Source organism: Crinia signifera, chromosome 4 (assembly GCF_055691185.1).
Source record: "Crinia signifera chromosome 4, ASM5569118v1, whole genome shotgun sequence".
NCBI classification, from domain to species: Eukaryota; Metazoa; Chordata; class Amphibia; order Anura; family Myobatrachidae; genus Crinia; species Crinia signifera.
The window spans coordinates 130,541,123-130,685,301 of NC_139220.1; the positions used below are offsets into that span (position 1 = coordinate 130,541,123).

At 43.4% G+C, this 144,179-nt stretch overlaps 3 protein-coding genes across 6 annotated transcripts in view; 1 reads left to right on the plus strand and 2 right to left on the minus strand.

Moving 5' to 3' along the window:
• Positions 1–33,777: 33,777 nt before the first annotated feature.
• On the plus strand, positions 33,778–71,605 carry GNS (glucosamine (N-acetyl)-6-sulfatase). The gene is made up of 14 exons (XM_083182464.1): positions 33,778–34,111; positions 39,749–39,808; positions 41,712–41,915; positions 42,404–42,469; positions 49,975–50,073; positions 51,035–51,202; positions 54,547–54,629; positions 55,125–55,243; positions 56,898–57,001; positions 64,465–64,566; positions 64,811–64,915; positions 65,904–66,014; positions 66,872–67,032; positions 67,638–71,605. Exons 1-14 carry the CDS (start codon positions 33,962–33,964, stop codon positions 67,729–67,731), a joined length of 1,626 nt encoding a protein of 541 aa, XP_083038590.1. The 5' UTR covers positions 33,778–33,961; the 3' UTR covers positions 67,732–71,605.
• Positions 71,606–73,701: 2,096 nt separating this feature from the next.
• LOC146074431 (adipocyte plasma membrane-associated protein-like) lies at positions 73,702–105,274 on the minus strand. The gene is made up of 9 exons (XM_083182465.1): positions 105,081–105,274; positions 103,294–103,383; positions 102,228–102,346; positions 99,675–99,773; positions 97,122–97,271; positions 94,717–94,829; positions 80,965–81,125; positions 80,100–80,295; positions 73,702–74,068 (listed from the first exon to the last, which is right to left on the minus strand). Coding segments are annotated over exons 1-9 (1,140 nt in total). The 5' UTR covers positions 105,083–105,274; the 3' UTR covers positions 73,702–73,858.
• Positions 105,275–117,379: 12,105 nt separating this feature from the next.
• Positions 117,380–144,179, minus strand: part of RASSF3 (Ras association domain family member 3) — a 181,305-nt gene continuing 154,505 nt past the window's right edge. For all 4 annotated transcript variants that reach the window (XM_083182469.1, XM_083182466.1, XM_083182467.1 and 1 more), the window contains 4 exons: positions 127,145–127,252; positions 123,714–123,984; positions 121,906–122,021; positions 117,380–119,699 (listed from right to left, as the gene is read on the minus strand). In XM_083182469.1, coding sequence (XP_083038595.1) covers positions 119,550–119,699; positions 121,906–122,021; positions 123,714–123,984; positions 127,145–127,252 — 645 coding nt within the window. In that variant the 3' untranslated portion in view covers positions 117,380–119,549. The remainder of the gene's footprint in view (positions 119,700–121,905; positions 122,022–123,713; positions 123,985–127,144; positions 127,253–144,179) is intronic.

The window sequence follows — 144,179 nt, forward strand, 5'->3', positions numbered from 1 at the left end:
TCCAGGACAGGGGTGTTTGGAGTGGCATTAGATGTGGCACCCCTATGTGAATATTGGACTGTGCTGCAGCCCCACCTCTGCAACTGGCACTGGCAAGGAAGTCCAGAAACAGTGCATTTTGTACCTAATGGAATGGGCCATGTTGGAAGGTATGATACAGATGCTGCTGAGGTTGCTAGGAGACAGGTGCAGCACACACCTCTCAAACACCCGCTTAGGGGTGTTAACATGGTGTTAGCAGAGAGGGGTCAAGTCTGTTTGCAGGGAGTGTATCTGACTTCAGCTACGAGCGCTAGTGTTCAAAAACCTGGCACCTACATGGCTATTGCCGCATCCAGTCACTGTAGCCATATACCTACTTGATCAGTCAATGTTTCACATTCTAGTGTACTGGCTGTATCAATTGGTGATCAGCATGTGCTTGCCTACTTTAGTGTATTCCTCTACAGGAGTGATTTGCAGTTTAATGGAGATGGTGCGGGCCTAAAATGTCACAAAACTATACAATTCGAAACATTTTAGCCCCACCCCCTCCCTGAACTGCCAGGAATATATGGCCATGCGGGGTAGTAGGCAGGAGGTCCAGGGATCAGAGGAACATGTGGGTTGTTAGCCAACCTTTCCAGGGGGACAGGAGGCGGAGCCTCACGGCCATTCTGGGAGGGTAGGCAAGCATGCATCAGCAGTTGCGTTGCAGGGAAAACTGCAGTTATTGCTGCATTAGCTTTATCTCTGAATCAAACCCTAAGGGGGTTATTCTGGTTCACTCCTGGCAAATTCCTTCTTAGATGGACAAAACCATGTGCACTGCCGGTGGGGTAGATTTTACTTGTGCAGAGAGAGTTAGATTTGGGTGGGGTTTTACTTCAAAGTGAGATCTATATTGCAGTGAAAAAATAAAGCAGTCCGTATTTTTCCTGCACAGAAACAAAATAAATCACCCAAATCTAATTCTCTCTGCACATTTTACATCTGCCCCCCTGCAGTGCACATGGTTTTGTCCATCTAAGAAGGAATTTGCCAGAAGGAGTGAACCAGAATATCCCCCTAAGGCCCAATGTCAGTTTCTACAAATGTAAAAAAAAAACAAAAAAAACATATACAGTATATTGATGCCTTTACCAACAATATGTAAATATTTGGTGGTGTTTCATGTGGATGAGGGCAAGATAGTAAAACAGGTTTTTAAAGTTAACGCATATAATACTTTCTTGATTCTTTAGTGGTTGAACTGTTGAAAATAATACTGATGAGTAATCTTGATCTTATTCAGTGATTTACACAGTTTTTACAAACCTTCAATGGTTAAGTTCATGAAACGGTATAACTTGCCTTCCACAGCTGTGTGACTGAACACACAATGAAGCAACATAGAGCAGATGCCACTGCTGTTTCTGCTTGTATTAGTCGTTTCCTCTCTGCAGACTGAATGGAATTGCACAGGTCACGTCAGCATAGTACACGTTTACTTTCATACATGTTTACTCTGTTATCTTCCCTCTTTAACGTTCCAGTGTTCCACCTCTGCATTATCTCCTGAATGATGACTTCATCATGTAGTGGGAAGACATTTGCGTTTTTGATGTTTCATTCATTAAATGCTTTCTGTAGCCTTAGCAACAGTAGTGAACAAGAACTTTATTACAATATGAATACCTAAATACTCTCAGTAATTATGACATTTAAAAAATTGAATTTCTTTAAGAAAGGGTGGATTACATAAAAAAGGAAATGGCCAAAAAAACGAGAAAAGTTGAAATTGGTATAAGACAAATTGGGGGGTTTCACTCATTTAATAGTGAGTCCTTTTTCTAAAAAGGGGACACAGCACCATTTATAAAGTAAGACAGTCTTGTGAGTTATATGTGGATTAGGGTTCTAATGTCTGATTGTATTTGTGCAAGTTGCCAATATGCAGAGCCGACCCTAGGCATAGGCATACTAGGCAATTGCCTATGGCAGGAATGTCCAAACTGTGGCCCTCCAGCTGTTGTGAAACTACACATCCCAGCATGCCTTGCCATAGTTTCAGCATTCCCTAATAGCAAAACTGTGCCAAGGCATGATGGGACTTGTAGTTTACCAACAGCTGGAGAGCTGTAGTTTGGACATGCCTGGCTTAGGGCATCGGCCTATGCCTAGGGGCGGCAGCCTCCTCTTACCATTGGTGATCAGTGGGGGCCAAGGCAGCCGATTGCCAGCGCCCAGAGCTGAAGAAATACTGCCTGCCTGGATGGGTTCCCGACAGTCGGGATCCCGACAGTCATTTACCCGACGTCGGCATCCCGACTGTCAAAATGCCGGCAGCCGGGTGACCGACGGCCACCCGCTATTTTCCCTCGTGGGGGTCCACGACCCCCATAGAGGTAGAATAGAATAGGTGGCTCGCGTAGCGAGCCACCGTGCCCGCAGCGTGGCGAGCCCGCAAGGGGCTTTTTTGCACTCGCCATGCTGTCTGACTCCGGGCAGTCGGGATCCCAACGTCGGGATAATGACTGTCGGGATCCCGACTGTCTGAGTCCCATACCACACCCGACCGCCCCGCCTGCACGTGATAGCACCGGAGCAGGTGCTCGGTGCTGCTGCTGCTGGAGAGGCTGTGGCGCTGTATGTTGAAATGAATGCCCCTAAGAAAAATGGCCGATTGTGAGAAGGGCTGCTGCGCATGACCAGCAGCAGCACCTCCGCCCATGGTCCTTTGCGGAGTCAGTCAGACTCCAGGTGCCCAACTGCATGATAACAATAGTGCAGAGTGCAGAGTGCAGAGGCGGCCGAATCCCAGCCTAATGAAACTAGCACTTTTTAAGTAAGTGAATGCATATAACATATTTTCAAGGGGTGCCGCCATGTGTCATGTATAATTCCATGGGTGCCGCAATGTATAATTGCAAGGGTTCCGCTATAGGTTTTGTATAATTCCAGGGGTGCTCCATGTGTTCCATATAATTCCAGTGGTGTCACCATGTATGCTGTATTAGGTCAGGGGTGTTGCCATGTTTGCTGTATCAGTCCAAGGGTGCCGCCATCTGTGCCGTATAATTCTCGTGGTGCCCCATATGTGCTGTATAACTCCAGGGGTGCTGCAATGTGCGCTGTAAAATTACAGGGGTGCCCCATGTGTGCTGTATCAGTCCAGGGGTGCTTTCCCTATTTGTTTTCTCTTTTAATGGAAGGGTACTGTGTAGTGTGTTATATCAGTCCAGGGGTGATGCTAAGTGTGCCGTATTAGTCCAGGGGTGCTGCTAAGTGTACCGTAGTATATATATTGCTATAAACCAGCTTGCCAGCTTGTTATATTTGGTGTCTAAACACTAAGCTTGGTGGGATTATTTGCTAGGGGGCACCAACAAAAATCTTGTCTAGGGCATCAAAATGGCTAGGGCCGGCTCTGCCAATATGTCCAAATGTTATCTGTAACTATTTTTTTCAACTGCTATGTGACATATACAATAAACTATAGACTTGTTATATACTGTATATATATATATATATATATATATATATATATATATAAAGCACAATTGTGGTATGGCGCCTTTAGAAATGATAAATAAAGTCCATATATATGGTGGTCACAAATCAGTGAAGCAGACCAGAAGAATTCATCCAATTTCTTTGTTTATTAACTTCAATTTTTTCATCGGCAAAACCGTGAGAAGTATCCCAATGCGTTTCGTCTAGAACGACTTCATCAGGGGTAACATCATAAAATTCTAAAATACAATTATTCACATTTTAATACCAAATTTACACTCATTTTTACATGAATTACATACATGGTTTCACTGATAGACCCAATTACTACAGAAGAAAAGAACAAAAGAAGACAGGTGGTGGTGCAAGATAACAATGACTTGAACCCTGTGATTGAGTTGGAAGGTAATACATATACCTCTTCATTCCTATGACAGGAGAGAAAGTACTTATAATTCCTCCAAACAGTGTTTATAACTCCTCCAGTGAACAACGGGGGAGAAGTGGCTGTTATTCCAAACCTAGAAATTAACATTTTTCTCAGTGACTCAAATACTAAAGATTTAAGTGCCTTTTAATTTATAAAGTGAAAAATATACCTACCAGTTTTTTCTTAGAGTAGAATATAAGCTGGTGATATGCTTACTTATATACAAGTGTGTGAACACCTACAACATATATAGAAAGCGTTTAATATCACTCATCATCTACATTATAAGTGCTAATTTTCAAAATACTGTGTTGTACATACCAATAAAATTCTTGCAAAAATACTTTTCTTCCCTGTGTGGTAAACCTATAACAAGGCAATAATTTTAGGGTTTTTTTTTTTTCCTCTATACAAGGATCTATCAGTAACAATTAACCTCACATTTCATTTCTCATTTACAACCATACATATAGGTACCAGTCAAGTATATAATTACCTTTTTCTCAAGGATCTCTCTCCTACAGGGAAGAACTGCAGACTGAGTGTCCTAAAAGTTGTGGGTATATATAGGGGAATATATCCCTATGTCATATCCTCCTACTTCCTATTGGTTCAATTTTAATTTATCTAATTAGTGTCTCTCAGTCTTATTTTTAATAGTCCGATTACCGTGGTATATGCTAAATAGAGTTCTAATAATATATACTATTCCTAAATGCTTAAATAAGCCATCCTATGTAACGAATAGTATAAAAAAGGGGGATCTACCCATAATTCCCCACTCTACCCATGATGCTGTTCTCCGTTTCACTTTATCATAAACGTCTATTTGGCCTTTAGGCTATAAAGTACGTGGGGTTTATTTAACCAAGAGGCATCCTCATGTCACTGGGACCATGATCAGGCTAGTCGTGTACATCGATCTCTCCTGAGATCGCGTGATTAGGGCAAAGAGTTTACAGCGTGTGGCCGCCCGCTACTTCCGGCTTGCGTTTCACACAAGCACCGGAAGTGCGGCTTGCGTTCCACCTCCATCAGAGCCGCTGTTGTTGTTCACACGCCGGCTGTACTATACGGTGTGAACGCCCGCTACTTCCGGCTTGCATTCCACCCAACCCGGAAGTGCGGCTAGCGTTCCAACACCGCTACACGGGGATACAATTACTTATGCCTCCCTGTAACCTGGTGTAGTTTCATTTTTATTTCTATTGGGGTATTAGTTAATGAAGGTGTTATCTAACCAAGTATTAACTTAGTATAGTCAATCCTCGTTTATTATAAATATTCATGCGTTCCATTTAGCCGCCATCTTAGACATTTGCGTTTCACTAACTTTCTCTTTTATAGGTGTTTTCTTAAATAGTCATAGTTAATTAGTTGTTTTTATAGCTGTTTTATATTACAACTCATAAATAAGGGGGGATCTTTTTATATTTAGTGTTGTATAATATAAAAAGATCCCCCCTTATTTATGAGTTGTAATATAAAACAGCTATAAAAACAACTAATTAACTATGACTATTTAAGAAAACACCTATAAAAGAGAAAGTTAGTGAAACGCAAATGTCTAAGATGGCGGCTAAATGGAACGCATGAATATTTATAATAAACGAGGATTGACTATACTAAGTTAATACCTGGTTAGATAACACCTTCATTAACTAATACCCCAATAGAAATAAAAATGAAACTACACCAGGTTACAGGGAGGCATAAGTAATTGTATCCCCGTGTAGCGGTGTTGGAACGCTAGCCGCACTTCCGGGTTGGGTGGAACGCAAGCCGGAAGTAGCGGGCGTTCACACCGTATAGTACAGCCGGCGTGTGAACAACAACAGCGGCTCTGATGGAGGTGGAACGCAAGCCGCACTTCCGGTGCTTGTGTGAAACGCAAGCCGGAAGTAGCGGGCGGCCACACGCTGTAAACTCTTTGCCCTAATCACGCGATCTCAGGAGAGATCGATGTACACGACTAGCCTGATCATGGTCCCAGTGACATGAGGATGCCTCTTGGTTAAATAAACCCCACGTACTTTATAGCCTAAAGGCCAAATAGACGTTTATGATAAAGTGAAACGGAGAACAGCATCATGGGTAGAGTGGGGAATTATGGGTAGATCCCCCTTTTTTATACTATTCGTTACATAGGATGGCTTATTTAAGCATTTAGGAATAGTATATATTATTAGAACTCTATTTAGCATATACCACGGTAATCGGACTATTAAAAATAAGACTGAGAGACACTAATTAGATAAATTAAAATTGAACCAATAGGAAGTAGGAGGATATGACATAGGGATATATTCCCCTATATATACCCACAACTTTTAGGACACTCAGTCTGCAGTTCTTCCCTGTAGGAGAGAGATCCTTGAGAAAAAGGTAATTATATACTTGACTGGTACCTATATGTATGGTTGTAAATGAGAAATGAAATGTGAGGTTAATTGTTACTGATAGATCCTTGTATAGAGGAAAAAAAAAAAAAAAAACCCTAAAATTATTGCCTTGTTATAGGTTTACCACACAGGGAAGAAAAGTATTTTTGCCAGAATTTTATTGGTATGTACAACACAGTATTTTGAAAATTAGCACTTATAATGTAGATGATGAGTGATATTAAACGCTTTCTATATATGTTGTAGGTGTTCACACACTTGTATATAAGTAAGCATATCACCAGCTTATATTCTACTCTAAGAAATAACTGGTAGGTATATTTTTCACTTTATAAATTAAAAGGCACTTAAATCTTTAGTATTTGAGTCACTGAGAAAATTTTTAATTTCTAGGTTTGGAATAACAGCCACTTCTCCCCCGTTGTTCACTGGAGGAGTTATAAACACTGTTTGGAGGAATTATAAGTACTTTCTCTCCTGTCATAGGAATGAAGAGGTATATGTATTACCTTCCAACTCAATCACAGGGTTCAAGTCATTGTTTTCTTGCACCACCACCTGTCTTCTTTTGTTCTTTTCTTCTGTAGTAATTGGGTCTATCAGTGAAACCATGTATGTAATTCATGTAAAAATGAGTGTAAATTTGGTATTAAAATGTGAATAATTGTATTTTAGAATTTTATGATGTTACCCCTGATGAAGTAGTTCTAGACGAAACGCGTTGGGATACTTCTCACGGTTTTGCCGATGAAAAAATTGAAGTTAATAAACAAAGAAATTGGATGAATTCTTCTGGTCTGCTTCACTGATTTGTGACCACCATATATATGGACTTTATTTATCATTTCTAAAGGCGCCATACCACAATTGTGCTTTCTATTGTCTTTGTTGTCCCTGAACCCTCCAGGGATTTATGTGGTTAGGCGGCCATTCACTACAGTATTTGAATTATTTTTGCATATACAGCGCGGAGAGGATTATTGGTACTATATATATATATATATATATATATATATATATATATATATATTCACAAAGTCCTGATTTATAAACCAGAGAGGGCACTCACCAATTTGCAGATAAAATAGATGCTTTTATTAGGAACGTAAAGTCATGGTCGACGTTTCGTCCCCCGAAGGGTCTTTGTCAAGACAGAATATGCTTTTCAAAGTATCACCCAGGTAAGCCAAGCATACACTGAGTCTGCCTAAGTGCCCCATATATACCATAGCCAATCAGGGAAAGGAACTCCCACTAATTATTTATCCATCAGGTGCGTGTAGCAATTCTAATAGGCCACAGTCATTAGACTGCGCCTGTGACGTGAATCAGCAACCAACCACCTTCTAGCCATATGATAATAACAGCAGCCAGTCATCTCACGTACAACAAAACACAGAAGAAGTTAAATATAAGTGTATACTACCATAACCGCCGAGATCGTGTAGATACGCACTCTGCCGCAGTACCATCGGCGTCCAGGGCCGCACGCAATCACACGGCACCCGGACCCGGAAGTGTGCGTATCAGCTGCGTTCCACCTATCCCGGACGGCGGATTGGGTAGTGGAGTCAGCTGGGTTCAATCACATGACGTCAGTCCACCCAGTGTTAGGGCTTGCGGTCCATTTGCGTGTCAGCGGCATCAGCCTCAATGAACACCCGCAAGTCTGTTATTATTTCAGAAAATAGACATACTTATAAAAAGAACATGTGCCTATGTTGTATGACTCCAATATGTCTGGATTCAGACCACAGACGGTTGATATATCAAATCACCGTGTCATTACTACCAAGTCAGTATAGGCATAATAGAGGCCAATCGTCATCCAGGGATATTAAGGGCAAGACATACTTATAAAGTAAAAACAGACAACATATAACATATATATGGCCACAAGTAGGTGCATCTCTCACTTGAACAGAACAGAGCATCACTAGATATAATCGAACATAGACAGCACGCATGATAAAAGAATTGGCACAGGGGGGGTTGCATAGATTCACCCACGGAGTTTGGAATGGGGCATATAGTATAGGGGCAGCTATAATAATTCAACTACGCCAGGTAAAGATGGGTGCACTATGGCAGTATATACAAATATCACACCAATAGTAGGAGTGTTATACAAAATAATGCATCACATGTATATATTAAAAATCACACATGACACCCCACATGCCACTAAGGGAACCGTGGCAAATGATGGGAGGCCATGTGTGGTGTGTCTACAGACCAGTTGCCTACCAACTAAACCAACTATTGCAAAAACACATTAAGGGGGTTATTCTCATTCAACCCATTAGGGTCGATAGTGTTGAGTGTAAAGATCCATCGTGCTTCCTTCTTTTTGAGAATTAGTTCACTATTGCCACCTCTGGGCGGTTTGGGCACATGATCTATTAACATGCACCGAAGAGATGATGTCTGGTGTTTGAGTTTGAGGAAATGGCGGGCGACAGGTTTATCAGAGTTACCAGTTTCGATGGCAGATCTTATAGACAATCTGTGGTTCGCCATCCGATCACGAAAATTGCGGGTCGTAAGTCCAATATAGTACAGTTCACAGGGACATGTGAGCATATAGATCACATGGTCCATCGTGCATGTGAGTTTATGTTTGATTTTAATTTTTTTGCCCGAATGCGGGTGGGCAAAGAATGATCCAGTCAGCATCGCTCTGCATGTGGTACATGATGTACATTTGAAACACCCAAGCTTGTTGCTTCGGAGCCAAGTGTCGGCGGTAGGAGATGGTTGTACAAGAGGGCGCATCAATAGTTGTCGCAAGTTGGGTCCCCTCCTATATGCACTCATCGGTGGTGGTGTCCGCTCCAATTTAAGTGCTGGATCTGTGGTCAACAAAGGCCAATATTTCTTGATGACTTTATTTGCAGTATTAGAAGTATGGTCATACGTGCTCACATAGGTCATCCTTTCCTTCTTTCGCTGGTGTTGTTCAGGTCGGTGACTCTCTGCATGTCGAGTGTATGCCTTGTTTATACATCTGTCGACAGTTGTGGTGGTGTACCCTCTCTGGAGGAATCGATCCCTCATTTCACTTATTTGTACTGTAGCTTGTTCTGGAGAGGAGTTAATCCTAAGGACCCTTAGGAATTGGGACACTGGGAGGCTCTCCTTAAGCGACGTGGGATGCTGGCTAGTTGCTCTGAGAAGGGTGTTGCGATCAGTCTCTTTTTTATATAGAGTTGTCCCCAATCTGTCGCCATCACGGTATAGGGTCACATCGAGAAAGTTGATCCTTGTTCTGTCAATATTAAACGTGAATTTGACTGGTTCATTTAAGGAATTAAGACATCCTATCATAGACTCAAACTCTGCCTTGGTGCCTGACCACACAATAAATATGTCATCTATATACCTGAAAAATTTCTGTATTTTGTCACCATAGGTGGTATAGATAAATTTGTTCTCAAAGGCCGCCATATAGATGTTGGCGTATGCCGGCGCGATATTGCTACCCATAGCGGTCCCGTTGCATTGACCATAATAATGGTTACTGTAAACAAAATAATTTTTTGTCAGGATAATGTTAATCAGGGATAATAGAAAATCTATGGGTGGCTGAGTATGCGAGGACGCCACCAGACTTCTACAAACTTCGTCCATCCCAGCTGTGTGGGGAATGATAGTATATAGGGACTGTACGTCCATGGTTGCCAACCAGGTATCAGAATGGATAGCTTGTATATCTTTAATTTTTGACAAAAAGTCCCCAGTGTCCTGTATGTAACTAGGGATCTTACACACCAACGGTTGCAAAAATTGGTCAACATATACCGCAAGCGGCTGGAGAACCGACCCACGTGCCGATATAATCGGTCGACCTGGTGGGCTCTCCAGTCGCTTGTGTACTTTGGGTAAAGTGTATATGATGGGTGTGGAGGGGTGATCAACTGTCAAAAAATCTGCGGTTTTTTCATCAATCATGTTACATGTCTTAGCAGTCTGGACTATCAGATCTATGGTCTTCTTGATGGTCACTGTGGGGTTACATGTCAACTTAACATATGTATTGGTGTCAGAAAGTTGTTTAATGATTTCGGCATTGTAATCCGACCAGTCTTGGACTACTACGGCTCCGCCCTTATCGGCAGGGCGTATAACAATCTGCCGATTGTTTCTAAGTTCAGTAAGGGCCTCCCTTTGTGGGTTGGTCAGATTGTGGAATTGTGGTCTGGACTCAGTCAGTCGGTTCATGTCGGCATTAAGCATCCGAGAGAATGTTTTTATGCTCTCATTTCGAGAGCCTGGGTCAAAGGTGCTCTTTTTGACACATTTACTCTGTACATTAACCTCAGCTGAGGTATCGGGAGGAAAATGCTCACGTAGTCTGAGTTTTCTACAGAATTTATAGTTATCAACCGTCCAGTCAAATGTATCATGTCGACATGTAGGGACAAATGACAACCCAAGTGACAGGACAGATGACTCAGCTTCCGAAAGGGTGTGTGATGATAGGTTAAATATCATATTTGATATTTCCGCGGTCTGCTTACCTTTCTTCCCCCTCCCCCGTCGCGTATGTTTCCTCTGCCTCTTCCTCTGTGGGCAGGAGGAAGGCCAGGATCTAAAAAATCACTCCTATTGCTTCGGTGATCAGAGTGTTCACTTTCTGAGGATGATGCAACGGTAGAGTAATCGGTATACTTGTGATCTCTCTGCTGTCTATATCTAGGGGGCCGTCGACCACCACGTCGATCAAACGAATCACCCAGAAGCCAACGATATACTTGATGATTTTTGTAATCGTTGTTAACTGTTTCAAGTTTTTTACGCTTGAATAGAACCAGTTCTTGGTGATATGATTCTACTTGGTTTTTAAGTTTATCTAGCCAGCCTTCACTTTTGTCTGCTGCTAGTTTTTTTAGAGACTGTGTCTTAAAGGTGTCAATTTCTGATCTTACTTTTTTAAGCTCAACGCCGACTTCCTCGATGACAAGGAGTATCAAGTCGGCGGAGCACTTATTTAGTACACCACACCACTTTGCGCAAAATGTTGGGTTAGTGCGACCTATTGTGGGGACATTTGCTACGCGGAATCCCCTTGGGATTCGTTTGTTTCAGTGGTAGTCGCTCAGGAACTGACCATGTAATAAAAGGTCAGTCTCACGCTTTTTTAGTTTAAGGTATTTATAGAATAGATCAGCTGATGTTTCTGTGGGTAGGTCTTTAAATTCTATTTGGTCGAAATAGATTTTATCAGCATCATCATCAGTAAGCGAAATCAGATGGTTTTGGGCTGCCGCCAGCAATTCATCATCGATAACATTGATACCAGTCTGTGACATAATCTAAGCTAGTCAGGCACCAGGTGACAATTTAGAGAAATGGCACAAACAAAAAACACACCTCGGCTATGTGGCAATAGCACTAGTATACAGCAACTGTCTGTAGACACGGAGATAAAAACAATCACTCAGTAACAAAACTCAGTATAAGCAAGACTGAATTAGGTGAAAACACATAAGAAAGTTTTGAGAACTCCAATGTTGTGGTAATTCCAATGGGTGCAGGATATAAGCACACCACGTTAGTATGGTATACTTAAATATATAGTCCAGGAATCCGCACACACATCCAGGTCCAAATAAACGGTAGCGGGGTGCTCCCCAAGGAAGCAAAGTTCCATAAATATTCACAAAGTCCTGATTTATAAACCAGAGAGGGCACTCACCAATTTGCAGATAAAATAGATGCTTTTATTAGGAACGTAAAGTCATGGTCAACGTTTTGACCCCCGAAGGGTCTTTGTCAAGACAGGATATGCTTTTCAAAGTATCACCCAGGTAAGCCAAGCATACACTGAGTCTGCCTAAGTGCCCCATATATACCATAGCCAATCAGGGAAAGGAACTCCCACTAATTATTTATCCATCAGGTGCGTGTAGCAATTCTAATAGGCCACAGTCATTAGGCTGCGCCTGTGACGTGAATCAGCAACCAACCACCTTCTAGCCATATGATAATAACAGCAGCCAGTCATCTCACGTACAACAAAACACAGAAGAAGTTAAATATAAGTGTATACTACCATAACCGCCGAGATCGTGTAGATACGCACTCTGCCGCAGTACCATCGGCGTCCAGGGCCGCACGCAATCACACACGGCACCCGGACCCGGAAGTGTGCGTATCAGCTGCATTCCACCTATCTCGGACGGCGGATTGGGTAGTGGAGTCAGCTGGGTTCAATCACATGACGTCAGTCCACCCAGTGTTAGGGCTTGCGGTCCATTTGCGTGTCAGCGGCATCAGCCTCAATGAACACCCGCAAGTCTGTTATTATTTCAGAAAATAGACATACTTATAAAAAGAACATGTGCATATGTTGTATGACTCCAATATGTCTGGATTCAGACCACAGACGGTTGATATATCAAATCACCGTGTCATTACTACCAAGTCAGTATAGGCATAATAGAGGCCAATCGTCATCCAGGGATATTAAGGGCAAGACATACTTATAAAGTAAAAACAGACAACATATAACATATATATGGCCACAAGTAGGTGCATCTCTCACTTGAACAGAACAGAGCATCACTAGATATAATCGAACATAGACAGCACGCATGATAAAAGAATTGGCACAGGGGGGGTTGCATAGATTCACCCACGGAGTTTGGAATGGGGCATATAGTATAGGGGCAGCTATAATAATTCAACTACGCCAGGTAAAGATGGGTGCACTATGGCAGTATATACAAATATCACACCAATAGTAGGAGTGTTATACAAAATAATGCATCACATGTATATATTAAAAATCACACATGACACCCCACATGCCACTAAGGGAACCGTGGCAAATGATGGGAGGCCATGTGTGGTGTGTCTACAGACCAGTTGCCTACCAACTAAACCAACTATTGCAAAAACACATTAAGGGGGTTATTCTCATTCAACCCATTAGGGTCGATAGTGTTGAGTGTAAAGATCCATCGTGCTTCCTTCTTTTTGAGAATTAGTTCTCTATTGCCACCTCTGGGCGGTTTGGGCACATGATCTATTAACATGCACCGAAGAGATGATGTCTGGTGTTTGAGTTTGAGGAAATGGCGGGCGACAGGTTTATCAGAGTTACCAGTTTCGATGGCAGATCTTATAGACAATCTGTGGTTCGCCATCCGATCACGAAAATTGCGGGTCGTAAGTCCAATATAGTACAGTCCACAGGGACATGTGAGCATATAGATCACATGGTCCATCGTGCATGTGAGTTTATGTTTGATTTTAATTTTTTTGCCCGAATGCTACATTTGACTGGAAGGTTGATAACTATAAATTCTGTAGAAAACTCAGACTACGTGAGCATTTTCCTCCCTATACCTCAGCTGAGGTTAATGTACAGAGTAAATGTGTCAAAAAGAGCACCTTTGACCCAGGCTCTCGAAATGAGAGCATAAAAACATTCTCTCGGATGCTTAATGCCGACATGAACCGACTGACTGAGTCCAGACCACAATTCCACAATCTGACCAACCCACAATGGTCAATGCAACGGGACCGCTATGGGTAGCAATATCGCGCCGGCATACGCCAACATCTATATGGCGGCCTTTGAGAACAAATTTATCTATACCACCTATGGTGACAAAATACAGAAATTTTTCAGGTATATAGATGACATATTTATTGTGTGGTCAGGCACCAAGGCAGAGTTTGAGTCTATGATAGGATGTCTTTATTCCTTAAATGAACCAGTCACATTCACGTTTAATATTGACAGAACAAGGATCAACTTTCTCGATGTGACCCTATACCGTGATGGCGACAGATTGGGGACAACTCTATATAAAAAAGAGACTGATCGCAACACCCTTCTCAGAGCAACTAGCCAGCATCCCACGTCGCTTAAGGAGAGCCTCCCAGTGTCCCAATTCCTAAGGGTCCTTAGGATTAACTCCTCTCCAGAACAAGCTACAGTACAAATAAGTGAAATGAGGGATCGATTCCTCCAGAGAGGGTACACCACCACAACTGTCGACAGATGTATAAACAAGGCATACACTCGACATGCAGAGAGTCACCGACCTGAACAACACCAGCGAAAGAAGGAAAGGATGACCTATGTGAGCACGTATGACCATACTTCTAATACTGCAAATAAAGTCATCAAGAAATATTGGCCTTTGTTGACCACAGATCCAGCACTTAAATTGGAGCGGACACCACCACCGATGAGTGCATATAGGAGGGGACCCAACTTGCGACAACTATTGATGCGCCCTCTTGTACAACCATCTCCTACCGCCGACACTTGGCTCCGAAGCAACAAGCTTGGGTGTTTCAAATGTACATCATGTACCACATGCAGAGCGATGCTGACTGGATCATTCTTTGCCCACCCGCATTCGGGCAAAAAAATTAAAATCAAACATAAACTCACATGCACGATGGACCATGTGATCTATATGCTCACATGTCCCTGTGGACTGTACTATATTGGACTTACGACCCGCAATTTTCGTGATCGGATGGCGAACCACAGATTGTCTATAAGATCTGCCATCGAAACTGGTAACTCTGATAAACCTGTCGCCCGCCATTTCCTCAAACTCAAACACCAGACATCATCTCTTCGGTGCATGTTAATAGATCATGTGCCCAAACCGCCCAGAGGTGGCAATAGAGAACTAATTCTCAAAAAGAAGGAAGCACGATGGATCTTTACACTCAACACTATCGACCCTAATGGGTTGAATGAGAATAACCCCCTTAATGTGTTTTTGCAATAGTTGGTTTAGTTGGTAGGCAACTGGTCTGTAGACACACCACACATGGCCTCCCATCATTTGCCACGGTTCCCTTAGTGGCATGTGGGGTGTCATGTGTGATTTTTAATATATACATGTGATGCATTATTTTGTATAACACTCCTACTATTGGTGTGATATTTGTATATACTGCCATAGTGCACCCATCTTTACCTGGCGTAGTTGAATTATTATAGCTGCCCCTATACTATATGCCCCATTCCAAACTCCGTGGGTGAATCTATGCAACCCCCCCTGTGCCAATTCTTTTATCATGCGTGCTGTCTATGTTCGATTATATCTAGTGATGCTCTGTTCTGTTCAAGTGAGAGATGCACCTACTTGTGGCCATATATATGTTATATGTTGTCTGTTTTTACTTTATAAGTATGTCTTGCCCTTAATATCCCTGGATGACGATTGGCCTCTATTATGCCTATACTGACTTGGTAGTAATGACACGGTGATTTGATATATCAACCGTCTGTGGTCTGAATCCAGACATATTGGAGTCATACAACATATGCACATGTTCTTTTTATAAGTATGTCTATTTTCTGAAATAATAACAGACTTGCGGGTGTTCATTGAGGCTGATGCCGCTGACACGCAAATGGACCGCAAGCCCTAACACTGGGTGGACTGACGTCATGTGATTGAACCCAGCTGACTCCACTACCCAATCCGCCGTCCGGGATAGGTGGAACGCAGCTGATACGCACACTTCCGGGTCCGGGTGCCGTGTGTGATTGCGTGCGGCCCTGGACGCCGATGGTACTGCGGCAGAGTGCGTATCTACACGATCTCGGCGGTTATGGTAGTATACACTTATATTTAACTTCTTCTGTGTTTTGTTGTACGTGAGATGACTGGCTGCTGTTATTATCATATGGCTAGAAGGTGGTTGGTTGCTGATTCACGTCACAGGCGCAGTCTAATGACTGTGGCCTATTAGAATTGCTACACGCACCTGATGGATAAATAATTAGTGGGAGTTCCTTTCCCTGATTGGCTATGGTATATATGGGGCACTTAGGCAGACTCAGTGTATGCTTGGCTTACCTGGGTGATACTTTGAAAAGCATATCCTGTCTTGACAAAGACCCTTCGGGGGTCGAAACGTCGACCATGACTTTACGTTCCTAATAAAAGCATCTATTTTATCTGCAAATTGGTGAGTGCCCTCTCTGGTTTATAAATCAGGACTTTGTGAATATTTATGGAACTTTGCTTCCTTGGGGAGCACCCCGCTACCGTTTATTTGGACCTGGATGTGTGTGCGGATTCCTGGACTATATATATATATATATATATATATATATATGCACCTAAGCAGCCTTTTGACAAGGCTGCATAGGTGCAGCCTTCTCAAAAGTATGAAAGAACATGGTGATTTGATCATATGGCACACTTTCCATTAGGTTGCTAATGCTTCACCTTCAGGACCATAGAATCTGGGTACTGTTGAACTAACTGAGCTACATATTTATCTGGATATTGCTTTTCATAAAATCGCAAACTAGAGAGGACTTAACATCAGATCCAGTAAAAACCAATCCTTGATCCTTTCCCTCCAGTGGCCTAATATCCATCTGTTGCCAACTCTAGAGAGGACGCTTTACATCAGGATCAACCGGATTACAGCTTTTCCTCCAGCGGCTAATATAGAAGTGCCATCATCACTAGTGAGGATACCAACTTCCGGACCAATGGGACACTGCTTTTCCCTTTACTTCCAGCGGTGAACAAACCTATGGTAATTTGCACTTATTTTTACAAAGTTATCCAATCTCATGCCTGCCACAGACAGAGTTCATCCTGCCTGCGTACCCATGAGTTCGCATGTGGACATTCAGCATTTTCCTGGGTACAGCTAGCGTTTTCATAGGTACACCTCCTAAGTACAGGCTGTGCGCTGCCGAGATGATGCAGCAACTGGTCGACTCTACTAAAGAAGTGGGCGGACTTGGTGATGGGGCCTGGGGCAGGCAGAGAAAATCTTGATGGTTAGACAGATAGCACTGTAATGACTAAATAGCAATATCCCAGTTTGGACACTGGACTGAGTCAGGCTGCAGCAAGGTGGTAAGCCGCAGATGCTGGTACTCAGAGTTAACAGGAACGTTGTAACTCTAAGGACATAATTGCACTGACTGACTTCCTGGAACAACCTCAGCATATTTATAGGCGGAGCGCATAGAGGATTGGCTGTAGTGTGATGTCAGAAATGCTCTGACCAGGATTGGCTGAGAATCATGTCGATGCAATATGGCGGCGCCCATGCCGGTGACTGCCGGGAAGCCTAGCGTCCGCGTGGACAGGCCTGAGGCTTGTACTGAAGTAGAAGACCAGCGCTGCGTGTCTCTCTGACTAGGCCGCAGATGCGACCCAACAACCCCCACTGGGATTACATTGCGGGAGCCACTGGCAGCGCGCACTCAGCACCGATCAGACACTGGAGTGCTGTGATATGCCTGAAGGCAACAGTCTCTGAGCGAGCCTGGAGAAACATCTAGATGGTAAATAAGTGTTTCTCAAAACTTGAGTCGTGAAACTTCTTAGCTACTCCCATTGGATTCCTTCTCACTATCTTTCCATCGATGCTCCATCAGTTCTATACGATCTCCTGTGACTTCTACTAGGTTTTCAGATATTCCTCATGGGTTTCATTTCACCATCGATTCACTTTTTCAGCCGACCTTTGATTTCCAGTAAGTTTCCTAATTTTGTCAGCGGTTTATATCAAGTCTCTCAGTCATCTCCGATCACCATTGGTCAATCTTCGAAGCATAATCGTATCATCTTCTGCTTCAAACCATCTCTGCTCATTACCTGCTACTGCTCATACCCAAGCACCATCAGCTTTTAACAGTCATCTGTCAGAGTGACATATATTATATTAGTCACCATCAGTATTCTAAATATCAAGACACTATGGGGGTTATTCTAGTTCACTCGCAAAGGCAAATTCCTTCTCAAATGGACAAAACCATGTGAACTGCAGGGGGGGCAGATGTAACATGTGCAGAGATATTTAGTTTTGGGTGTGTTATTTTGTTTCTGTGCAGAGTAAATACTGGCTGCTTTATTTTTACACTGCAATATAGATCTCACTTTGAAGTAAAACCCCACCTAAATCTAACTCTCTCTGCACAAGTTACATCTGCCCCACCTGCAATGCAAATGGTTTTGTCCATTTGAGAAGGAATTTGCCTTTGCGAATGAACCAGAATAAGGGCCTATGATCATCGGTGGACTTCCTCTGTGTCTGTGTTACTGGTTCTTCCCTGAGCTCATATACTTACCTGCATTGTTCTCTCCATATCCAATAAGCGCCTTGAGTCCTATTGGAGAAAGAGCGCTAGATAAATAAAATTATTATTATTATTATTAATATTCCATCAATGTTCCAAACCAGAGACTCTTAGTACCGCATCCCAGTATTTTTATTTTCTGCTACCTTCGATTCCAGCCGATTCCATGATATCTCTCCGGATCCACTTTGGTCACGGTCATCTCTCAGTTATACCGATTTATAGACTTTGTCTTATTCTTCAATAAAATCCTTAAACTTACCTTAGCTGTGCATCCTATTCTCAGCCATGCCTTCAGATCATGGTGTCTACCTAGCTCCCAGAAGTCCACCAATTTATGTGGGTAAAGTTAATCAATAAGCCAAGCTTCCACTTCGTTCCAGCCCCAGACTGAATTCAAGCCTTAGACGTGACACTAGGGACCATTTCAGCAGCATGAGGAGAAGTCTGACGGCATGTGCGAAGGTCTCGGGGGCATGTAAAGGTCATCTGGAGGGATCTAAATGTATATGAGGCATGTGTGAGGTCCTGGGCAAGAGAAACCTAGATTTCCATGTTCAATCCCACTAATGTTAAAAGCTGGCTAAGCCACTGGATGATAGATACAAGACAATTAGGCACTATGAGTAAATGTATTAATGGGACCATGACTGAGGGGCAATAAAGGAAAGAATGTTTATGCATTAAACGTGCATAGAATAGTCTGCCAATAGTTATAATGGAAACCCATTCAGTTAGAGGATGAAACAATGCATAGGACAGCCATATGCTAAGCAAGAGTTGTGCCTCAGGCAACAGGATACTAGGAATACAGACAGACAGGGCAGATACTAGAATATAGAAGTCTTTAGAACTGGGGTAGCCAACTCCAGTCCTCGAGAGCTACCAACAGATAATGTTTTCCAGATCACCTCACAGAATCACAAGTGAAATAATTAGCTCCACCTGTGGATCTTTGAAAATGTGCCAGTCAGTAATGAGTGCACCTTTGCAGCAGCTAGGTTTTCTGGAATATGTGAACTGTTGGTAGTTCTTGAGTACTGGAGTTGGCTACCACTGCTCTAGAACATAATCATATGCAACTATTCTGTGAGCTAGGATTTGTCTATAGTGTACATTCCCATTGCCCATCAGTACATGCTCAGTTATATACACTGCAGAAGGTACAGTATGTACTATGTTTCTGGGTAATAATTTTTTGTGTGTTCCTCAAGCATGGGAATACACTTTAGGGGTCATTTCCATGATTTCATAACATTTTTTGGTACTTGTTTCCTATCTGGGCGCCCAGGTTTTCTACGTACGGCACCGTACTGAAATCGGATCGCATCGCATCGTATACATACACGATATTGAACGATGCGATGCGATGCGATGCGATGCGATCCGATTTCCCATAGGAAACAATGTTAAATGGCTCAATTTAGCCAAATTATCATAGGAACAATAGTAAATGGGCCAAAAACACCCCTGAACATTGAAATGTCCCCCCAAAAGTAGTTGACGCCACCCCGCCATCAACGTGAACCCGAAGCGTGGCGAGCGCAGCGAGCCCGCGAGGGGCGGCGGTACGCGTCCTCCGACCTTTTCATGCCCTACTATCCACTAGGGCGTGGAGTGAGAATAGAATAGTGTGGCGAGCGCAGCGAGCCACTGAGCCCGAAGCGTGGCGAGCGCAGCGAGCCCCGCGAGGGGACGCGGATACCTTCACAGTTATACGCGTCCCCTCGCGGGCTTCCCAGGTGTCCATGGCGACGCGGACACCTGGGAAGCCCGCAAAGGGACGCGTTTACCTGTGAAGGTATCCGCGTCCCCTCGCGGGGCTCGCTGCGCTCGCCACGCTTCGGGCTCGGTGGCTCGCTGCGCTCGCCACACTATTCTATTCTCACTCCACGGGAAATCGAATCGGATCGCATCGCATCGCATCGCATCGTTCAATATCGTGTATGTGTACGATGCGATGCGCCACACTATTCTATTCTCACTCCACGGGAAATCGAATCGGATCGCATCGCATCGCATCGCATCGTTCAATATCGTGTATGTGTACGATGCGATGCGATCAGATTTCACTACGGAGAATAGCATGGTGCTCAATTAACTTAGTGGGCGCCCAGATAGGAAACAAGTACCCATTTTTTTAATGAGAAAGAGGAGCCTTGACAGATGGCTTGGGGCCTTACCCATGTATTTGCAAATATATGTAACCAAGACCTCAGAATTCTACTACTGTACATGTGGTTTTAAATCTGGTTACTGTATCATTCTCTGTTCTGGGGGAAACACTGATTTTTTTTTTCTAGAGATGACTTAACAGCTGCGTTAGGGGTCCAGAAACATACGTGTCTGCAAAGATCAAGTGCTTCAGGCAATTACTGTACATCAATAGACTTTATCAGAAGCTCTTTTAAGACGAGGTCCAGGTTGCTCTGATGAAATGTTATTATGTACTATGCTTGTAGCTTATCCCTTACTTGGTGCGTCCACCTTGATGTGATATGTGGGGTCCAATATGAGCAAGAGCAATAACATCCATTTCACCGGTAACAACACTCATTTGACAGTAATTGATAAATTCCTTGAGTGAAGTTATATTTTCATGAGTTGCAACTAAGAACCAATTAGAGTGTAAGTCTTATTACGTGACTGGTTTTATTGAACGTAAACTACTTTTGATCCAATTTATCTTACTGTAACGCACTGGGACCAGAGGAGCTTGGTCGGTGTCGGTGTCATTGGTTGCTTTTGGGTAATGTAAATTTCCTACATTTAAAAAAAAAATATATATATATATATTTGCTGCCTTATTAAAATGTGTAGACTGTAGTGCCTATGTGGGCAGATTGGCTTGGTATAGGTGCTTGTGTGGCACCAAAATGATCACCATGACAAAAAGGTTCGGTACTTGTGTATTTTCATTTTTGATCTGTTCATAACCCCACTATCATCTACGCATGGAGCTGATTTTACATAGTGTAGCGAGCGCAGCGAGCCCAAAGAGTGGCGAGGGGACACGGATTACTGCACTTGCCACACTATATAAAATCATTATGAACAGGTCAAAAATCGGTTCGGATCGCTTCGATATATCGGCCAATATTGCATCCGATATATCGGCCAATATTGCATCCAATATATCGGCCGATATCGCATCCGATATATCCGTGAAAATACACAAGTACCAAAGGTTCCAATCAACAATTGAGCTGGCTACTTGGATCTTCCCACATGGATGAACTAAAGAATGTTGGGCTCTGCCCAACTTTGTCACTCTTGTACTGTATGTAACCAGGTTGAAAATGAACATAAAAATTAGCATTTGGCAGAGAGGAGAAAGACAATAACTTTGTCAGACAATTTTTCATAAACACCATAGTAAAAGGATCAGGGATGGACAAAACATTGTAGCGTTAATTTTTAAAATGTAGAAGCCAGGAGGAGTATTCCATGGAGCCAGGGTAGATACATATGCACAGAGCCGGCCCTAGGCATAGATGAACTAGGCACATGGAATGGGCATTTCATTTGCCTAGGGCATTTGGAATGGCTAGGGGCATGCCAAACTTACATAAATATGATGATGTGTCCTCACCCCTTCCCAGGAATAACATGCCCCATTTTGGCCCTTACACCTTCAAAATGCACTGTATCTATTAATATATGCTAGCAAGGTGTCAGGAATCGTGGTGTACGTCTGTGTCTGCATCTTTTACCTGCGGGCTGGTGCATCTTGTGGCACAGACCCGCTGTCAACTCCATCCTTGGTCGCAGTCTAAGGCAGGATGTTCTATGTTGTCATCTGAGGGCCTAGTCGGCATCCCACACTGCATGGGCACCACCATGACACCTGAGGTCAGCTGCCATGTTACTCCAATAGTCTACCCACTAGCATTGATCCTCTGACCTTTGCATTTGATCACATGTTCAAGGTATGCACAGATACTTCCTGGGTTAAATGATGCAGTGGCTTGCAGCCAATCACATGCTAGCAAGGGGATATAAGTCAGGCTCTCAGTAGTCCAAATTTCCTTGAACAACTAGTCTGTTCCTTGTGTTGTCTCCAGAGTCAGCGTTCTAAGGCTCCAGACTAATCCCTGCTCCAGCATCTGCTGCTGCTAGCCAGCTCCATGGTGCACTCTCCATCTGCCATATTCTCTTCAAGCTAATATCATCTCCAGCTTTCCACCTGAAGAAGTCTGTGCTTGGTCCAGAATATCTCCAGCAGAGATCATAATTGGCTCCCAGGCCAAAAGCCTACCTTCGGCTCCTAGGTCGAGAGTAAAATCACTCCCGGCTCCCAGGCCAAAGAATACAACAATGCTTCCCATTGGCTTCCAGTCCAACATACCTACCTGGCTCTCAGGCCAGACTGCTCCCTCGGTTCGCCGATAAACTTCTGCTGATCCCAGTATTCCAGCTATGCATCTCCATTGGTTCCCAGCCCCGCAACTTTACCATGGATTGTAATATCTCAAGTTATCCATTACACACTTCCCCGTGTCTCCAGTATCTCAGTCCCTAGTCAGCTGCGTTCAGATTGTCGATTGCAGCGGCAAAGACCACCAGCGGGTTAGACTCCGTGCCCCTGTTCCTGGTTACTGTCAACACTCTACTCCAGCTGCTCCCCTGTGCATTATCATTCTTTATATGACTAAAGACGGGAAAGAAAAGGTTTGTCTCTTTGTTGGCGCACTAATGAAGAGAAGAGTTTGTTTAAAATAATCCTTTTATTATTATTCACTAAAAAGGAAAGTTATTTGCGTGAAATATTTTCCAAAAAAGTTTTCAATAAAATAAGTCTTAAATTGTTATTCTTGCTATGTGTGTCGCTTTATTTGTGTATTATTTTTATATAATGGTCTCGTATCTCAGTGCAGATATGTGTATATATTTATGGGATGCGGTCATTTGGTCTACTGCATTATGGTCGACAGTCATTAGGTCGAATCCATTAGGTCGACATGCTAAAAGGTCGACATGACTCTAGGTCGACATGGGAAAAGGTCGACATGATTCTAGTTCGAAAGGTCATTAGTTCGACAGGTCAGTAGTTCGACAAGGTCATTAGTTCGACATTGTCTATGTTGACATTCACAAGGTCGACATGGAGTTTTTCACTGTTTTTTGAGCCAACATGTGCCGACAGGCGGTATTTCATGCCCTACCATCCACTAGGGCGTGGTGGGAGAATAAAATAGTGTGCCGAGCGTAGCGAGGCACCGTGCCCGACGCATCGCGAGCGCAGCGAGCGATGCGAGGGGATGCAGTGCACTTTAAACTGTGTCCATGTCAAATGTGTTGACATTCAGGTAAAAAAACAGTGAAAAACCCCATGTCGACCTTGTGAATGTCGACATAGACAATGTCGAACTAATGACCTTGTCGAACTAATGACCTGTCGAACTAATGACCTTTCGACCTAGAATCATGTCGACCTTTTCCCATGTCGACCTAGAGTCATGTCGACCTTTTAGCATGTCGACCTAATGGATTCGACCTAATGACTTTCGACCATAATGCAATAGACCAAATGATCCCAACCCATATTTATATGCTAGGATCAGTTGGGATATACATTCATTGCCTTGCACCCTAGTACAAAGCTATATCAATGTCCTCTGTATTTATGTTTTATAATGGAAGCTTTGTTCCTGAAATTGATTTATTTTCAAAGGATAGGTGTATTGACTTTGTAACTATTGTCGGGAGCAGGCAGGTTTATAATGGCTCAGAAGATTCAGAACTCTATATTAGAATGTATCTCTTTATTTTTCACAACACTTCTGATCTCCTCATGTAATTGTAACATTTACATGTTATGATTGCACTGCATGGCAAGATCATACATATTAAAAAATTGGGACCACCCTTGGGTACAGATAGTACCAACCTGTGCAAAAGAATTTCCCCTTTTCCCTCTCCCCCTGACTACTCATTCTTTATATGTTGTATGTCATTCCGACTCATTAAACTACCAAGTTTTCTGTATCCAGCGTCCCCCACTGGCCCACCAAGGTTGCAGCTGACACATATTCCTAGTCTCTGCTGCTGTGATCTGTGCAACTGGATGATTGGTGCTGTATCAGAGGCAGGACTAGGGCAGAAAACTCTTTAGGGCCGGCTCTGCTTGTCCACAAAAATGAACACAGTAAAAACAAAATAAATGTAGTGCCTGTTGTACTTTTTAATATAAAATGGAAAATTAAATACTATTTTTCTTAAATTGAAATAAACTGCAGCCACAGATCATTGTACATCAGAAATATTGCACCAGGTCACAGCTATACAATATATGTGCTATATAAAATTCTCACAGCAAAAGCCTGTGGAGTTTAACAACCTAATATGATAATTATTTTGGAAGAGCATAATGTATATTTCACTTCACAGGTCTTGATTAAGTTACTTGATGGTAACCATACCTATGTTGTTGTTTGCATTTGTTTTAAATCCATTGCTCCCTCTGCTGGTTAATCACTAGAACTGTGAATCATCTATAAATATTAAAAAAAATAGTAAGGGGTATACGTAATAGCACCCGTGTTCATCGCAGATGTGGGATGCTGGACAATCTCAAACTTTATTTTTTTACTTATTTAAGAGGCAATCGTTTGCATGGCATAGTGTTGCCTTGTAACTTGGGAGGACAGAGAAAGGGTGTCTTTGGTTGGTGCACCAAAAGAGAATTTAATAATAAAACATGACTTTTATTGGTTTCATTAAAATAGTTGCGAAGATATAAAAAAACACAAAAAACACATACTGTAGGACAACATTGAGTGATTTAAAAAGGATATAATATATCCTCACCTAGTGGGACCCCACTTCACACTGTCCCTGAATAATTTTATAATTTTATAAAGCACGGTGGTTGAAATTTAAGAGTGGAAAAGTTATGTCTGGTATTGACAGTTTTACAGTGTGTATGATTATCCAAGATGTAACAATTATCAGATACAATGTATATATTCCTGGGGCTCACTATGCAGTAGCGATAAGCGCCTGAACACGGGTGTGATCCTGTTTCAGCGCTATCGCTGGCTGGCTGGAGCCGCTAGTTCCACAGCCTGTGTGCTGACCGCAGAGCTGTGTCTGAGGTGTCACTGTACTACAGGGAACCGTGTGCTACGGATACCCAGTGTCACCACTGGCCTAAACAGATCAAAATACAATCAATTGGGGGGTAGGGAAGTGGGGTTTAACACACTAGGAGTGCAGTCAAGCGTACGCTTTCGCAAAAGCTTCTTCAGAAACTGGTCCTGAAGAAGCTTTTGCGAAAGCGTACGCTTGACTGCACACCTAGTGTGTTAAACCCCACTTCCCTACCCCCCCAATAGATGCACCCCATCTAATTCTTGTTTGAGGTTAATGTTACTTTAGAGCAGTGGTTCCCAACCCTGGTCCTCAAGTACCCCCAACAGTGCACATTTTGCAGGACAAGTGCTATAATTAGCTCCACCTGTGGATCTTTTCAAATGTGCCTGAATAATGAGTGCACCTGCCGGGTGACCTGGAAAACGTGCACTTTTGGGGGTACTTGAGGACCAGGGTTGGGAACCACTGCTTTAGAGTGTGAGCCTGTAGGCTTGTAAATGTGGTATTTTTTTAATGCCCAGTGTCATAGCATGGTACCTGTGCATTTCCTATTCTCAGAGCACAGGACATGATAAGGCACCTGAGAGTCTTAGTTTTGTGTGCACGTTCCACATCATCCAAAATGGTTTTACGAGCCAACCTGAATCACCCCACATTGTAAAGCCCAATTTACACTACCCAATTAGTGGCACTGCCAATATAAGCAAAGGGCAGCTCTTATTAAAAGAGCTGTATTTTGATGAACTAATCGTATATGTAATTAAGTACATATGCGAATATTATTGGCACAATGGGTGTCGTTATGCCTTGTAAGTGTTTGGTACATTCTGCCCTGGATATTACACACCAATTGTACTGGTTTTTAGCCGCAGCTCCCAGTCAGCCGAAACTCTGGGAGTTGTAGTTCACAACTGCGCCAGCTGCTCCGGAGGAGTGTATGGGAGCGGCTGGCTAGCACTACATCTCCCGGGGTGCACCGGGGCTAGACCTGCTCGGGGAGGGTATGGGTCATTAGGTCGACCAAATGAAGGTCGACATACATTGAGTCGACTACTGAAGGTTGAAACAGACAAAAGGTCGACATGGTCATAGGGTTGACATACTGTATGCATTAGGTCCACATTGGGAAGGTCAACATGTTTTTTGTACATTTCTTGTCCCGAATGTCGACATAGTCGACATGGACACCGTATCGGTGCATCACGACCCCTTGCATGGCTTGCTGTGCTTTCCTATTCTATTCTCCCTTCATGCCCTAGTGGATGGTAGGGCTTGAAATACCGCCTGTCAGTACACGTCGCCTTCGGGAAAAAAACAGTAAAAAACACGTCAACCTTCCCAATGTTGACCTGATGCAATGCAATGTTGACCTTATGTCTGTGTCGACCTAAGACCTGTCGACCTTCAGTGGTCAACCTAATGTATGTCGACCTTAGTTTTGTTGACCTAACAACTTTTTCCCCTCAGCAATAGACTGCGGTGGGGTGATGTCATGGCAGGCGGTGGGGAGACTACAAGTCCTAGCATGACATGTGTGGGGCCAATCAGCAGTGACTGATGGGACTCTAAACGAATCAGGACAGTAAAAGGGCCATGGCTTCTTCCTCTTTATCCATGGCCATGCCCCTCTATCTATGGCCACACACCCTATACCTTTTTTTACCTCAGAGATGTTGGAGGGTATGATTGCTGGGCTCTGTAGTCTTGCAGCTCAGCGATCGCAGTAGGGAAAGTGGCTCTAATTTGCACACCCTCAGTAATAAAAGGTGCCATCTGCTGAGAATAAAGGTGTATGCACAGAGACAGAGGGGATGCAAATGCACGATGCCATCATTACACGACAATAAAAAAAATCATAAGAGGTTGTTGGAATATCATTGGCCAGGTGCCAGTCGGAATCCCGACAATCATTTAACCGACGTCGGGATCCCAACTGTTAAAACACCAGCTGGGTTCCCAACGGCCATCAGCTATTCTCCCTCATGGGAGTCCATGACCCCCATAGAGGGAGAATAGAATAAGTGGCGAGCATGACCTGGACGATTGTGACCGGGACTATTGGTGGCCAGGACAATATCACTGGCCAATGATATACCAACAACCTCTTATGATATATTATATTGTCATGTAATGATCGCATAGTGCATTTGCATCCCCTCTGTCTCTGTACAGCTCAGCGATCACATCTTATACCCCTTTTACACTGCCACAAAACCCCGGGTCGGCGGCGGGTCAGCGGCGGTGTAAATGGGACACGCCGTGTCCTTAAAGGTTGCCATACACACGCAGCTTTATCTTCAGATCTGGCTGGTTGGAACAAAAACATGGTTATGGATGTAAGCAAATGACAGGTGACCATTTGCTTGGAAATGCTGGAAAGCTGACAAACTGTCACTCATCCATAACCATGTTTTTGTTCCAACCAGCCAGATCTGAAGATAAATCTTACTAGTGTATGGGCACCTTTACATGGGTACCTTTATTCCTGACCTGGGTAGAATACGGCTAGGACCTGGGTAGAGGGCAGTGTAAATGGGTACGCCGGGGCATCCGACCCGGCTCCTATTTACATCAATGGGGACTTGCAACCTGCGGACCGCCGCGTCTGCAGGTTGGACGGGGGGCACAGACAGCCTGCGACAGCAGTGGCGGCGGCAGCGGAGTAGGTGAATGGATGCCTGTGTGCGGCATCCATTCACATCCTGGACGATGGCTGGGAGGGGGGGTGCACGGGGGCAGCCCAGCAGCTTACCTTGGTGCTGGGCTGCCCCCAGCACGGCGATTGGTGTTTCCGACAGGGATCACCGCGGTCCCGGCGCTTGGAGATGATGTCATCTCCAAAGGGGTCGCGAAAAGCAGGGAAGCCTTGGCAGTGGGGCTTTAGTGCATCTGAAAATGTGGTAAAAACCCTGATAACTGGATTTTTGCATAATTTTCTGTTTACTACATTCCACCCAGACAGGATGAAAACCTGCCCTGTGCGAATCTGCAAATGGCTTGCAAAATTCATATGCAACTCACCATCGAATGATTTTTCCAGTCTGTGCATAACCCAGAACCTACTCTGCCTGTGCGGTCACACCCCCACCCCTCTCCAAACACCTGCATCTTCTCTGAGAGGTTTCGACCAGGGACGTGCAGTCAGGGGAGGCAGTGCCTCCCCTGTCATTAATGATTAATAAAATAATACAAAGTAAATAATTATGACACCTATTATGTGTCATAAGTATATGCTTTATATTTTAATAATCATTTTTCCCCTTTTTCTTTGCTTCTAATTGGTTATGGAGGCACCAAGTGCGGTGCCTCCGGGTGTCAATGTTAAAGTTTCTGAACTATGGGGCGGGCACAGGGCGGGCTAAATAGCATGCTGTTAATGCCCATTAGAAAAAGTACTACAGGCGGCACGTATAGCAGTGCCTCAGTGACAGTCAGGGACATGCTTTCTGTTTCTGGCTATATGAAAGAACGCCCCTGTCACTGAGGCATATGTGATTGGGCACAGTGGCGCTGCCTCAGTGACAGGGGCATGCTTTCATATAGGCAGAAACAGAACGCGTGTCTCTGACTGTCACTAAGGCACTGCAATAGGTGTTGTTATCTGCCCCCCCCCCCCCTCCCTAAAGCCCCAGCCTCGGCTCCAGCGATACTCAGTGGGAGAATGACTTAACAGACCCCCCTCTCCCCCGGTGCTGGTCCCAGCTCCAGCGCTGAATGTAAGACCAGCGGGGGGAATAACTTGTTGCCTACCGCCCAGCGCCGTCCCGAGCACCCCAAACCAGCTATCCCGTTCACAGTCCAGTGCCCCCTCTCTAACCAGCCACCCCCCTTCCCTAGCCCAGTGCCCCCTTAACTAGCCACCCCTGTCCCCATCCCAGTGCCCCCCTAACTAGCCACCCCTGTCCCCATACCAGTGCCCCCTATCTAACCAGCCACCCTCCTTCCGTAGCCCAGTGCCCACCTAACTAGCCACCCCTGTCCCCAGCCCAGTGCCCCCCTATCTAACCAGCCATCCCCCTTCCCTAGCCCAGTGCCCCCCTAAATAGCCATCCCTGTCCCCAACCCAGTGCCCACCTAACTAGACACCCCTGTCCCCATCCCAGTGCCCCCCTAACTAGCCACCCCTGTCCCCAGCCCAGTGCCCCCCTATCTAACCAGCCACCCCCCTTCCCTAGCCCAGTGCCCACCTAACCAGCCAACCCCATCCCCAGCCCAGTGCCCACCTATCTAACCAGCCACCCCCTTCCCTAGCCCAGTGCCCACCTAACCAGCCAGCCCCTTCCCTAGCCCAGTGCGCACCTAACCAGCCATCTCCCGTCCCCAGCCCATTGCCCCCTAACCAGCCATCTACCATCCCCAGCTCAGTGCCCCCCCCCTTCCCTAGCCCAGTGCCCACCTAACCAGCCACCCCCATCCCAGTGCCTACCTATCTAACCAGCCACCCCCCTTCCCTAGCCCAGTGCCCACCTAACCAGCCACCCCCTTCCCTAGCCCAGTGCCCACCTAACCAGCCATCTCTCGTTCCCAGCCCAGTGCCCCCTAACCAGCCATCTCCCGTCCCCAGCCCAGTGCCCCCCTATCTAACCAGCCACCCTCCTTCCATAGCCCAGTGCCCACCTAACTAGCCACCCCTGTCCCCAGCCCAGTGACCCCCTATCTAACCAGCCACCCCCTTCACTAGCCCAGTGCCCACCTAACCAGCCACCCCCATCCCCAGCCCACCTATCTAACCAGCCACCCCCCTTCCCTAGCCCAGTGTCCACCTAACCAGCCACCCCCCTTCCCTAGCCCAGTGCCCCCTAACCAGCCATCTCCCGTCCCCAGCCCAGTGCCCCCCTATCTAACCAGCCACCCCCCTTCCCTAGCCCAGTGCCCACCTAACCAGCCACCCCCATCCCAGTGCCCACCTATCTAACCAGCCACCCCCCTTCCCTAGCCCAGTGCCCACCTAACCAGCCACCCCCCTTCCCTAGCCCAGTGCCCACCTAACCAGCCATCTCCCGTCCCCAGCCCAGTGCCCCCCTATCTAACCAGCCACCCCCCTTCCCTAGCCCAGTGCCCACCTAACCAGCCACCCCCATGACCCCTATCTAACCAGCCATCCCCTTCCATAGCACAGTGCCACACTATCTAACCAGCCATCCCCTTCCCCAGCCCAGTGCCCACCTAACCAGCCACCCCCATCCCAGTGACCCCTATCTAACCAGCCATCCCCTTCCATAGCACAGTGTCACACTATCTAACCAGCCATCCCCCTTCCCTAGCCCAGTGCCCCCCTAAATAGCCACCCCTGTCCCCAGCCCAGTGCCTACCTAACTAGCCACCCCTGTCCCCAGCCCAGTGCCCCCCTATCTAACCAGCCATCCCCCTTCCCTAGCCCAGTGCCCCCCTAACTAGCCACCCCTGTCCCCATCCCAGTGCCCCCCTAACTAGCCACCCCTGTCCCCAGCCCAGTGCCCCCCTATCTAACCGGCCATCCCCCTTCCCTAGCCCAGTGCCCCCCAAAATTGCCACCCCTGTCCCCAGCCCAGTGCCCACCTATCTAACCAGCCATCCCCTTCCATAGCCCAGTGCCCATCTAACCAGCCATCTCCTGTCCCCAGCCCAGTGCCCCCCTATCTAACCAGCCACCCCCCTTCCCTAGCCCAGTGCCCACCTAACCAGCCACCCCCATCCCAGTGACCCCTATCTAACCAGCCATCCCCTTCCATAGCACAGTGCCACACTATCTAACCAGCCATCCCCTTCCCCAGCTCAGTGTCCCTCTATCTAACCAGCCATCCCCTTACCTAACCCAGTTCCCACCTAAATAGCCACCCCTGTCCCCAGCCCAGTGCCCACCTATCTAACCAGCCATCCCCTTCCATAGCCCAGTGCCAACCTAACCAGCCATCTCCTGTCCCCAGCCCAGTGCCCCCCTATCTAACCAGCCATCCCCGTTCCAGTGCCCCCCATTTAACCTTCCCCCACCAACAGCCCAGTGCCCCCCATCAGCAGGGGTGGTAGAACAATGGGCAGACTCTGTGACGGCATTGTAGAGCCAGTACCGACGGGGTCTGCGGGGAGCACTGGGTTTGGGTAGGAGCTGCTCTGCCAGACTCTGTTGCTTATGCAGGCGGCTGCTCCCGCACTTGCCTGTCAGCGCAGAAGCAACGTGGACCCAGCGCTGCCCACAGAGCTTGTCCGCGCTAGCTCCACCAAGCTAGTGCCTCACCATCCCCTAACCTCACCGCACGTCACTGGTTTCGTCCCGTTTCCCGTTCACACTATGGAGGAGGCAGCGCTTGGAGCAGTGTCAGCTCCCCCACCACCTTCCCCTCCACCGATGACACGCTGACACTCCGCCGTGCCCCCACATGACGTCAGCGAACCACCAATATTGCCGGTTCGCAAAGGCGATGTGAACAGACCACACATGCAGGGTCGTACCTGGACTGAACCGTTTAAAAGTCCCTATGCGACCCTGCATTTGTGATCTGAATGTGGTATGACACTCCCAGAAAACGCTTGCCACCCACAAACGCCAGCTACCTGTCAACATACCTCCCAACATGACCCTCTCCAGGTACACATTGCTCTGTTTCTGGACTTCTCCCTTAATTAATGATTGCCATTACCTGTGTTGAAGCATCTTTCTTATTCATTAACCCAGGGGTGTTAAACACAAGGCCCGCGGGCCAAATCCGGCCCGCCAGACCTCTTCATGTGGCCCGCGCAGCCGCCGCCAGCCTTCACCTTTTATTCTCGATTTTTTTTTTTAAACAAGAAAGCCGCCTCTTCAGCACATGCGCGGCAGCCTACAAGCCAGAGAACGTCTGCCCTCTAGCGCACTGCCGCCGGTCGTCAACCCCTCCTACGCTCCCACCTGCTGTATAGGAGCCAGAGAGAGGAAAGAGCAGGTCCGTCGTGGTGAATGGTGCTGCTGCTGCTGTGCGCTCCAGGTCACTTACTGCTGAGTGTGCACTGCACAGTCACCGGGAGCACGCTGCCCCCCACTCCTGGATAGATAGTGCGAGGAGCGCTACTCACAGGAGGGAGGGGGAAATGCGCCTGTGTGAGAGCGCAGCTGTGTCCTTGGTGGTGGAGCAGCTCAGACTGGAGTGGATGCATCAGAGCGGGTAAGTGTCAAACTCTCTGCCTGTGTGTGTGTGTGCACTGGTACATTGCAGCCCATCATTAATTGCTGTGTCCCATGATAATAAGCAGGACATATGCCCTAAGACTGAGTGCTGCCCCCTGTGCAGGCAGCGTGTGCCCTAATGCACTGCAGTTCACAGCAATAGCAGGAGGGAAATGCTACTGCTGAGTATACAATAATTGAATGCAGTGACAATAATTTATGATAATAAAGAGTGGACACATAGGGGTAGATTTATTATAGCGGCGCGATAGAGCGGCGCCTATCGCGCCGCTATAACAGTTCCTGCTTCGCCTCATTAGCGAGGCGAAGCAGGAGGGGACACCGACAAGATCTACTAAGATCTTGCCGCCGGAGTGGGGGAGCGCTAACTCCCCCCTCCGGCGATGTCCCCTCAAGCTGACAGCACGTCAGTTAACACTGACGCGCTGTCTGCTTCTCCCCGGCCGGCTGGACTGCGCATGCGCGGGATCTCGCTACTCACGCGAGATCCCAGCGCAGCTCAGCGCCAGCAGCAGGGACAGCGCTGTCCCTGCTGTAGACATAGGGCATCGCCGCCTGCAGCTGTCGAAGTCGATAGCTGCAGGCGGCGGAACGGTCAGCGATGCTGACCGTTCATAAATTAGATATGCAGTATGCGCCCTGTACTAAAACTAGTACATGCGCTATGACGCCGTCCCCCCACCGCCGCCGTTACTGCACCGTGTGATAGATCAGGGGAAGCGCTATCCCCTGCCATAAGGCACGGGGATAGCGCATATACCCCTGATCGTCAGATCATAAATCTTCCCCATAGTCCTACAGATACAACCGGCCCTTTGAGGGTGACCAATCTGCTGATGAATTTGAGTTTGACACCCCTGCATTCACCTGAGTGAAAACAGGTGATGGCAATAATACATTATGAGGGAAGTCCAGAAACAGAGCAATGTGTCCCTCCTGGAGAGGGTCATGTTGGGACTTGGGAGGTATGTGTCAATCAGCTTGCAATCATAAAATGCACAGTCGCTCGATAATCGTCAGGTTTTGCAATATCGCAGTACAGCGATCAGGTGTGAATAACCCCCATTGCATTGGTCACAAAGCTCTGCCATACACACACCCCAGGGCCGGGAGTTCCCCACAGCGCCCTCTCCTCCTCCTCCCTTCCTGTTAGTAGCGCACATGTGACTGTGGCTGTGAGCAGCTGACTCGCGTCGCTCCTACTTCCTCCTGTGCAGGGCGCTGTGGGTGCATGTGCTGCTGCTGCTGCCCGACTATGAGATAGACAGAGCGGCAGCCTGACGACTCTGATCCCGTTGTAGCTGCTGACCTGCGGGCAGGAAGAGATGCGTATCCCCGGCCCCCTCCCTGCAGGGAGCTGCTGCTTATTAATGCTAGGACTCCTGTGCTCGGCGCCTGTGTCAGTGGAAGGGTCCAGGAAACCGAATGTGGTGCTGATCCTCACCGATGATCAGGATGTGTCCCTGGGCGGCATGGTAACTACACTATAGGCTACACTGCTATGGTCGCCGCATCCCAGCGCTGCCTTGCGTACGGTCTCCTATCGGTGTCTTCCTTGTTTACATGTTGTTCTCCTCCTCCTCCTCTGTGTGGCCTGTGAGCGGCCGGTGGTGCCATTGGGAGCACTTCCCTGTCACCTGCTCTCTCTCCCGAGTCCCTATTCCTGCTGTTCTCTTACGCTGCGGCTAGTCTGTGCCTGTCCTTTCACTTTCTACAACCAAATGTCTCACGCACTTGCACATTGGCAGGGAGCACCTAGTGCTGTCACTGAGTATACAGTATGCCTCAGCCGGGACACCTGCTCTGCTCTGGATCAAGTTCTAACTTTGTTGCTCTTGACCTACACATAGTAATACATAGTTCCCTAGTGAGGTGTCTTCCTCACTTGGGGTCAGATCAGTTAGCTGCGATGCTCTAGACCAGGGGTGAGGAAGCAGGGAAAAAATCCTTCGGGGGCCATATGTAAAAATTTCTCTTACAAATTGTCCTGCTGCAGCCGTTTCACGCTCTGGCGGCTGCCACTGAATAGGACTGACAGTCTCCGGCTGCTGTTAATTAAGAGGAATCTCGCAAGAACTACCAACTTCTTGCGAGAATTCCCCTGTACTTGACTCATGGCAAAGGGTGGGGGGGCCACTCACACCGGCTACGGGGGCCGCATACGGCCCCAGGGCCTGAGGTTCCCCACCCCTGCTCTAGACTCAATCCAATCACCCAGTGCTGTTTAGAACACGGTTGTTGATCTAGTCGACATCGAGCTGCATTTACAGACCGCAGAGGACATGGTTAACGACCAGCAGAAGCACGCATCGTTAATGATCTAATGCATACACAAAAGCAGTCAAATTCTGCCTATGTGGTTTATGGCTAGGTGCATATCGTTTATACCCCTTTTACACCGCTGAAAAATCCGGGTCAGCGACGGGTCAGACCCGGATCTTCGGCGGTGTAAATGGGTTCAAGCCGTGTCCATTTACACGGGTCCTCTACCCAGGTCCTGACCTGGGTAGAACATGGTTAGGACCCGTGTAGAGGCCGGTGTAAATGGTTGGGCAGCGGGTCTGTGCACGGCGTGCAGCGCAGGGGAAGCTGTCCCCGGCTGCTGCGGGAGGAGGGGGGTGTCTGCGGCTGCTGAGGGGGGGCGAGCTGTCAGGCTGCTGAGGGGGCAGATGGAGGGGATGCTGGTTGCTGTAACTTCACATCGCCATCTGGGAAGTCGCCAGCGGGGTCCCTCCAGTGTATGGGAAGTAACTGGTGAGGGTGCCTGCAGCGGCCGGGCACTACCGCTACTAGTTCCCATCCGCCACAGGGACTTCCCATACACTGGAGGGACCCTGCCGGTGACTTCCTATATGCTGGATGGACCCCCCGCCCACCTGCACTGCCGGACCCCGCTGCCTGGAGGCTGGACCCCATGCTGGGGGGGGGGGGGGGGTGATGTGGTGCTGCTGCTGCAGGCCATTTGTAATGACATCCACAAGGAATGGCAGGGCTGACCCAGGTTCAGTGTAGGTGGTGCAGACCCTGGTCTGACCCAGGTCGAATTGCTGTGTAAATGGGGTATGAAGCAGGGTCCCTGGAAACACCCATGTTCAAAGACCAGGGTTTGACCAGGGTTTTTGGTGTAAAAGGGGTTATTAGTGATTACGAAAGATAAAGATACGGTTTACATTAAATAGTGGTAAAGCAAACTCCTTGTTGTTTGAGATCGTTCAGTGTGTAGTATGCACATATGGTTCATTCGAAAGGACTCCACAACCCAAATTATTCCTAAATATAATGATTGTATCAATACCCCACCCCTGAGCTTTACACACTAATCCTAACTTACCTTTGTACATTGTGGAACATCTCTGGATTGGATTATTAAGATATTAAACCTTCATTGGCAATATGATTAGTATAATTAGTAATCATTTTATCCTGTGTTTGTAGAATGCTTTAACCAAGTGGTTTCCAAACTTTTTGAATCACTGTGCCCTAGAGTTTCAGCAGTTTCCCATGGCACCCCTAAGCCAAACATTTCTTATTGATAAACCGCCAAAATTGGTAAATTGTAGTTTCCTCTCACCCCTAGTTTCAGTTATCTGGTGCAGGACAGGGGTGCACTTCTATTTGTTTGCATTTTAAGAGTGCCAGACACCAGCGGAAACAGTTGACACAACTAAGCTAGACAGGCCTTAGGTCGACATGGGGAAGGTCAACAGTCAAAAGGTTGATGGGGTTTTTCCCCCTTTAAAAAAAAAAAAAAAAAAAAATAATAATAATTGTATGCCATACTATCCACTAGGGCATGGAGGGAGAAAATATAAGTGTGCCGACATTCAAGACAGAAATGTGAAAAACCCATGCTTCACCTATCACAGTGCCGATTTGGTTTTGACCTAAACTCTTGCCAACCCTGCAAGTGCCCTGCAGCACCCAGAGTGCCACAACACCAAGTTTGGGAACAGTTTCCTTTAAGAATAAACATCTGTGCAACGTGCCTGCATGACCTCTGTTTTGGTTGTTTTTGAGGTTTGTTTTTGCAATAAACCATGAGATGCAGAGTCTTGTTATTATACGCAATACTACTTATGAGTAATGGGCCCTACACACGGGGCGATTACAGCCCTATTTCTAAGCGTTCTGTCTAGATTGCTTAGAAACGAAGCAAGGATCACTCCGTGTGCATGCAGTATAAATCTAGTCATCGCCCGTGTTCTCTGTATTGAGCACTGGCAGTGACAGATCGCTCAGCACACTACTGCCGTCGCCATATGTGTACGGGGCATAACTTCCCTCATAGTGTTGGGGAATGGAGAATGACTTGTACTGTATAGGACAGGATTTATCAGCATTGTTTAGGCTGTATCAAGCCTTGGAGTGAGATAAAGTAATGGTGTTGACCAATTGGCTTCTAAGGAGCAGATCCCCTTAGCTACAGATTCATGTGTGGCTGCAGTTTCAGGTTTACGGCCTGGCCTAATCAATTACTGTCCGATTTCCACATGTAGCTGTGTACACACTAGTTGATATATCTGCATATAAATTGAGCTGTAACTATATCTATAGACGGATCAGGCAGCGTGTTCTCTAACAGACCAGTTCAATCCTGTCTGAGCATTAACTAAAAGTTATGGGCCCTACACACGGAGCGATATTCAAGTGTTTTCTGAGCGATTTTACATAATTTCACTAGATTCAGAAAATGGCTGAATAATTGTCTGTGTGTGTAGTGTACACAGTGATGTAAATGCGCGGGTTCTTATCTGGGGCCAATTAACCAACACGCAAGTTATTAATCGGTCGCGGCCAGTGTTCTCACTGGAGAATACTGACCCTGACATGTCGATCAGCACACAGCGCTGTGCAGTGCGGTGTGCTGAGCAATGTAGCATCACTAATTCCCTCCTGTTGCCCCGTGTTTTGGCCATAACACCTATATTGCAACTGTTGCATATTTAATAACTACACTTGAATCCCTCGATTCTATCTACAGATATCAGTGTGAACCACATTATCCACGTTATATCAAATCATTCCGATCACTTATTTATTTACAGTCTCTTGAGAGACATATATATATATATATATATATATATATATATATATATATATATATATATATATATATATATATATATATATATATCTGTGCAGGGTCCGGCACTCCCCCATTCTTACATGCATGTACTCTGCCCGGGTGCCCATCCAGAGGGATAAAATCCACCATATACGCTCCAAATAAAGATGTCACTCCGGGTCTTGTTTAAGTGCAAAAAGGTGCTTTACTGCTGTGTACGGCGTTTCGGGACTAGCCCGTCTTCAGGACATACACTGTGTATGTCTTGAAGACGGGCTAGTCCCGAAACGCCGTACACAGCAGTAAAGCACCTTTTTGCACTTAAACAAGACCCGGAGTGACATCTTTATTTGGAATATATATATAATTTTTTTTTTTTTTTATTAAAGGAGCTTCCTGCTAACACGGATCCTACTATTACAAAACTGTCCATCAAAACACCCATGTGATTACCTTTAAGGGGTAGAAGATGCCAGACAGTGGGGGTTAGTCTAATTCTATCATCCATTCACATGCCTGTAGGGGTTCGGGGGGCGTGCGGGCAGCGTCTGGAGGACTCGCAAGGCTGCAAAATATCAATGAAATCACCCATGATCTGTATTGATGAAAACTTCTGTGAGGTGCAGACGTGAATAATATGAATTGTAGTTGAGCAGCTCCAGTTTGTCTGGGCAATTAGCCAAAGGAATACTTAGATTGCCACAGTTGCGTATATAATAGCTACACTTGAATCTTTCAAACACTGACTTTTATGTATGGGCACTGAGTCAACCAGCATGAGTTAAGGGGCCTACACACGTAGCGACCGCAATGCTCAGCAAGATCTCTCCGCACACAATGAAACACTAGGCAGCCCCTTGGGCACAGCCCATCGCCGAACTAACCGCCCGCACTGCTAGGTACGAATGGCAGTGGTTGTAAGTTCATACAAGGCGCCCCCCCACACACACACACACACAGCATTTGTGGCTATCATACTGTATATGCCATCTAATAATAATTTTTTTTATTAGATTATGTTTGATATATATTTTGTTTATGAAATAAAAAACACAATGCTTCTCATCTTGAAAAATGTACTCATTTTTTTGCACATCATTTTAGTTTTTTTGTATCTTTATGTAATGAAATAGATATTTTTTGTTTTATAAATGAGCATCTGACAGAAACTATCCATATAATCTTCTAAATGCAAGATTTGTATCAGCGCTCATTGTTTACAATTGCTATTACCCCAGACAGAGTATTTTTATATATGTTTATAGAGTAGATGATTTAAAAAACAAAACAAAGGTTGGTTAATACCATTTTATATGTATGTGATTGAATAAGGATGCTGTCGGCCAGTATAAGGAGGCTACTGACCAACGCTAGGCCAGCCCACTGTGGAAGTTGAGTAGGGGCGTGGCCTAGCGTCGAGATCACCACCATTGTCTATTAGGGGAGGACAGAGTGTAACCGGCTCCGACTTAAGGTGCATTGCACCCAATCTATGCTCTCTGACTGCGTTGATTGAGAACCGCCAACGTTGGTACGTCATTTTATACCTCTGCCTTGTATGTTCTGTGTTGGATTAAACTTTTACAAAAACTTTCTTCCTAATTAATATCCACAATTTCTGTACCTTATTGTGCTGTGAATTGCATTATAAACTTGAAGAGTAGTAAATAATATTCAATTATTTCCACCTGGCAGAAATATCTTCCGTTTTAATCAAGGAAAAAACTGACGCCGATAGTCGAAAATGGCCGCAGATTTGACGCTTCGGATGCCATTTGCAACCATGCAGATTCGACTTTGAAAAAAGTCAAATCTGCACAAGCGAGTCCTGACTGTTTTCGGCCAGGCCAGCCGCTGGGCGGAAATATTTTCCTATATTGAGTAGTGGAGAAACAGCTGTCTAGTTGTAACTTCACCTTACCTTAACTAGATTTCTGAAGTCAGACATTTGATATACTGTAGCTCTGTTAGATTGTAAGATGTACTTGGTAGACAATATGTTCTACTGTTCTGTTTATAATTAGATTTCCTTGTCTCTCTTTTCTAGACTCCATTAAAGAAGACTAAAGCGCTAATTGCAGATCTTGGCATAACGTTTACCAATGCCGTAAGTCTTTTTCATTTTATTTTAGATAAATGTTCAAGCGCAATGAAAATATGACAACCATATGTAAGTACAGTGTTTGTTAGGATTCCAGTAATTTTATACTGATCGACAAGAAAACTTCTACTCTGTGCTGGTTTTCTGTGCTCAATCATTGGAGGACTGCCCATGGCGGGCTCTGTGGGTTAAAGGAGTTGTTGCAAAGTCCTCATTTGTTTTCACAAGCTATTATGGGGAGGATTGCAGAGTTCACAACATATAACCTCCCGGCACTATAATTTTGACTCCTCTTCACATGATGTATTGTGAGGAAATCTGCTGTGTGACTGCTGACATAAGCACATATGTTCAATATACTATTAGCGGCTGACCTTTGCTGATTATATTATATATATCAGCACCAAGGTATGCGCCTCCATTTTTTCTTTTCCATTTGCAGTATTTAATTGTTAGCCTTTCTTTGGCCGTTCACTTCTCAAAGAAGTCCTGCAATTAAGTTTAATGTTATAAAGCATGGACAAACAGTGATCTTTTCAAATATATATCTATTTAATTAGGTCCTGTGCACTGTGCAGACTATTTGGGGGGTGGGCGTGGAATTCAATTAGCTGCGGTTAAATCCAGGGGCAATTTATTTAACCCCAATAGCTGACACCAACTTGGACTTTGTTTCACCTGCCCAGAGGCTGGAGAAACAAAATCCTCTTTATTTTTATTTTTTGTGGCAGCGATTGTGAAAACATATGGATCTGGGAGCTTATTCGGATCTGTGTGTTTTTCACATAGTAAGGGTTAAGTGAAGGAATTAATTGTATTGCCCGGGGAGAGGGGCCCATCCGGCAAAGAGACCTGTTTTTTTTTTTTTTTTTGGGGGAGGTTTTTTTGTATGGAAGAAGCCAACAAGTTGCAGGAATACTGGGATTTAAATCTTAAAAACACCTTTCTGAGATCTCCTGTTAGGATTGGTGAAGCTCCTAGATAATGGTTTGAGTATGGGACTTTGGGTCGACAGCAAATAGGGCGATAAGGTCATTATGTCGACGCAAGCATTGGGTTGGCATAGGGAAGGTCGACAATCAAAAGGTCGACATGGTGTTTTTCACATTTGTTTGTCTCCAATGTCGACACAGTCGTCATGGGCACTAAAACATAGCACCGTGTCCCCTCGCTACGCTCGCCATTCTTCGGGCACAGTACTATGCTTGGCGCACTATTTTATTCTCCCATCATGCCCTAGTGGATGGTAGAGCATATGAAATACTGCCTTTCGGCTCCAAAAAAACTCCATGTCGACCTTCCTGCATGTCGACCTAATGGTTGCCGACCTACTTGCTGTTGACTCAAAGTCCGGATACCAATGATTTTCCTATTCAGGGCTTAGGGTATTTACTGTACAAATTTAATTGGTCAGTGGATTCCTTAAAGGCTGCCTTCTGCGGAAATCACTAGAACAACTAAGGTGGAAAAAAGCATCAGACTTTGGGGAGTGTTCAATTGCCCGTGGTTATTTACTGCAGGCAGTTGTATCTGTGGGGGCAATCCTAATGCCCCATGGAAAGTTTACAGCTTGATCTTGTATACTGCACAATTGGGCGCACAAAGCATCAGAGGGGAATTAGGAATGGTGGGAGACATCTATATCTATCTATCTATCTGCAATAATTTCTACATATGAATCTGTTTCTAAAGCGCACATGTTATTAATCATATCTATGAATTAGTTTAAATGATTTTCTGTTTGTTATTGTGGGGTGGGAATGGGCATGTATTATTATAAAGATTTAAACTGTGAATAAAAAAAAAGTAGGAGGAAACCGTGGTGACTGATGCAATACAGCCTCTACACCTCCTGTAGCTGGTGCGGAGAATCTCTGTAGAAAGTAACTGTGCATGTTTTTGTCTGCAGTACGTTGGCAGTGCCCTCTGCTGTCCAAGCAGAGCCAGTATTCTGTCTGGGCGATACCCGCATAACCACCATGTTGTCAACAATACAATAGAGGGAAACTGTAGCAGCAAAGCCTGGCAGAAGACACTAGAGCCTTACACCTTCCCAGCTCTTCTCCAGTCCATCGGCTACCAGACATTGTTTGCGGGAAAGTACTTAAATCAGGTATTGATAATGTATTTGGTCTTCACTAGATGGGTTTCACGCTTGTCTGTCTGCGCTCAATCAGAAACGTTCATAAATATCCGCACAGAATGATAAAAGTCCTCTGCTCCCATCTATACCTATAACAGAGTGGTATACAGAAATAAGGTCTGTTATTTGTTTATTGGTTGACTTTTCTGTAAAGGTTCAAATTGTAACCTTTGTCTTGGTGCTCTGGCTCAGAACACCAGGATGTTTCATGAGTGTTCTCCGACTAAGGTTTCCACACCTTCATTTTGATGGTATCTGGATGATAGATCACTCGCTTTTGGCCATTTTACAGCATTTAGGCGAAAATGGCTTACTGTCATTTGCTCCCATGCATTACCAGATTTTTGTTCCCATCACAGATTGGACAGATAAATCTACATTTTAAAACTTCAAAATGACCTAATATTTCCTACATTTCTTGTTATATATTAATCTAATGTTGTTTTTGATTTGTACAGTATGGAGTGGAGGATGCCGGTGGAATGAGCCATGTGCCTCCTGGGTGGAGTTATTGGTATGCTTTGGTAAGTAACATTTCACATACAGGTACTTAAGCTCTGAAGCAGGCTACACACTGGATGATATGTTGTCTGATCCAGTGGATTGGACAGACATATGGAGCACGTTGTCTAGTATGTCACAATATGTCACTGGCTATGTGTTCTCCTGCGTGTTGTCGGTGACCTGCATACTAATGAGAACCGTGCTACCGGATGCAGAATGCAGGTCCCACCGGCCGTGCTGCCAATGGGTACACACATCGCTTGGTGTGTGCCCAGGTTTTGAACAATGCCACTTAAGTAATATTTCCTATTTTGCTATGTATAATCCAAGCTTCCTGTATTATTGGGATTTCTATAAATCTTATTGATGTGGTTGCTTATTTTGAAGATTGTGTGGACCCTTCTAAATAGATATGTATTAAACAGAACAAGCAACACGGATAACCTGCACACTTTATGTATCAGGCCAGTTATGTTCTCATTTAATTTATAGTCCTAGCTTGCTCCCGTAATATGCGGAGCGGAGAAGGGCGGTGGCGGGAGCCCAAGCATCGGTCTCCTGCAGGGGAATATACAGTGAAGGGAGGCAGTATTTGGTACATTCAGAGAAGGGTGGGCAGGCTGGGAGACATAGTGAATGGGGGCACGCTGGGGGACACACAGTGAAGGAGGGGCACGCTGGGGGACACACAGTGAAGGAGGGGCACGCTGGGGGACACACAGTGAAGGAGGGGCACGCTGGGGGACACACAGTGAAGGAGGGGCACGCTGGGGGACACACAGTGAAGGAGGGGCACGCTGGGGGACACACAGTGAAGGAGGGGCACGCTGGGGGACACACAGTGAAGGAGGGGCACGCTGGGGGACACACAGTGAAGGAGGGGCACGCTGGGGGACACACAGTGAAGGAGGGGCACGCTGGGGGACACACAGTGAAGGAGGGGCACGCTGGGGGACACACAGTGAAGGAGGGGCACGCTGGGGGACACACAGTGAAGGAGGGGCACGCTGGGGGACACACAGAGAAGGAGGGGCACGCTGGGGGACATACAGTGAAGGAGGGGCACGCTGGGGGACACACAGTGAAGGAGGGGCACGCTGGGGGACACAGTGAAGGAGGGGCACGCTGGGGGACACACAGTGAATGGGGGCACGCTGGGGGAGGTACAGTGCATGGGGGCAGAGTGGGGGACCATTCTGATGTGATTAATGGTTCAAAGAATGTCAGGCTGAATGGTCGGCCCACACACATTTTCACATCACCATATCTGGCCCTATTGTTTTAGTCAACATGAATTAACATTTTTTTATTTTTGTAAATCCAGAAACAAAGGGGGAAATTTAATAGGATGAGAGATTCAGAAACATTTTGAAAAATGGTTAGAATAAAATAAAAGGTACATTTAGGATGAGAGATTCAGAAAGTGAGAGATTTGGGAAGAAATCTCCAGTTTTTTAAAAGCGGCAATCATTTACACTGCAAAACCAGTTTAAACTGGAGATGTCTTACCAAATCTCTCACTTTCTGAATCTCTCATCCTAAATATACCTTTTATTTTATTCTAACCATTTGTTAAAATGTTCTGCACATGGTTTGCTTTATAATACATAAATTAAAATAAAGGGATGTTTCTGTTGCCAGTGTACTATAGTACAGGGATAAAGAATCAATTACAGTAGATGTTTGCTGTCATTTTGACCTTTAAGCACTTTAGAGTGGTTCTGGGTAATGTTTGCTACATCATTACCTTCACCATGACAACCTGACATTCTGCTTCACATGTAAGCTAGTAATGCATAACAAAATGATTTTAAGTAATGTTTTACTATTCCCACCACTAAACCTCCAAGTGTTTCTTGTGCACTCTCCTCTCCTGCCAAGCTTCTCTACACCTTCTTCATCTATAGGCTGTATTTCTTGATTACCACCCCTCTATTCAGTTCTCTCAAAACTTCTGTCTTTTTTATGTATTCTCAAGAAAACCTCTGATCCTGAAACCAAAATGTACCTGGGCCATGTAGATTTCGTTAACCATTTTACCTTACCAAACTATATAGCTACTTATATGTATGGGTTAACTCACTAAATCCACTCAGTAAACTGGGTGAAGTGGGACTCCATGTAACTACTTAATGCCTTGTGTAGTTATGTCCTAAGGGTATTTATTATTGGCTGATACACTACATATGTATATGTATACATATGTATACAGGAGAAGATTAATAGACCTTCAAACTTATAGAGGTTCTGCAAAAAGCAATTGAATTCCAGCTTCATATATGTAGTGTTCCCGCTAGGCTTGTTTTACAGGGCGCCGTCCCCTGCTCTTTTTTTTTTTTTAAACTTCTAAAGCTGCCCTGCCCTTTAAGCAGCTTTCACTGTACCCCCACTGTTCCCCCACCCCCGTCCCCCCGCCATGCTGCTGTGTAAGTCCAGCCCCTTGGGCAATGAGCACGAAATGTCCCCCGTCCCCCCCCCATCCCCATAATGTGTACTGGGCATAACGCTGTGTGCCATAATGTGTACTGGGCATTACGCTGTGTGCCGTAATGTGTACTGGGCATTACGCTGTGTGCCGTAATGTGTACTGGGCATTACGCTGTGTGCCGTAATGTGTACTGGGCATTACGCTGTGTGCCGTAATGTGTACTGGGCATTACGCTGTGTGCTGTAATGTGTACTGGGCATTACGCTGTGTGCCGTAATGTGTACTGGGCATTACGCTGTGTGCCGTAATGTGTACTGGGCATTACGCTGTGTGCCGTAATGTGTACTGGGCATTACGCCTGCCCTTAAAAAATCCTAGAGTGAATACTATATATTTATTTTATGCCAGGAGTATTGGGCCAGCAGTAGTCATCAGGAGAGATCTCTGGTTGTGCCCATCGGCAGCAGATCCATAGTCTGAGAGTCCTTTGGCTATGCCTAATTTTGAAGCCTGATCCATACTATGATTTAAGAAAAAGCCTAAGGGCTATTTCAGAAGCTTTGGCTCCTGCCGGACGGCGAAACCCCGCACGGCCAGGAAGCCGTGCCGCATACAGCAGTTAATAATGGACACAAATGTGTCCATTTACATGGGACGGCCACGGCCTGGCCGCCTGGTTGCAGCCGGATCCCACCACTAGAAGGGACGGCTGCCGGGCTGTGGCCATCCCCTCCATTGTAAACTTCAGTGTGCGGCACGGCTTCCTGCCCGTCCGGCAGTAGCCGGACCGTGTGAAATAGCCCTAAGGGTATATCCCACTCAGTAGAAAGCAAAGCTAACCACAGTGGTCACCAACCCGTCGCTCGGCAGCGATCCAGGTGGCTCGACCACTCTGCAGCCGCCCGACCCTCCATTACCCTCTGCCGCCTCCGGTTCCCTTCGCCCTCTGAGGGGAGGAGAGCGCCCATCGCGCGTCTCTCCTACCCCTCACTGTGCATCCTTGTGACTGGGCCATCCTCCAATCAGGCGCGCGAGCTTTGATTGGCGGACAACCCAGTCACAGGAAAGTGAGTGTGGAAGGAGACGCACGGTGTGCTATGCTCTCCTCGGCAACATGACAGGGACTGCAAGGGGACGCCAGACTGTCCTCTCCCCACCCAGCAGCAGCAACAACGGTGAGTGCTGCTGCTGGGAAATTAGCACTGTGCGGTCATAGCAGCTTTCTGGCACCGTGGTGGACATAGCAGCTTTCTGGCACCGTGGTGGACATAGCAGATTTCTGGCACCGTGGTGGACATAGCAGCTTTCTGGCACCGTGGGGGGCATAGCAGCTTCTGGCACCGTGGGAGGCATAGCAGCTTTCTGGCACTGTGGGGGCATAGCAGCATTCTGGCAATATTGGGGGAAGATGTGTATCACACCCCCATTTTCGTTGGCCGCACCCCATGTGGCTACACCCGTTTTTTGCACCCCGTACCGCCAGAGTATTTATTTAAAATGGCACCACAATCAGGCGGGCATTGTGTTTATGGCCTTACTGTGGGTATTGGGGGCATTGTGTAACTAGCACTGTTGGTGGCATGCATATATATGGCACAGTGTTTATTCAGAAAGGCTGTTCTCAGAGCGCTGGCCATGCCCCATAGCAGAAAAAATGGGGAATGTGGCCTTGCAGGAGTGCCACGATAGTAGGTCATGCCCCCTAATTTCGGGATATCCCTTTTTCTCTGCCTCCAGTGTTGGGAGGTATGTATGCTGCATATTGGACATTGCAGTGTGTGGTATATTGTGTCTGGGGCATTGCGGTATGTGGCATAATGTGTCAGGGTCATCAGTGTGTGGCATAATGTGTAAAGGGCATTATTTAGTTATTAGGCAGATTTATTTTTTTTACATTTTATTTTAGTAGCTCTTCGGGTGGGTTATTTTGGTTGGAGACCCCTGTTATAGATCATATCATGCTAGCACAGTCTTTTGGTCCTTCGGTCTTGGTCCCACAATGACTATATTCCAGCTCAAATTAAACTACGTCCTGTGGCTTTAAGTTATACAGTGGTTTGAATAATTTTACCACTTAAGGGGGATCCTGTAAGCCATGGTAAATTACCAGGGCTAAATACCGTGCCTTGGGGCTATTTAGCCCCAATGCCAACACTTATCAGTGGTATGGTTACCAAATCAGCGGTAAGATGAGCTTTTTATCCTCGTTTGCGGCCTTGAAAATACATAGGTCCATGACACTTCACTAATTCTATGTGTTTTCCCAAGAAAAACAAAATTTCGGCTTGAATAAAAACAGGCCTTAATTGGATACCCCAAAAATTGGCAAACAACACAAAACACCCCTATTTAATATTGTTGGATTCATAATATCAGCAGTGGATACAAAATTAAATACTACTGAATAACTGGAGGAAATACTTGTTTAAAGTCCTGATCTCTGTACTTCCCAGTGGAACTGAAAACATTACTGCAAAGTCTGCAAGCTTTACTGAAAGCAGAAGTGTTCCCTGTTACTTCTGCCCAGAAAATAACCAGCTTTTAATGAGTGGGTTCTTTTTTGTTTTGCTTTTGTGAAATAGTCATCAGGTCTTCACATCATTGTTAATTTGTGGCAGCTGAATCCATTTGTTTGCACAAGGCATCTCCAAATGGAATCTCAGAATACAGGATCACTATGTTTGCTTTCATGAATATGCTTTTTCATGAAGACAAAACTTTTTTGCATGAGTTCCCCCATGTGTTAATATGGAGTAGGGCCATGGTTTCATAGGATTCTGCAATCTGTCATGGGCAGAAAACCATTTGGTGTCCATTTCTTCACTTTAGGCGGCATGCAAAAATTCATCACCATAAATGAAGTCAGAATTATTTATGTCCTGACGGAAGAGTTTACTGTTACTGGTCCGGAATTGCAGCCATCCACCGTTATATCAGATACTGTAGTAACAATAGTAGCTTGGTTACCCTCCCATTATGGGGACACTAGTGCATTGTGAATAGATCCCCTTTCAGTTTTGTTGAACCCATATATGTAGGACATTCAATTAGCGGTGCATACAGTTATCTTCTTTTCCATTGGAATCTAGCTAGGCCTGTTTAGTCTGTGGCACCTTACCTCATATGCACAACTAATTTCCTTATTGCGAGCTTCTTCTTTTTCTAGTAACACCCAGTGTTATTACTGTGTAGAGTCACCGTTTTAAAGCTGTGAGTTTGCTGATGCTGCATAAATGTGACTAAAAATAACTACCTGTAGGTCATTGAATGCTAATTATAAACCGATTGTATTTATTATTACACCTTATTTCTCTGCAATTATTCAGGGAACCATGTCAGGGCAAGTGAACAATGAAGCCAGTGTCTGCATTGATTTACTATCATGGCTGGCACCTGAACTATGGCTTCTGTGGCTGAGGTTGTATAATGCTGGCTTGTGTATAAGAATGACAAAGGAAAATAAATCCTTAAGAGAGTGACAAATTATATATTTTTAAATAGTAATGAAATATTATTATTTTGTAGTTCATAGACCACTTTTAGGGGTCGATCCTGTTAACTGTTAATCTTTAACAGATCAAGTATCTTATGGACTCGTACCAAAGTCGTTGAGATTTGGCTGTGAGTGGGGAGAGTTGTTGGGTGGTTAACATAGAATTTGATGGTAGAAAAGAACCACTTGGGCCATCTAGTCTGTCCTTCTTTATCCTTTAGGTAATCTCAACCCCAGTTGCAGTTGCTCTGTCTTTGCAATTATATATCTTCCCCTTGCACCTAATAGGATTTAGCCCCTTAAGCTGCCCATACACGGTCCGTTGTGGACCGGCTCTGTTCTGTACTATGCGATGCGCGCTCCCGCGCATCACATAGTACGGTACAAAAAGTATGTGCTGCACATACTTTTTGTACTAGCTACACATCGCATTGCATGCACAAGGCATGCGATCCGATGCGATGCGTGCTATTTAAGTCCCAAACGGATCCGTTAAACGGACCGTGTATGGGAATCTTTAGTGTTTAGAAAGTTTATCTGAGGCCTCAGGAAACTTTACTGTGTCAGGGTGAAGTGAAAAACCAAGATGGTGCAATGTGGGGAGAAAAATGAAACCGAATATATTGCAACAGACAGCTGGGCAGGTGGAATGCACTTGTGTGTTTCCATTAGTGTTTGCTGTTCTTCTTAAGTATCTTCTGGAGACAGAACTTTCAATTTCACTGGCATTCTGCATTGATTTCCTTGGGCTTTTGGCAGTAAACTTTATCTTTAAGGTGTGCCAAAATGAAAAGGAGACTTTTGCGGTAGCTGTGTTGTATCTAATCGCAGTGGGTTAATCTGTTTGGTGATAGTAAGTTTAATTTGTATAGCACACTTTCTCCAACAGGATAGATGGTGTGCACACATGCGTAGTGAACAGTTTCCCCCTCAGATTCTTCGTTCCTGGAAAGTTGTTTTGTGCGGTCAGATGCATGATGGATTCCTCCAGATCAAAGGATGAAGGCGGTTTACGGAGAGCAGTGTCTTGCATGGTGCACCGTATTCCGGTGGTGCTGATTCTAACGAATGAGATCCTCCACAGCAGAAATCATGGCAGGGTTTGTGACAATATGCGACTGCCTAGTCCTTGGCTAATCCTTGATGCTTTCGCATCCCGCCTCATAACACTGACACCACCGGAATATGGTGCACCGTTCAAGACACTGCTCTCTGTACACCGCCTTCATCCTGCGATAAATTTCTGAAGCATGCACGCCTTCTCCGCAAATAAATGCAATAACAGCTATTTGCACTGTTTTGGAGGAATCCATCATGTGTTCTACTGTGCAAAACAACTTTCTAGGAATGAAGAAACTTATAGGAAGCTGTTCACTACACAAAAATGCACCACCTATCGCCAAACACATTAACCCACTGTAATTAGATAAAATGCTGCTACAGCTAAACTCTTTTCAATTGGCACACCTTATACTATAAGAATATGTGTTCATTTTAACTGGCTAATTAAATTTTATTAAGTTCCTTTGAATTTACTTTTATTTTTTGAATCGTCAGTCATAAATGTAACGCCTATGTTTTTTTGTTTCTTTTGTGTTTTGTAGGAGAAAAATTCCAAGTACTATAACTACACTCTGTCAGTAAATGGGCATACACGTAATTATGGACAGAATTACAGTGTAGATTACCTGACCGATGTCTTGGTAAGAACATTTTTTATTGTGTTTATTTTGGTTGTCAGCAAATTCTGAATAATTGAACCAAACAGTTGGTTTAGTAGCTAAATACTTTAATTAGTTCAAATTTTAAAAAGCCAAAATTACAGGTGAGATTGTATTATTTAGGTTGTGTCTGTTTGATTTTAGTACACAAATGTATTCTTTTGTTGGCTGTTCAGCTGCTTCCCAGCTACTGATGAGGTAGTTACATTGTGTGATATTATATAGCATTCTGTGTAAGGGAAAGAACTTTACACGCAACACAGTTGTACAATATTGTTCTTCTATTAAAGTAATTGACATTCTAAAAGATTATGGGGAACATTTATCTTGCTTTGGAGAGAGATAAAATGGAGATGTTTCATAAAGCAACAAAAGCACTTTTGTCATTTTTCTTTTTAGTTCCGTCTATGAAATGACAGAAGCTGATTGGTTACTTTGGTTAGCTTATCTACTTGATCTCTTTCCCAGGGTTGATACTTCTCCCCTTATAGGAAATATATGGGTTGGGTTTGTTTTGTCGACATTTATAATAATGACATGGTCCTAAATGGCAATGTTAACACTGATGAAATATTGACATGCTTAGGTTGACAAACTGTGCTAGTGTTATGGTCACTTACAGCTTTGACGTTGCAGCAGTGTCTTCTGATCCAGAGGCAGAATTTCTCATCCGAACCTTAACCCTCCCTATCCTAGCCTTGATGCTAGTCCTCCAGTCCTGCAGCCTAAACCTGTGCTACCTGCACAATATTTTACATGGTGAATATGTCAACATTCTGCAGATATCATTATTGTTCCATGAACAGCATTTCAACAATATCGACATTGTGACTGCATCCCAAAATATATACAGCATGCTAAACGATTGTATGAAATATCATGCTTACCTCTTCGGAGATTAAGAACATTTGATAGTAATGCATTATCCATTTATCTTTAACAGGCCAACATTTCCCTGGATTTCCTAAATTACAAATCAAATTATGAGCCTTTCTTTATGATGATCGCCACTCCAGCGCCGCACTCGCCGTGGACAGCTGCTCCTCAGTATGCAAACACTTTTGCCAATATCAGTGCTCCAAGGACCAACAATTTCAATGTTCACGGAAAGGTGTGTTACCTGGGGACGTTTATTAAATCAGTAGCATAGAAATTGTGCTCTCGTGTTCTAATTAACACTCCTAAATGTGTCTTCCTCTCTTTATAAATGTATAAGTTGAATCTTACCATATTAGAAATGCTTGGGACTGGAGCTCTGGGTTTTGGAATATTCGGATACCGTAATGAGTAGAGACAGGATTATATGCAACATAAAAAGCTTGAAATATGCATGCAAAATACTTAAAATATGCATAAAAAGTGTTAAAATATGCTACATTAAATAATAAAAACAGTAATTTTTAACTTATTTATTTAAAAATCAGCATACAATTAGTTCCAAATAAACCTCAAAAATAGGCCCACAGCATCTGCAGATGTCTAGTGCTATACACAGGATTTTTTTTCTTCCTGGCTGCTACAGCATACTGCAGCATCCTAGGCTCTTCTTGCATCAACTACACGGACCCTCATCTCCAGTGGCGATGGATCAAATGTCAGCATAGCGTGTGAGGGCGGCGCAGTGGAAGGCTTCCTACCTGCGCTGCATACTCACTGTGACACGGCATTTCCTCCACGCCACGTGATGTTACAACCCTTCCGCCCACCTACTCTGCTGCAGAAGTCTGTCTCTTGGTGTAAAGTCCTAGGCCAGGGGCAGGCAAAGGTTCAGGAGCTTCGTAATGGCATCCGCCCCGACCTGAGTTTTATCAACATGGATTGGCAGCCTAGAGCAGTATCAGACATAGCGTACATCCAAGGTTCGCAACACTGTGCATTGCCCCAGCCTGCACACTCTACCACTACCTGGCCAGCACCAGCAGGGCAAAGCAGTGCTGTAACTCGCGGGTGGGAAGAGGATGGGGCCTAAAATATGCACCATCACTAGATTTTAGGTAAAATATGCAATAACCAGTGAGAATGGGCAAAATCTGCAAATGCATATAATCCTGTCTCTAGTAATGAGATCTTGAGGGTGGAGCATAAATTTAAACCCTAAGGTGTATATGCAACATAAATGCATTTATATATATATATATATATATATATATATATATATATATACACGCGCGCGCACACACACTTTTTTACATGATTGTTTGTTTGTAATTTTGTGCATGAAAAAGTTTGAACACCAAACCATCAGAAAGCAGGGTGCTGGATAATGACCCGAAAGTCGCAGTTCCAACAGTTAGCTCTCCGACATAGGAATCCCAACTGTTTAAATTCCCAATAGTTGGGACCCCGACTGACCGGGGCTATTCTCCCTCGTGGGGGTCCACAGCCCCCATAGAGAAAGAATAGAACATGGGAGATGGGCCTTCATTGTGCTTGCCCCCCTGTCGAAATACCGGCAGTCAGGACTCTGATGTCTGTATACTAATCTTCAAAATCTTGAGTGTCAGCTCGTCATACCACACCCCAGAAAGCAAAGAAGTCACTATCTCATTCATTCTAATAAAAAGTAGGATTTTGGATAATTTCGGATAAAGGAGACTCAACCTGTATCTTCCTTTCACCTTCCCTAAGCCAGGTCTGATCTATATAATCTGCACTGTTATTTCAGACAAGCTAAGTCTCACAGCCAGCTGCCGTCTTCTCTAGTGACCGTCTACAGCAGCTGTGGCATCGGAATTTATATTTCATTTATGGTTAACTGGAAATAGGACTTCATGTGTTGTTTGTTTTAAGCTAAAGATATATTAACTTGTTCCCAAATTAACAGCAAAAAGGAATCCGTATGCTCCAAACAATTCAGTATGGCATTTCTCTATATTGCGATGTTTCAGTGGATAAGCTTTTTTAGTTTTAAAGTGTGTATTTTTTGTTTTGTTTTTATCGTCAAAAGAGAACAGCAATATCCTGAAGTCATAAGCATCAAAAAAGAGAATCAAGGTGCTTACACACTGGGCATTTTTGCCCAGCGTGTATGCACATCGATGGGCTGAAAATCGCTCCGTGCAATCACAATAGCAATTTTCACCCATGCAAGCGATTTTTTTTTTTTTCCCTGGGGTAGACTATGCTATGCTATGGAAAGCCTTCCACCCCGTCGCTAATCTGCTGGTATTACCAGCTGGTAAGCGGCAGCCGCCGATGATGCGGGAGCATGCATCAGCAATCATCGCCGTGTCATACACATTGTGTGGCTTTTTGAGCTCAAAACAGGTTAAAGGGAGCTGCTTTCAGCTCAACATTGTCAAGTGTGTATGGGCCTTTAGAACACAAAGTATTTCGGTACTCTTTACCTAGAAGGGCGCCCATCGTGGCCATCTCGGGCATTGAATGCACTAAAAAATCGGGTGCGATGCGACCGACGCGATGCCCGCGATTTCCCATAGGGAACAATGTTAAATGTCTCAATTGACCCGATTTTCCTGTTCAATGCCTCAATTGACCCGATTTTTCCATAGGAAACAATGTTAAATGGTCCACAGAGGCCAAATAGGCTTTCTACTTTCTATTCTCAACTCCACGCCGACGTGGATAGTGGGGATATGAAAAGGTCGTAGGACGCGTACCGCCGCCCCTCGCGGACTCGCTGCGCTCGCCACGCTTCGGGTTCACGTTGATCGTGGGGTGGCGTTAACAATTGTGGGGGCCATTTCACACTTCAGGGTGCCTATTTGGCCTCTGTGGGCCATTTAACATTGTTTCCTATGGAAAAATCGGGTCAATTGAGGCATTGAACAGGAAATTGGGTCAATTGAGACATTTAACATTGTTCCCTATGGGAAATCGCGTCGGTCGCAACGCACCCGATTTTTTAGTGCATTCAATGCCCGCGATGCCCGCGATTTTTTACTAACGATGCCCACGATCAAAATCGTGGTCGCCGTTCTAAGTAAAGAGTACCAGTATTTCAATATACCAAATTACAGAAGAAAATGGTTCCAGCGGACAAGTAGATAAATAGACTACACATCCACAATAAAGTCATTTAACGTAGTAACCTAAAGAGACATATCAGGCATTGGGAAAACATTGAATACAGCATTGTGTACATACATATGACATTAGGAACGATAACCGGGATTCAAATATTAAAATGGAGGGCCATTATGATGCACTTCCAAATTATACCAGGGTGTAGAATGAAAGCTAATTTTTTAAGCTTCTTTCAAAGTTACAGATAGGATAGCCAAGTTTAAAAAAATATGTCAATCAATGTCTCTTTTGGTATTGCAGTTTCCATCCAATGTACAAGAAATAAAAATAGAAGTATAGGGTAAAATAATGTAATAGAAACATAATCTGTGGATATCCATTGATATAAAATTCAGTAGCGGGAAGCGACCCTTGTTAAACTTTGGTTTCATCTTATTTGTGCATTTTATCTCTCTTTATTTTGTTTAGGACAAGCACTGGTTAATTAGACAAGCAAAGTCTCCTATGACAAATGCCTCCATCCAGTTCCTAGACAACGCATTTCGCAAGAGGTAGGGTTGCTCTGCCAGGTCAGAATCTATTTCTTACAGGAAGCTCTGACAGCTTTGTGTACAGTGTGATAAAGTTACAGGATAATATTCGGTGCCCTACAGGAGGAGCCACCTACAGGTTATTACTTTGTAATGCATCGGTGCCCTACAGGAGGAGCCACCTACAGGTTATTACTTTGTAATGCATCGGTGCCCTACAGGAGGAGCCACCTACAGGTTATTTCTTTGTAATGCATCCTTTTTCCTTAAAGGTTTTGGCATGGACCTGCTTTCCTGTAGTTCACTTTATTCCTTAACGCTCATAAGCAGCAGTTTATTTCTTTAATCTGTGATGACCTTGAAGTGTCAGTATATAGTTTCATCATTCTGGTTCTACAATATAACTTTACTGCCCCTATCTGCCAACAAATAATCTGAAAGTGCTTCTGTCCTTTCTGCACATACGTAATTGTATGGTGAGCAGATGAGATGGTGCTAAGTGTGTTCTTACCGCAGGTGGCAAACTCTGCTCTCTGTTGATGACCTGGTGGAGAAACTCTTGAAGGAACTCAAGGCTCGAGGCGAGCTGGATAACACTTTTATCTTCTTCACATCTGACAATGGATACCACACAGGTAAACCTCTAAACGTCTGATGTCAGCTGGTTTGCTGTAATGTTTGATAATTGTGTATTTCTCTGGTACAGCGTTAGTGTAAATTGAAAGAGATGGAGAATCTGTAAAAATGATCAGGTTGAAAGAGAAAGCGAGGACGTACAGACCCTTCCCTTTTCTGGTCATACAGTAACGATCACACGTTTGTATTGGTGAAACCCTTCTGTTATTGATGTTCAGCTGCACCAGGCTTAGCGACATTACTTCCTGCATATAACCTTCCTTCAGCTACTGAAAGGCTTTAAATAATTCCATATGATGCAGACCTATCCATACAATTTCTGAAGTCATTTACAGGTTGCTTGTTATGTTAAACTTTGACTAATATTTAATTTTACCTTAATTGCACAAACTATGTAGCAAACTGATCTTTTTTATGCCAAAATTCTATATTAATTCTTAATACGGCTCAGACTGGTCTAACTAGACTTACTCGGGCAGTGTTTCTCACAATGGTGGTATACACATATATAGGTAAATTCAGGACCATCAAATTTTCTGGCATGCCTGGGTATGGTCAAACCCTTAAGGCATGGCTACACACTCACCCCAAAAACTGCCAAGAAACTAATTTGGGGAGCTGCGGAGCATTGCTGTCAACTCAGCATGGGGGTGCTCTTCAGAGCGGGTTTTGGTCCATTCGCACCCATTATCTGGGGAGTGCGTTGCTGTGGTGATTTAACAAGTGTGGGTATATATACATTCAAAACCACGCTGGTGGAATTGGAAAGGATAGGTGCAAATTATACTTAGAGATGGAGCCCTCTTCATCTAGACCTTTTAATAGGATTAAGTGAGTAATAGGATTACTCTGCTAATCCCCTACTGTATTGTTCTATGTATTGTATTGCTGCCGAGAACAATAGGATAGCCATGTTGAGCCACGACTGGGAAGATAGTTGAGAGGGGCTACATCTGTATGATAATTTTTTTTTACTTCTGAACCACTCCATGGCAGCCTCTGGGGTTATTCCCTCCTCTCCTCTTTCTATCCATACCACCCTTTAAATTTGCACCATCCTCTATTAAAATTTTTAGACCCCACCACAAAAGGTTTTAGACACCACCTCTGAAACTGCCGCATCAACTTTAAGCACAGATAACCATTACTCGAATAGCTCATCCTTTATTAGATACATCCGTTCAATTCCCTTAAAGTTACTAAACTTTTTTTCAACACTTTGCCACTGGGCAGTCATTACATCTTTAAGGACTTAATGAACAGGAAAGGTTCTAGATCTAATAACTCTATCTTCAAATAGAGAATCATGGTCCTCCATTGTCTCCTTTTCCTTATAATCCATAGTCTTATTTACATTTAAATGGAGTTTGGGCAAGTTTTGGTCTGTACTATTGTGGCATTCTCCTTGTCGTCATTATGACTTTTATTAAGATCATATGTAGAAGTGCTGTATGCAAAATATAGATTTAATGACTATGAGCTTGCAAATATTGCCCTCTTATTGCTTTATCTAAAGTATGAGACAAACCATAAAACAGGAAAAATGTTCATTATGTGTGAAGCACTACAGTCAGACAAAGTAATAATAACAAAGATCATTGTTCAGTAAAAATAGATATTTTGTGAAATCATAAAACCTTTTCTGTCCGGCAGGCCAGTTTTCCATGCCAATAGACAAACGGCAGCTCTATGAGTTTGACATTAAAGTCCCACTACTTGTCCGGGGACCTGGAATCAAGCCTAACCAGATAACCAAGGTAAACTGAAAAGACATGGGGTTAGATTCACTAAGGGGAGTATGCAATCTCTTACTGCTATTCCCAACGGGGGAAATAGTGGCGGGCCCTATTCAATGAATGCTGTCTTTACCGACCGCATTGAAGAGGGATCACGGCAGAACGAGCCTGACTTTAGAAGCTGTCGGACCCATTGTGCCGTTAACGGCTGTGGATTGTCGCGATCCTGGCCGCAGATCTGCAATCCACAGCCGTTTATGCGGACATGCACACTTTTCGCCAATCGGCAGGCGGGACATTGGGCCCGGATCATGGCTGTCGGGAGGGATTGACAGCCGTGATCCCGGATTGCATACCCCCCTAAATCTTGTAATAGTGAAAAGAAAAATATTATTGCTATTACTTATATATTGCACTCTGTGTTGCCCAGCCCTGCTCTAGAAGTTGTAAAGTGATTTTTAAACATTTTCTTTACAAAATTTCAGCTGTAATATAGGTAAGTTGGGTGTCTTTAGCACTACTATCAAACGGGTAACTTGTAAACTTCAGGATTTGTTTCACCCCATGTGGTTTCAATTAGGTGGGATCGGGTCAAGTACACTCATTTTAGGACAAGAGGACTTCCCAGCTGTCTACAGTTTTGGGCTGTACATGTGTACAGTTGAAAAGCTGTACGTGTGATATATCTATCTATATATCTATATATATATATATCTATATATCTATATATATATATATATATATATATATATATATATATATATATATATATATATATATATATATATATATATATACACACACACACACACACACACACACACACACACACACACACACACACACACACACACACACACACACACACACACACACACACACACACACACACACACACACACACACACACTGTCGATCCGGCACTCGCTGGGTGCCTTTGCCAGAATCAGATATCCAGATTGTAGGTAGGTCCCGCTGTAATGCATTAAAATTTTGTTTTCACCAAATGCCTGGAGTGCCGTGTGGTATGTTACCTACAGCGGGACCTACCTACAATCTGGATATATATATATATATATGTATTGAAACGTTGGCCTTTTTGATCCTGTGCACCTGCATTGTGCTTTCTTCTACTAAATACTATTGAAAAATCCCCCAGGAGTGACGCGTCTTCTTTGAACGCTTTACCTATATTTGTGTCGGCACCCGGGGGTAGTTGAAAACTGAGGATTGAGTGCCGAATCATATATATATATATATATATATATATAACACAGCGTAGAGGTGGCACTCAGGAAGTATAAAGACACGGACCCCCTTGTTTAGGTCAACGTTTCGAAGCCTTTAATTAGACGCTTCTTCCTCAGGACCAAAAATACAAATAACCACAGTGCAAAAAACATTTAAATACATACATACCAGACCGCCCACCGTCGTTCGGCGCCCGTGAAGCCCGCTATGAGGTGACGTCATCAGGACTGGACAAGTCGCATACGTCCGCGCATAGATGCGTCGTGACGTTGCCTTCCATCCACGTCGTCAGCACACTACCTCTCGGCGCTACGGCGTCCACTGGTTACCTTGACGACCGGAGCTGCGTCTCTAGGACAATAAACAAAATGCATAAAACAGTAGGAAAAACATCGTGCATAAAAATACAAGGCATACATGATGGCATGATATGAAAGAACATACAAATGCACAATATTATAAATGCACTCATGAAATCACGGTCCGAGCCTGTAACCAAAAACGGCCAGGAACATCATAAACGGACATGAACCAGAAAGATAGGACAAACAAATAACATGACACGGGGGACACACTAAGCATCAAATGAAGCATCAGATAAAGCAGTGTAGGCCAGCCGATTCATTGAGGCCCCTAGGCGCCAGTGTACCCAGTCTGTGGATCCACTGTGCCTCGCAACGGAGGAGTCTCAATGATCGGTTGCCACCTCTAATACAAGCAGGCACATGATCGATAATAACATATCTCAACATGGGGATTGTATGTCTGGCAACAAGAAAATGTCTGGCCACAGGTTGGTCACTGTGACCCTTGGCCAAAGCCGCCTTGATAGATGATCTGTGGCCAGCCATCCTCTCCCTGAGGGTCCGCTCTGTCTTTCCGACATAGTTTAACCCGCACGGACACGTGATCATGTAAACAATGAACCGTGTCGTGCAGGTCACCCTATGTCGGATGACATACCGTTTGCCACTGTGTGGGTGGCAAAAGGAATCGGTCCTCGTGAGAGAATGGCATGTGGTGCAGCCCAAGCACCGATATCACCCTGGATGCTGCACCAAGAACTGCTCACTGCTTGAAACTTGCAGCCGAGCAACATCAGACTTTACCACATAGTCCCTGATGTTTTTGCCCCTAGTATAACAGGGCATTACTTGGGTACCTGTAAGATGGAGTGAATGGTCAGTTTGAATAATGGGCCAGTTACGTTTGACAATTCTGTTAATGCCAGTGCTAGCTGTGTTGAAATGATTGACCCATGGCAACTTGCTCGTTGTCACTTTCTCAGATTTAGGTGCCAAAAGGTCAGATCTAGAGACAGCAAGAGCTTTAGCCTTGGCGGCCAGTAACAATTCTCTATCATATCCCCTCTGAAGGAAACGCATCAACATAAGATCAATCTGTTGCTCAGCCTCAGCTCTCTCACTACAAATTCTAACAGCTCTGATGAATTGGGAGTAGGGAAGCCCAAACTTAAGGGATTTTGGATGAAAACTACTGGCATGGAGCACAGTATTCCTATCAGTATCTTTGCGGAATAAATTAGTAGTAATTCTACCCCCACACAAGGTTACCATCACATCTAGAAAAGCCACAGATTGACTATTAGTAGAAAAAGTAAATTTGATACTGCTGTCGGTCGCATTGTGTTGTTCAATTACATTGCTGAACTGCTCCTCACTGCCACTCCAAATAATGAACAGGTCATCAATGTATCTGGCATAAAAAATTATCATGCCAGATACATTGGTGTCGGCAAAAAAGATGTCTTTTTCGGCCATTAGCATATATGCGTTAGCATAAGCCGGCGCGAAATTACTGCCCATAGAGCAACCGCTTACTTGAATATAAAATTTATCATTATATAAGAAAAAATTGTGTGTGAGAAGCAGTTCAAGCAAGTCCATCACGAACTGTATGTCAGGACCAATATAATTAGGATTGTCTGTCAACAATCTCCGTACAGCAGTCAGACCACCACTGTTGGGGATCACAGTATACAAGCTGGTCACGTCAATACTGCATAAAAGACTCCCAACTGGTACTGTAGCAATCTCAGCTAGACGATTAATAAATGATGTAGTGTCCAAGAGATAGCCAGGGCTAACCTGCACACAAGGCTGTAGCAAACAATCAATATATGTAGCTGCGTTCTGAAATAAAGAGCCCCTGGCGGCTATAATTGGCCGGCCAGGTGGCACCACCAATCTTTTGTGTATTTTGGGCAGAGTATAAATCAGCGGTACAGTGGGGTGGCTCACCCTCAAGGCTGTTGCCAGCTCTGAGGAAATGTGCCCCGCACCGACCGCTTCACCCAATAATTTATCTAATTTAGACGAAAAGAGGGGAGTCGGGTCACCATCCAACCTTCTGTAGACAGAAGAATCTATTAACTGTCTTTCAATCTCATGCTGGTAATCGCACAAGTCCTGTATGACCACGGCCCCGCCCTTGTCGGCAGGCCGGATCATAATGTCAGTGTAAGATGACAAATCTTTCAAGGCTTTGTGTTCACCTCTAGTAAGGTTAGAATGCGGTAACTTTTTAGGTAATCTGGCGAATACTTCACTCTCACTCAACCTGTGTGTCAACCATCCGGGAAAAGGTTTTTAAGGAAGCATTATTGGAAAAGGGTTCGAAGGATGATCGTCCTTGTAGCCTCTTTACTTGTGCTGGAATATCATCAGGAGTTGTATTAACCTGTCTAGTAGCCGATTGGTTGCCAAAATGTTCTTTCAACTTAATTTGGCGTGTTAACTTGTACTTTTCAATGTCCCATTTCATGGTATCAAGGGGTACAGTTGGAACAAATGATAAGCCCCGACTAAGTACCTTGTTCTCATCTTGAGTTAACACGTGTGTCGACAGATTGAAGACTACTTGTTCACAGGAGGTCTCCCCCGACTTCCTCTTGTGGTACCCTCCACGACGGGTCCTAGATCTTTTATAGCGGGTCTCCTTACCCGGGAACGTGCCCCTAAAGGGGCTTGTATAGATGGACCCCCAGCCGCTGAGGTGGAGTCGGAATCACTAGTAGTGCGTTGGTCAGTGGAGGAGTTGACATTAGCGCCAAACTTGCGCTGCCTGTATTGGCGTTTGTAGTGTTGCTGACCAGTCTGGGCAGACCCTTGTATCCACGTATAGACGCGGTTTTGCTCATAATCCTGATTTACCTTGGCTAGCTTCTGCCTTTTAAATTGGATGAGGTCGCGTTTGTAGATTGCGACCTGTTTCTCCAATTTGTCTAGCCAGCTGGTATTAGCGTCAGCTTGGAAATCAGCTTTATGTAGATCTTCAAAGGTTTTTATGCGTTCTTGCGCTATAGTCATCTCACGTCCAGACTCCTCGATTACTAATAATATTAAATCGAGACTGCATTTATTGGTAATCGCAATTATTTATATATATATATAATTTTTTTTTTTTTTTGTAGGAATGAAATGCAAACTTTTTGAATAGAATATTAATACCTCAATCTCTCGCCTTGTAGAGATTGGTTGTATAGAATTCTTATTTTATTCTCTTGTTTTAAAAACAAAGTTGATTTTAAGGATTTAGCATCAATTTGATAATAAATTCATAAACAGAGTATATAGATCCAAACCTTTATAGCATCCTGACAACACGGTTTAGGATTTGCATGTATATGCCATGGGTATGGTATAAATTACCAACAGTAGGGGTTCAGACTGTAATTTCTCGGACATTGGAATCCCAACTGTCACAAACCCGAAGGGGGAGAGCGCATTGAAGCCCCTTTTGGGCTCACTGCGCTCTCCGTGCTGCGGGTTTGCCTATTCTATTCTCCTTCTATGGGTGTCGTTTACCCCTACAATGGAAAAAAAAGCCATATAAGTTGGAATTCTGACTGTTGGGATTCCGATGTTGGAGAATCCTGACTGTCAGTGACTCATCTGACACCCATATGCCACAATCTGTTATTAGCCTTTATAAACAATGCAATAAGTTCCATCAGTACATTGGTGGAGAATCGCACAGTGAGATTTCTGTAAATTGAGTAACAGAAAATAACAGCAGTCAGTGACCTAGTACACTGGGAGGGCAGAAAGATGGGATCAGAGATGCTGAGTTAAACCCCTTTCAGACACCAGCCTTAAACCCAGGTTTGTGCAAGTGAATATGCAGTTTCCAGCTGGTCACGTCTGTCGATCCATCACGACAGCCGTGATCCTGGCCCATTTCCTGGCCGTGATCCTGGACCTAATGCTTGTGTCGGTACTTGTTTCCTAGCACGGCCACAATGATCATGATCGTGGGCATCGTGAGGAAAAATCGATGCCCGCGATTTCCCCATAGGGAACAATGTTTAATCCCGCGATGCCCCCGATTTCCCATAGGAATCAATGTTAAATGGCTCAATTTACCCAAATCATCATAGGGAACAATGGTAAATGGGCCAGAAAACCCAAAAAACACCGCTGAACAGTGAAATGTCCCCCCAAAAGTAGTTGACGCCACCCCACGATCAACGCGAACCCGAAGCGTGGCGAGCGCAGCGGTACGTGTCCTCCGACCTTTTCATACCCCCACAATCCACTTCGGCGTGGAGTTGAGAATAGAATAGTGTGGCGAGCGCAGCAAGCCCGAAGCGTGGCGAGCGCACGCGGATACATGTGAAGCCCGCGAAGGGACGCGTTTACCTGTGAAGGTATCCGCGTCCCCTCGCGGGGCTCGCTGCGCTCGCCACGCTTCGGGCTCGGTGGCTCACTGCGCTCGCCACACTATTCTATTCTCAACTCCACGCCGACGTGGATAGTGGGGGTATGAAAAGGTCGGAGGACGCGTACTGCCGCCCCTCACGGGCTCGCTGCGCTCGCCACGCTTCGGGTTCGCGTTGATCGTGGGGTGGCGTCAACTACTTTTGGGGGGACATTTCACGGTTCAGGGGTGTTTTGGGGGTTTTCTGGCCCATTAACCATTGTTCCCTATGCTGATTTGGGTAAATTGAGCCATTTAACATTGATTCCTATGGGAAATCGGGGGCATCGCGGGTAAATTAAGGCATTTAACATTGTTCCCTATGGGGAAATCGGGGGCATCGCGTCTGGACCATTTAAGCCTTTTTTAGCCGCATACGACGCGATATTGACTTTTTTCAATGCGAAAATCGGGGGCATCGCGCCGGTCGCGTCGCAGACCACTAAAAATGACACCCGATGGCCGCGATTGTAGCCGTGCTAGGAAACAAGTACCCTTGTGTCAATTAATGCTGGCCACTCCCAAACAGGAAGTTATAAATAATGGAGCGATAAGCGAGCCCATCAGCATCCAATGAGCAGGTAATCTGTTCCCACGCTAGTAATAAATGATCCAAAGGACCGTTATTAATCCTAACTTTTAATATGGAGTTTTATGATGTATGTACAGTCTGCATTTGGCTCTCTGCATAATGCTGATCACATTCTGTGATACTACAGCTACTGTCTATACGAGGCAAAAAAAAAGCACACCCCACCATCTCCATGAATGCTACTTATTAGGGCCAGGTGTACTAAGCCTTGAAAATGACTAAAGTTGATAGTATTTAGAAGCAGATTGGCTAGTACTTTATCACTATGTTACAGGCTGTTTGAAAAATGACATTTAGAAGCTGGTTGTTTGGCAGTTTATAGGTCTCCGCTATTTAACTTTTCAAGGCTTAGCACATCTGACCGTATGTGGGAGCCTCGTCACTACCTACTTCCTCCTCTTTGCTGTTCATAGTTAATGGACAGTTCATGTTCATCTATCTGTGCATCAGCCCCTGTTAGTTGATGTTCAGAAGACTAGGACTGCATCCTATACATACCATATAGCACAAAAGGCGGATTTAGAAGAGAGAGAGAGATAATGTACCAACCAATCAGCTCCTGACATTTTTCACACACAGCCTGCCACATTGAAGTTGGCTGGTAATTTGTGTCTCCACTTTATCTCTCTCTCCAAGCTTTGATAAATCTCCCCCCTGACGATCAGAGAGTTCATTAAACTTGCATAGGAAATGTGTTAGATTTATAGCATGTGAAAAAAAAAAAGTTGTATTTGGCTTCTTTTAAAAAGCCTTTGTAGGTAAATCAGTAGGTCTTTAATCCTATTTGCTTGGCTCCATTGGCTTGTGCTGTGGGGGAGAGTGTTCTAGTGCTTCTCTTCATTCCAAGAGATGATTAAACGAACAAGGGCCAAAAAGATGTTTATCTGCACCTCAGACACCTGTGCTTTATCTTCTATTTCAGGCACTTGTTGCAAACATTGATCTTGGTCCAACTATTCTGGATATTGCTGGTTTTGACCTCAATAAGACCCAGATGGATGGGATGTCTTTCTTCCCTATATTGGCAAGTACAAGCACATAAGTTACTTCAATTGTGTTGAACCATCTGTTTTATGTTGCAATTAAATATTTAGAACTTGATTAACAATGTTAATGGCAACAAAGAATAAAAAGACCCTTGTACCAACAGATGTTTGCTTGCATTCTGCAAACAACCCCCCCCCCCCCCCCTTATATCCTTGGCAGATAAAAGTATATTTCTTTTTATAGCCGCCATAAATTCATTCTTTTTTTTTTTTTTTTTTCAGAAAAACAGTAATGTTACCTGGAGAACAGATATGTTGATTGAATATCAAGGAGAAGGTAGTAATCGTACTGATCCGTCATGTCCTGCCCTAGGCCCCGGGGTTTCTGTATGTATAAGTTTATTTTCTTCAGATTTATTTTAAGATGTTTTTTTTTTTTTCATATTCCTCATTGATTAAGTTTTGAAATGATCACCTGTTTGGCAACAGCATTGTAGCAACAGTGGGTGTGATTCTGAGGCAGACGCAAATGGTGAGCTCTGTGCAATACCGTGCATGTGTGAGCAATACGCATTGTTGTGTAGCTTATTCCAAGCCTGGAGCTGGATTTCTGTGCGGTAACAATGAGCTTGCATGTAATTGTCCTGGCTTCTAAAAAGTCATGAGTATGCTGGGCTCTGTGCAGTTCTGGTTCATGGGGAAGTGAAACCTGTCTCTGGTGGGTCTCTTCCACTCAGGAAGCAAGTGCTGATATTAAGGGCTCACAAAAAAAAAATAGGTGTCACAGCTTTCCCCCCTTATAGACCCACGGAAACTGTCATTAGTGGAATGGAATATCTGCTGAAGCCACTTTGCTTGCAATTCAGAATCAGCCCCACTGGGGTGATAGACTGAAGGTGCATATATTTTGTAAAACCGCCAGCTCACAAGAAGATGGGTTAGATATTAGCTTACAAGAATGCAGTCATTTCTACACTTGGTTTAGTATGGGGATCCCTGAAGGGATTATGCACTTTTGGGCACAACTTTTTCAGTATTCCCCAAACATTGTGTCTATGAGATTTACTCCCTGTTAGTCCTTTGTCTTCCTTACCAGGAAGAGGAACAAAGGGCAGTCCTTTTTAGGATCTAACATGGGTACGATCTTTATTCGTGCACTGAGTGGTTTACCTCCTTACTAAGGGCATGGGTGTTTAGAATTCAAGATGGCTCCAACCCCACTGATCACTTAAAGGAGCTAAGGGAAACCAAGTATTACAGTCTGAACATTACATGCAGAAAGTAGCATCTGTGCATTGGAGAACGCTCTTTCAAAATGGAATATGTGCCTGTGTATCACCTTAATAATCGGTTGTCTTTTGTCCATATTGCCTAGCAATGTTTCCCAGACTGTGTATGTGAAGATGCTATAAACAACACGTATGCCTGTGTGAGGACAATCTCAACAGCCCATGACTTGCAGTACTGTGAGTTTGACGATGCAGAGGTAAGATGAAGTAATTCAGTTGTCTCCCTTAAAATGTGATAATCATAGCTGGTACCACTGCTCCCATTAGCATGTACTCACATAAAATACTATAAATACAGTCCAATTTGGTATCTAAACATATTGGCACATACAGCTCCATGGCTGCATCTAGAAGACTTTAGCAACCTGTGCCTGTACCATAGTGAATATATGCATGTTGGTGTATCTCCAGTTGCTTGCATTATTATTCCGCTAGTAATATATCCATATTAATCCATATTCACATACATAATGGCCGGCAACTCACAAGCAGGCCCAGTTTGTGTATGGATGCATTGTAAATAGTTATTCATGGATTTTGGTTTATGTTCCTTTCCCTCTGAATGCCCTGAACATCAGATTCATGTTGCACCCTTTTACCGCTGCTCTGTCATAACTGGGTCTGGCCACAACTTCTCCACAACTGTATAACTGGTGAGGACATTGCAGCCCAAATCTGCAAAGTGGGACCATGCTCTCAAATGGGGACTGTCAGGATTTATGTATACTATGTGGATACAGGCTACTTTCACTCTATGTACAGTATAGTATGTGGATGTAGGCTACATTTGGTTTATGTATAGTATAGTATGTGAATAGAGATGTGTCCTTTTTTATACATCTTTGCTTCGATCAAGGACATTGCTGTACAGGGGGGAGTGTATATATGCACGCTCCTGCTATTCCACCTCCCATTCGCTGCAAACTCTCATGGCATGCCAAGCAAAGCTGTAGTGGGACACATCTGTACACGCTAATGTCTGTTCTGCAGCAGTTCAAAAAGGTGTAATAGTCATCTTTGTATGTTACTTGTGTTTTCAAACACTGAATTGTAGGTCTTTGTGGAAGTCTATAATCTGACAGCGGATCCAAACCAGTTAACGAATATAGCTAAAACCATAGACCAAGAGATCCTGGAGAAGATGAACCATCGCCTGATGATGCTGCAGTCCTGTTATGGAGTGTCATGCCAAACCCCAGGGGTTTTTGATCCCAGGTATTAATCGATGTAAATTGGTAATCCACTGACTAATGCAGATTAAGTAGTTTTATATGTGTTTTGTAGGAGGAACTTATTTATTAAAAGAAGATTAAAGACCATGTTATCTGACCAGAGCATACCCCTGCCTCTCATCCATCCTATTATTGGCACTCATAAAATATGTAGTTATGGATAAGTAAATAGAAAACTTCTCCTTTTATCTGGTTGCATGTGATCATAGTCTCTCACTTCTGTCAGCTGCAATGTCACCAATGTACCGGACTATATAGGCTGTGAACATACAAAGCACATGGGCCTGGAAGAGAGGCCTAACAGATTCTAAAATGCTGCAGGAGGGGGATAAGGCAATAATGATGATTTTAAAGTATCTCTGAGAATAACCTGTCATGGTCATCTCATCAATGATCTGTTCTCATTAGTTTTTTTTTCTCAAATAGTTATTTTATTAATGGAGATCATACTTCTGTTTTAGATACTTTGTATGCTAAGAATGTGCCAGTTGACCATATAGATTTTTAATATATCAATTGTAATGTATGTCATGTATAATCAATGGACGTCACACATCTAATAGAACTATGATGGTTGCTTTCCTCTAGGTACCGGTTTGATCCACAGTTGATGTTTACAAGTCGAGGCGAATGGGGTCACATGTTGAACAGAAAGTCTTTGAAGCAACGCTCCTTACTTTAGAGTGTTCTGTCTTCACGTTCAGGTCTTTGAAGTGATGAGCTGGCTATATTCTGTCATTTTTGTGCAGGAACCAATCAAAAGGCCACCTCTTTGTGAAATCTGTGACTTGTAATCGCTCTGGTCATGTGATCGTTTTCCTGGTACTTCAGGTCTCATTTAGGTAATTTACGGCTGGCTATTGGCTGCAGTTTTAGATGGTTAAATCGTTAAAGGGAACAGACACAGTCCTATTGCTAACTTTCTGCTAGCCAATCTCAAAAGCAATGAAGATTTGTTTTTCATATTGATCTCAATTGATTATTCAGACTAAACTCTATTGCAGTGTACTAATGACTCTTAAAGAAAATTGTATTTTTAATTAGATAAGAATATTTTTGTTATAATATAACCTCTGGGAAACATATCCGGGTTTTGGAATGTCCGATTAATCCATAGTTGGGTAGTAAACTGCTTTTTTTTGAGAGTTTTGTTAATTCTGAAATCATTCTTGCGTTTCCATTAATTTGTTCTAGTGTGGTTAGAAGTCTTATACCTAAATAGAATGAGAGCAGTTTATTTCTGATCATGTCCAGCCATGCACATTACCTGGAATATTTATAGAAAATATGCTGTTTGTGGTTTTTTAAAGATCATCATTGTAATTATAACTAAAGTTAAATGTTCTTTGCACAAGTTAATGTTTCCTTTTAAAACTATATGTTCTTACTGAAACATTGCACCTTCCAGAATTTGGGCTGATGGGTAGAAACAATTCATTCTGAAGTGTTATTTACAAGAGAGTTTAACATGCAATTTAGCAGATCTTTATGAAAAGAAGACTAAAGGTGCCCACACACTAGAACGATTTTTGGGCAGATTGGCCGATTTCCGATATATCGTCCGATGTTTACCGATAATGGGTCGAAAATCGTCCGATATCGGTCCGATGCGCGCTCCCGTGGATCTTTAGCTGAATCTTCTGATCTTACATGCTGCACGAAAGATCAGAAGATTTAACAAAAGATCCATAGGAACGCACACGGGATCTTAAGAAAAATCTTTGGTAAAGATGTGCGCTTGCCTGAAATCTTTTGTCCAGGACGGACAAAAGATTTCAAGGCTAATTTATGCGCACATCTTATGATCGCAGATCTTTCTAGTGTGTGGGCACCTTAAGGTCTACATACTGTATAGAGATGTTAGTCGTTTAGCTGCTAGGTTTGAAGTGGCAGTTTTTCAAGTTGTTCCTTGTAAAATGAAACATTGCACCCTTTTAAATCTAGCAACTAAAGCTGGCCATACACCTACAGATTTATTGCCAGTTTGGGCTGGTTGGAACAAAAACCTGGTAATAACTAAATGACAGTTTTTGGCAGTTTTCCAGCAAATGGTCAACTGTCCGTTGACTGTTTGCGTTGAAATGCCTGGAAAACTGCCAAAAACCGTCATTCATTTATTACCAGTTTTTTTGTTCCAACCAGCTAGATCTGACAATCAATTTGTATATGCATGGCCAGCTTAAGTCGCTAAATCTGGCTACAACTTGCAGGCTGTTACATTTTGGCTTAAGTCTAACAAATGCAGAGCCCCTGCCATAATGTGCTTGACAGTAAGTTATCTATTGTAGTTTGTTGCGCTAGATTGATTGAGTATGGCATTTTTGGTTTATTTTGCTGTAACATATTTAGAATTATGACTGTGAACCACTTTTTTCCCATTATCATAAAACCAGTAAAGCAAAGGTGTCCATAGGCAAATAAACCAATATAGATTATGTACAAAGAATTGCAACCGTAAAACAAGCTACTATCTCCATGTAACCCATCCAATAATCCAGGTATAGTAGCCAGGGCAAATTAATATGTACATATTTCCCTACACATATCAGTGTATGTATTGCATAATCTGTACATGATTGTCCCCTCCATGCGTGTGTATGTGTGTGAACCCACAGTACTTGCTTTTTCACTTGTAGAATGTAAATCATGGTTTGTTCGTATTTTCTTATAATATGATTTAACCTAATTCTCGATCCGCATTACCACTATGTATTTTCAGTGCTAAATTAAAATGAAGGGTTAAAGTAAAATCATTTCTAAATAGTAATTGAATTACCCTGTATGTTACAGTATTCTAAAAAAAAACAATCATGATTATTGTGTGCAGAAATAATCACTACCATAATAGATGTAGGATTTGCTAGGTACATATGCATGCCTACAGACTACACAAACACATTACTGTAATATCCCCATGCCTGTACACGTAAGCTTTTCTTTAAAATATTCAACTTTTAAAGCACGTGAATTGTCGAGTGTGAACACTTATTTTTTTAAAATAAAATATCACTTAAGCATATAGGGGATATTTATTAAACCATAGAGCGAGAGTACTAAGCAAACAGCTCCTGTAACTTTATAGGCTGTGTTGGGGGGGGGGGGAGGAGAGGGAGAGAAAGAGAGTGGTGTGTGTGTGTTAGAATAGAGATGATGAGTGATGCACACTGGACACATAGTATAAGTAATAATATACACAAATGATTTTCTTTTCTTTTAATGGATGTTGGACTCAGTTTGCTTTGGTACAAGCTTCCTAGACATCTATACTCATTTTAAATCTTGTTGATGATAATGATAAAGGATAACTCCACTAAATACTGAACTTTTCAAGTATACCAAGGCTAGCATAGGCTTCATTGCATTTCGGGTGTCTGCCACAGTTCGGGATATCTGTCCAGCCCTGGGTGTGTGAAATACCGGTGGTCATTCATGTGATTTTCCGGCATGTGTTTGTGTGACTATTGCAGGATTTGCACTGCCTGTCTATGTTCCAGTTCAGTAACCCAGAACATTTTACAATTTAAATGATTTTGTATATTTTTTTTTTTCCTTTCAAAAGACATTGTCAGTCAGGAAGTAAAATTATTTCATGAAGCTAGTATGCAATAATCTGATTCAAGTTCATGGAAATATTTTATTAATTCAAGGTTATGGAAATGTGCTTGGTAGAAGTAATAAAGGAAGCAGTTTATAAAGAAATTGGTTTTGAACATCTGTAAACTTGCAGTGTTCTAAATGCTCTATTCTGTAATAAATGAGATAAAGGTTAATGTATATCAGAGTTCCTTGTGACACATGCAATCCACTCCATGAACTGTCACATCTAGTCTCATACACATTATCCTTTATTAGATATATAGGTTGCACCATGCATCTGCCCAACTGGCAATGGAAGCTGCAGCAGTCATTAGTAAGTAAGGTTGCATTCAGTGACTGCTGCTCTCATGCTAGCCCCAGACAAGATGCATAACGTAATACCCCACTTTAACATATGATTGATCTCCGGGCACTAGTGCTACTAAAATCCTAGTTCACTTGTGCTCAAACCTGCCCGCTGGCCTTGCCAAGAAGTCCTGTACTGTGGTTCTGCACAAAGGTTTTTTGGAACCCACTGGAGCTTCTGTAAGAACAGTAACAATGGGGCATATGTATTAAGCTTGGCAAAGAGATAAACTAGACATAAAGTGGAAGGTAACCCACCAGCCATAAAGTGGAAGAAGGTAACCCACCAGCCAATCAGCTGTTTGAAATATGACAGTTGGGAGTTGATTGGCTGGTGCGTTATCTCCTTCCACTTTATCTCCAGTTTATCTCTTCACCAGGCTTAATACATCTGCCCCAATGTTCTCAGTTGCTCAGCGTACATTTGAAGCAATGCTTAGCGCAACCGTTACTTTGCACTGTCATTCTCTAGCTGGTAAATGCAGGTTTTGGACTCTTATATGTTTGATCAGCAGATAACTCTTTGCCTTGTGATAACTGTCATCTTGTTTAGAAAGTGCCCTTTACCTAGACCCTGTTCACTGCTGCACTTTTCAATAAAATGTTCTTTCTCAGCGTGTTCTTTTCTTTTAATACATGATTATGGGAGGGGTCAAGATGATTTGTTTTTCTTTTTGTATCCTCTAGTGCAGTGGTAGCCAACTCCAGTCCTCGAGAGCTACCAACAGGTCACATTTTCCAGACAACCTAGCTGCTGCACAGGTGCACTCATTACTCACTGACACATTTTTTAAAAGATCTAGTAGCAAAAGGGATTAATATCTTGCACAGGAAAAAAAGCTCATGATTTAAAGTTTTTATAGAACCAAAGTAAACCTCAACATTAGTCTTGGTATAAGACAGGTGGAGCTAATTACTTCACTTGTGATTCTGTGAGGAGATCTGGAAAACATTAACTGTTGGTAGCTCTCGAGGACTGGAGTTGGCTACCCCAGCTTTAGTAGGATATGGTGGATTTCTCACTGCTGCATGGTTGTTTTATGGTGGTGTATGTAGTGAATGGGAGCTGGATGCGACAATGCCATTGAGTAGCTGCAGCAGTTACAGACCATGTATATGGGGAGCTGCCAAGTTCCTGACTCCATCCTCCTTCATGTGAGTGTAATGATGCTGTAATTGCCCTCTGTGGATTCAGTGCCTGCACATAGTGTTCAGTCATGGTACCTGATTATGAGGCTAGTTTAAGTTGCACTAACATGCTGCCCTTTGAATATTCCCGTATACTGTTATTATCTACTCCTCCTCATCCCAGAGTCGGATCCATTCTGACAATCATTTGTTGGAATGGATCCGATGAACCCTATTCAATAAGTGGCCAAACTCGTCTGTTGCATTTGGTCATTCCTGTGTCCCATCCTGCTGCTGCTGTCAGCAGCTCCCCATGTGTGAAATCAGAGAGCTGCCGAAGGGTGCAGCACTCACCGCCTTGCCGGGGGGAGGAGACATAGTGCAGGGACTGGGTGAGCAGTAGCACCACCACCACTGCTGCTGTTTACTTGGTGCCATCCTTACCGCATTATCTACTCAATCCGGCTTTTTTTTCAAGTCGGAAGGAGATTGACTGAAATGGGCCAAAACCTGTCTAATTTGGCCCCGTTTCCAACAAAGGCACGCGGATTGCCGGCTATTCCACCAATTCACGTGGTTTCCTACAGGTTGGAGCATTCAGATATCTGAATTTGGAATGCTATGTTTCGATTAATTCAATTCAGAACATGGGCAGCTGCCCACAGTCTTCAACTGCCAGACGGGTAAGTAGGTTAAGGGACAATATGCATTTAGTTATTAAAAGATTTGCACATAATTGTGTGTTCAAATGATTTTATTGTATGCTAAAATGGCTACAGTCTAGATCTTAAGATAAATGCTGAGCAGAACTATATCTAGGGGACCATCATCCAGACTGGCGGTTAATGCAATGGATCAGGACATAGACAGCAGGAAAGGCAAGTTGACCAAGGGCATGGGGGTAATTCATTCTTTGGTACTTGTTTCCTAGAACGGCCACAATCGGGGGTAATCGTGTACTTTAACTTAAGGTACATGATTACCCCCGATGGACCCGATTTCTTTTGAAATCAGGTCCATTTTGCCGGCAAAGGCAAAATCGGGTCCATCGCGTCCGTCGGGTGCATTAACATGGCACGCGACTGACGCGATGCACCCGATTTTGCCATAGGGTTCAATGTTAAAATATTTGTAACATTGTATATGCCTCCCCCCCCCCCCCCCCCCCCTTTGTGAACGTCACCCCACGATTGATGCCAACCCAGGGACCCTATTCACATTTCAATCAATGTAAAAATCGGGATCATCACGTTGGTCGCATTGCATGCGACCGACCCGATCAACATCGGTGTGGCCGTTCTAGGAAACAAGTACCCATTCTTTTTTTCAGGCAGTCACCTCACAATTGCCATTATAAAATAATAGATACGAGGAGTTTATCCTATACTTATTCAGTGATAAATCAATATGCATTAATGGTAAAGGACACATACACCAAAATTGGCTCTAGGTCAGCATAGCTGGGAGATATCTTTTCACATTATAGTCAGCAGGAGCTGTGTGGGTGTGGTGTTACCTGCCAATTCAGCTGCAAACAGTAGTCTTTTAATTTACCTACTATATTCAAATGACAACAAAAAGACTAGTTTAACGTTTTATTACAAAAATTATAAAAAAAAACTATTACAGATCACAAATTACACCTAAAAAGATAATGCTTTACATGTCACAAACAGCAAACCTCTATACAGGACAAAGCAGGGTCATTACTTTACATAGCCACAGTACACATTCCATTATTATTTACTGTCTTTTGGTAAAACTACAAGGAATGGCAAATCAGTGTTACCCAAATAGAGCTTTTCTTGGTGTTCATAGACATCGCTGATGGCCCATGTTACACTTCCATCAGGATCATGGTAACTGTCCACTATTTCTCCATGTAGGTTCACCTCCAGGAACAGTCCGTATTTCCTCAGCAACAAGCTGTAGGCCATAAGTGGGGTGATCTGCAAATATCGGCACAGCAGTATTAAAGTTTGTTATAGAGAGATCACTCCCAAACCACCATTAATAATGTTTCAGCACCATTATAATGCAAAAAGCGGCTGAGATGACACTTATCTATGGGCACACAGATGCCATGTTCTGTTATACTGGTGGGCAAATGAAGACCCTAGTATTTATTGGATAAGATGCACTTAGGGTTGGCGATATTTATGGCCTGTAACCTGCCACTACATACTACTCGTACTGGTGTGATCTCAGAAACCATCCTGGTGACACTGGTTATACAGAGATGTGTAGTAGACTCTACCACCACCAATCTCTCAACAGTACCCGATGTTTGTAGCTGCTGCACTATGCCCTGTAGCTGCTTCCTCCTGGCACACTTTGGCTTTAGGACCATATGGTAGCAGACAAAATTCTGCTTCAGTAAGGATGTAATCATATGTGGAAATTCAACTGTTTCTTCCTGTGGCCTCCAGTAGATGGCAACTAACTGAGCAATTACATTTTCTCCATTTGGGCATGCTATTTCAGGGGAACAAACACTAATGAAAAACCCAATCGGGCGCAGACTGTTATTATAAATGCTCCACTAATAAATGTTAAATAAAAATATCAATTAATTACCCAATAAAATTGCAGTTGTGGATCACACAAGGCTGCTCCCAATGGCAATCCGGAAATTGCCCAATTAAAAGAAAAATATGGAGTTAGGTTAATACAATTAATTAGACTGATGATATATGTATACGTTTCTCCGTTAAATTATCACAACAGTTTCATCAGAAGGAAGTGAAACAGTTGTGATAATTTAACGGAGAAACGCATCAAGGGTTGGGGTATTGCTTTGACCCCCCTTCTAGCATTCAACACCTTGTATTTATCACCACCTTCTTTTGCATACTGTGCAGGAAAATTACTATTTTGGGCAGGTATCCACATCGCCCATCAAGCGGCTGGTCTCATCCATTTGCACAGCTAATGATTGTACCTACACCTGTATCTGTGATGTCCATCTTCAGAGGACGGCTCGCTCGCTCCCTACACAATCCACCAGCGGCTCTCCGTCAACAGGGCCGGGTGGGTCTAGCTAGAGCAGTCTGAACGCCACTGCATATCATCGCTGCCGGAGCCTTCTGAAGGTCATTTAACCACACCGCTGCCGGACCGTTTTATTACTACATTCTAACAAGGTAGTATCAATTGTTACCAACCGTGGGGCACACTGCTCCTAAAGTATTCAACCAATTGACTATCACTTGGTCTATATAGGACATTAAATACTTATTTAATCATCTACACCTTCATAAAAAAAAATATTCATATTACCGGAGCACCTTTTTTTACTTGCCAAACTTTTCATTATATATGGGGTGTCATTACCCTATTAAGCACAAGTCACTTTAGAAGAAAGGTGGTGTTTGCAAATACATAATATTCTGAAGTTGGATTTATTGAATGCAAGTAGAAAGATATTCATTAGGAATTCTCTTATTTATTGAGCAAATGTTGATACTATGTATTGTATGATGTTTCGGATTGTGATTTTTAATTACTAATTAAATAATTTTTATAATAAAAATATGGATAGTTCCAATTGTTTGGCGCTCTCTTATACATATATCAGTCTAATTAATTGTATACACCTAACTCCATATTTTATTTCAGAGGAAGGCATTTCAACTTGCAGCCCCCTGCAAGCTGAAATGTTATATAAGTTACACAAATGGCACTTTTCAAGTAACATTCGGCACTTTTCACATAAGATTCAGCACTTTAGTTGGGTTTAGCCATTTTACTAGCTAAACCCAACCTGTCTTGGTGCACCAAGCATGATGAACTAATGAATATCACCCCTCTCCACAATCTCTTGACACTTCAGACTGATAATGAATGCAAAAGACAATCACGTTTTCCCCATAATATGAACAGTTATTCTGTCAATATCAGGGGGTGCAAGTATGGTGGTACGGCGTACCGGTACAACATTGTGCCGGTACCGCCATAACAAATACCCCCCGAATTGTTTACTGCGCATGGGCGCATATGTAAGTGGCAGGGGGCATGACCGCCCCGCCACAGCTGATTTCCTTTGGAGGGGAGGGGAATGCAACGTGTGTCTCTCCTTCCCCTCCCTGTCAGCCAATCAGAGCTCACAGGCTGGCAGCCAATCAGGAGCCAGCCTGCGAGATATGATTGGCTGATGGACAGTCACATCCAGGGACACAGGGAAGCTGGAGAAGGAGAGACGTGTGATGCACTCCCCTCCCCACCAAGGGAAGCACAGAAGCAAGTGGCAGCAGCGGGAGACTGGAGGAGGAGAGGACACCCAGACACAAGAAGACAGCCAGCACTGCAGACTTGGAGGGTGAGTTGGTCTGCTGCTGATGGCTTATTCTAGCACTGTGGGGGCATTTATGTCTGGCACCGGGGGCATATGTGTGGCACTGTGGGGGCATATGTGTGGAACTGGGGGCATACTTGGCACTGTGGGGGCATATTAGTAATGGGCATCAGTTCTGCGGCAGCGGCGCAATGGGCATTATGGCATGGGTATTAGGTAATGGGTGTGTGACGCGTAACAGGCATTACTGTGTAAATTTCGGTGCGCAATATCCCTGTTTGTAGTTTATCTGGCTCCTACATTTTGTGTGCAGGATGCAATGCACAAGCCCAAACAGAAATGTCATTGTGTTCTAAAGTTTTGTCATGTAGCCACTCCCCCTCATGTCATATACCCAAGCCCCTGCACCACTGGTCAATATTTACATTCTCATGCTGACATTATGAATGTTAAAAAAAATTAAATAGTACACCTGATTTAGGACAATGGTTACAAACCTGGACATCAGATTAGAGTGGTAGCTCATAAATATGACAGGATCTAACACACAAGGGTCCTAAGGATGCTCTTTAATAAAAAAATATATAGTTCTTAAAAGAGCTTTTACCTACCAATATATAGTTCTTAAAAGAGCTACCAATAATACAATGTTTTCTTCTTACACAAAGGTAGGCATGGGGCAGTCTAGATTTTGTTCAAGTTGATTATTTTCTCTTGGAACAGGAAACTGCATTCTGACCATTAGCAATGGTCTCCGGTTTTACCCACAATCCACACAATAACATGGTGAAGGTAGCGACCCAATTGCCCCAGAGCTCCCCAGGAGACCTCACTAACGATTTGGCACTTGATGTGCCATCTTTTACATGGGATAAATAGTATGCGATTTATCCCATGTAAACTCCCAGGGAGCTGCGGGGGGCAGGAATTAAACAAACAAACAAAAAAAACCTGGGCAGTGGTGGTGCCAGGCTCGCTGAGTGCCTCGGGAGATGTGGGTGATACAAGCATCGAACACAACCTGGGGATATCGACATTGAGACACTTTCTCCTCACAGACGGTATAGATGAGTTCTTCTTGAATTTGTCCATCATAAAAATTATTTCACGTTCAATGATAAATACTATCTTTAGATCCAAGGAACAGCAATACGCTAATCTGTTCCCCGAATGGTGGGAATGCGAGCATGTATTCTCAGACACCAATGAAAAGTATACCAACAAAGTCGTCTCCTGGGTCAGGTACATCGACAATATCTTGATGATCTGACCAGGAGACGTTATTTTAATTCATTGAGGTACTCAATACTAACAACCTTAACTTAAAGTTAAACACATACTATCCGTAGAGATGAGATAACCATTTTGGATCTTTTCATTTATCGCTCCAAGGATAACAAATGGTCTACCAAACTGTTCAGGGAAGACACTTCCACCAATAGCATCCGATACCACCTATTATCAAAAATCTTCCAAAGGGAGAGTTCCTTCGGTTAAGAAGTAACTGCTTGACTAAGGAAAGCTTTGACACACAGAGTAGGGAACTCACTCAGAGATTATTGGAAAGAGGATAAGAGGTCTGTCAAATCTGCCAAACATCATGCAGCTAAGATTAGGAGAGATGAACTAATCTTCTCCCCAAACAAAACAACACCAGGGAGAACCTGCAGCACTCTTCATCACAGAGTTGCGATCAGTGGCAAGATCTTCAGAAAATGATCCACAAACACTGGCCAATCCTCCAGATGGATCCAGATCTAGAAAGTATCACAACAAAAGGGACCCCCCGATTCAGTTGGAGACAAGCTCAAATCTTAAGAGACCGGCTAGTTCATAGCCATTTTCAATATATTCCCAAATGAAAGCCAAACTTAAAAAGGCACATTCTCATGTGGTAAATGCAAGGCATGTGCATACATAACCAAGAAACAACAAGTTACCAACAGGTATGGGAAACTCTTAAGTTTCAACAATTCATGATCTGCAAAACCTCAGGAGTCATCTACTGTCTGGAATGCCCATGCGGACTTAAGCATGTGGGCATGACCAGCAGAACATTGAAGCAGAGACTCCTACAGCATGTTGGAAATATCCAAAATGCCTATTCTGACATCCTCAAACCAAGAAAACTTACATCAGTAGCCAGACATTTTTCCTGCATGAAAATTCCAGGCTGGGTTACAGGAGGAGGCGACCTGACTGGAGAACGTTTACGCAAAGCATGTAGGTGGATCTCTGAACTCAACTCGGTCAATTCACATGGACTAAATGGGGGTAATAGCTTTGGTCCATACCTGTTCTGAATACTCCTTGATATTTGCATGGGTTCTTCTACCTTATTTGGAGGATCCCAGTGATATATATAGGATATTATCATATACCACTGTGTCTCCTGCCAGCCAGCACTGAGTGGTGACCTCTCTGACGTTTTGAGATGATATCACATCGTTACATCAAATTATCTTTATAATCATTCAGAACTATTTTATTTTATAAAGTTATCAACAACCTTTTCGAACTCTTACCTATTCTTTAGCTCTGTACATTTGTTCTTATTTACAATTTAACTTTATATAACTTTCATAATTATATAGGTCTATAAGCTCACCTCTATACTATAAGCATACCCTTTTTGCACACTCTTTATAGTGAAACTGACCTAAAATATATACACAATTTATATACCCACAATACCTCCTTACTATAATTTATCCTTGACACTATGCAATATTTCTTCTTCCCCTAGAGTCCCATTCTTTGTACAATCATATGCTCGTCTCCTCCTGTCCTCATGTTATTATACAATACACTTTATTCAGTTTTACTTGATTTTCAACAAAAGTGCCCCAACAAAGAGAGCGTACTCACCTCATCAAAAACCCTAAAAAAGTATCCACTTTCAAGGGAGCACCCCCACAGGAGTTATCTCTCATATGAGACTTGTGCACTGGTCCTTCCCATTTCCCTCTTTTCATACTTTACCATTCCAGTGGGCATAGATGGACAATAATTGTGTGTTGAGTGCAGTGAGACAGTGCATAAAGCATGGCGAGTGGACACCGTAAACTTATAGACACCAAAAACCCATGAAAAACTTATGTCACTTTTTGACCTATGCATATCAACCTATGGACTGTTGGCACAGTGCTGTCTGCTGAGTGATCTAGCATCGCTCAGCTCAGCCGCCACTGTGTATAGACTACTGTGTATAGACACTAGTGGTGTTAGTAATAAACTGCTAAGTCTGCCCTTTGATAATAAGTAACTATAGGGCAGATTCAAATAGCGGAAAGGTTCTGAGGTGCTGCTTGGTTTTGCAGATATATTAAGACCCTTATTCAAAATGTGCATTCTCAGAGAGAGTGCATTATATCTATCATGATACTACAAGAACAAAGTCCCACTGTAAGAGTTGTGGGTAGAGCTCTGTGCATGGTTTGCCAATAGAGATAATACAGGGCACCGCTGCCTTTCCCTGAGCGAGCCACAAATCCAACCTGCAGACAGCCCATTATATCTCATTATTTAGTATTTAAAGATGGTATTTTCTAAGCATCTGTTGTAGTGACAGGTGTTTGTGTATAGCACAAGAATACAACCCTAGCATACACAAGTAAATGCCTATAACTCCAGCAACATAGTAGTGATGGGGACACAGTAAAAGCAATATGTGACCGTGTGCATACCTTGACAATAAATCTCTTCAGTGCCGGGTAAGGTGCAATGGCATCCAGGAATGGCGGGAAGACTCCAGGAAAGCGAGTGGTAGATAACCCAACTCTGTATGTGCCAGTGGTAGAGGCTCTAATGTTATCGGGATAGCCTGGCAAATTGTCCACAAACACTTCTTTCATTCCTGCTTTACTGCCAGCCAACCAATAGCTGCACGGGAAGAACATGGAGGGAATGCATTAAAGCTTGGGGTGGCATGGCTAAGCACACTGATAGAGGAGAACTACATACAGTATGTATTTAGTGATTTATACAGTACGAGCTGCCATTTACATATTTATTAATCAAAGAGTCTGTTTAAAAAGAAAAAAAACATACTGTATACTGTACTGACTACAGCGTATAAGACTGTATTAGAGGGACCGTGTTCACCCAGAATGTTCAGAGGACAATGTAAGCAAGATGAACCAGGGATTGTGGCTGACTGGACAAGATGTTGGTAGACTGTACACACTGAATGAAATAGCGCTATAACATTCATGGTTACCATGAAGCTGGCCGTGCAGTCAGGGATACTGACAGGTAAAATGGAGGGGGTGTGACCACACCCCTGTGAGAATAAATACCTAATTTGTGTGGGCAGATGCGGGTGTGATCGCCCGCACCGACACCTGCCCACACAAGTACCCACCCCCACGCTGTGACACTGCATGCAGCACAACCAATGGGACAACCCTGATGCTGGCAGGTAGAAGCAGCCGGTAGTGTGTACACACTGCCTGATGAGCACAATATGTCAGTTTGATCCACTGGATTGGACAACATATTGCTTAGTGTGTACCCCGCAGTAGGCATAGCTAAGGAAAGATTTATACCAACCATAGGATTCTGGACATGCTTGTCTCTGCTATCAAAATGTAATCCTCCTCCGGCGATAAGGCCAGCCCATTAGCCATGTACAGATCGCTCAACAAGCTCTTTGCTTCTTCCTTCACTGGATCGTACTGTATGAGCCGTCCTTTGTGATTGGCCTCGAGTACCTGGAAGAATACCACTGTAAGCTAGTGCTGCACAATACTACAAGGAGAAAAACTGTATTAAACATGTTTTGCTTGATTTTATCCACCTTCTTCTAAAGGAGTATTCATGTTCTCAGAGCTCGTCCACTACGGGAATAATTCAGTGAGCCCCGCTATTGTAAGAAAATTGCTTAGACATGATTTTCGCACAACTGCGCACATGACAGTGAAAGCAATATGCGTGCATACCGTGTTGGTGCATGGGCATTACTTTGTGAGTCATAATGTGGTGCCAGGCGCATTACTGTGTGGGGTGTAAGGTAGTCTTTTCCTAAAAGACAGCGCTCCTTTTTTGCATGCACAAATGTATCCTTTTTATAATATCTAGCAATATTAATGCATGTGGATAGTTAACTACGGATCGGGTTTAGAAGACTGGAAATGCAGAAAGAAACCATTTATTTAGTAATTTCAAAATGACAGCTTCTGCAATGTACTTTCACGTTGAGCTGTGACCGTTTTTAGCCCACAAACTCTCCACCCCACCCCCATTCCCTAGCTGCTCCTACCTCCAATCTCTGTCTTCACAGCTCCCTCTCTCCATATCCAGCAAGTTTAAAAAAGATCAGTGTCCCTGCAAAAATTGCTTTACATTTCTATTATGACATATTTTAGCACACAAAAGAGTAATCGAGTCCGTCAAGTGGCTTCTAGTGGGGGGGAGGGGTAGTTAGAACTTTATATAATTAGATGTTGTATGTGGACAAAAATTTGGCATGACAAAAATGTGTAAAATACTTCAGTGAAAGTCCTGTCACTAAGAGTGTGAACACACGGTTCGATATTCTGTGCGATCCGATGTACGATTCGATGTTTTGTCCGATTTTTACTTTTCCCTTTTTTTCTCTACTCCTTAAGATATGCTTAAGATTTTGACTTTTTACCATACAATTTGCTATGCGATTTCCTATTTGATTTACTATGCGATTTCCTATGTGCCTTAAGATTTGCTTAAGATTTTGACTTAGCGATTTTGACTTAACAACAGGATGACTGACAGGGCCCTGGAAATCGTATAGCACATCGCATCTTAAGCATATCGCAAGGCACATACGATGCATGCGATGTGCTTGCGATTTGTGCTAGATAGAGTGTGCTGCCCACTCTACATGCCCTCCGATCTCTCCTTAAACGGGAGCGCGCATCGGGCTAGGAAGCCCTTACAATGCATACAATCAGTATGCGATATGTATGCGATATGGCTTCCGATGTTGATGATATCGTCAACATCGGAAGCCATATCGAACCGTGTGTACACACTATAAGGAACGGATTTAGGTTCTTATTCTGGTTCACTCTCAGAGGCAAATTCCTTCACAAATGGACAAAACCATTTGCATTGCATGTGCATAGAAATTTACATTTGGGTGAGTTATTTTGTATTTTGGAAAATACTGGCTGCTTTATTTCTACACTGCAATATAGATCTCACTTTGAAGAAAAACCCCACTGTTAAAGTCGAGTTGCACACACGCCATTTTAGGATAGTATGGCCGCCATTTTGGTTTGCAGAGTTGCGCAAATAAAGTATACATACCCGAGTCTGTGTGACAAAGTGGACCAGAAGCGCAGCCATACTATTACACATAAATTCATAATGCCACTAACACTAAATAAAATATAGTTAATTAAAGGATTAGTGCACTACACATAGTTTAATTAGAAATACACGATTGTTTCTGTACATGTTTGTTTGGTATCATTATGTTCAGTGTCCCATACGCAGCATTCCGGTCGCAGCCAAATATTCGCAAGTCCCATGGTCTGATAATTACGGACAGAATACCTATTATATGTATTTTTATCATGTGTCCTGTGTGAGGCAAAGGAATGCAGTTGTAATTAGTTTGTGTTGCTGTTTACGACCCCCGACGACATGCCAGCAAACAAAAGGACACCAAAGTACCCTTCCCCCCCCTGCACGTCTCCAAGCCAGATGTAATACCTTGCCCAATCACTGAGGACTGGACATTCGAACCCTGACCAATAGGAATGGCCTTTGTCCTCCCCCTTCTGACCCTATAAGATAGCCATCCCTGAGCTGGTTCTTTCTTTTATTTTTGGAACTGGTGATGAATCCCCTCACCATTAACCCGGGCTATAGTTCAATCTGAATATAGTGAGCTCCGACCGGACTGCGCTGTGCATATTTGAGACGGTAAACGGTTGCATTCCCTGTTCTTTCTTTTATTGTATTGTTGGCTGATTGTATCCTGTGCCTGTTTTCTTTCCCTAGTAGTTTGATTTGTATATTCATTGTTAGACAATTGTATCACGTGTTACCCTGTGTTTTCTTATTTCTGTAATCCCCTTTTGTCCATTAGGGACTAAATACACTGTTTACGGAGAATCTACCTCCTCACCTTTTATACCGTGGTCTCGTCTATTATTCGCATCTAGCGATAAGGTATATTACGGACATTGTCCTTAAAGGGTATTCGCAGATTAGAGACAAAGTATTGCGAAGGGATCTCCTATTAATGCATTGATTCATCCGTGTACAATACACTGTAAAGGTACGCTACACTGCGCTACGTTTTGTTCGCATGTAGCTAGGAATAAAAAGGTACGCAGGTTACGGACAAAGTACGTAACCTACGCTTTTCACTTATTGTTCTTTGATCATATAAATATCGACATTGATAATTGGGGGCTGGCGTCCGGCCGTTTCACACTCTAGAAAGCTGTACCAAACGTGCAGCTTGACCTATACCAGCAAAAGGGTGGAAGTGATTATTACCCATTGCTGGAGGGGCCAAGTCCGCGGCAGTGCAGGGTTCGAGAGGTGCTAGCGTTTGAACCCGAAGTACAATAAGTGAAATCCAAGGAAATATTAAGCCACGTGTTTTAAAGTATATTAAGTGTTTAGTAAGCTGTACTTCTGCCTGCCACAAGTAGTTTAACGGGGTATAGTGTCGTGAGTTGCTTGTTCATTATAGTATATGTGCCACGTGCGATAAGGTTCGCACACGTGGAGACAAAGGCCTGTGTTTATTATAGTACATAGAGGATCCCTTCTGTGCAAAACTATAACTTTATTGTTAGTTACTGCAGGGCCAGGGACTCCGCCACGTGGCGATAAGTTCTGGGCCTTTTACAGTAACGTGAAGTGTCTATTGTGTATTACGCAAGGTGCGCGCGCACGTGCTTACATTGGGAAATTTTCGCATCTTTGTACGTAATTTACGGATTAAGTGCGGGATTTATTTTGCATCTTTGTACGTAACTTTCGGACGGAGTTAAGGGATTTATTCCATATTTATGCGCAATTACTGCGTATAGCGAAACCCGAGCGCGACCTTGCAAATACATTGCAGAACACTTGGGTGGCCGATTCATCAGCAGCCTGTGAACAGGTTTAACAAACGCCCGTACATACGTGGCTGTTCACTGGCACTGCACATGCAGCACACATAGGAACCCAGAGGTGAACAGTATTTAATCACTAGCTTTATTTAAAACAGTATAGTAACATACTGTGGATAAAGCGGTGATTAATAAGAGAAAATAAGTTTTTTCTTTTATTGTTCATTTTCCCCAAAACAAGCAACTCAAACATTATTTTAATAGATTCCTATAGCCATTTAAAAGGGATTTATACCTGCATAAGTATCTAGTGAGAAACTACCAACCTGGGAAGATTTTTCTGTACAGAAATATTACAAGTTTAAGCGTAAGAACAAGGTGTAAATAGCGCCCAGTGTGAAACAATCACTGAGGTGAACGGGTGTGTGACGACACGACTCAGCGTAGTAGCGCAGTCCGGTGTAGGACAGTCCGGTGTAGGACAAGGTGCACGTGACGACGTGCCCATAGGAACTGCCCCTTCCGTGGACCTACCTATTTTGATCCACCGGGATAGTACAAGAAGCTAAATCGGAACCCAGTGATCTGATCAGCTGCTTTAGAAATACCGGTTTCTGAGGATACAGGAAAAACAAGTTTTGTTGTGTTCTGGAAAATTTGGCCGCACCTTGCAAGTTGACTAGCAGTTCGCTACTAGCCGAAAGACTTGGTGATTGAGTATTACAACCTCGTAGCCTTTGCATCACGCTTAAGTGCGGAAGCGTTTTAGGTCGCTGAGGAGGAGTGTTTTGGGAGCAACTCACGGATAAACGACCCACCGGTGTCTACTAGCTGTGAACGTTTATTCCTGTAACCATGGGTAATAACGGGTCACACAGGGATGCCGTGCTAGTTAGGGAGGAAGCTAGTCGACCTAAAGGGTCGGCAGCTTTCATAATGTGTAGTAAGCACGGTGAACGAGCAGTTGTTTACCAAAAGAAATGGAAAAAGATGACACAAGGCAGCAAGTTAGAATTTCCCAGTGTTGGTAGCTTTGATCCAGAGATATGAGATATGTCTACTTTCCTGTCGCAAGAAGAGAGTGAAGCACATTGAAATTCTTAAGTTGTGGCAGAAGGAAGGGCAGGAACAATGGGGAATTGGATGTCTAGCAATAACAGATACAATCAGCCGCAGCAGGAATGCAACCTCAACCGCTCCCCCACCTCCATATGTGCCGGAGGGGTTAATAACTGCTAAACAAAACATAAGTAAAGGTTTAACTATTACTAACTTGTACCCTGTTTTATCCCCTTACAAGGAAACCAGAGAGGAAAACGATCTGCTGTTGACATCGGCCGTCTCCCATGCAATTAACATGCTTGAAGGAAAGGCTGAACCAGCAAAATCTGCTGCTGGGGCTCCAGCACAGGAAGAGGAGACGGCTGATGCCAACGGCATAATTGTGGACTCAGGTAAGGAAGCACTACACAGCACAGACAACCCTAGACCAGGACCCAGTAATGCGGATGTGGTGCAAACATACCCAGTACGTACACTGGAGGTTCCCTATGGTAAGGCAGACAGAGAAGGTGTGATACCTACCAGGAAGATGACCATGTTAAATCCATGGACACGGTTAGAACTGCGGTTCATCATTTCAGATTTCCCTGATCCTAGGAAAGATCTGGCATTGAGCCGGAAATTTGTAAGGGATCTGGGAAACTCTGATGAACCCACCAACAAGGATTGGAGAATGTTGAGGGCCTGTCTCCCTACCCACATAGACATCCCAAAATTCATTCAGGATAGTGGGTTGAGAGGGGACAAGGAAATAAATGATGAGATCAACCAGGAAAATATACGCCTAATCAACTTACAATTGGGAGTATATTTTCCTGCGGCAGTGGAATATAGCAAGATATTCACCATCAAACAAAAGGATGCTGAATCCGCTGGAGATTATTTCTCCAGGGCCTTGCAAATGGTATCAAAATACACTGGTGTCTCCGAGCCTAAGGACAACCCCCACCTGAGGGAGATGATTGTCTCTGTGCTAGTGGAAGGGCTTAAAGAAAATCTGAGAGTTAGAGTTCAGACATCTTTCCCAAATTGGCGTGGAATGACAGTAGATGCCCTACGGGAATCTGCCATGGACCACGACCGGAACATAAAGAAGCACAGAGAACTGCAAACCGATAAATTGATAATGGTTAGCATCCAAGCTCTCAGTAAGGCCCCTAACAAGGCCCCACACCACCAGAGCACCAGAGACACAGGTAGAAGGCCAATAGTATGCTACAACTGCAATAAGGAAGGACACTACTCCAAACACTGCAGGTCAGGAAACCCCAAGAGATACAATGCACATAGACGTGACTGGGAGCCTCACCAGGGTGAGACGCGGAGATACCCAACCCCTAGACAATGGGAGGAGACAGACAGGTCACGCAACATGCCTCCTCCCCATCTGATGGCTGACACCGTACTTAGGGCAACCCAGGTAAGACAATAGGAAACAGGTCATACCTGTATCCTACAGCCAGTTAGATTGACACAACACCTTAGAGAGGAACCTCAGGTAAAGGTTGATATAGCTGGAGTAAGACAAACCTTTTTGGTTGATACAGGGGCGGCCAGATCTGTTCTCAACACCCCCCTTCACTTGGGTTTCACTGATCAATCAGTAGCAGCAATTGGGGTAACAGGGAAAATACAACATTACCCACTGACGAAACCAGCAGATGTTACAATCGGGCCCCTGCATACCAAACATTCTTTCCTGTTGGCTGCAGCGGCTCCGACTAACCTCCTGGGTAGAGACTTACTATGTAAGATGGGATGTGTCATCTATTGCACCCCTGATGGTTTTTTTCTGGACACCCCTAGAAATCTTGCACAGGAAGTGCAAGATATGCTGGACAGTCCTCAGAGGCTAATGTTGTGTTCGACTGTTGTAGAATAGAATCCATCTAGGGTAGCTGAAATTACAGCACAAATACCGAGTTCCCTTTGGACTAAAGATGGACAGGATGCTGGGTTGATGGCAAATGTAGCTCCAGTAGAGATTCGATTAAAAGAAGGCAGGATAGCCCCAAAAATACCACAATACCCTTTAAAACCTGAAGTCGAACTTGGCGTATACCCAGTGATCCAACGATTGCTCCAACAAGAAATCTTAGTTAGAACTTCCAGCACGGCCAATAGTCCCATCTTTCCAGTGAAAAAGAGTGGGGGAGGGGCTACAGATTAGTGCAGGATCTAAGAGGGGTAAACAAAGTAGTTGAGAGCCAATTCCCCGTAGTGCCAAACCCAGCTGTCATCCTGATGCAAATCCCACCTCACTGTACACATTTTACAGTCATTGATTTGTGTTCTGCGTTTTTCTCTGTCCCTTTACACCCTGACAGCCAGTATCTGTTCGCCTTTACCTACAGAGGAGTACAGTATACCTGGACTCGACTCCCTCAGGGATTCATAGACAGCCCTAGCATCTTCTCCCAGGCCTTGCATGATTGTTTACAATCCTTTCAACCTATGAATGGTTCGATACTAATACAATATGTCGATGACTTGTTGTTGTGTTCTGAGTCACTGGAGTCATCAGTAGATGACACTCGACAGCTGCTGATGCATCTCTCAGAGACAGGACATAAAGTATCAAAGGATAAGCTACAATTATGTCAGACCAGGGTTAAGTATCTGGGCCACTGCCTTACCCAAGGGCTGAGACACCTCACTGATGACCGAATCCAAACGATTCAAAACATGGTACTGCCACAGACTCAGCACCAGATCCGTACGTTCCTAGGCATGTGTGGATACTGTCACAATTGGATCCCAGGATTCTCTATTCTGGCATTACCACTACAAGAAATGGTTTCCTCAACTAAGCCAGACCGGGTCTCTCATACTGAGGAATCTGAGCTGGCTTTCGAGGAACTAAAGGTGAGCCTAACAAAGGCCCCAGCACTGGGAATGCCAGATTACAGGAAACCCTTTGAACTGTACGGAACTGAATCAGCTGGGTGTGCGGCAGGAGTACTTGTCCAAAAACATGGTGATGCCAACCGACCAATAGCGTACTACAGTGGCCAATTGGACACAGTAGCACGCTCACTCCCAACTTGCTTACGGAGCGTAGCTGCAATAGCACAACTAGTAAGCAAGAGTGAGGATGTGGTGTTAGGACACGATTTAACTGTTCATGCTCCCCATGCTGTCTCTGCCCTCCTAAATTCTGCCCAAACACGACATGTGTCCTCAGCACGGTTCACCAAGTGGGAACTGGCGCTGATGGCCCCAGTAAATATTACCATAAAAAGATGCAACACACTAAACCCAGCCACATTTCTACCTCATGTGCCCTCCAAGGCACAAAGGATGGAGGGTGATGGGAATGTTGCTGAATATGGTAAGGCAGAGTTTAGTGAAGGTGAGGACAAACATGACTGTATGACCTACCTGAATCAGACCTTTACAGCACGTCCTGACATAAGCGACAGCCCATTAAGTGAGGTAGACATAACCTTATTCACCGATGGTAGCTGTCATAGACAAACGGAGACGGGAGAGCTGTGCACAGGCTACGCGGTAGTAGATGGAGAAGGTATTGTGGAAGCTGAACCCTTAGGACCACCTCACTCAGCACAAGTAGCGGAACTGGTGGCACTGACCAGAGCATGTGAACTGGCCAAAGGAAAATCAGTTAACATATATACCGACTCCAGATATGCTTTCGGAGTAGTACATGATTTTGGAGCCCTATGGCGCCTCAGAAATTTCATGACGGCGGCTGGCACACCAGTGGCGCATGCGACATATATTAGAAAACTTCTGGGAGCTATCCAGCTTCCAGACAGAGTGGCTGTTATTAAGTGCAAAGCTCACACATCAGAGAAGGACCCGGTGTCCCTTGGTAACAGCCGCGCTGATGAGGCAGCGAAAAGGGCCGCATGCCCTGTAAATATTTCTACCCATCCTACAAACCTCTGTACACTTAACATGGTATCCACATCAAAACTGATAGACATGCAGAATTTGTGTTCCCCACAGGAGAGAGCAGTATGGAAGTCGAAGGGATGTGGCCAAGAGTCCACCGGACTTTGGAGAGATGGACATGGGAAACCAGTGGCCCCCAGGGCATACCTTCCTAGTCTAGCCGAGGCGGCCCATGGGCTGACACATCTTGGGAAGGAAGGTATGTGCAAGCTGGTAAAGGCCTACTGGTGTGCACCAGGGTTCGCTTCTCAAGCAGGTAGAGTGGCAATGTCATGCCTCACCTGTTTGAGGAAGAACATTGGAAAAGCCATCCCAACAGAGCCATCCCACATCCCTCCTACAGAAGGCCCTTTCCAGGTAATACAAATCGACTTCATACAGTTACCACCCTGTAGAAATTGTAAGTATGTGTTAGTATGTGTTGATATGTTTTCCAGCTGGGTGGAGGCTTTCCCCGCTGCCTCCAACACTGCTACCTTTACAGCTAAGAAAATATGTCAAGAGTTTGTCTGTAGATATGGTATCCCAAAGGTCATCGAGAGTGACAGAGGCACTCATTTCACAGGAGAGGTCTTCCAAATCATGTGTAAACTCCTGGGAATTAATAGTAAACTTCATACTCCATATCGACCCCAAGCGAGCGCCAAAGTTGAGAGAATGAATGGTACTATTAAGAACAAATTGGGTAAAGTTATGGCTGAAACAGGGTTGTTATGGCCAGAGGCACTGCCTATTGTGCTGTATAGCATTAGGACCACTCCCAGAGCTCCGCTCAACTTGTCCCCCTTCGAGATATTGTTTGGTCGGCAGCCACACATCATGATAGACCCACAGGATGATCTCAAGTGTAACAATGAGCTAACTGTACAATATATCCTAAAGCTAAACAAACAGCTGAGGAAACAACAAAAGGAACTGAATTTATTGACACCGGACATGCCTATTGAGAACTGTCATAATCTTAAACCAGGAGACTTTGTTATGATCCGAAATTTCTTACGCTCAGGTTGTTTGATAGACCGTTGGGAAGGACCGTACCAAGTTTTGTTGACCAGCACTACATCAATTAAAGTCGCAGAGAGAGAGACTTGGATACATTCGTCCCACTGCAAGAAAGCCAGTAACCCGGAGGTCCCTTGTGCAGAGAGCGAAAGAGAAGAAATATCACTAGAGGCATTGTTCCGGGAAGACTGAAAGGCAGCTAAGGTCAAGCAACCTGTACGAGCAAAAGTTAAAGAGCAGAGCAATAAAAGACCACTGGTAGAGATGATGGAAGGACTCCAAGCAACAGGTTCATGGTTATATTTCTATTTCTTTGTTTTCTTCCTGTTTCCTCTTCTTCACTCAAGGATACTCGGTGGCTGCCACACTCTAGAGCGATCGGAGCGGAGTTCTGACAGTGTACTAATGGACCCAGATCAGGGTGAAGTAGAATCCCTAAACAAGCTTGATACTTTACCCATAACAGGAGAGGGTAAGAGGTATGAGGAAAACGTAGTTCAAGGGCAATGTGATGAGTTATTGTCTGGTGAGTACTGTGTTTGTAGATATTGTCAGCCAAAAATGGAAGAAGAATGCATCCAGCGATGTCAGTCGATGGGTAAGGCAACTACGAGCTGACATCCCTTGAGTGATTACCACTCACTAGTGGGTAAGGTCTTAAACCAAACAGAATGCTGGGTGTGTTCACAAGTACTACATAAAAGAAGTAGTGTAGGCCTAGTCCCATACCCGCTAAATATCTCTGAGATAAGCGTCTTAAATAAAGGGAGGCCACTGGATAAGAGATACCTGTATACCAGGTCCCCTAGTCTTAGATTACACCCAGACCAAGTGGATAAGTCCCTGGTATGTATGAACTTCTCTAGTTCCAGAACGATTGGTACTTGGGAAGTGACATGGCACAACCAGACGATAACTTACTCCCAGCGTCCAGATGGAGAGCCTATTGATAAGGAATTGTTATTAAAGATCCGCACCAGTGGAAGACACTATAAATATGTTTACACTGTGAAGAAAAATAAAATGATGGCCGGCAGAGTATCCGCCGGTTATTGTAATATGACCTTACAACCAGAAACCTGTGAGGAACAGGTCAGGGAGCAGGGGACGGGAATGTTCTTATGGATAGTGTGTGATAAAATCATGAAATATTCTGTCCCTTATTTTCTCCCTGACGATGTTTATTATATTTGTGGTAGAAGGGCGTACAAATGGCTCTCCATGAACTACGTTGGAATTTGTTATTTAGGTAGAGTGTTACCCGAAGTAATGACAATTACACATGATGAAATGGTAAGCATACACAAAGGTATTCCTCCTCCTTACACTCATACCCATTATGACCAAATCCACAAAAGGGATTTAACAATCAAGAAGGAACCCCTAGCTTCTGAATTGATACACGAATCATTCGGTATCCAACTCCTCATTGCGTTAGACATTACCCATACCGCCAGGGGAGTCATACATTTTAAGTATATCCAAGCACTAGCAAGCTTGGTAGATAACATCACTGAGATTTATGATGACACCTTTAGATACACTGGGAGAGAGTTACAAGCATATAAAAGAGAGCTAGTTCAACATCGGATGGTGTTGAACTATCTGACAGCCATGACAGGAGGATATTGTGTCACCCTCTCCACACAGTTTGGGGTGAAATGTTGTACCTACATCACATCACCAACAATACTGAAGACCCAGAAGAAATCATCGATCATCGGATGGATGAGATTCTTCAGCTTAAATGGGAATTTAGAAGGGAACACAATATCAGCCTGGCAGAAATAGGTGATAAGGTCAGCGAATGGACCTCCTGGTTGAACCCAATGCACTGGTTCTCTGGTTAAGGAGAATGGGCGCAAGGAATCATAGCTAACATCGGAAAACTCCTTCTCTGTATCGGTGGGGCCATCATAGTCTTTGTGCTATTGTTTAAATGTGTCAAAATGGTGACCCGGGGAAAGACAAAACGTACTGAAATCATGAGTGTAAGAACGAGGGATGCAGAGGAAGACCAGGGTTTGGTATATGACCCTAGAATTGAAACCATTAACCACTAAAAGATATCATATTTGAAAAGTGTATATATTGTAACCTCCCTTGTTTTTATTTTTTATCCCAAAAATTGTATATTATCCTTCGTCACCCTGAGTAGATTGTTCGATAAATGTGGCCCCTCATTTATCCATAATCCTGGATTGGCCTAGCGCAGATGGTTTACTCCCCTTATATGTTTAATTCAAAGATCCCAAAATTTCTCTGTTAGGATTATGAACTTCTATGTTTTAGGAAATAATTTTTGTACTGTGACAGTTTTGTATTTACTGTCAAAGGGTGGACTGTTAAAGTCGAGTTGCACACACACCATTTTTGGATAGTATGGCCGCCATTTTGGTTAGCAGAGTTGCGCAAATAAAGTATACATACCCGAGTCTGTGTGACAAAGTGGACCAGAAGCGCAGCCATACTATTACACATAAATTCATAATGCCACTAACACTAAATAAAATATAGTTAATTAAAGGATTAGTGCACTACACATAGTTTAATTAGAAATACACGATTGTTTCTGTACATGTTTGGTATCATTATGTTCAGTGTCCCATACGCAGCATTCCGGTCTCAGCCAAATATTCGCAAGTCCCATGGTCTGATAATTACGGACAAAATACCTATTATATGTATTTTTATCATGTGTCCTGTGTGAGGCAAAGGAATGCAGTTGTAATTAGTTTGTGTTGCTGTTTACGACCCCCGACGACATGCCAGCAAACAAAAGGACACCAAAGTACCCTTCCCCCTCCTGCATGTCTCCAAGCCAGATGTAATACCTTGCCCAATCACTGAGAACTGGACATTCGAACCCTGACCAATAGGAATGGCCTTTGTCCTCCCCCTTCTGACCCTATAAGATAGCCATCCCTGAGCTGGTTCTTTCTTTTATTTTTGGAACTGCTGATGAATCCCCTCACCATTAACCCGGGCTATAGTTCAATCTGAATATAGCGAGCTCCGACCGGACTGCGCTGTGCATATTTGAGACGGTAAACGGTTGCATTCCCTGTACTTTCTTTTATTGTATTGTTGGCTGATTGTATCCTGTGCCTGTTTTCTTTCCCTAGTAGAGTTTGATTTGTTAGACAATTGTATCACGTGTTACCCTGTGTTTTCTTATTTCTGTAATCCCCTTTTGTCCATTAGGGACTAAATACACTGTTTACGGAGAATCTACCTCCTCACCTTTTATACCGTGGTCTCGTCTATTATTCGCATCTAGCGATAAGGTATATTACGGACATTGTCCTTAAAGGGTATTCGCAGATTAGAGACAAAGTACTGCGAAGGGATCTCCTATTAATGCATTGATTCATCCGTGTACAATACACTGTAAAGGTACGCTACACTGCGCTACATTTTGTTCGCATGTAGCTAGGAATAAAAGGTACGCAGGTTACGGACAAAGTACGTAACCTACGCTTTTCACTTATTGTTCTTTGATCATATAAATATCGACATTGATACCACCCAAATCTAACTCTCTCTGCACAAGTTACATCTGCCCCACCTGCAGTGCACATGGTTTTGTCCATTTGAGAAGGAATTTGCTTCTGAGAGTGAACCAGAATAAGGCACTCAGTTAGAATGTTGTAGAGCTACTGTGCATAGATCGCCACATTGTGGTAGCACAGGTTCTTAAAGTCGGTCCTCAGGACCCCACAGAGTGCATGTTTTGCAGGTCTCCTCACAGAATCAAGTGACATAATTTGCTCCACCTGTGGATCTTTTAAAATGTGTCAATCAGTAATGAGTGCACCTGTCGGGTGACCTGGAAAACGTGAACATTGTGGGGTCCTGAGGACTGAGTTTAAGAACCACTGTGATAGACTAACAACATATCCCGCTCTGCTACTAAATGCTGTTCTGGCAGCTGCTTGCAGATTCAGGTGTGATTCAGGGTCACTTTCTATTCCATTTGCACTATATAGTCCAAATGTAATAGAAAGTAACCCTGAATCGCACACGTACAGCTGCATTTGATCCAGATTGAACCCCGAAGCGGGGTCCCGGGTTCGTAAGCAGAAATAGACTGTGCAGGCAAGTCTGTTTCTGCTTCGATTGAAAGGAGGGCCATGCTGCTCAATGCAGTATCCCCTCACTGTCCCTCCTTCCCTTAAGTGTCCCAGCCAGCTACATACTGTACCTAACCACCTACCTATAGCATAATGGTGGCCATGCAGCTCATCCCAAAAGGTAAACTTACCTCATATCTGTGATGCTGTCTACCCCATTTGCTGCTTGAGTCTGTAAAAAATATTGTGCCATTTCGAGACAATTCAAGTCCATTTAAGAATCGGAAAGGGATTCCATCCACTCCTGCCAAGACAATGTGAAAAACAATTAAATTCTGCAGTAATAGTCCTAGTGAATCATAAGTACATCTTTTCTTTTTTTACTGAGAACAAGCTATGGGCATGTATCCTTAGTTGTCATTTGGCCTGAGACACCTGACTTACGGCACCTGACTCACGGGTAGAGATTCCCATTTTCCCTGAATTATGCATCTTATTTCTTTAATGCAAAGGAATTGTTACACAAATAAACATTCAGCCAATAGGAATGACAGAAGGAAGGTTCATCTTACTCCCAAAATGTCTCCTCAGATATGTGATGTTTGTATTCCAACTCAAATGACTACATGCTTTAGGGCAGTCCTTCATTTCCACAAGGGTTTTATTCAGATTCTTTGCATTGTTTTATTATTGGTTTTATAAGTGATGGTGGAGGAGTAAGAAGTGTTTTGAGTTTTCCTGAAAAGAATCTGAATAAAACCCTTGAAAAAAAACAAAGGACTGTGTAAGACATGGCATTTCAGCCAGGAGAGTGTCTGAGTTATAATACATACCTTACATAACAAAGGAATGAATATAAAGTAGAATATTAAGCAGAACAATACTTCGCATCCTCTCTATTTTGCCTTTGTGCTCCAATTACATCCTGTCCTTACTATTGAGTCTTAGGGGGGTATTCAATCCCGAATCCCTACAGTCATGACCTTGGCCCATTCTCAGCCCGCTTGACTGATATTCGGCATGCAGGATTCGAGGTCCCGCCTGCCAAACTACGAAAAAGGGGTGTGTCCACGATAAACAGCCGTAGATCTTTGAGATTCGTCTGAATCCATGGCCGCTCTGTTGGGAAAGACAGCATTGAATCAGCACCCGCTCCTATTTCCCCTGTCGGAAATAGCGGCGTGGGACTGATTACCCCCCTTAATTCACTAAAAGTATGCCAAGTGCTTACAGACGGTATATTTCTGTCACAAAGAATTTAGTAAATATTAGCCGCACAATATGAATTAGGTCCGGAGCACACAAAATGGAGCAAATATTATTTCCTTGAAATTCATCTAATTTATCATTTTCATTATCCCACTATAATAACATGGGAGAAAGAACACACAGGAGCTGACACTGAGGGATGAATGGACAAGCTTTATCTAATATTACATCTTGTTACAGCAAGAAAGAAAACCATCTTCTAAATAACATAATATTGCATAAAAGCAGAAAAGGAAACATTCCTATCCATAAACACACACTCAGGAGTGTAGACATATTGTGTATTATCAGAGATGTGCGCTCCTATCACCCCTGAAGTTACATTGGCAAGGATTTGTTGTGTACAGTAATCCTAAACAATCGTTATTTTCTGACATATTTTCCCTTTTGTCTGTTCTATGCGAAAGTGAATGTATTATATTAAACAGAAAGGTTGGATATACTGCATATAAACTGTACAAGCATGAATCAAATGCTTGCATGAATGGGCTTGAAGCATTTGTATTATACTGGTGCTACATTTCTAACACATTTAGGCAAGGAATAGAGCCCACCAGAATTGCAAACAGACAGGCAAACGTCAGCCCTCTCCGATACTTTTGTTGGTTTGGGCATCTTATCTGCTCTTCACTGCTTGACACATCAAGCCCCAAAGTTTTTAAAGACCTTTCTTTACTAAAGTTCTTATACATTCAGATATGTCCTCATATATCTCTATTGTAGTCCCGCCACGCAGCCCTTCTTTGCACACAGGCCCTGTGAGCCTCTGCTAGCACTGTGCATCTTTACTCATGTTTTTTGCAATATCTTGCAGCTAGGACACACACACATGGAGATGGAGCTGATCCATTTGATATGTGACCAGATGGTTCCCCCCATCAATGGCACAGCATTGTTTTTGTGTAATTCTCCCGAAGGTGCAGGGACCCGGAGCATAGATCTGTCATCAACACACGTGAAGCCACATTTCCATGTTATGATTGGCCCATGGGCCAATCAGTCAAAGAAAATAAATCACCATCGATAGTCAACAACATCCATTAGATATTATGCTGCCATTGATGACAATGATGGCCATCCCTATTCAATTCTCCTTCATGTATGAAGGAGCCCCCTCCCCTAAACAAAAAAACTGTCTACAATCACAATATTAATAGAATTTTTAAATTCTAAATGACATGCTTCCAGTAACTGTGCTGAACAGAAACAGCATTTGCAGGTTCCATATCGCTACTGCCATGCATAGACACAGGAGCGCAAGAGGTCATAGCTGACAGTAGCTGCCACTATCACTTTGCATTACTTGTCAATATAATATCTTCATCACCTTCTTGGTTTGAGATAAGAAGCTGCTTCTTTCCAGACTGTGGGTCAACTCTGTACAATCCAAAATAGGAATCTACAACAATTAGGTATCCATCCCGGTCCACTCGTACCCCATGTGGACGCCCACAGACAGGTTCATTTTCAGGGGTTCCTATCAGGGGGTGGAAAAAAAGATTTGTCCTCAGTGAGTCATTCCATTCGGTTCTAGTTCAGAAATGTATATGTGTACAGGAGCATCGTATCTAGATAAACACAGGCCGGGAAAAGAAATTATAGTATGGAATATTCATTCATTCCCATATGGTGATGGGGCAGCCCAGCGCCCCCCACCCATCTCCGCCCCCCCCCCCCCCCCCCCCGCATGGGTGAGTGCACCCGGCAACCCGAAAGGTCGCCGTGGGTGCACGCACCATACGCCTGCACATGCGCAGATACCCGCCTGCGCATGCGCAGACGCACAACATCGGTACTGCGTGCGAATGCACGCAGTACCGATTGGATCTGAATCAGGCCCTAAGTTCGAAGATGGGTTTAATCGGATGGCCAAGGGGTAATCGGATGGCCAGGGGGTGGTGTCATAAGTGTCCATGCTATTTCTGTTTTCATGCATTGTGATGTCGTTGGAAAGCTTATGACTTCTGAATACAACCAGGGCCACTAAAAGTGCAGCCGGGCCACGGCACTAAGCAGCATGTGCTCAGAGCGGGAGAGGGGCTGTGCTGCTGCTGCAGACTCTGGTCTCTACTCGCACTGCCAGGTCTCTGCAGCAGGGGAGGGGGTCCTGGGGTCCTCCATCAGACCTGGGCCTGTAAAATGTACCCGCCTCCCCCTCGATGGCACTGAATACAACACAATTAACAGACTCCCTTAAGTGGACCCTTAACCCTTTGAGTGGTGGGTTTTCCTGGGGCAGGACAACCAGGACAAGTTTGTCCTGCCCCAGAAATACTCACCACAGATGAGACAGCTGCTGCCTCCTGCAGCAGCCCCTGCTTCCCTGATGCTGCTGCTGGCTTCGGCTGCTTGTAGAATTTCGGGGTCGCTTGGGGGGAGCTCAGGAGCGCTTGGGGGGAGCTCAGGAGTGTTCGGCACTCAGCTGCTCAGCTGTTCAGGCAGTCCTGTGTTTGGACGTCCGAACACACGAATGGCGAGCACAGCCGAACTTCCCCGTGCAGTGACGGGGAGGACCGGTGATTGGGGAGGGGGGTTTCAACGCTGGAGGCACCACTAGCGCACCCTTTCTTTACAGTGGCATGCCCGGAAATTTCTCAAGAGAGCCCACTCCTGCAGCACAGCTCAGCCAGAGAAATTTCCAGGCATACCATGAAGGGGTTATTAAATAAAAAATATTTTCACTTTTGAGAATTGCATAAACTTTTGCCCAGACTAGTTTTATATAATCTGACTATTATTCAGCATACCTCATAGACTAACATCTCCATACAGTATGAGGGAGTTTCCTAGTCAACAGATGTATTATAATGTGCAGATGTTCCATTATCAGTGTCCACAAACTCCAGGCATGGCAGCCATGGAACATTTATTGAAAATGGCACATTATACGTTTTCAGGGGCAACAGATATCATGCCTACTGGTAGGTCACAAAACATCCCATTAGGACTAACAACCAACATCATGGTCCCCCCTCACAGAGACCAGCACTTCCAATTGTGGGCCATTGCAGATCCAAATATACTTTCATTACTGAAGCTGGCCATACACTAGATCAGGGGTTCCCAATCTTTTTTTAATCATGGCACCCTAGAGTAAAATAATTTTTTTCGCGGCACCCCTAGGCCAAATTTATTTTAATTAGATTGGATTTATATGCTATTCTTAGGGTCAGTTATGTGGAAAAGGGCAGGAATTGCTTCTGTTTGTACACATTTTATGATTGGCAGCCACCAGCACTGGTTTTGCTTATAAATAATTAACCATTAATAATTTTAGTTGGTCCTGGACTACCAACCCAGGGCACCCCTGCATGTGTCCCGAGGCACCCCAGGGAGCCACGGCGCACAGTTTGGGAACCACTGCACTAGATGGAGTTTTATCCAACTGGTTGCCTAAAAATCTGGTAATGGATGACAGCAAATGGCAACCTGCCATTTGCTTCCAAAACTTGAATTATGGAGAAAACTGTTGTTAAGACAAGCTGCTTCTCACAGATTTAACCAATGTGTCTGAATGACTGTTTCTGGCTGTTCTCTGGTGTGAGATAGCAAACTGCTGATTGGCATTCACTCCCAATTACAGATGTTCATTCCAAAACAATTAGTCTGATGGTTGAATACTTGGTCTAGTGCAGGCGTAGGCAACCGGTGGTTCTCCAGCTGTTGTGAAACGTCAAGTCCCAGCATGCCTTACAACAGTTTTGCCACTAAGGATAGCTAACACTGTGGCACTGCATGCTGGGGCTTGTAGTTTCACAACAGCTGCCCTGTCTATGCCTGGTCTAGTGTATGGCCAGCTTTAAATATTTGATGCCTTTTCTGTTATCTGCACCATTGATGTTTATAAATGACGACCAGATAAGACATTGCAAGCACTTACCACAGCCAGTCACATTCTTCCCCATCTGGGTTATTAGGTGTAATTGTTCTCCGCGAATCATCCACAGCTTACCATCCACGGTGCCAGTATAAAGGTTTCCTACACAATGTTACATAACAGCGTATAGCATACAATAACAACACAGGAATAAAATGTACAATGTATCCTCTTAGTTTAGCTTTATGCTCCTACATATTAATTTCTTGGTAATGCAGTTTTAATACTTAAGTCTTAAGATGTTAAATTAAACAGAAGTTGAGTTTTGTTTCTTTCATAGTCGCTACCAAGCGATTAAAAGCTTTTATAACCAGACATGGGATGGCATTGGGATCCTAGCGCTTGGGATGTTGGTGGTCAGAAGAACGACAGTGGTATCCTGATGGTCAGGATCACAAAACCTTATAGGTACATATGCTAATCCACCTCCCAACCCCCAGCCCAATCCTAACCCTACCTGCAGCCTAACCCACCTACTTAGTGTCCAAACATCTTCCCCAAAGTCTAAACTTCCATCTATTGCCTAAACCTTCTCCTCCCACCGCAGCCTGACCCTAACCTTCCCAGGCAAACGTACAATCGGGATACCGACAGTCGGGATTCCGGTGCTGGCATTGTGAGTAATGTCAGGATCTTAGCACAGTCTTTTGACCAGTGTCAGGATTGCAGCATCAGTATTCTAACTGCCAGCATCCCGACCACCGGTATGCTAACTGGATGCCCCACACATACTCTCTAATGCAGGGTTAGATCCACCCATAAACTGTAAGATTATCAGTCCATTTATTCAATTACTTGGCTGGTTGAAATGAAAATCTGGTAATTGATGGAAACAAATGACTATTCACCACTTGCTCCCAAATACCGATGAAAGCGATGATTCTTAAGGCCCCCATACACTAGCCGATTTCGGCCAGATCAGTCGGATCTGGCCAAAATCGGACCAAAATCGGCTAGTTTTGATGTCCCCTCAGATCCGATGCGCGGTCCCGTGCGCATCGGATCTGCGTCGGGTGGTCGGACCTGCTGCACGTCCGACCACCCGACTTGGGACCTAGTGGGGCGGCGCGGCGGTGGAGGGAGCAGGGGGGGCTGGGGACGCTGCGGGGGACACAGGCGGCATAGAGCCGGGCAGGGGGAGCCGGGAGCTGTCAGTACTGAATAAAAAAAAAAAGCCCATACAATGAATGGGCGGCCTGTGATTGGCTGAGCGCTCTCTCAGCCAGTCAGCAATTGGCTGAGAGAGCGCTCAGCCAATCACAGGCTGCCCATTCATTGTATAGGCTTTTTTTTCTAGCACTGACAGCTCCCGGCTCCCTCTGCCCGGCTCTATGCCGCCTGTGTCCCCCACAGCGTCCCCAGCCCCCCCCCCCCCCCTGCTCCCACCAGCAGCCCTGCTCTGTTGCCCCCCCCCCCCCCCCCGCTCCCCGGGTTTTTTACATGTGATAAATCGAGACGATTTATCACTAGTAAAAAATGGCACATCAAGTGCCAATCTAATCAAGCTCCCCCGGGGAGCAGCCGGGGAAGCTCAGGGGGAAGTCGGGGGCAACTTGTCCTAAGGACAAGTCGCCCTAGTGTATGGGGGCCTATACAAACTTCTGTTGGATTTAACCAATCTGCCTGGGAGTAAACGGTCAGCTGTCAGTTGTTGGGAAGCTGAATATAGACTGTGCTGCTTCTATGGTAAATACAGTATATAACAACAGTCCATACCCTTTGTTTGTTTAGTATGTGCCAATATGGGTATGGACCAGTGGTGTCAAATTCATGGCCCTCCAGCTGTTGTGGAACTACACATCCAAGCATGCCCTGACACAGTTTTAGCAATATATTATATACAATCCGTGGCAGGGCATGCTGGGACGCATAGTTCCACAACAGCTGGAGGACCATGAGTTTGACACCACTGGTATGGACTATGGGAATGCACGCAGTACCGATAGTACCGATGTTGCGCGTCTGCGCATGTGCAGGCGTATGGTGCGTTCACCCACGGCGACCATGGTGGCGTGGGGGGGCGGAGATGGGAGGGGGGCGCCGGGCTGCCCCATTACCATATGGGAATGCCCAGCGTTCCATGGGCGTTCCCATGAGAACGCTGGGCGTTCTCATGGTAATGAGGCAGTGACGCGGGTGTGGGGGGCGGGTAGCTGACATCACCTGATGTCAGCCACCCGCCCATATCCACGCCAGTGTGCACGCAAATGTAAGTAACTGAAAAGTCACTTATATATGCGTGCCCGCTAAACATCATTCGATGGTCAGTGACCATCGAAAGATGTGGGCGGTTACCCGAGCCATGGGAATGGATGTTTATGCAAAACATCCATTCGCAGCTGTTCGGGGGAAGCCGCACTTTGAGGGGGCAGCGGGGGGGGGGGGGGGGTCGTTCGCCGGGTGGGGTTTGGTGGACTCGCAAGGGTGCGAATTCGCAGCCTTGCGAATCAACCAGAATAACCCCCCTATGTATCACATATATTTAAAATTTGAATGCGTCCTTTGATCCAGTGCTATTCATTGTCTGAAAAATACAGACATTTGCTGTATCCCAACCTTCATGATCACTAGTAAATGACTCTGGGCCTTTCAGATGTCCATAAAAATATCTTTTTCCTTCTTGAAGCCTTTTATTTACAGTCAGCGGTCCAGTTAGTGGTGGTGGTTTGTCAAACCTGGAAATATAAATCACACAGATGATGGTAATATTATAATCTCCAGAGTTTGTCAGATATGCTACATTCAGACAGTAAGATGAGCTGTAAATGAGCCATAGATAGGAACCATTAACAGTGTATAAAAGTCACACTTTCCTGTGTCACTTCTAGTCTGTCAGCCATCTTATTGTGGATGGTGCAATGCTTTCGGTCAAACCGAATGCATCCTCCACTATCCAAAGGCTCCTCTTTTACTACACTCTCTCTGCTCTGTGCCCCAGATTCAATTCCTACTTGTTACCCTGCCTTTTCCTTCTAGCCAGTGCCTTTCATTATCCTGTTTCCTCCTCCAAAATATTGCTTGAATCGTGTCCTTCCTTGTCCTGTATGCAAGAGAAACCTCATGCCTTCATGCTTATGTGTTACCCGCCATAATTACTGTAACCTTCCTATCCCCTGCCTCGCCCCTCTCCAGTCTATCTTCAACTTTTCTGCCATCCACACTTTCCGCTCTCATAGCTTTACCTCCGCTGATCTTCTCCGTCAGTCAGTCCAATGGCTCAGACTCACTCACACCCACATTCACACTACTCTCTCAGCTCCAAAGCTCTCACCTCACTGCTCATCTCTACCGGGGAAATTTACTGAAGTGGAATTTCTACTGAAGATGGGATGTTGCCCATAGAAACCAATCACATTCTATCTATTATCTTCTAGAAGGTGCTAACTAAATAAGTTGAACTCAAATCTGATTGGTTGCTATAGGCAACATCCCATCTCCAACAGAACTCCCATCTTAATAAATTTACCCCTACCTCTCCATATATTCGCAGCTGGGGGGGAGGGAGCTGGGTGGGGCAGCATTTAAATGTTCGCTGGGCTCCGAATACTCGCAGCATAGCGAGCAGGTGTGAATCAGGCCCAAAGTTAGTAGTTAATATGGTGTCAGATAGGATACTACTTACATGAATGGTTCTGGATCGATTGGTGATGGTAACAGGTATATTCCAACAGCTGCAGCAAGCAGAGCCGCAGAAATGACACATTTGATATACCTGTGTTAAGTAAATATGAAAATTGTTAGGAGAAGATTAAAAAAGACAAGACCAGGATGTAAATCTGCTCAACTGATTTCCCTATGTATTCAACTTTCTAAAACTTTGTTGCCCATTTGCTGATTTTAAAGTCAGAAGTATGTCCAGGAACAGAGCTGTGGTTCATCAGACAGGTAAGCTATAAGTGACCGCAGTGAACTTCCAGGCCACACTGTGTGGACAGCGGGATCAGGCATATGAGCACACATTGATGTAAGAGGTTTGTGCAGGCAGTCACCTAGGTCCCGATAATTCTAAGGAGCCTGGCTCCTGTGTGAACAAACCCCTTTCCTCATTGTGTGTTCATATGCCTGCTGCAGAAGTCCACCCAGAGAGGTCCCGAAGTTAGCTACACTGTGGTCACTTTAAGGGAGCTTACCTGGATGCTAAGTTTCAATAAAGTTCCTGGACATGTAGAGTATCCTGTTCCCTGATCATGATGAGGACATAGTTCAACCTCCACCTTTGGTCCTGCACAATAATTCTAACAGAAATGCAGTATATTTTGAAGGGGGGCACCAAAAACCCTTCCATTGGCCCTGGTTCTGCCTAATAGGGGCAGGGGAGGATTTGAATTAGGTGGCAGAGGTAAATGAGTTCCACCACCTCTGCAGGACCACTTTAAGCCCTGGATGGGACACTGAAGAGGATTAATGGAGCAGGTAAACTGAGAAAAGTTAAGGGGATACTGCAGATGAATGGGGGTGACATGGTGGCCAAGAGAGAACACAGTAGGTGTGAATTAAAGAATACAGAAAGGGAAGACTTGTAGGAAGGGGGTACAGATAGAGGCACAGAGAGTCAGAAATGGGGTTGTGGCAGGGGGGAAATAACAGGGAATAATATGGGTGCCAGACGCTTAATTTTCAAGGGGTGCTCAGACCACAATTCACTCACATTTCCTTCTAATTTTGCTATGAATCAGGACACATAAAAAAGGGACTATGTAAAAACCGTAAATGCTGCCAATTGTCCTTTTTTTTTTCTTCGATGATCTGAAGAGTGCAGATGTGATAGTAATCAAGTGTCATTTGATATTTAGCATTTTATTTGCTACTAAGGTTTGACCAGGCAAAATGACTAGAAACTGCTTAACACAATTTGGGCCGATTTATAGTATCTGCAATGTAGGATGTGCCCTGAGCTGTAAGTGCCGCTGCCCTGCACAGACATAAGAAGATGCACCTGACATGGGACCTTCCGCGCAGCCACAGAAGCAGAAGGGAAAAAAAAAGATTACTGCAATCTATGGGTTAAGTTGTGCGCAAGTGTACCCGGAGATTTATCTGTGTGGAAAACACTGTGGCCAGCTGATTCTGCTCCAAATGTGTGCATTATACACAGGTGGTTAGAAAATATGGCTTCATATAATAATAATAATAATAGCTATAAAGTGAAATGGAATATGCAAGCAAGTGCAATACAAATAATAATCCAGCAACCTATCTCTACTTCAAATCAGCACGCAATAGGGGTAATGACAGATGAGAACAGCTGCTGGGGGGGTAATTACCGTAATATATATAATACGGTTACCCGGCAGCACAGTCTCCGCAGTGTCGTGCCGGCTGCTGGGAACCCGGAGTATAATAAGTGGCATTGCACCCAGCCTGTGTCAGTGTATTCCCCCTGCTCCCTGCATGCCTAGTCCCGCTTACATGCTGTGATGATCGGGGCTGTGTGTTATTCTCTGTCCTCCGGCTGCTGCACAATAACATGTCCGCCTGCCCGGGGTGAGCGCTGGGATAAGAGAGGAGGAGCGCTGTGGCGGGGTCACACAGAGTGTACGGCCTAGTTAGTGCCGGGCTAAGGATATGCACGGGCTGCCTGCTTGCTGCGTCCCAGCCACCACCTGCTGCTGCACTATCACTAGTGTGACGGCTGCACACAGCCACTCGCAGCACACGGCTCCCCTGCCTGCAGGACCACAGGTGAACGCATGAAGATTATGCCTCAGGGGCATACCAGCAAATAACAACTTCCTTTATACATCAAACCAGTCAATGACTAATTGTGTTGCAATGTTTTGAGTCACCCCTTTTTTCCCCTGTAGAATTCTTGTGATGCAATGGTCAGTTACCCCATCACTTCCAAAGTTTCGATGATTGATGCCCAGCCATCATTTGATGATGGGCCTCCGATGCCCATCCCTACACATGAGGCAAGCAAATCTGCCACTGAAAAGGAGGCAAGTTCCTAAAAAATCAGAGCACTGGGCTCTTGGCCCTGCACCCAAATAATTTCCACAGCTTTTTAGGGGACTAAGTAAAAACTGGACCCGGACAAGACCCGGGATCACCGGACCGGACATTAACGCTGTATTCCAGAGCCTGTCTGGGGGTGTCTTGTCCGGGGGATCCCTGTGATACCTGGTGACAGGTGTCAAAGCAGCCCCTCCTGACGGGACACCTCCAGCAATGCAGCCCCGCGGTTTTTGTGCAACACACTGTGATAAAGTGGCATAAGAGAGAGGCATTGGCTAGTATCAAAGCCAGGTTTACGCACATATATGAACCCAATGGTTCATGTGGACATTACTCAAACCAGAGGGCCGCAATTTTGTTGAGTTTAACTAAAATTATTTAAATAATACAAAGATTATATTTAGAAGTTGTAAATATCTATCTTGTATTCTAATCACGTGTATAGTCAAAATGTAAGTATGGCAGGGGAGGCACTACTTACCATGAGCGCACATCTGCTATGATATAATCCCAATTTGAGGGGACTTCCCTGCGAGTTGGCACCTTTGACTCCAATAACCCATACATACCGACTATTCTGAATGCCTCTCCTTGAGCCGCAAATTCCGGCATTTGTCTCAGCGGGAAAGGGGGTGCAGGGGCTATGGGAAATATGCAGCAGACTTGCCCACCTTCCCAGGGGGCCACGAGAACTAGATTTTCAGGAGCCTCCCGGCCATTCCGGGAAGGTAGGCAAGTATACAATTACCATGAAAGATGGTGGTTACTGGTGCACACAGGTCCAGCAACAGAAATCTTGGGGCCTGACAAACGTTTATCACCCTTCCAGGCAGGTAAACTCGCTGAGGACTAAATGTATCAAGCTTCAAAAAGTGATGAAGTTGAGAGAGATAAACAACCAGCCAATCAGCTCCTATCTCTAATTTTTCAAGCCCATCCTATAACATGACAGTTAGGAGCAGATTGGCTGGTTGTTTATCACGCTCCATTTTATCACTTTTTGAAGCCTAGTACCCTCAGTCTCTCATATACAATAACATAAATTGTAGGTAGCATAATTTAAATCAGCAGGCAGCTGGGGTCACTCCATGTTCCCAGGCCAGTGCACTCCTAGGGCAATGCAAGCCTTGCTGACAACAGTATGCCCAGCGCACATCACAGAAGAAGTCACTGGGAGAAGCGGCTGAGCATGTGCAGCTCAAATATCTGCTACTGTCCCTTTGATCACAAAAGCAGTCCCCATAGGTTTTTTATGAGGACTACATAAAGTCTGAGGTGTACCAAACTCAAAAAAGCTTGGCTCCCAATATCTACCGCAATATCTAATAGATTGTGTGGTGCGCTATCATACAGCAGCTGGCATAAGGGTTTGTCAGGCCCAAAGGTATATAAGGAATGAAAAAGAGTATGTGCCAGCGCTGGCTGTAATAATACAATGGTACACGGTTCTCAAGAAAAGTATAACAATTTATTAAGACATAAAAACAATAATAATAAAAATTTAAATGCTAAAAAGGTGAATCAATTTGAAGCAATAGTCCAAGACAGTAGGTAAATTACCTCAGTATATTATATAGTAATGGTTATCTTGATAACTGAAGCTGCTTGGATAAGTATATAATGAAATTAGAGCTGTATATTACCATCCCATTTTTGTCTGGTCTTTGGTGGAAACCAGGATCTGTGACGAAATGTCCATAGAGAATGTCCTATAATTTCAAGGACTCAGGATATCCCAGTGTGGTGTCCTCTTGGGTAGTAGCTGGATGATTAGGAATAAAGCTGTATCCCATAAGATTTTTGAATCCAGGAGATTTTGAAGGGAACCAACTGTGGGAGAGCGGACTTGTCACTTGATATCGATGGATGGAGGATTTTACAGCAGCATGGATTGCTTTTGCTCAACGCGTTTCCCCGGATAACCCGGCTTCATCAGGAGCAGATATGAGTGTTTGTGAGCTCTCAGGCATGCTTTTTATACCTGAGAGTTAATTGCTTAGGTGATTCACCTGTCTGTTAATTGATAGCTAAAAACTATTTTAATAGGAGAACCGTGTATATAATAAAACCATATATATAATAAACTCTATAGGAGGCAATCGCTTATGACAAAAACACATTTTAGTAAACATATACAGAGATATACCAAGGATTAGATATAAACTTAAAGGGCATGACCCCGCTTGTATGGGTCACGTGACCCGGAAATGGTCTGTGATGATAACACAGGGCATTTTGGATGTCAATCACCTGTATATAGGTACATAAAAATTCATTGGGGTCCAGAACACAGCAAGCGCATCTGCAGCTCTGCGCACGTCCCACCGCCAAGTGCCGATTGCCGGTAACGGCAGAATCGGCGGCGTACGCGTCACAGGCTGCAGGTACGCTTCTATCGCGTTGCTAGGTGACAGACGCGGCCACGTGATATCACGTGACTCGCGTCACATCCCAGCAACCGAGCGGGCGTCCTCCACGTCACTAAGACGCCAGGGAAAGACGTCAGTACGTCTCTGTCACGTGACACGCGACAGACCCAGGCGAATCAGACAGCGCGGACGAGCGTCTGCCGCGCTGTCATGACAACATCCACAAGTGTTATCATATTAGCGCCCGATAGTCCAATCCCCATAGAGGAGATCAGTACAGTGTCTGGTTTGAGGATAGAATATTTCACATATAAAAACAGCATTCCGAATAATTCAATGAGTACATATAACTAGGAGATATATTTAGTTTATCGGAGAAAATTTATACAAGTTTTTGTATATGGAAACAGAGAATCATTTTGACATTATATCGAGAGAGAGCACAAATATTGGTAGTAAAAAAATATAATAATAGATATAAATATATACTGTAACAACACTAGCAATAGTATTAACAACATATATGAAGACATGAAGAAATTTATACAACTGTATTAAGCTCGATGGTCTCATTTAATCCATCTGGATGCAAGGAGTTAAATTTTAGTGTCCAATAAATTTCCCTTTTACAGAGTAGATTATAACGGTCTCCACCTCGTGGAGTACAAGCTATGTGTTCTAAAGCAGTTATGGATAGACATGTTGGATTGGAGTTATGCTTGATTCTATAGTGTCTATAGTGTCTAGATACACTATGTTTATCGAAACCTTTTAGTATATTTCGTCTATGTTCCATGAACCTTGTTCGCAGGCATCTCGTTCGAAGCCATTGATGGAGGGAAACCATCTGGTTCTTCCATTGATAGCAAAACCAAGTGACGTTGACAATAAACCATCAATCATTGTGAATCAACAATGGAGGATGCCCATCCCTATACCAAGCTTCAAATGCACTCTCTCTGGTAACTAACGCTTGTGCATGCACAGTCCAGTGACTATACATATACACAGAGAAAGCTCAGTCTGCACCTGGAAGTGATTGATCTAGATTCTAGATCATGGGTCTTCAACCTGTGGCCCTCCAGATGTTGTGAAACTACATGTTCAAACATGCATTGCCACATTTTTTCCTATAAGAGCATGCCAAAAACCCTCAGGGCATGCTGGGATATGTAGTTCCACAACATCTGGAGGACCACAGGTTGTTTTATTTGTACTTGTATATCTCCTCCATATTAATTGTAAGAGTTTCCCAAAATTATTTAGACTATCTGTATTCTTTGTGCTTAGTGTGCATCAGCATTTTTCTTCTTCCTGTGTGGTAGTAGAAGCGACAGCATGGTACAGATGGAGAGCTGCTCATTCAGGCAGGGGATGGCGGTAGTTTTGCACACGCATCCCCTTCAACCGGAGCTCCCCCTGGGTCCCCGCTGCCGCCCCCCACCTCCCCGCTTCCCCCCTAACCCTACCCATCTCCCTGAAGCGGAGACGGGTAGGGTTCCCATCCCCCTGCCGACGGGAAATTGGGATGTGCTTGTGTGTGGGACACTTGCGCGTCCCAGTCAGATGTAGCGTTGCTCGCCAGTGGCGGTGGTCTGGCAAGCCCCAGCACTGGATGAGCTGCGCTACATCTGTAGCATCTCTTATTATGTTTATAAACAGGGTGTGCAATGCAGTCCAAGTCCTGTCCCACCCCCCTTCCTCTAGATTTGTGTATATATTGTACACTTGAAGGTGACGCTCCTTCATTTGGAATTGCCAACCCTCCCTGTAACAGTATTGACTTTTGGTCTACGTAAACTGTTTATCTTCTATGTATATGGGTGTCATATAGCTGTTTATCTATGTTATATGAATGTCGCTGTGTATCTTTGTAGGCACCATTGTTCCTAAATACAGTAGACTTGTAACTATAGTAAATTAATCAGAATGTGGCCTTCTTTGTGTTACATTAGAAGCCAGACAATTGAGCTATTTGTTGTAAACAATGCATGTTTACTGAGATCAAGTAACGTAGACGCTTGTCAAAATCCAAATATGCTGAAGCATTTCACAAGATTTTACAATTCTAAGTATATAGATATGAACAAATATTTGACCAAAATTAGATATATGCAAAAAGAGTGCATACGATGTATCATATGCGATCCTGCTGCCGATGTAGCCCGGCAGCTCCCTGGTGCCTCGTCTGCACTGGGATTTACATTGCTGACTTCACGTTAGAATGGGCTTTGTTTAAGGTAAGACCTGGATAAATGTATATAATCTGTTTGTACTCGGGATGTTAGTGACCCCTCTTAGGAATTTCACCTGGACACGATGGATGGACCCACATTTTTGGACAAACTTGTACTAAGAACTTCACTTATTCTCTATGCAGTAGATGCTTCTTTATTAGGGTAATTCCCACATGCCACTTATTCTGGACTGCAGCCTCACCTAGATGCATGTTGCCCTAGCACTGCTGCTGAGGAAAGGAATGAGAGGTGAGGCCTCATACCAACCGCAATTTATTTTGCTCTATTGGATTGAGGATGAAATGAGGAAAGAGTTCCAAGAAGCAACAGTAATTCAAGACCAGGGGGTAGGTGTTGGGTGGTCACATATAGGAATGTGAAACTCTAGAGGTTAGAAAATGATCTGAGACGCTACGCGATGTGCTGTTCTGTCAAGCAGCGGTTACTAAAAAGGGGGACACCACTCCCCAGTCACAAATAGGAAAAAAACTCTAGATAGGTAGCATCAGGTTCCACATCTATAGGTCCCGGAATGGTCTCCAACCATTCTGCTCAGATTTTTGGTACATGGCTCAATGCCCCTTACATGACTCAGCAAGGCTGTAACAAAAGCTGAGGACTAGAATATGGAGAGAGAATATGGATCACGTTACTTGCAGTGAAAGTACATATCCATTTGTAATCTGAATCTAGAATATCTGCCAAAGTTGAGGAGAAATGTCTGCTACTGCCAGCTTCAGGATATACTGTATGGTGCAAGTTGATCCTGTCACTGTGAGTAAATCTAGCAAGGAAGAGGAGAACCTGATGTTGCATACCACTGATGGATAGGTGCAAATAGAGGGAAATCAGTATGCTGGATCACGCCATTGCTAGCAAGTGTTCTTTTTTTAATAATGACATTTTCTCTAAGGGGTTTGACTCATGGGGTAAATTTACAAAGATGGGAGTTCTATTGAAGATGGCATGTCGCCCATAGCAACCAATCAGACTTTAGCTATTATTTTCTAGAAGGCGCTAAAGAAATAAGTAGAACATAATTGGTTGCTTTGGGCGGCAGCCCATCATTAATAGAGCTCCCATCTTAGTAAATGTACCCCATGACCTGTCCCCAGTCTCCCCTGTGTTCACACACCATACTTTGTGGCAGAATCTCTGTAGTAATAATTACATTTGGCTGCATGCAGCATAACACTGCATGTGTAGATGCATATAATAGGGACTGAAAATTCATGTGGGTTGAGTGAATGCGGTGACCAGGTCTGTGACTATGGGGCCAAGTCAGAAATCAGTGTAGACCTCCAAAAATCACTTCTTGACAATTTCCAGAGATCCGTGTATGCAGAAATTACACTGCAGTGTCACCGAGACAGCAGTTGAAGTAGCAACTGGGGCAGCTACCATTTTGAGGCACCAACCAAATTTATGTGAGTGGTCTAGACAACACAGGTGTGTTCAGAGGGTTTAGGGCAGAGGGGTCCAAAACATAACCAGCCTGCCGATGATGGGCAAACGCTTGGCTATGTATCAAAACGCTCACACTTTAGCGATGTGCCCACAAAATGTTGCAATAACATTACAGGACAGGACCCGGCCCGTGATGTGGCCTTTCCCAGCGTGCAGGGTGGCCCCACTTCAGCCACGGGTTGTAGATTTGCAAGGATTCGCAAAGCTACAACCCAGTCTAAATTAAACCATATACACTGTATTTTCCCATAGAACATTTAAAGTTGCATGATATTCTTATTTTAATCTTTTCATGTGCATTAGGCAGCCGTAAGAGATCCTATCTCAGGTGCCTGAGTGAATTGAGGTTTGGTCATGTGATGTGAGCTGTCTGGTCTAACATATTCATTGTACACCAAGTTTTCTTTTCCCAAATGTAGACAAATGGCGCCATGTTCCAGATGTATGGCTGGAGTTACTAAATGTCCCTATTCCCACTTGGATTCCTAAGTGCCCTAGCAGTGTTTGCAACAGTGAATAGATCAATAGAATAAAGATGGTGCTACGAATTGTAAAGACCATCCAACTGGTACATTAGCAGATGAAATTAGTATTCTGACCCTAGTCGTGGTGGTTTCAAGTAGACTTGTATGACTGATTACAGGTATCTCCTGACCTAAACCATGCTAGTTTCTCCTTTCATTTAATAGAAACAATGGCATTTATTTACTAACATGGGAGTTCTATTGATGGGATGTTGTTATAGGCAACGAATCAGCTTCTATTATCTTCTAGAACAGTGATTTTCAACCTTTTTACCTTGCGGCACATTAAATAGGATTTTAAAATTGCCAAGGCATACCATGAGATCCCCACAGGGCAAAACACATTGGCCCCCACAGGAAAAAAACAAACCTATTGGCCCCTATATAAACAACCACACTGGTCCCCACAGTTAATAAATATAAAATATATTGGCCTGTTACATGAAGAGACCAGTAAATAACACTTGAACTGGTGGTGGCTGTAACTGGTTTGGGCATCTCTAGATCTGGGGGCACACTTGAGAACAGCTTAAGGCACACCAGTGTGCCACGGCACAGTGGTTGAAAAACACTGTTCTAGAAGGTGCAAAATAAACAAGTAAATTCAGATAGGACTGATTTCTATTGCCATTTACAAAAGCAGTAGCAATCCACCATGTACCAGGAAAAACGGCCTCTAAGTATTTGCTGTTGTTGCGAATTTCTTGCCTGGTGACACAGATCAAAACAAAACGGTCAGGGCTGCAGTGCAATATTGAGGTGACCTCGTCAGAACAACCGAGTGATCTGAAAGTAACTAAAATATTCACCCTTCTCAGAAAGGTATAGTTGAATTAATGTAGTCTGGAGGAGTAAGAAGCCCCTTAAGTAGGAGAATCTGTATAACAGAGAAATACAAACAAGTAAAGGAAACCCGCACTACGATAGTACATATATGTCTTAAATAGTGGAAGGGTCTGTGATTACCAGTTCTGGGTATCCTTTGGTTGTCACCCAGATACTATAAAAGGGTTATTTACTGGTTTTTAAATATTAGACAAACAATACAATAGAGAATGAAGAAAACCAGTTCACTCAGATGCACTCTTCATCCACAAACACAAATTTAATTACTCTAAAATATATTCTTTACTCCCAATATTATTAAAAAGAAATTCTCTTACATGAGATACCAATGGTCATTTTTCTATAGGTATATTCGGATACCTTATAGCGTGTATATTTAATACCCTGTATTAGGGATGTTGGGAACCAAGTATTAAAGTTGATAGGTGTGTTTGTTAAGAAAAATAAATTAATTGGTGCAAGAAATAAAGATTAAACTGGTCTGCCTTTAAAATAGTGTTTTATTTGTCCTTTATTTCTATTATATATACACTGCTGGGTTTATATATAGTTCTGGTCCCTTTCAAGGGTCTTTAATAATCACCTTTTGTGTGTCATATACACCAGTTATCAACAGTTCAGAGACTTGTATTCCAATACATGTCTTCACACATGATCTTTAATAGCAGTAGCAAGGCATCTGATACAAATGTTTCTAGTTGCCTTATGAGAACCCGCAGAGGAAATAAATGTATCAATAGGTTTCCATTTCTGTGGTTTATTTTGCTAATGCAGCATCGGACAATATCAATTTCTTGCTTTTGCTGCGTTTCATAGCCTCAGATTACTGTAGTCAAGTATATAGATTTATACACGCAAATATACCTCAAAAGTATAAGTGCAGTGGGAAGGGGGTCAGGAAACATACCCAATGTCTATACGCCAATAGTGGTATCATCTTTACACTGAATTGGTTATTGCACACTGATATTAAAGAGAAATGCAATCAGATCCAATACAGTTACTGACCATGAGCCTTCCTGCATCTAGTTAGTGGAGATGTAACAGCAGAAAGCCATAGCCATCAACGTCTGGATAGTTATCACTGGCCAAAATAATGTGCAAGAGTGAAGGGATCTATTACCTGGACTGAGCATTGCTTAGGACTTCACGGATATACCACAACCTCTCATTATTCTCCAAAATGTGGTCATCAAGGCAGCCTAATGGTCCATGTTTTTATTTTTGCGTAACCAATGTTTGTTTAGGTTTTACGTATATCCATGGCTCACTCAGCAAGGCTCAAGCCGCACACACACGATAAGATATTTTAAACGATATGGCCGTTTGACCAATTGGAACAAGCAATAATTAAAAAATGGTGTGGGGGCAGAATGATCCAATGCGCACAGTCGTTCATCTAGCTTGTTGATCCCTTCAATATGCAGGAAGATGAACGACCTGTCATGTACGATTTGGCACACAATGGGGCAGATGTATGAAGCCTGGCAAAGAGATAAACTGGAGATAAAGTGGAAGGAGATAACGCTCCAGCCAATCAATTCCCAAATGTCATATTTCAAACACAGCTGATTGGCTGGTGCGTTATATCCTTCCACTTTATCTCTTCACCAGGCTTAATACATCTGCCCCAATGTTCTGTGTGCAGTCATGAACAACGATGTGGCAATGATGTGTATATGACTTGCAGTCGTTAAAAGCACACTTTTTTGTTTTACAGATAGTGATATTACATTTGACTAGATTACTTTTATTGTATGCATTTCTTTTGACTTCTGTTTAAGATTAGGATCACTCAAAGTTAACTCCAGAGTCCTCATTTTCCTCTCTCATAAATTATTAAAACTGCATCATGCCTGCTCGGAAGCCAGCATTGCACATATAATTGTATTAGTATTACCAGTGGCGTAACTACTGTAAGGCAGCCCCAGCAGCCGCTTGGGGGAGCAAGCAGCAGCAGGGTCTGTGCGGGCGCCGGCACCCACTCGATGCACTGACATGCTGCTGCCTGCCTTTGCCCATTGACTGAGCACTGGACGCGAGTCAGCTGCGGCGTGGGTGGGGCCATTTCAGAGATGACAAATTCCCCCACTGATTCAATTGACTGTACACAGAGCCGGCTATTGGCTACTGGGTACAGGATGGGCGGGCGGATGGGCATGCTAGGGCGGCCTGGGATGCGTTGGAGCCAAGGGAAGCAGCAGTGTCTGCTTGTCTCTCTTCCTCTATCCTGCTTCAGTTTCTCCGTTATGCGTGTGACGTCATCACGTCACATTCTGGTAAGACACGCTGGAGAGGAGCCTGGAGGGGGAGAGGGCGCCACACACTTTTTGGCAGGGGGGAGCAAAATTTATAGTTACGCCACTGAGTATTACTATTTATCTAGTGCTCGAGGATATTGGGTACTTGTGAGTTATCCGGGCTGCCGATTTCTAAATCGGGTCGGATCGGGCACATCGCATCGCATGCGATGCGATGACCCGATTTTTCCATAGGAATCAATGTTAAAATGGACTGAGTCCATTTTAACATGGAATTCAAAGGGAAAAAGGGGTCCTTTTCATACCCCTACTATCCAAGTGGGCATGGAGTTGGATATAAACCTGTGGCGAGCGTAGCGAGCCACCGAGCCCGAAGCGTGGCGAGCGTAGCGAGAGGACACAGAATACCGTCCGCTCGCCACGCTTCGGGCTCGGTGGCTCGCCACAGGTTTATATCCAACTCCATGCCCACTTGGATAGTAGGGGTATGAAAAGGACCCCTTTTTCCCATTGAATTCCATGTTAAAATGGACTCAGTCCATTTTAACATTGATTCCAATGGAAAAATCGGGTCATCGCATCCGATGATCGCATGCGATGCGATGCGATATCGCATCGCATCTGATTGTATGCCTTAACTTAAGGCATACAATCAAAAAATCGGCAGCCCAGATAACTCCCAAGTACCGGATATTGTCCTATATAATCTAGTGGCACCTGAGGTCATGCTCTTGCATCTACTTCATGTGCATCATGGAAAGGCAGGCATGTGCAGAGGACAAGACGGATTTGTTCTGTAAACAAGTGCTGGTACCCATTAAGATGCATGAAAATTGTACAAATATGTTAAACCTGTCCAAAAGGTCACAACTACACTGTCTGCATGTCTCTGATGACAGTTTGTAGATCTGCAAATTGATTTAGTCTAGAGAGCCCTCTGTACCTTTTTAAATAGTTTCTCCTAATTAATGGTATATAGTCAGGATGGGTTGAGGCCGACCTGTGCACAAAACCAAAATGGACACAAGCAGAAAAGTGTTAAGGGGCATAAACACAGGGCGATTTCAGCCCTGTTCACATTTGTTACATAAATTCAAATACAAAATATTGTTAAAAAAAAAAAAAAAAAGATTATATTTCCGATATGAGTCCATCAATCAGAACGGTTACTGAAAAGTAGTAACTATACCCTATCACCTTTATCAAACCATTAGTGCAATATTTGCTCTAACCTCTTTGTAACTATCTACTAACAAATGTATCACTAACATCTGCTATTCAAATGGGACTAATCTGATATATTGAACCAACGGTTTCAACTTCTTTGCATCTATTAACAAATGCAACACTAACCTCCGTTACTTAATGGAACTAATCAGATCCATTTACCATCTGTTCTAACCTTAATACCAAGGATGCACAGCCTATGTGCTGGGAACGAATTTTGGAACTCTCAATTAACCAGGTTTAAATGCATATAATATATGTTGAAGAATAAGTGGTCAGTTTCTTGCCATTATGTGTTTTTGATTCTTGTTCATTTGATCCATTATTTTATTATTTATATTAAAGTCTTTCTTCTATTTCAGAGCAGTGTCTGTTGTTTATGTATGTTTCTATTCTATTCTATCACTAGGATGGAGCCAAGAAATCAGGTGAAAGGTGTCCAAATCGGAGGTGTTTGTCATCTGATCAGATGTGTGTCCCTGCTGCACGTCTGACTTCCGACTCTTTCCCTCCCACCCCCCCCCCCTAGCGGGGAACAGGGTCGCATGTGATACATTACCCGTCAAAGCACCACATGCAACAAGCCTGTCGCCCAGGAAAGTCCCGGGCTACTCTAGGGGGAGAGAAGTCACAGCATTGATGGCCGCCTTAAGAGTTTTCAATAGACCATTTCAATCTTGATCCAAATATCAGATACTCACTAGGTGGCAGTATATCCACACTGTACCTAAACTTCATTCACCAATGTACCTGCACTCTAGATTTTGTTACATTATAATCCATAACTAACACAATTACCAATAAGTAATAACAGTAAAAAAATTAACTGAACCTTTTATACTTTATTTTATTGGAGAGTTATGACAAGTTATGTACGGACCTTGCAAAAACCATCTGTAGTTCTAAGAGTTATTGGTGATGAACGCTACATTCTGCAAATAGTAGGGGAAAAAAATCACAGTACTATAAAAACAGCAATTACAGCTTTTCTAAAAAATAAAATAAAATCAAACTTACCAATTTTAAATAAAAATCTTTTTTTTTTCAAATAAATCATAAATAGTATAAAAAGAACAATTTTATTTAAATTCATCCCAAAATCCAATGTGACTTTCTTGTACCAGCAAACACATATTAAACTCTCTATTGCAATATTGTCCTCATTTTTGTATGTTAGAAGTACTTAAGACCTTCATTTCCGACTCAATAAGCCAATTCCACATATAAACATGTTCAGTTTTATACTACAGAACAAACATTTTCCAGTGCCGATGAATATAAGATGTTCATGTCACAGTGAATCACACACACTGTAGCCACAAAGGGCCGTGGGTAAGACATGCAAATGAGCAAATATAGTAGCAAGTCAGTTCCCCCATATAAGGGTTATAGAAAATAATGTTGTTTAAATAATAAAAAAAAAAAAAAAAAAAGTAAAATCTTGATCACAGAAAAACACATTAAAACAGTAATCTGTCATCAATAATCGTGTGTAGTGCATAAGACATTGTATCAGAATTAGGTCTAAAGTATTGGATATGCCCATTTTATTTATCTAGTTCAAGTAAGAAAAAAAAATTCACAGTTGAGGATTGCATGAAATACCATGTTAGCTTTAGAAATAATAGAGTTCTAGGAAAGGTACAACAAGTTTATACAGAAACTGTTCTTACACTTTCCAAGGCTTTACAATTCCAATTCATTCATATGAACCAATGCTTTTTGTTTCTAATATAACTAGATGGTACTGAACCTAAAGCCTGGCCTATAGGAGTCTGTCCGCCTCCATACTTGTACAGTAATTTAGAATAAGCACCAGATCAACATGCTGGAGAAAGTAAACCATGAAATGCCCAGCTAAGCCAACTCTCTAAATAAATACCATTACGGAATATAAAAAAAACGTATTAAAATGGAGAGAAAAAAAAATGATACAGTAATGCAAAGTAACACCACCTATAGTTTGCTTGTTCTTTGGTTTCCTTATAACATGCAATAACTTTAGACCTAGTAGAAGTGCTGTATTTCTGCAGAACACACTCTCTCTCTATATATATTTATATATTTCATTCACCACTTTATTGCCCAGTTTGTGCTGGAAGATGTCCTAGTCAGTCTACCAGGATCCACAAACCTTTCATGGGGAAAGTCACATCCCCTATCTAGGGCAGTCCTCTAATATGGCTGATTCATACTTACACCATGCTGGCTCATCTTCCAAAATAATCCTTATCTTTTTAGGTGTCTTCCACCTTTTTACTACATACACCAAACCAACAGATCAGTTCTTACTGTGTGCACAATAGCGGAATTCGCTGTTAGATATGTTAAATGTGATGTCTCCTCCAATCACTGTTCCAGAACAGCGTACGTTGCAAACACCACCTTCTTAGCAGCTTAAAATATACCTAACTACGACAGCATTTTGTGCCAACTGCATAGGTGTTTCCTCTTCCACTTTACATTGGGCAACATTGTCATCATACCCCCATCTCATTTCCCTCTGAAAAACACTGGATAGTCCCTCAACCTCTATCTCCTCACTTGCTTTGGTGCCCTGGGCAGAACCCTCTGACGACCTTCATTAATTTTTCTGAATCTTCAGGTGCGGAGTGCCACAATCGGCCCATCCCTTAACAGACATTTGTCGCAAATAAACATTTTCTTTACAACCATTTTTAACCAAAAATGGTTCCCGACAGGTTTACAAACAATAATTACTTACTAGACTTAAAGCTTTAATAACTTACATAAAAAAAATAAAAATCTAAAAATGAACTTGATTTTTGGATTGTCTGCAGCAACAGTAACTTTAAGAGTCCCAGTGAAAGTTCTCAACCACATGGTCTGTTTTTGAGTCCAGGTTATGTCACTACAGACAGACATCTTCTCAGGAACATATCCTTTGCAAGTAAGTCTCCATTGGACAGAGCTGCAAACTTGTGCCACGGCTCCATCATGCTGTAACACAGAGGCCCTCCTCGCCAGGACTCTAGCCAGGTTTGCGCACACCACTCAATGCTTCTTCTAGTTTCTCCTTGTAGGATGCATAACGTCGCTTTAAGCTCTGTAACTGCTCGTCTTCTTCCTTGTCCAAAATACGAAGGAAGTTCTGTAACTCCGGTATAGAGAAGGCTTCCCACTGAAACAAATACACAATTAGCCAAGCTCTAGAAATTTCCATACATAATGAAAAACTCAACAGGTTCCAAAGACACGTGATCAAGGCGATATAAAGAGTACATTGAAAATAAATAACTAGCTCCATATCTCTATCCAAGACTCTCCCTAAACTGGGACACACCGTGGCTGATTCCAAGGGATAAAAGTAAAAAAGGGCAAGCAACTATGCACTTGGGCAAAACCATGTTGAACTGGGAGGGGGGGGGCAGATGTATAACGTACAAATACGGTTAGGTTTGGGAGGAATGAGCTCACAATTAAATTGCTGGCCAGTATTTTTGGGCTATTCACAAAAATCAGCCAGTATTTAGCCTGTATGGAAAAATGTATGTATTGCCACCACCTGAATTGCAGCGTTGTTAATCCAGACTCCCAGGATTGCAAAAAAATGCCCCAGGATTAGCCACCCCACTGCTTTCCCCAATGCTGTGATGTATAGTCACAGGCAGCATGAGAGCAAGCACTCAGCTCTCAGAGACTGCTACTATTGTGCGGTCTTCCTCTACCCTCAATGTTCTCCTGCTGCGTGGCTTACAGGAAGCTAAGCAGGGAGAGCGCATACCATAGACTAAAACCTGTCCTCATGAGGCAAAGAGTATACATGCACACCAATATCACCTTCCTTAATACAATTTGTAAAACCCCATGATTGTTCTGTCTCTGTATTTGGGGTGCAGCCCCTAACAGTCTAAAAAGATTCAAAGACACAATAAGCGCAGTATATGATGATTTATTAATATGTAACTTTAAATAGTATTCATGAATAATTCCCTATTTTACAGTAAGGGAAATAACATAAGATAGCAGTGAAATAGAGGTTAGAAACTATAGAACAGACATTCACACTGTATAGTGCACAAACAGTCAGAATAACTGTACTAAAATAAGTGGTTGAGTGTCAGTCTATTGTCTGAAAAAACATTAAGCCAGTCGTTACTGATTCTGATATAGTCAGGAGACTGTTTAAAAAAAAAAAAAAAATAGTGTCCTAATAATTTTATATCTTTCATTTTAGGAGTCATCAGTTTTTAAGATGTTTTAAACAATATTTGTTGATATTAGTGCATCTACAGCCATCTGGTGGTTATGTATGTCCTAGTAAAATGGTTGTAAAAGCTTCTGAATAATGCTCATGAATAAGAATACTAATTTGATAATCAAAAGCTATTCTTATCCATATTGGATCTGATTATCCTTCCTATGGATTTGTTGTTAATCCCAGACTAAATTTGCTGGGTTATCCAGTACTTGGCACACTTCAATTCTTGAGTGCCTTTGCTGACACCTACTGGTTATATATATAGCACAATTGTAGATGGACTTCTATGTCTAGTGTCCGTTTGTGTGTCTCCAAAACACTGCCATCTGTTGGCAGCGAGTGAAACTACATCTCTTTCTCTCTCACACATGTACAAACACAGAGGCAGTCACCCGGTAGCAGACTAGCTTTCGAAACATTTGCTTTGAGTGTTACTAGTTGTATAATATTCACCATACTGCTTAAATTCAGTGTACTAGTATATGGTCTTTCATGTAGTGAATGGTCTAGTAGCTGGACCACTTTAGTAATATATTTTTTGTCTGACACCTACAGATTCTGTGTTACCACTGGTCAAATGGTTTATTATATAAAGTTTACGACATTATTCAGATTCAATAAACTGGTATATATAAGTTTGGATAGACATAAGTAGCCGATGTTTTATTATATTATTCCACTAATATAATTTGAGAATGATCACACATAAGCCACAGTGGGAGGTGTTATCCACTATTAGATGAAGCCAGTCACTATGAATACCAGCATGCAAACCTCTAACTCAATTTGAAACTGTCGTCACCTTCAGTACTGCCATTTCCATTGTGTTTTGTGCTCATGTTTTGAGACATATCTGATCTACACATACACGGTATATCCTTCTGTACAAATATTGTTAAATCAGAATGACATTTATTGATCATTTTTGTGACACTGCTATATCACACAATGAAAGCCGCAAATGGATTCTGAGACACATTTTTAACACAGCTTTCCTATCTCTTGTACAGGTTTACATGGGTGACCATTATCATTGTGGTTTGGCTGACATGTCAGTGAACTCCGCTATCGGTACTTCCCTTAATACAGTGAGCAGTGAAAAGCAACAGTATTAATCGTTACTCACCATGACATCTCCAGTTTCATGCTCACGTAAAACAAAGCTAAGTGTCTCAAGATTCGGCCCAGCTACCAGTCGGAGATACAGTGGGTGCTCTCTGTCCGACAGCTTGCACATGTACACTGAGGAAGAAAGAAGTTCAATGAAAATCAGCCCTCTTAACACCAGCATTTCATGAAGGCATGGCCTTCTAACCTGTTGTTTCAAAGTACAGAATAAAAAAAAGAAAATGCAATGTACAATGCTGGTCCTATTAATGTACAATGCTCTTCACGGGTGTACCGATATGCTCCAATAAAAAAAAAAAAAAAAACCTTCATTCATTCATTGTCAACTGGGATCTATTAACAGCTTCTTTGCTGAATTGCAGAATTTGTAAAATAGATTTAATGAAAAACAAAAAACAATGTAAAAACCATTATAGCTCCAGCGATCCTGGCCAAGTTCTGTGCTTTGGATCTTTGACCACTATATATATATGAATCAAGAGACATATTGCCAACATCAGCTCCTTGGGACATAATAGTGCAAAAAGCAAGTGTGTCTTATGGTTAAACCCATGACGCTAGAAAGGTCATACAGCTTATAGGGCCTGCCATAGATGATAGACTATGGAGCTGGCCCACTGGATAGGACAGGGGCAGCAATTTGTATAGAAAGGGAAACGGTTACACATGTGACAGATTATTATAGTGTTCACATTAGGAGGTTATAGCAGGGCTAAATACATCCTGCCCAGAATCACAGTACCCTGCTATAAATCCTGCACGGTGCTGTTCCGTTTCCGATCGCTGCCAGTCAACACAAGCTATGCGTGTGTGTGCGCACACACACACACAGATAATCTATTCACATTGCGAGAGTTTTGGGAAGCCCAGCACCACCATGCTGGCACACCTCCAAGAGTGACACACCCCATTTTCATAAGTGCAAAAGGAAAGCCCTCCCCGTATGTCAGCACCCTGCCCTTTTCTGCTGGAAACACTTATATTATATGCTATTAGGTACATGCTCTCGGTTTGAAAAAGACCTAGGATATTATTAAGGACAATAACTGCATTACTGGCTTATTCTTAATAGGTGTAGTAAAATAAATTCACAGAAAATAATAAAAAAAAAAGAGTCAATAGGTCGATCCCATATGGGCAACATAAAAAGATTCTACAGGGTCGAAAGGCCGACAGTGAAAATGTTGATCGGTACAAAGGCACAACAGGGTTAAAACGTTGGCTTGAAAACAAGTTTTGTTTTTGACCAAAATTTTTCCATTTCACACTGATCAGGATTAGTGGAAACTTAGACACTTGCGGACTTGCTTCGGTCAGGTTACTATGTCCAGTCATTGGCTACATGGATGGTACATGAAGCAAAAGTTGAAAAGAAAAAAATCTTATTTCAACTGTTGTCACGTCAACATTTTTAGCATATCGACCATAAGCTACCTTTTACCGGTCAACCTTTTGACCTTGTTGACCTATTGAATGTCTAACTAGACACTAGCTACTGGAACCCATTCTTAATAGAGCATGTTCCTCTATAACTTCTATAAAATGAACGCGTTTGACATTTAGCTTCCTATCTCTAACCCAAAACCCATGTCTGCAAGAGTATATGCCATCTACAGAAACAATACATTAAGCAGCGGTTTCATTATTTATCTCCCTATAGGAAGTGCTAATAAAGCAGCGGTTTTACAAATGCAACAGCAAATGTTACTAGCGATGCATCGACACATCAATCACACCACTGCGAATTGTAATGTATATATACCATACTTTCATACTTTAAGTTCTCTGTTACATTTTGTGGGGTACCTTGATCTTCCTTCTGACAGCGCTTATAAAGTGCAAACTTGGCAGGATTGTCAGCAACCAAGAACTTTTTCAACAAGGCCTCAATGACTTCCCGCACAGTGTTGATGCTGCTGATGTGCAGAATATTTATGCTGCCCTTAGGCATATAGAAGGCAGTATCGTTCCCATTACTGTTGGCATGGCTGTGTGCATTTGTTTGAGTCCTTACAGTGATTGGTCGTCTCAGTTCCATCTGTACTTTGATAAATCCTGTATAGATGCCATTTGAATTCTGTAAAACATACAATAGAATATAAGAAATCTGCCTCTTCACATACCACTTCAGCACAGCAATGTGCTAGAGCTAAGAGCAAAGTAAAAGCAGGAAACAAAAACAATGAACTAATTATGGGTATGTTGATAGGGGAATATTAAAAGTAAAATATTATTCTGTACATGTCAGAACACCAGCTTACTCTGGAAGTCTGCCAGAAGCTGCGCACTATAAACACTGTCGCATTTCCAAAATAAAGCAGTCTCACACCTGAAGGGACTGCTTCAGGACGGACAGGCTGCTCTGTTTGCCATGTATGCTGGTACAATTTCAGGAATGCATTTCTGTCACTATATACATTTTGCAGTATAAATTACACACAGTGCAGCTTCCAGTCAACACACACCAAGACACAATACTGCTGCAAGTTCATAATATGCTGCATTACTATACATTTAAAAGAATATGGGGGAGATTTATCAAATTATAGCCAGAGCTGAAATAAGGGCACTTCGGGGTGTATTCAATGATTTTGGCGAGCTGTGACAGCTCGCAGTCCTGACTGCTCGCTGGCACAGCTCGCAGGGTCAGTATTCAACTGACCCCCTGCATATGCTGTTTCCCAGTTGCTAGGTTTTTGTAGCGAGAGGGAAACTGCGTGTGTGGATGCTAAAAGAGCAAGGCTCGCCGCTAAAAGCAGTGGGCTCCCTGCATTAGCCGAGATTACCCCGGAACATAGAATAGGGTGAGCGGCCAGCGTGGGGGTTAAATGGAGAGAATTGCTTGTGTTCGGCGATCCCCACCATTTAACCCGCTTGCCAGCCGCATTGAATATGGCCCTTAGTGTACGACTGGTCGCGATCAACAACTTTTCCACTTTATCTCTAAAATATTTGAAACAACTATGGGGGAGGAGTTTAAAGTATGAGTATACAAAATGTATGTGTGCTTTTTGTACTTTACATGGATATAGACCTAACATGAGAGCCGGTATCTTTCATTCCTCTTCCCAGCAGTTATGACGTATTCAGTTTTACCATCCAAAAACTAGCTCTCGCTAGCAGAGTCCTGTGCAATGCAAGATCTGTCCATTTATAAAAAAAATAGTATTGTGCGTCCTTATTATGCCACCACCCTGTAGAAGGCTGCAAATACTGTAAAAGGAACAAAATGATCTCTCTGCAGCTATCAATATACATTAATTGTTATTGTGAAATCCCTGCGTTCAAAAACAAAACCAACACGTTTGAAGTGGTACTTTCTATACCGCCACCAGCGTGCAGCTAGTAATAATAACAATCATTTTATGGAATAGAATGCATAATAGGACAGGCAAGGGAATAACAATTTGCTTTATAGCATAGTATGTTTATAGTATATTTTGCTAATGAGCTATTGACAACTAAGTCAGACATTCACATACTGTAAGTCAGGCATGTCCAAACTCTGGCCCCCCAGCTGTTGTGAAACTACACACCCCAGCATGCATTGCAATAGTTTTAGCATTCCCTGATGGCAAAACTGTGGCAAGGCATGATGGGACTTGTAGTTTCACAACAGCTGGAGGGCCATTGTTTGGACATGCCTGCTGTAAGTGATGTATACGTAGAACCTGCATTGTTGAACTTAATGCAGCACTAATACCTCTTTTACATGGCCAGAAATTTCCTGTGTTACTGCACATGAATGTATAGCAACCTGGGATATTGTGCAGGGTAAATGAACAGAGCTGAATTTACCCGGGAATTTCAACCCAGGTAGTGAGCAGGGTTGGGGACACTGAATAAACCCGGCTCAGGGTTCATTGTAAATGGGTAATTTAGGTCGTTTGCAGCAATGAGAAAGCAGATGCTGGTAGAAGCTCTTATCTCCCAATGTTGGCTCAGGACCCACCTCCAGTGTCATCACCCACATGTAGTATTAATACTGCACAACAGACTAGGAAAATCTCTACATTTATCTGGCCAATATTATGCAAAAATAAAATGTATTTCCAAATGCATTACAACTCTAATTAGTGCACCTGAATCTTTTTTTCTCTTTGTGTCACATTTGAATGTTAAGCCAGCTTAAAGCTGACAATTTTTTTTTTTTTTAAATTCAGAGATGCTATACGAGGCATTACACAACGATACATCCGGCTCTACAGTAAAAAAAAAAACATAACTTTTACTACTTAACATGCAAATAAACTTAATGCCACAAAAATGGGTGTCAGTCAAGTGCTAAAAGTCCCCAACAAAACAATAACACCTGCAGTGAATTAAAGAAAAGTTATAGTATTGAAATATTGCCATTAGAACCATGTTTCCCAATAGCATTCTTCAGGGACTTCTAGATAGTGTACCTTTTATGTATTTTAAAAAGGCATCCATCACTAATGACTACATCTGTGCACCAAATCGATCTGGAAAACATGCACTGTTCGAGTTCACGGAGGGGTGCAGTTGGAAAAAATGCTGCTTTATAGATCACAATCCTCAAAATATCTCCACTAATAACAGACGGCATAACAATGGGTCATGTCCCAATAACTGGTATGGTGCTACCATGCATGTGTGGTCTACCAATCGCGTGCACTGATCATTAACAAAGAAACCTATAGGGGCCAATTGTTCTTTCAGAAATGGAGGCACCTAGCAGCTAGTCTCTCCCCTATTGTACCCTCCAAGAAATGGGTGGTTTCAGGGGGATAGCACGCAAATAATATTTGAGAAAGTGTACAGACAGTGAGATATTGTGCAGGAACACACTGTAATCATTATGCTTCAGCTAGGGAAGCAGGACTTAGGAGTGGGAGATTTTGTGTCGATGTGATCATGTAACTCACACCCTATGCTGCATTCTTATCTGGGTAGCCTGGAGAGCGGCATGTGATTATCTTTAGTCTTCCTCACATTCCCCAGAAACTAAAAAGGTCTCCTTTACAGTCCATAGACCTTGTTCTATAATGGATATTTTTAGCTTCTTCAAATCTTACAATTACGTAAACCTTGGAATTGTAACTTCTGACGCAATATTATGCTCAGTATTTAGCAGTGGGAGCTACAAGTATACTAGCCTGCCTAGGGCATCAGTAATCGTTAGTCAGGTCCTAACCAGGTAAAAGCTGTGTCTCCCCCACTGGAGGTTGGTATCATTGACCAAATCAGAAGATTAAAGTTCTCATTACACTTACCAGTGTCATCTTTAATTTGTCAGTGACCTCTGTATTGTAAAGCTGGATCTTCTCTTTGGTTTCTTCCTTACTGAGGTACGACAAAGGATCTCTTTCCTTTTCAACATCCTAACAAAATATAAAAAAAAGAGTGGGATCCTTAGTCAGAGGGAATCTCATTGTACACTGCAATTCACATCAATGTCAAGGAACAAAAGATAATTTAAGTAATATGCCCAGTTTCAATCAGGCAAAGGAATCTCTTTTCTCCCCCTTATGATTCATAAAAACCCTGCTTAGTGGGAGGCTAAAAATACTTATCACCAAAACATAGCAATCGGAAAATGTTCTGTACATTTGGTATATGATGTGCCTTGCTCAGACAATGGCATGATAGAAATAAGCCACTCCAAAAAAAAAAAAAAAAATATTATATTCTATTATAGCCCAGTGTGGGCAATACACACTGGGCAATTTTGAGCTGAAAGCAGCTCGGTTTTGCCATTCGAGCTACTTTGGCTCAAAAAGCTGCCCAGTCTGTATGGCTGCACGCTAGGGTGGACAGAGCTTTCCATAGCATCCTGCTATGGAAAGCAGTCCTCCCCCCATGAAAATCACTTAGATGGGCGACAATTCCTCAAGTGTATATGCACAGCGATTTTCCCCACCATCGCTGTGCATACACGCTGGGCAAAAATGCCCAGTGTGTACAACACAATCTCCTCCTAAATATTGGGGGCTTTAAAACAAACCAATTCATTCACAGTTTGCTTTCTGTGAGGACATGAGCAGGGTCTCTCAACTAACAGTTTATTGAGATATTGCATTACAGATGGTACTATATAGTTGCAGGTACATATTCCTTTCAGCTGGAGCAGCAAAACACTTAGACCGTGGTTCCCAACCTTGGACTTCAAGTACCCCCAACCGTTTAGGTTTTCCATGTCACCCAGCTGGTGCACTGTGTATCACCATCAGTCACATTTTAAAAATCCACAGGTGACCTGGAAAATGTGAACTGTTGAAGGTACTTGAGGACCTGGGTTGCGAACCACTGCACAAAAGTTATACTTATTTACCAAATGCTGCTTGGTTACTGAAATATAAAGTAGTTGGAAATACCATTTCTTATTGCTCCCCTCAATAACACCAATATAAACTACATGTTCAGCATCTATGCTATGCAATCGCAAAGCACTGTTGCAACTCCTCGGAGTTAATTACATACCTGCCTATAAGTGCATCTGCTTATTTTACCCACACATTTTGGGAGTGTTTATAATCATCTCAGGTGAATGAATAGTGCTTTTCCCATGCCTACACCCACACACAAGGGGTTAAAGGAAACTTCAGGTTACACTACAACATTGATCACACAGTGACTGGGTGACCACACCAGCCTAAGGAGGTGGTGGTAGCATGAACAGATATAAACTTGATGCAATCAGCTCACACCTTTCCCTGGGACAATGACTTAATCATAATCTACGCTACAATGTGACTGTTTCATCCTCTAGGACAGTGATTTTCAACCATTTTACCTTGGGGCACACTAAATAAGATTTTAAAATTGCCAAGGCACAGCATGAGATCCCCGCAGGGCAAAACACATTGGCCCCCACAGGAAAAAACCAAACCTATTGGCCCCCCATATAAAAAACAATCACACTGGTCCCCACAGGTAACAAAATAAAATACATTGTGGGCCCTTTAAATGAAAAGAAGAGACCAGTAAATAAGTTGAACTGCTGGTGGCTGTAAACTGGTTTGGGCATCTCTAGATCTGGGGGCACACTTGAGAACTGCTCTAGGACAGTGTTTTTCAACACTAGTGTGCCTTGAGCTGTTCTCAAGTGTGCCCCCACATCTAGAGATGCCCCCACCAGTTCAAATGTTATTTACTGGTCTCTTTTCATGTAAAGGGCCAATGTATTTTATTTTTTATTTTTTTTGTTACCTGTGGGGACTAGTGTCCCCCCCCCCCCCCCCCCCCATGGTGGCCAATGTGTTTTGCCCTGTGGGGATCTTAGGGTGTGCCTTGGCAAATTTAAAGTCTTATTTAGTGTGCCGCAAGGTAAAAAGGTTGGAAATCACTGCTCTAGGAGATGTAGAAAAGAGACAATTGTCTGTCGTCTCATACAAAATTTCTCACTCTCCAGTTACAGCATTATTTCTCTGTTTGCATTACACTTTATAACATGGAACTGTAAAAATCTGCTTGAAGGGCTGGACAGTTTCCAAAACATTTGTTCTGAGACTGCAACTACTCCAGGAGGCCAGCGATATAAATATAACACTACCACTTACCCAAGGCCCATATATAGTCTGAGACTAGGATGTTCTCAGCGCCTTGATTTCAGACAGGCTTGTGTATTGAGAGCTGTGCAGATCTAAATGCAATGGTAATTGTAGGGGATTGGGAACACAACAGTTCACAATATACCAGCCAGGACGCAGAATAATTCTGTATCCAATAACCCAACTGTGCTGGAAATTCAAAGAATTCCCCTCCTATAATCATATTATTTGTGCTGTAATACGCAGCAGTGGCATTTTGGTGGAAGATTCCACTTGCCGGAAGCTGCATGAATTTATATACAAGATTCAAACCTGTGCAATAGGCTAGTGCGCATTTTATAGAGTGAACATGTACTGTAGTAAAAACACATTATAAGCAATTCACATTCTGTACATGTTTAATTATATAATTCTTACCATGTGACGTTCCTATGATAGTACTAACTATATGAAATAGTCAAATTTCCTATAGATAAACACAGCAGGTATTGTGATTTATCCGGCTTAGACTTGCCCACAAATGCCTACATATTGTACCAGATACTTATCAAGTTACAGTAAAACCTTATCGGTGCAAAAAACAGTGTCAAGTAGGGAGGCCAATCCCGGGATCGGCGGGATACCGGGATTTTGGCCTAAAATTGCCGGGATTTGAATCCCGGGATTGAAGCTTCCAATTCCGGGATTAGTAACCCCATTAGTTTTGGTTTAAAGCCGGGCAGCACTGAGCACCAGAATATGGCTCAGACGCTGCCCGGCTGACTGTTTCTTACCCCCGGAGCTGCTGTCGGGAGTTGGGAGGGACTGAGTGCTGTGCTGACAAGCATGGTGGCGCCCAGGCTGCGCAGCGTGAACCCTGACATCACGTCACGCTGTGCAGCCCGGCCGCTGCTCTGCCTGTCAGCACAGCACACTGTCCCAAAGCCGGACAGACGCCCGATGTGCCAACCCCAGCCTTCCGCCCACCCGCCGGAGATAGCCGTCCTGCTGCTGCCCTGTCACCACAACCCCCGCCGCCGTAAGTGACAGTGCGGGGGGCAGCTTTAGGAGAAATTTATATTGTCATCTCATCTGGGGGAGGGGCCGGTTTTTTTTTTTTATTAGGGAGGCCAATCCCGGGATTGTGCATTTTTCAATATCGAATCCCGGGATTGAAAAAATGCCCCGGGATTGGCATCCCTAGTGTCAAGTAATCCCAGGCTCCCCAGACATATCCAGGTCACTGCCAACAAATAAAATGAAAATTACTGCAAGCGTTTAACAGCTAAATTCTTAGGGATCTACCAAACAAAAAAAACATGTTAGAGGTAGAATTTAAGCTACACTTTTCTCTGTACTTTGTGAAGACAGAGAAATCTGCCTGTTCATCTCTCTGTTCTGATACTGCAGCCCACTTTTTACCATTTATTTTGATATCACTACACTATAATACAAACAGTAGCATATTACAATATACTCATTAATATGCTCAGCTCTCCACTAGCTCTCCGGCTGGCTCTCTGATGTCAGAACAGCATTGGACATGACTGATAGAGAGTCCCTGGTCTGGGGCAGATGTGAAAAGAAAGGATGCGAACAGACAAAAATGTAAACACTCTTGACAATAACGGAGACTAAAGCACATGTCTTCAACCTGTGGCCCTCCAGATGTTGTTGAACTACATGTCCCAGCATGCAATGACAGTTTTGGCATGCTCTCATAGGAAAAAATGTGGCAATGCATGTTGGAACATTTAGTTTCACAACATCTGGAGGGCCACAGGTTGAAGACCCATGGACTAAAGTATGTCCACTTTAAAGAGACCCCTTATTCTGTTTACATAAAACAGTATAGTGTAAATTAAATTCTTCATATACCAACTTATGGCCAGATAAAAAGATGTAAGCAAACCTGATGATATTGTGTACTGTGTCTGCGAGGACAGTTACAGTGCCCTCTTAGCCATTAGCAGAAGTGGTGGCAACAGCCAACATTCCAGAAAATCGGCCTGTCTGCCTAATTTTTGGGGCGTGCTTTAAGCTACATTCTAGGATGCAGTATCTCTTGCCCTGGCAGAATGAAAACACAGGCAAGCTGATGTTCATATTGAGCATGGGTGGACAAACTGCTTCTCAAGATCTACCAACAGTTCAGTTTCCAGACCACCTAGCTGGTACACAGGCACTACAAACATGTGGTACAGTCATTCCTAACAGACACATTCTACAGATTCACCGGTAGTCTGGAAAACATGAACGGTTGGTAGATCCCGAAAACCGGGTTGGCGACCCCCGATGTAGATTATCCCATGTACATATTACAGTATAACAAAATCTTTCCCACTGCTAATCAGGTCAGTGTAGCCAGAACACAATTCCTACCTAACAAAAGGTGGCAAATGTAGGTGTATATATATATATATTTACATGAGAATTCAGTTACATTACAAAGCCTTGCTGTATAAGCCATTTTCATGTATAAAATAGCAGCTGAACAGGACACCCAAAGGTTTATACAGTCCAAACGTCACAACATTTATGATTCAAAGGCTTGCCTTTACACTGTTTGGTTTTTACCATGTGCAGTCATAAATGTATTGTTACAAAGGGCTTTCAGTGTTTCTAACAACTTGCTAAACAATTCAACTGAAGCTAATACACTGCCTACAATCACCATACAAAGACCTCCAGTCACTCTGCACTCCAAACCACAGAAGATTGGAGTGAATTGGTTAGGGTACAAAGGGGTGTTACAAGGTAAAGTTAGTACATCAAAAGAGCAAAAACAGAACCAAATAAGCCTTAACATTTGCTTATAGTCCTACCAGGTAACCCCTGGCACTATAGCAAAAGGGTTATGGTATAACCTGTCAACACTGGAAACAAGGTTACCACAAGGAAACGACACCACATGAAAAGGTTTTGACATTCGTAGATGTCAATGCTGGAGTACGGGGACCACCAATTAGCGTACCGATTTACTCGCCATGCTTCAGACCAGGAGCCTCGCTCCACTACCACTGCACTCTGCCATCTACACGGACATGGTAAAGTTTGCCGAGTATGAAAGTGGTCAAATTTGAAAAAAAAATTTGGAAAAAAAAATTTGGAAAAAAAATCAAAAACGCACAGACCATTGATTGTGTAGACCTATTGAACATGTGGACCATACGTATGTCAATCTATTGACTGCAAGTCTAAACATTATCTGTAAGCCAGCCATATTCACTCGCTAGGGTGTTACCAGTGGCACAGGCAGAGTCAGCCATCTCCTGCAGTGCATGCTGTGCTGCTCCACCTCCTTCCTTCACAGATGAGTCTTAGCATACTAGACCTTCTCCAACTGGGAAACACAAGGCTTGGGCCGCATACTCAATGAAGCATGGACCTCTGGTGAGTGAACCCTGTCACTGCTAGGACTGCTCACAATCAAACAACAGTACCTGGGGTGCCTTAAGCCACTTGCTGGGGTGCCTTGGATTAGTGGTCAGGGACAAATTCTAATTTTTTATTGTCAATGTAATATGCAAAACAGTGCCGGTGGCTGCCAATCATAAATTATGTGGACAAACAAAGCAAATCCTGCCCCTCACCACATAATAAAACCTAAGTATGATATATAGAAACAATTAGTTAATGAAAACATTTTTCTAAATTTCTGAAAAAAAAGCGATTGGCCTAGAGATGCTGTGAAACAAAAATTCTCATGTGGTTTTCGAATGCTGAACATCTGGGCCCCTAAAGAGAAAATTTTACCTCCTCTGGCCTACACTGAGATTTAGGAGACTAAATCAAGGGCAACAACATGCAAACAGAATACAGGCAAATACTGGGGTCTTGTAATTCAGTTTTGCAACAGCACAGATCAGGCAATATAAACAACGGATACAGAAGATAACCAAGCGGTGTTTGCACATTAGTAGACAGAACACTGTGTAATTACCTCATTTCTTTAAATTCTCTCTTCCAATATCACTATACCCTAAAAGGTTGTGCTTTAAAACTGGGTGCTATGCCAATGTTAAGACAGACTATCAATTGTATAGGGCTTACAAAAAATAAATAAAGGTATTATCATTATCATGAACCGATCATGCTTGTGGCCATCTCAAAACACAAAAAGGAAGAAAAACACAAAACATTGTTTTCTTTTCATACTGTTAACCAGTAAGATCTAGTCTACATAATGAATAACTGCAGATAGAGTAACATCTGTAGCAGAGCCAAATAAAATAGTTTCCAGCAAAACAAAAAAGGTAAATATGGCACACAGTTTCAAACTGATTAATGTATGATATTTTTAGTTTACAAAATATTTAACCAGAAATCTATTTTCACCTGTCAAAAACTCCCTAAAATCACTGTTGCCTATAGAAACACACACAAACGGCCCCTATAGACTCCCGTTTCATAGAAGGTAGATAACCAAACTGGCAATATAATCAACTCTTCACTATATTACCATTACTTTGGCCTCCACCCCTTAAATCCATTTAAAATTCAAATGTTATTTGTGTGTGGATAACAGCTCGCAATTGAGCAGCTTGTGGTAATTGACAGGTATTACATGTGTGACAGGACATTTGTACATGTGATGGCTGCACACTCTTAACTGGAGAACAGCTGGCATACACACATGGACCTGATCTTTTGCAATACATAACGGGTGCTAAAAAGCATCCCGCGATGTACTGCTTATGGGTCTGATTTTGACTCATTTTATGCTCTGACCGTCCGACCACCGACTCAGATGGGCATAGGACAACACATTGGATCGGATGCCAAACACATCGGATCTGGAACAATTTAACCCCTTTTCTCGCCGTGAACTGTCACAATCGGGTGAAAATGGGAAGGGGGTCCTTAAAAAATGGCTGAATAGAATTTTCAGGAGGTAATGTGTACTAGACACATATATTGCATTCCACAGGGGTCCTCCTGCGAGCTTCAACAATATAGAAAGGATGAAAAAGGACGTTCCTATCTTACAAGGAGCGTTTCTCTTCTCCGATTTTAGGAAGATATGTGCGAAATCACCACAGTGTATCCTTAGTTGTAAATGGGTCAGTGGATAACCTTACATCACACTTCGGGGTAGAGAGGGAGGTACCATACGTCCCTTGTGAGGGATTGGTGTCTCCTCTTCTCCGAACGATAGTAAATTTCACCAAATGTTGAATCACACCTGAGTCCTTTTCTCCTTTTCACATATATCCATATGCCAGTAAACCATATAGGAGCAAAATAGAACCAAATATGGTGCAATAAAATTTCATTTATTTGGTCACAAACATACAGACAAAGGACAATGATAAAAAGATGTTTCTAAGGCCAGATGTAGAATAAATTATATATGGGGATTCAAGCAATTACCAGAAATGGTGGAGAACTTGATGGCACAAAGTTCTTAAACGAGCATCGGAGGTGAGAAAGTCCCGGAAACTTCCTGCCTCAGACGGATATCCACCACAAGGTCCTGGTAACGCGATCCTCAGATGAGTAAGTGACAGCTGTAGTCCTACGCGTTTCAACCGCCTGCTGCGGTCTTTGTCAAGGATAAAGTTACATGCTGTCTATTCCTGTTTAAGAAGGGTGAGTGTCCAATTGAAAACACGCGCTACATCGCGCCAAGTCAGGTTTCCGGTGAGTACACCGGAAGTTGTCATCAGACCATAGCGCCCCACTTCCGTCCGTTTCATCCGACATCTAAACGCCGCACTTCCGGTTTCGTTTTTATGCGCTCCGGAGTGATAGCCGCATTCTGACGGATTTTTCTCCTTCCAAGCTCTGATGGGTCTCTGGGGAGGAGCCACGGGGAGAAGTTGAAATAGGATGGGATGCATGGCGTTGATGTATAAAGTGCGAATAGTGCGGAAAATTTCTTAATTCCATTTTCATATGCGGAATAAAGAAAGGGGACAAAACTAGAATAAATACAATGGAAAGATATATTTAATAAAAAAAATTTCCCATTATGAATAAAAAACATGACCGAATAAAAGTGGCAAAAAATAGGAATAAAAGAATATTTTATAAGAGAATATGTATAAAATTTCTATAAAAACCATTTAATCTCGAAATCTTTATTAAGGCCATTAGGGTATAGGGTGTTGAGATTAAAAATACATTTCATTTCCTCCTTTGCCAGCTGAGAAGCCTTATTTTTCTTTCTCGGGTCATCCTTAATTTCTTTGATTCCCAAGAATCTGACAATGTGGTTCGGATTAGATTGGTGAACAGTTTTAAAACCACTTTTTAATTGAAAATTTTATCACATGTAACACCCCCAATATAGTCTATGCCATTGAGTGTACATGTAACCTTTTTTATATAGGACGTACATCGAGACCCCTCAAGACCCGTATAATGGAACATTTAAACAACATAAGAAAAGGGCTTGAAACACACAGTTTATCCCACCATTTTAAAACTGTTCACCAATCTAATCCGAACCACATTGTCAGATTCTTGGGAATCAAAGAAATTAAGGATGACCCGAGAAAGAAAAATAAGGCATCTCAGCTGGCAAAGGAGGAAATGAAATGTATTTTTAATCTCAACACCCTATACCCTAATGGCCTTAATAAAGATTTCGAGATTAAATGGTTTTTATAGAAATTTTATACATATTCTCTTATAAAATATTCTTTTATTCCTATTTTTTGCCACTTTTATTCGGTCATGTTTTTTATTCATAATGGGAAATTTTTTTTATTATATATATCTTTCCATTGTATTTATTCTAATTTTGTCCCCTTTCTTTATTCCGCATATGAAAATGGAATTAAGAAATTTTCCGCACTATTCGCACTTTATACATCAACGCCATGCATCCCATCCTATTTCAACTTCTCCCCGTGGCTCCTCCCCAGAGACCCATCAGAGCTTGGAAGGAGAAAAATCCGTCAGAATGCGGCTATCACTCCGGAGCGCATAAAAACGAAACCGGAAGTGCGGCGTTTAGATGTCGGATGAAACGGACGGAAGTGGGGCGCTATGGTCTGATGACAACTTCCGGTGTACTCACCGGAAACCTGACTTGGCGCGATGTAGCGCGTGTTTTCAATTGGACACTCACCCTTCTTAAACAGGAATAGACAGCATGTAACTTTATCCTTGACAAAGACCGCAGCAGGCGGTTGAAACGCGTAGGACTACAGCTGTCACTTACTCATCTGAGGATCGCGTTACCAGGACCTTGTGGTGGATATCCGTCTGAGGCAGGAAGTTTCCGGGACTTTCTCACCTCCGATGCTCGTTTGAGAACTTTGTGCCATCAAGTTCTCCACCATTTCTGGTAATTGCTTGAAGCCCCATATATGGTTTATTCTACATCTGGCCTTAGAAACATCTTTTTATCATTGTCCTTTGTCTGTATGTTTGTGACCAAATAAATGAAATTTTATTGCACCATATTTGGTTCTATTTTGCTCCTATATGGTTTACTGGCATATGGATATATGTGAAAAGGAGAAAAGGACTCAGGTGTGATTCAACATTTGGTGAAATTTACTATCGTTCGGAGAAGAGGAGACACCAATCCCTCACAAGGGACGTATGGTACCTCCCTCTCTACCCCGAAGTGTGATGTAAGGTTATCCACTGACCCATTTACAACTAAGGATACACTGTGGTGATTTCGCACATATCTTCCTGAAATCGGAGAAGAGGAACGCTCCTTGTAAGATAGGAACGTCCTTTTTCATCCTTTCTATATTGTTGAAGCTCGCAGGAGGACCCCTGTGGAATGCAATATATGTGTCTAGTACACATTACCTTTTGAATACTCGCCTTTTGTGGTACGGGGTTACCACTAGCATTCCATTTCCACCTGCAGATCTACAGCGCTCTGATTCGGTTCACCGCCCCCCATTTTTTTCTGTAGAATTTTCAGGAGCCACAGGTTTTCAGTGAATGGAAAAAGTTTCACAGTTCCACAAAGGTCACGGCAGACGAAATAAAAAATGGACTACACTAAAAAAAAAAAAAAAAAAATTGCTACCTGAAATATGACAAATCCAGCAGAAGGATAGAATAAATGCCACAGAAAAGGAGAGTAGCACTTAGGAGATATGCTCTGAATATAATAATGGTTCATAAAATTTAGGTCCAGACTCAGGGACTCCTTTAGAGTTAAGGTGCCCATTCACTGGTGTGATTTACAGTTTTCACCCAATTCCGACAGATCGGGCCGAGCAAATCAAGTGAAACCGGGCCAAACAGCATGTGGCGGACATCTGAATCAACCCGATGCACGGTAATATGTGCAGCTGGCAGATGCACATAGCAGGTGCTTTTTAGCACCCACGATCTATTGCATCAGATATGCCTTAAACTCCCCTGGCAGCCCTTTAACATGTGATAAATCATATGAAAACAATTGCACATCAAATCACCAAGTAGGGTGAAGGACTCCCGGGAAAGTTCAAGGGAAATCAGGTCAGACATGTGCCTCAGACAAGTCGGACCAGTGTATGGGGGCCTTTAGGAGCAAATCCAACTAAAGAGGAGAACAATTTACCGCATGGGCAGACTACTGCTTGCATACTGGGAAACAGACTGTGGTACTTGTGTATTTTCACGGCACCTGATATATCGGATGCGATATAGGCCGATATATCGATGTGATCCGAACAGATTTTTGACCTGTTCATAACCCTACTATCCACTGCACATATAGTTGATTTTATATAGTGTAGCGAGCACAGCGTGCCCGAAGCGGATTACTGCGCTCGCCACACTAAATAAAATTATGAACAGGTGAAAAATCGGTTCGGATCGATATATCGGCCGATATCGCATCAGATATAATCGGGCGCCATGAAAATACACAAGTACCCAGACTGTTTTTACATGTAGCACACGTCTTCCCAAATCATAGGCTGTATACCCATTTTATCCAGCATTTCCCCACATACAGTATGGGTATGCCAATTAACTACTTTAAGATGGATTTGTTCCAAACTTTGAATGAGGTCCTCCATGTGTGGCTGGAGCAGGCAGCACTTCCCTGAATACATGTAGATTGAGGAAAACAACAACCCTCACTATATCAATGCTACGCCGATGATACTAATACAGTATCTACCTTTCCTCACCCTCATATACCCAACTGTGTCTCTGATATCTACTCCATACTCCCTACAACAACAGCACCTAACCCTTGGTTTCTGCTGCCTCGATGTTATGTAGAGTGTTATAGCTGCTGGTGGAGCAATGTTTATTTACCATGCACTGCAAGTAATGGTTTTCTTGTTTTGCTCATTTGTTTAATACTTTGTTAGGCGCCGTGGAACCCTAGTGGTGCCATATAAATAAAGGATAATTGCCTGAACAATCTACACTCACTCCCCACTGTACAATTTCCACAGTGCAACCATATATTAGAAATGGAGAAACCGACCCATGTAAAGTTCAGATAAAATTTATTAGTCTGCCTAAACCTTCAATCACTAGGTTGCGGAAGGATACCAGAAATGGGGTGCCGGAGGACTCCCCGACAGTCGGGATTCCGACTGCTAAAAGCCCGACACACGGGCAGTGGATATTCTCCTTCGTGGGAGAAAAAAATAGGTGCGCTGTTTGAGTCCAGGCAGCCGGGCTAATGACTGTCGGGGTGTTATACCACCCCCCCAGATATCTGTATGTGTCATCGGGATGCGTATGCCAGGGCTGACAGAGTGAGCGAGTATTATACACTGTTTGTCTGCTAATAAAGCAGCTAAATCACATTAGTACTTCCAGCAGTTACATGTTTGCAGACAATATTATTATCAGCAAAAGGCAGGTTTCATGCTGTCCTAGTACTCTGTGGTCTGGGAAATTACGCACCAGCATTTTCATAAATAAAAAAGATTTTGGTTTTAACCTCCCCCTCACCATGAGAGGTCTGGTTTGTTTATTGGCAAACTGCAGGAGGGCTGTCTGGGAGGGTGAGCATCAGCACTAGTGTTACCCAAGCAACACTAAAGTTCCTTAATGATGAGTAAATGCAGCGGACTTATACTAGGCATCTTGAAGTTTCCAGTAAGAAACCAATGGCGGAAACCACTATTATCACTAGGACAGGCAGAGAGAAGTCAGGCAGCAGGGTTAGGGGGGTATTCAATCCCGGGTCACAATTGTCGATCTGGCCTGACAGCCGTGACCCTGGCCTGTTTTCGTTTTGTTCGACCGCAGATCGCAAGGCGCGATTCAATGTCCCACTTTGCGATCTGCGAAAAGGGGGTGTTTCTGCGTAAACGGCCGCAATCGACAAAACGGGCCCGACTGCTTTTAAAGTCGGGCCCATTCTGTCGATCTGCCTCTTCACTGCTGTCAGGAAAGACAGCATTGAATAGGCGGTCGCTGCTATTTCCCCCGTCATAGTCAGCCAGATTGAATACCCCCTAAAATTGATGGGTGGTTACAGCTCATTACCAGTAGAGATGGCAGAATAAGACTGGTAACCATGTAAAACTGCTGGCACACTCAGGATTGCCGATGCTCAGCAACTAGTGAAGGAACTTTGTGCCGGTGGTTCTCCTTACCAGTATTACATAACATAATGTAGACATAAATGAAAATAAAGGGCTGCCTATGGAGGAGATGGTGGTGCTTTTGAGTTGCCCCAGATGTCCCTTCTGCTCCTTTCCATTTTCCTTACCACTAAACAAATATCATGGTCATTTGTGTGTATATATTATACACACACATATATATATATATATATATATATATATATATATATATATATATATATATATATATATATATATATATATATATATATATATATTAGATTTGTAAATATAAGAAATACCTTTATGTTGCTTAGAAACTAGCTCAAGGATGTTTAGTATATAGAGAAACTGTTGCGGTCATATGAACATTCACAAGGCCATGATCAAAAAGCACACAAATTAGTTCTATTAAACACTTTGCGAAAAGAAGCCAATAATGTTAAATATTATTCGATATCAACATAAACATCATGTATTACCATGATAAATAATGTAACCATATAAAAAAGGAAAAGTTCTATACTTTAGGATTCTGGAGGCTCACCTGATTCATTGGTCTGCATTTCTGTGCTCAAATATACATGCAGTACATACAATTAGGGAAAAAATATTTACATTTTATTAAAATTATACAGAGCAGCTTATTGATTGCCACTCGAAACCTCCCTCTGCTTCATACATATACCCCAATATTACAAAACAGCAATAGTGAATAATTCTATTGGTCCGATGTATTATTATTGCCACTGGTAAGAGTAAGTTGCCCTCAACCACATACATGGAACTGCTACTTATGGTTCCATATGGAATGGCCATTACATAGGAATTTTCTTGTCTTTAATGAGCAGCTGAAACAAGGTACAATATGTTCCTCTAGCTCATATCCAGCAAAGAACAATGAATTTCAGATCAAAACATTCTTCAGGCCTTTCCCTTCCAATTAATGCTCAGGAAGTTTTGCCGTTGACCCGCCTTTCCTTCATCCAGCAAAAATAAAGCCTCTGGTGGAAAGCTAGTTTTGTGGCACCAATATGTCTCTGAAGTAAAACAGGTACCAGTGACTGCAGAGAAATAGCTCTGAACAATTTATTAAAAGCAACAAAGATAGGATGTTCATAGTGTAGTAAGCAATAAAAGACTTCCAGTTTATTTTATTATTTTATCAAACCGTTCAACTGTAAAATAAAAGCTACTCACGCCGCAAAATTCATTTCCATTTAAGAAGAAAAATTTCAACGTGCAACAGTTTCTTAATCTTGGTGAAATTATCTTTGCGCACTGACTCTATAGAAAAGTATTTAGTTACGTATCAATGGTAGTAGGGCAAAATCAGAAGTTCCTGTTGAATAGATTCTCAGATTTTCCAATAGGTTACATATAAAAATAAGGAAAAAAACACATAGTGTAATATTGTTTATGATAAAGAGTCTTTTTAAAGATGTCCAATTGGGGTTAAATCCTTCTTAGTAGGGTCTTGTGTTCTTATTCATTATGGGATCACCCTTTGTGAGATATTCATCAACAGGTGCTTACAATAGGCTTACATTAGCACTAATAGTAGAAAACATATAAAAAGGTATCATTTTAATAGAGAGTGTGCTCACGTGTTCTTACTTCCTCTCCGCAATCAGTCCTCCTATCTCGGTTTCTTTCTCCAAATATAAGGAACCGCCACCAAGCAGTTTTCCAAAAGATTTTTTCAAAGTGTATTACTTGATAACACACACACACACACACACACACACACACACACACACACACACACACACACACACACACACACACACACACACACACACACACAAACCAGGAAGGCACTTCTTTACAGATGAAATAAAGGTGCGAGAAGACTAGGGAGCAACAAAGGGGCACCACCATTAACTCACCACAGATCACCTCACTACAATTATAAGGAAGGCCTCCTGACTGGTAAATGAAAAACACGGTACTTGTGTAGTTTCACGGCGCCATGCGTCTGTGTCCAGCTGCGGGGCTGAAAACTCCATGCCAACGTGTATAGTTCGTACCCCCACTATCCACGTTGGCATAGAGTTAATTTTAAATAGCAAGCGAGCGGAGCGTGGGCGAGCCCGCAGCGAGCCCCGCAAGGGGACAGACGCACGGCGTCTACACAAGTACTGAAAAAAACAACGCGTTTCAACACTGAAGTCTTTCTCACACGTTGGTGTTTTCATTCAGGAGGCCTTCCTTATCATTGTAGTGAGGTGATCTGCGGTGAATTAATGCCCCTTTGTCCCCTGTCCCATCGCAAATGCCGTGTCGCACTCGGATTTTGGACACTGGTCTGTCCCAGCATTTGCAAGGTGAAGCTCCCCTGTGACCCGGCACTAAGCCAGGTCGCTGATGTCTCACGGGGTGAGGCGGCGTGTCATTGAGAGTGGGAGAGGAGCACTTGGTGCTGACGCTGCCTCCTCCCTATAGTGTAAATGAGACCCACCACCTGGGTCAGACACCGGTAAACCCTTTTTTAACCTGTGATAAAATGCCAGATTGCTGGACCCCAGTTTCTACACATGGCGCTTTGACACTGCACAGAGACCCGGGTCAACCTGGCAACAACCTGTGTCAATCTGTGTGATATTGCCCAGGATTTTTTTTTTTAATAGTCTAGTGTGTATGGGGCTTTAGACTTTCAAATATGACGACATTCACTGATCAACTTCAACGTAATATTCTAATTAAAATCAGAGCTGTTCGCCTCTTCATTGGAAAGTCAAGTCAGTATATTTCATATATCTCTTCTGTGCATTTATTACAGATTATCAACATGAAGTGCTGGAAAACTGCAGGAGACACGCTGCTATATTTTACATGTTCCATTACAAGTCCAGGCCTACATTTCACTCTGTTTACAGGCAGCACAAAAACAGGAGCCATGCTCCTCCATGCTGAAGCAGGATTTTAAGTGAAGTGTTTCAGGTCTCTCGGAATTTCTGGTGTGTTGTTAAATGTAAACAAGGTAATCTTAATAAAAATATGCAAGTTGCAAGCTCATATTCCTTTGTACTTTAAAGTTCCCCAACTAGAATTTAGGAATGGCAGCATACATTGATACATTTAGCCACCTTGCTATCCATCTTATGATGGCCTATAGCCATTTCTTGCTCAGGCTGTTCTCATAATTTCTGGGGTGTGGGGAGGGATATCCCCTGCTATTCTACCAATTCCTGGAGTGAGGGGGAGGGATAACCCCTGCTATTCTACTGATGCCTGGTGTGAGGGGAGGGATATCCCCTGCTATTCTATCTCTCCCTGCTAGACTCCTGTGCAAGAGCTTTGTTTCACATAAACACGTGTTACCTGCTCACTTTCACAGTTCTCCATTGAGGTATTGGACACAGCCCTAGGTGAAGAGTACTTTTTCTTATATTAAAGAACTACAAACAACTCTCAATAACTACAAACTTGCTTTTGCCCCTGCCCACTTGCAGCAGTTCTTGCCAGTTTCTTATAAAGATACATTGGGGTAGATTTACAGATGGAGCCACGGTCAACAGGTCTGCCGAGGTGACCTGACTCTGTATGCCGTGTCAGGGACACGCAAGCATCCATTGCCTCGAATAGGGTGACTAAGCGTCTCACATGCACGCGCAACTCATTCGTGCCCAGTAGCGAGCCTCTCAGATGATTTGCTCCATCTGTATTAAGCCTAGTGAAGATAAAGTGGAAGGTGATAATGCAGCAGCCAATCAGCTATGTTTGAAAAATGACACTTAGAGTTGATTGGCTCTTGCATTATCACCTTCCACTTTCTCTTCACCAGGCTTAATACAGCTGCCCCATACCTTATTCACCTTAAATTTGAGAACACAAATATACAAGTAACCAAACGTGAATGCCTTCTACATACCATTTTTAGAGCAATGACAACACACACACGGTAGGGTGTTGCTAAAACTACACCTATAATTTTTCCAGCAATATAATACTGTCCATTTATCCCTTTGAGTGATGTTCAAAATATCAGTGCTTTATCACATCTGATATATAAATTCAAAATATTGAGTAAAAAAAAAAAGGAAGGATGATTATATTTCCTATTTAAAGTAAACATTACAGGTGAATTTTCACACCTACTTTGACAAATTCACTTGCCACCCAAAGAGTTAAAAACAGATTAACAGTATAATCTTTATTACCACATGCATTTCCTCTTCTATTTGTCTACAGTGAATGGGTTGAATGCATAAAATATTCATATTTCAGGACTTTACCTAGACTCACAGTTTACACCCATAATCCTATTATCCTCTCCA

Bases quoted from the DNA above. Each gene is read 5' to 3' on its own strand.
- LOC146074431 (XM_083182465.1), bottom strand. The intron at 97,272-99,674 runs GTAAGTGCTTGC...ACCCCCTGATAG, and splicing joins GAAGAATGTGACTGGCTGTG to GAACCCCTGAAAATGAACCT. The intron at 81,126-94,716 runs GTAAGTTTACCT...GTATTCTTCCAG, and splicing joins GACAGCATCACAGATATGAG to GTACTCGAGGCCAATCACAA.
- GNS (XM_083182464.1), top strand. From the start codon at position 33,962: ATGCGTATCCCCGGCCCCCTCCCTGCAGGGAGCTGCTGCTTATTAATG. The intron at 39,809-41,711 runs GTAAGTCTTTTT...TTTTGTCTGCAG, and splicing joins GCATAACGTTTACCAATGCC to TACGTTGGCAGTGCCCTCTG. The intron at 64,567-64,810 runs GCAAGTACAAGC...TTTTTTTTTCAG, and splicing joins TGTCTTTCTTCCCTATATTG to AAAAACAGTAATGTTACCTG.